The sequence below is a fragment of the Micrasema longulum genome, unplaced genomic scaffold, assembly GCF_059751315.1.
Source record: "Micrasema longulum isolate JH-2025_06_02 unplaced genomic scaffold, ASM5975131v1 h1tg000403l, whole genome shotgun sequence".
In the NCBI taxonomy this organism is placed as follows: Eukaryota; Metazoa; Arthropoda; class Insecta; order Trichoptera; family Brachycentridae; genus Micrasema; species Micrasema longulum.
This window is the reverse complement of record NW_028277603.1, coordinates 72,089-204,137: the sequence shown is the minus strand read 5'-3', so window position 1 is coordinate 204,137 and position 132,049 is coordinate 72,089. Positions and strand designations below refer to the sequence as shown.

The window sequence follows — 132,049 nt, the reverse complement described above, 5'->3', positions numbered from 1 at the left end:
CGAGAGTAGTATTAATGATAGTGTCAGTTATCTCGAAATAGGAAAGCATGCTAAAAGGCATGATTTTTGTTTCAAAATAAATGTCCCTTACATGAGTATCATACGGTAGGTGAAACACATTTCTGATCGCTCTATTCTGAATAATCTGCACCTCAGAAATTTTGCTCTTAGTTGCCAAACCCCAAACACAGCATAGGTATGATAAATGCGAATGGACCATAGAAAAATAGATTGCTCGAAGCAGCGAAACTGGAAGCATTCTCTGAAATCTGTACAGTATTCCAGCTACAGGGACAATCTTTCCTTTCACGCGCTCAACATGTTCATTCCAAGTAAGCTGCGAGTCCACTAACAGTCCCAAGTACTTAGTGCTATTTTTTTTCTCCAGACGATCAACACCAATAAAGACATCAATAGATTCATTACTCTTGTTTCCAAATAGAAGGTAGTGAGTCTTTTTTGCATTCAAGCTCAATTTATTTAAACGCAGCCATTCCGCCAGATGTAAAACGTCACTTTCAACCATCTGAACCATTGAACATGTATATTCCTTCAATTCTTTCATCTGTTGATGTTTGTAAAGTTAAAGAGCTGAAACCTTTATTTATGCAGGTGAGATTCATCTAATTGAATTATTTCACCGGCATACTAGGCAACGCCTGAAAATGTTATTTTTTCAATTTCCATACTTCTTCATGGACCAGGTAATTTATAATTTAATTTATCTTAAACCAGCCATTGATAGGTCATAAGCCCTGTAGATGCCTAGACTTCTATATTGCCTTTTCTTAAATGTTCTTCATCTCTGTTGTAATATGTTAATTTACTATACAGTTATGCAAGATTGATTTATTATTAAAGAATGTATTTTGAGTAAATTTTCGGATTTTTCTCGACCTAAACCCAGTAACCATTTTTTTTAATTGAATCAGGGTCATGGTTTTGCAATGTTCGGGTAACATATTGAATATTTTGGGGCCCAGAAACCTGAAATTTCTTTGCCCGAATTCAGAGTTTGCGGTAGACCCCATGACCCATCCTCTAGTTTGACTTCTGGTAGTGTGGGAGTGTTCCTTTTGGAAGTTGGTGGAATAATTTGCTTTCACAAACATTATTATCCTAAAAATATATATTTGCCTTATATCTAAGATCTCAAAGTCCTCAAATAACTTGATGCTGGGATACCTGAAGGGCTTTTTAAAAATTATTACATTATTGATTTTAGAGCAGATTGGAGAGGTTTTAAAATTGATTTATTAGTGCCTCCCCATCCTATTATGCCATAAGATATAATTGAGTTACATAAAATAAAATATAGTTGTTTGAGTTTATAAGTGAAATAGAATATACTTTTATTATAATTTTCTCATTTTTGGTAACAAAAAAAATATTGGCACTCATCTTTTAACTTTTCAACATCTATCGTATTCTTCCATTAGACTTTATTTCAATTTAAAATAAAATGTGTACCCGCACAAAGGCCATGCCTTAAGTAATAGTTTTTTGTATCAGGCAACAGTCCTGGGACTGAAATATACTAGTGTAATGTCAACCACCTCGGGAATCGAACATGGCATGGTAGGCAAACGCGCTGACCACTACACCACAAGGCCGACAACATAGTTACACAGAATATTTTATTTTTAAAACTCTGTATAAAAAAAAAATAATTAAAAAAACAAATGATATCTGTAATGCTAGAAAAAAATAATAAAAAAACATGTCCCGTATATACCTATAATATTAAATTACAACAAATATAGTTAAAACCACAATGAAAGAACGGCTTTGAATAAAGGTCCCTGGGGGAACAGAGACAGAGGATTCAAATGCCACCCCCGTAAGAGCAGGACAAAAAAAGAGATCCTGTGCGTTCACAAACATCAACAGATATAAGAATTGAAGGAATTTAGATGGCCACTTAAACCAGTCAATGACGGGTCATAAGCCCTGTAGATGACTTAACTCTGTATACCTTGTCTAAAACGTCATATATATCTCAGTTGAAATATTTCATTGAAATGCAAACATTCAGTCAAAACTACAAATTCAATGCTTTACACATTAATAACAATTTCTCTACAAGTTACAAGGGACACGAAACGCGTAATGTGACCACTTAGTCAACCATTATTACATTAAATCATTACTTAAACGATTTATTGGACTGTTGATTCAAAAATAGATACGATATTCTAATAATTTAACTTATCTTAAATAATATCTCCGAAGAAACGTGTCTCGGTCCCACATTCCACTGCTAAACCTAAGGAAATAGTTTGATATTTGAAAGGATACATAGCCCCATTATTCTCAAAGATGAAGCTCGGTCGTTTTTTAAATATGTTTTTATTAATAGACTATAAAACTAATTTTAAAAATATTTAAATGTGTTTATGTATCGAATTATCGGCACTATGATTTTTTAAGGCACCGATACAAATATATTAAATAATAATAATCAAAGTTTATCAACCAAAATAACAATAACTTTTTCTACTACATAAACACTTGGGTAATAGATTTCTCTGGATCATGTCTAGTCTGCCTAACTAGGTACAACCTATTTTAAGGCAGACATTTTCATGCAAAAATAAACAATGAAATTACTCAACAATGTTTGATTATGTCCAAATGCTTGCAGACTGGCTGGATTTCCTCCCTAGGGAGTTGTTCGTATTTAAATTTACTTCAACAGAGAGGGAAAAAGTTTTCGAGAAGGGAATATGGAAGTCTAGGCATTTACAGGGCTTATGACCTGTCATTGGCTGGTTTAAGTGGCCACTTTACACACTGTGTAACATTCACCATTCTGCCCATGTTTGAACATCCACATTTCCTCAACTCTTCCATCTGTTGACTTTTGTGAAGTAAAAGAGCTGAAACCTTTATAACGTGGGTGAGATTCATCCGGCTGAACCAAATCACCTACTAGGCAACGCCTGGAAACAATTTTCCAATTTTTATACTTCTTCTGTTACCAGGACTGTTGACTTTTGTGAAGTAAAAGAGCTGAAAAGAGAGTTGAGGAAATGTGGATGTTCAAACATGGGCAGAATGGTGAATGTTACACAGTGTGTAAAGTGGCCACTTAAACCAGCCAATGACAGGTCATAAGCCCTGTAAATGCCTAGACTTCCATATTCCCTTCTCGAAAACTTTTTCCCTCTCTGTTGAAATAAATTTAAATACGAACAACTCCCTAGGGAGGAAATCCAGCCAGTCTGCAAGCATTTGGACTTAATCAAACATTGTTGAATTACTACCTGGTAACAGAAGAAGTATAAAAATTGGAAAATTGTTTCCAGGCGTTGCCTAGTAGGTGATTTGGTTCAGCCGGGTGAATCTCACCCACGTTATAAAGGTTTCAGCTCTTTTACTTCACAAAAGTCAACAGATGGAAGAGTTGAGGAAATGTGGATGTTTAAACATGGGCAGAATGGTGAATGTTACACAGTGTGTAAAGTGGCCACTTAAACCAGCCAATGACAGGTCATAAGCCCTGTAAATGCCTAGACTTCCATATTCCCTTCTCGAAAACTTTTTCCCTCTCTGTTGAAATAAATTTAAATAAAATTACTACCTACTATTTAATATATTATACAGTTTTAGAATATTAATTTACTAGGAATTTATTTTGAGTAAATTTAAATGGTTGCTGTGTTCGCGTTATGTTCGCGTTAAAATTCTTGATGGAAGTTCATTGTAATTTAATATATAAATAAAAGACGAGTCATACTTTAATCCACAAATTTGGAATATCCAGTGACCGGTTTCATCGCTTTTGTGACATCTTCGAGACTGGTATCTTCATTAAGGAGTTCATTGTATTTATACAAAACAGAGGTAAGGATAGATAATTCAAAATCATATGAAAGTAAATTAAATAAAGTTATTTTTATCTTAAGGATCATTATCAAAAAAAATCAGGTTAACTAATGAGATGATATAATGCTATTTTAATGAGTTTAAATATTTTATTTTTAGTGTCCCATCCTTCGTGAGTGTGATTTACGTCATTTAGGAAAAAGGCAAAGTCACAAAATTCAATTTTATTTAAAGCAATTAAAAAGTATTACGAAATGGAAAAAAATATTTATGAAGAAAAAAACATATCAAAATTTAAAATAATGGTCAAGACATATGTGATAAACAATTTATAAATTAAATATATTTGCAATTAACACACATAACAATATGTATGATATGTGTGCCCTACTTTAAGATTTAAGATTTTTGTCAATTTTGATTTCTGAAAAACAAAGGGTAAAAAGTCATTAGTAAAAATATATTTCAATGGGTAAAGTAATGGAGAATGCACGTGTGTTATCTGTTCATTAAGTAATTCTACGTCGGGTTTATTTTTTAATCTATTAATTTCGAGAATTTCTAGTTTGTCAAACTTATGGCCTTTAGGTGAAATACGAACTATTTTTACACCATTTTTTAAATCAAAAGACTGTTTATTTTCTATTAAATGATTGGCAAAATTTGAATTATCTTATTATTAGATGTGTTACTTGAACACTTTTAGCTCTTGTTCCTTAATAAAGATACCAGTCTATCACCAGGCGAAAGCGACGAAACCGGTCACTGGATATTCCAAATTTGTGGATTAAAGTATGACTCGTCTTTTATTTATATAATAAATTATATAAAGTGGATAGAGAATAATTAATTGTATTTCATCGATCCTAACATTTAAAAGTAACCAGTGCCTCGATTATGAACGCTGTCTTCACCTGTATATATCGAGACGGTATACTTAACTTCTGTACAATCTGTATCTTACCTCGGTATGTTCTGCCTACTTGCCATATCGACATCATATGATCGAAACAAGCCGATGGAATGACCGCAAACAATTAGTCCGCGTTCCTTACGTCATTAACATTAAAAATAGTTCTCATTTATAGTTTAAATAGGCTTCTGTAATAAAAGTGCTCACTTCAAAGCGATTACAAACTCCAATAAATTCCAATTCAAGCAAAAAATGCTCGCTTGAACATGAATTTTGTATGACTTTTGGAAACCACCTAGACGGTACGCTTAACGATCGTCTGCATATCTACTGAGGTAGTACTGAGAGATTGCAAGGCCGACTCTTGATACGTTTTCTCAGAAATATAGTAAAACAGATGGAAAAAATATTATAACTAAATTATTTTTTACAGTGGTAACTTCCTAACGCCTAGATACTCTTATTTGTTAATAAGACAGAACCTAACAACATTATTTTCACATCTAGGCGTTTGTTTTATTAAACTGACAAATGTCGGTATTTAATTCGACTTCAAAATTGACTTATTTCTCTCTCATATTTTTAATAGGCTTTTAAGAAAAAAAGTGCCAACTTCAAAACGATTAAACATTTTAATAAATCATAATTAAAGGCGAAATTTACGGTGGAACAAAAATTTTGACACATTTAAAGCGTAGATAAACGTATCGAGGGGTTCTAGACCCATCAGTATAAACCGATGTACTTACATCAAAACATTATGGTGGGGGTATCGGTAGTATACCTCTGAAGTCGGTCGGGAGGCTTTTATCTTCAACTGTGACGTCATACTGAAGCTATAGTACATATATATATAAAATATGGCGCACTTTAATGCAATATCACGTATGTTAAGATTGTATAATAATGTAGAAAGTAATGCTGATATTGATATCTTTAACGATGCATTCAATAATTACAGGAAAACTGTAACGCAATATATAAAATTAAATAGACACTTATGTTAGTTAGGTAAAATAATTTGTAATAACCCGTGAGTAATAATTTATTGTAATAACTTTTAGAACAATCATAGAATTCAATTAAGCTAGCCAATTAAAAAAAAATCTATTTTAACTTTTTTTCTTTTATTTGTGCATGCTGTGTTCACATATAATTGATGTACAATATCTTAAATAACCATGTGTGTTTATTACACCAATGTCATGTGTATTGTTTTTGAACCTTAATAAATAAAATAAAATCAATATGCGGATAAATGTTTTCATACATAAATGTAAAAAAAAATACGCGGCTAGAAAAATACCACGCGTTCGGCCTTGGTTGTTGTGACGTCAAGATTCGTGATATTGTTCTGAACAAATTTCAATGGCCAGGAACAAAAAAAAACATGAATCGTGACGTATTAGGGGCGTGGCCAATGGAATTACCGTTTTTGCGGGAATTCAAAATTACAAATTTAAAAGTATTTTTTTTGCTACTAATAATTAGCAAACAATTTGTTTTTACTGGATATTTTTTCAAAGCTTCCTAATAAAATTAAGGAAATAAATTTTGTTAAAAAAATTGCAGATGTGTTAAAAGTGTTTCTAATCAACCGATGATAAGAGGGTCAATAAATCAATAAATGTTTCCATACTATAAATGAATATTTGGAAGATGTAATAGAATAAATTAAAATGTATTAAATATAATTAATGTAAGCAATAGACAACATAATCTTGTATAATGTTTTTACTGCATATTTGTGTTTTTTAAACTTTTTCATTTATTTGATTTTTATTTTAATTTTTATTTTTTTATTTTTTAAACTAATTTTTATTCTATTTTTTTATTTAGTTTTGGTTAGACTGCAAGAAATTGCAAGTGGCAATAAGTCCGCCATTTAACTGTGTATACCTTTGTTATTATTGTGTTATGTATGACATTGTGTATTACGGGTTAATAAAGATTTATTATTATTACTTTTAAAATAATTTAAAAAAAATTGTATTTCCCTATGAAATCTTTTTTTGCAAGATTCAGATATGGTTTTGAATTACGCTATTATTTAGATAGGTAAGTTTAAATGTATAGTTTATTTCGGCATCAATAACTAATTTTCCGTTTTTGGTGGAGATTTTTAAGTTTGCATCTCATACCCTCAATTATTTTATTTCATACAAAATATTTTGTATATCATTTGGAGTTAATTCAGATATAATGGGTTTATTCAACGGGTAATAATTCTCAGGTGTTTGTGTATCTTACGATCCTAATTTATCTCGTTCACATTACCATTCCGGACCGAATCCGGCCTATCTCATTACTATTCCGCCAGGAGTTGTACTGAGCTGGTACAGTGTATTCATAAACAATATATCCTAATAAACCACCGACAGTTCTGTTTCCCTTCCCCGGGACCTTGGGTCTAGTTAATGAACAAACTATTAGGTAACGTAGATTGTTTGGGAGGCACAACGACGCCTAAATATACATATTTAACTTAAATTATTTCATTATAATGCAACTTTGTCGCCTTCTCACAGATAACCGGATTGTCATAGACAAGTACAAACAACAATTCAAATTGCCTTCCATATTCTGTTAGATCCTAGCCACAACGATTGTGCATGTTACTGGCCACTTAGAACATAACAAATTTTTATATGATAGCTCCAGTATCCAAAGTGGAGAGATGGTCCAGAAAAAAGAAGAGTAAAGAAAATTTTCAAAAATATCTCTAAGTGATTGTATACGAAAATATAAAAGTGATGGCGCTTTTGTAATTTTTAATGGAAAAATGCTATTTTTACGTATATTTTCAATGGAAATTTTACAAAACTTGGTTTGCGAAAACTTCACACTATATTGATTGTAAAAAAAAACCATAACAACAGAATTTAGGTTTATATTTTTTTTTATCAATATTCCTACAGAGATGAGGTAGAATTTTTTCAAATTCAGGATTATCGATATTCGAGCGTTTACAGGGCTTATGACCTGTCATTGGCTGGGTTGAGTGGCCACTTTACGTTTTTTACAACATTCCCCATTCCGCTTATTAGCGAATATCGACACTGGTACCATTTTGATTCTTGTATATATCTTATTAAATGAGAAAGCATTCACTAGCGTGTTGGAGCACCATCTATGTATTGATATTGAAGTTAAGTATTTTTAATTAGCATATTACTTTATTTTATGTATTTAAGACTCTTCCGAGTTAAATTAAGTACTAGTAATCGCCTGCAGATGATTCTGCAATTTATTTATACTTATATTTTGACCAGATCTTATTACACAACATTATTTTTTGGTATGTGTATTTTTGTACATACACAAATCTGGATTTCTCCCGAGGGGGAGTAGGTATATATTTTTTTATCAATATTCCTACAGAGATGAGGTAGAATTTTTTCAAATTCAGGATTATCGATATTCGAGCGTTTACAGGGAATTTAGGTTCTAGAATTTAGGTTCTTTTCACAAAATGTTGAATGAAAAAAATACTATTTATTATTTTTTGTTTTGTTCGCCATTTTGTGAAAAAGACCTAAATTGTTTTGTTATGGTATTTCTTACAATCAATATAGTGTAAAGTTTCCGCTAACCAAGTTTTGTCAAATTCACATTAAAAATAAACGTAATAATTGCATTTTTCCATTGAAAAACATGTAAGCGCGATCTATATTTTTGTTTAGAATTTCACTTTCTGAAATTTTCATTAAAAATTTTGTATCGCTACGACTAACCTTACGAGAAAATGAGTTATTGTTGCCAAAAAAAACAATACATAAAAACCCATCTACCCAAATAATAGCGTAATTCAAAACCGTCTCTAAATCTTGCAAAACAGATATCAATTATACTACTTGACACCGCAAACTAAGCATTTTCCATTGAGTTGGTGAAGCAAAATTACAAATCTTACAATTCTTTTTTCAAAGTTTGTCGCAAATATCTCAGCAACTCTTTCAATGGAGATTTCCAAGTTTGCTTTTTATACCCCCACTTGTCGATTTTATAAATACCCTTGACGACCATTAACTGTTTGAGAGTTTGAGTCTGTATCTAGTACAGGTAGAGTCAAATTTTGTTTGTAAATAGCACCGTTAACGAAGAAATTTCATTTCAAGTTTTGATTTTGAATTTCAGCATTCTACAACCTACTGTTAAAAAATCGAGTTTGTTTCGAGGAGGTTAAACAATTTTGGCTCAAAAATAGCGCGGTTGATTTAAAATGTCATTTTATATGTACGTTCTAAATTTCACGATTGATTTTGAAATGGCATTTTACATGTTAATTTTAAATTTCACGTACCTATGACTCATAGTTATAAAGAGGATTTTAACTAGGAAAGACGAAAAAAATGGATTAAAACCACCGCGGTTGATACTGAAATGGCATTTTGCTCTTAAATTCTAAACTTCACGTCTCTACGACTTACCGTTCAAAAGTTCAATTCCACGGGGATGTCGGCCGGGAAAAGTTAGGCTCAAAAATAGAACCGTCAATCTATAAATAGCATTTCTAGTGCTCTTTCTAAATTTTATTTTGCTGCGACTAACCATTAAAAAAATCGATTTTATAATGAAAATAAATAATAATGAGGAAGGCAAAGAAAAAAATGGTTTAAAATCAGAGCGGCTGATCTAGAAATTGAATTTAACATTTTCGTTCAAAATTTCACGTCTCTACGATTTACCGTTAAAAACATCGAGTCAAATTTGACTACAAATTTCATCGAAAATGACGTGTTGAAATTTCACGTCGCTACAACTCGCCGTTTTGGAGGAGATGTTGTGACGGACAAACAAACATATACAAGTATTTTCAGTTTCATAATATAGAACATATTGTATTCACATGCGCATATTATTTGAATAAAGAATATAAACGAAAAATCAAATAAAAATATTGTGTGTAAAAGGACCTCCGTTGAACACGATAATTATTATACATTATGATACCTATTTATAGTACACCCGTTTACATGAGACAATTTTTTAAAATGTCTTTACAGTAATGTTATGTAGCCTTAGTAGATTTCCGATTAACAAGGATCAACGTCATTAGGTTACCAATAAAACCATTGCAATTAAAGAACAGTTAATTATTATAATATGTGTTCACTAAATGTAGTATGTAGTTCAATGTAATCACGTAAGCATTATTTACTATATAAACAAATATAATTTAAAATATTGATCTATGAGTTTATAGCACACATTATCAGGACCGGCTTTATACATTTTTCTATCCTGGGCCCCGATTACAATGGGAAGTTAACAGAGTTATCTTCGACTATTTATAAAGAATAACCGATATTTGTGTACGAAAATTAGTATATTTGCATGAACATTTAAAGTATCTTCGTCGGTAACCTATAATTGAACATGTTAAGAAGAAAAAAATGTACGCATATTCTGCTTTTAAAACAGAAAACTTTTTTTAATTTTTTTTTTTTATTTATTTTCAATTTTAAAAAACCCGTTAGGGTTACATTAGAAATTTAATATTGTCTAGTCATTTTATGTCTCGTCTAGTCTAGTTAGTTCAGTCATCATGTGCTTTTTCAGATTGATTTTAAATTTGTCTCCATTAAAAACTTTCAAGTAGTAAGGTAGGTCGTTGTAGTGTTTAAGTCCATTATGTAGTATTTTTGACTGTCCTGTGTTTGTCTTTGCTTTTTCAATATGATAGTGTTGTTGTTGTCTGGTGTTATATTTGTGTATGTCAGCATTTTTGACTAATATTATGTCGTCGTCTTGTATGTTACCCAGTGTTATTTTGTGCACAATTTTTAAGGTCTCAATTTTAGTCAAGTAGTTTATGTCAAATTAAATTCAAAACATACTATACATAATTTTATATAATATTTCCGAGGAGTTTTTGGAAAAAAAGTCATAGGGACATACAAATTGTTACGGACGTCGTAAAGACTCAGCAGCCCTTCCTAGGACCTCTTGAATAAATAGTGTAGACACCTCGGTATATGTAAACATGAAATGCTGCCTCCCCAATAAAGACTTTAATTTGTTACCTTCGGGGTGGCTTTCGTTATACCGAGGCCTATAGAATTAGGATATTATAGAAATTTATAAATATATTGCATTGCCTGGTTGTTGTAAATTTCTAATATTTTCTCTGTACATGTTTCTTACCGCGCGGTCTTCACCCGAGTGCGGCCGGGAGGCGGGGGGAGGTAGCCTTATACGTGGCGAGAGAGAGATAGACAGAGCGGGCGACAGCGCGCTATCTCTCTCGCGACAGGATTGGTCGGCCTACTCCCGCCTGCCATTGGCCGGCCTATGTCAGCCGCCAGTAAAATTAAGTGTGTGCTTCGTTCTTCGGTTTCCGCTGCCTTACAAACAGCGGAAGGGACGACCTATTGAAGAGTGGTGGACCCGCTAACTCGCCGGTGGCGCGTCAGCTACACAGATAACAATATTTATTCACAGACGATTTTATATTTTAAACTATAACATTACTTACAAAAGCAGAATATAAATTATAATAAAGTATGGAAATGAATTCAAAATGATGTACGAGTATACATAATACAATCTAAAAAAGAAAAAAATAAGAATAAAAAAAAATTTAATGTTTCAAAACTACATGTATGGATATATTATACAAGTTGAACAAGTAGGAGAGTGCAAATGCTAAAAGTTAATGGAATGAAGACGTTTATTTTTTATTTATTTTTTTATTTTATTCACCATATACTTATGTTACATTTATTAAGACAAATCCCAACTCCATGGAACCAAAGTCCTGTGTTGAGTTTGTTTGTTTGTCCGTCACATCTCCGAAACGGCGAGTCGTAGCGGCCTGAAATTTGGAAACGTCACTTAAGATGCAATTTCAAGGTTAACATTGCTATTTTCGAGTAAAATTTGAATCGACCTCTACTCGATAAAAACTCAAACTTTGTATGGATGCCTAGTGCGGCCCCGACATATTGCCCGTTACCAACTGTCATTATCAGTAAACATATTTTAATTCACAAATGTATCTCCTAAATTGAGAAAAAATAGTATCTGAAGTAAATATGTTGATATAAGGAAAGTTTTTAAGCAACATAATACACAAATCGGGACAATAAATGCCAAACATCTATGTAAATCATGGGAAAATTTTCGAAATCAATTACCTGTGAATACTGACTCCTTTAACACCTTTGACGCTCCTCCGTATTTGAACTACAAATTTTATCGAAAATTACGTGTCGAAATTACGTGTTAAAAGATTATAAGAATGAAGAAGTTTTTAAAATTAATAAAATATATGTACCCAATACAGGTTAAAAAAGTATAAAAAGCGTATTAAAATTACATAAACATAATACAAGCTTAAAAAGTATGAAAAAGCATTAAAATCATTTCAAAAGTATTAAAAATGACTTCATATACAAGCAAAAACGGTAAAATATTAAAAATTTTATGTTTAATATGCGCATTCTCTGGATCAACTTACATTATTTTGTTCGAAGTACTTCTGGAAAAAATAATTCTTCATTCGCGCGTCCTGTTTCTATATTTTGAAATTGGTACTTTAAATTTTTGTGGCAATTTATTAAATTCCTTGAAACCTATGTACTGTAAAAATCTAGCGCCAAACTTCGTAGACTTCACAGATCCAATATAAATATTGTTTTTTGATCGAGTACTGTACTGATGTATGGATGGAACTTTATTTTACTTTGTAGATAAAATTGAAGATAAATGATAACTTCCCATTGTAATCGGTGCCATGGTTGTAATCTCGTATTCTCCTGCCTGAGACTGTGGCTTCGAAGACGAGCATCTTGTTTAAGCTTGAACATGGGATCCAAATTTGGGCAGTTGATATTTTGTACGTCTGTATCAAGTCACCCTCGTTGTCCGCCTCGTTGCAAAGTGGTTGACGCGTTCGCCTACCATTCTTGGGGTCCTGGGTTCGATTCCTGACAGGAATCTGTAATTAGTCGTATGTTTAAAAAATGTATTTTTGTTAAAGAGTGAACGATTTCAATGAACATTCAAATCTAACGCCGGCACTGTAATAAATATTATAATCTGTGATTAACAAGAACGGCTTAATAAAGTCAGGTGACGGTTGTTTGCTGGTAGAAGTCTCCAAGCGAACCTTGGCCAAATCTCAAGTATACGAAGCGAAATTGCCTTAATGTTGTGATTATGTGAGTAAAGAATAATTCGTAGAAGGCAGGTCGCCATTTCAGACAAGTACGCCCCCGTAAATTACTACAAACAGAATACCCAGCGCAATATTGCTCCGAGCGACCTTCGGAAGCCATTTTGGGGAAAGGTTTTATTCCTGGCACGTTTTTTAAACCTGTTTTCATTTTTATTCATTCATGAAATGTATTCACATTTCGTCAGCCTAACTTGTAAAACTAGAAAACAAGTTCTAGGGTTGCTACTTAAATTTTGAGATACGGCCACACCAGTTTGAATATGTCAAATCTGACATTTTCATCGTAAAGTTTGCTATTTTTAATGGAAAACGCACTTAAAACGTTTTGTCATACGAGTGATATTTGTGTTGTTTGCAGATACTTGAAAAATTAATTTTATTAAAAACATAGAACTAAATCGTGAACATTTTCGTGCGATGATTTTCTAACTCTTTCGGCGTGGATTAAATCAACAACAGTGTGCCGATCAAATCGCTGCGACTTTTGAAAATGAAGCCATTATCTCGAGCCACCGTGTTTTGCTGGTTTTCTGAATTAAATCATGGTCGCACTTCGTTACAGTACGAATTTCCTGAAATTCGTCCGAAATTGGCTGTTGTGTCAGAAAAAAATCGATGCTTTGCGTGAACTGATATTGCAAGATCGTCATGTGATATAACGTGAGATTGATTGATTTTACTTGCATGATTGATTAATATTGCATGCAAATTTGGTCGTCAAAAAGATTTGCCCGCGTTGGATACCGCATAATTTGACAATCGCTCAAAAAAGGCTCGTGTCGATTGCTGCAAACAAATGTTTAAAAAAATCAATCGCGGTGCTTTAAAAGACGTCTACAAGATCATGACAGGCGACGAATCATGAATCTATGCATATGAACCCTAAACTAAACAACAATCGACTGTATGGGTCTTTCAAGACGAACCAAATCCAACAAAAGTTGTTCGCGCACGAAGCACTTCGAAGCAAATGGTCGCCTGTTTTCTCAGAATAACTGAACACGTCGCCACCGTTCCATTAGAGCAACGTAGAACGGTCAATTCTGAATGGTACACCACCATTTGTTTGCCAGAAGTGTTCGGGAAAATAAGGGAAACCAATTGCAGAAGACGAATCATTCTCCACCAGTGCAAGCTGTCACACATCAGCTCAAACAAGTGACTTTTTGAGCATTCAAAACATGAATTGATGGGTTATCCGCCGTACAGTCCTGATTTGGCACCTAATTATTTTCTTATTCCCGCATAACAAAAATAACGCTCAGTAACGTAGTATGCCTAGTGGGACAAAGGAGAATATTAAAACGGTATAATGTGGAATTCCACTGTTTTCTAATTTATTTATTTTTTCTTAGTAGTACGCTAATGCGTACTATTCAACTAAGCAAAAATATTTTTTTATGTGCGTTATTTACAAAGATATGATTTTTTTTAAGTTACATTTATCAAATACCGCGCCAAATGACTGTAATCAGTGTGTCACTTTTCAGTAGTGACGTCATGAAACGGTTGGCGTTCTTAATTTCACTCACCGCGGTAAGTTGCGTTTCTCCAGCCAATAACAAAACCGACAAGAATCTATGGAATATTGCTTTGATTACTTCATTTAGTTGATCGTAATTTGCTCATTTCCATGTTATGGTTGTTTTTACGAACGTTTCGATTTAGAAAAACCCAGAAAGTTGACATACCTCTGGTTGAAATGTCAAATTATACTCTTTTTTTCTATGGTCAAAACGATCCTTACAGGGCGCGGGGGCTTTAAAGCGGAAACCGGAAATATTACACGTAGATATAAGGAGTGACGTCATTATTTACGATTTTAAAATGAATACTATTTTTAACATTTTTTATTTATTTTGTGTGCGTTTTTAAGATATTTCATTCTGCTCCAAAATTTTTAAATATTCAGGTGTGTTCCGGACGCGTAAAATCGAATAAATTAAAATAATACAATAATTAGAAAGGATCCCCGGTAAATGTATAGAACTGATGGCTGGGCTCTCAATAAAGATAAAATGGTCACTTTCGAGCCTGGCCTCAGTATTACCGGGGAAAAATAGCTAGGTTAAAATGAATAAAATGTATAAAAATATATTATGTAAATGTCATGTTGCGCGCGTCGCGGCTGCCGACGAAATGGCCCGTACGGGCATTGAGCGCCCGTATTTACGCCACCTGCGGCCGGCGGCATGTAGCGAGTGGCGGGGAAAGATTACCCCCACCACTCCGAGGCAGCCGGCGCGGGTGGGATGGCCGACTCACGGAGCCCGACGCGCACCGCTTTATAAGGCGGTCAATTGGAGATATTAAATCAGTTGAGTTCCTAACTCTGAACAGTTCACACGTGTTTTATTCCGTTCTCCGTCCTGTTCGCCTTCCTGCACTTCGCTCTTCGCTCCGCTCTGCCTGCTGACTGCCTTCGCCTCTCTGCACCACTTGGACCGGGTGGAAAGTCCTTTTCAGGGCTATTGAGGTTGACTTGCGGTCGGCGCAGCTGTGCTCCTACCTTCCGACTTTGTCTTTGGCTCTGTCTGGGAGGGCGGCTTCCCACTTACGCCGGGAAGCTTGACTGCGGCAGACGCGGGTGACGAACCGGCGAAACTTTCATCGTGGTAACGCGTACGTTACAAGGTGTATACGAAAACATTTAAAAAATTTAATTCCGGGTTGGGCTGGAATTCCTCATTATGTTGTTATAATTAATTTCTGAGACAAAACTTGCATTAAAAATCGTGCCACTGCTTAAATTTTGAGTGTCGAGTCGCTTCAATATTGGTCTTATAAATATTGAACTTGTCCGGCCTCCATCCTCTAGCTCCGATGGCGCGCGGAGTGTTATATTGAACGGCAGTGAACCCGGAAAATATGTACAATTCGCGTAACGACAATAAAGCCTCGATATTTTCGCCGAGTGGTGCAATGAACAAATAACTGGGTAACTGGTATTATTAACTACTGTACTTGGTTAAAAATAAGGTATGTAACTGCACGTCAAGCATGGTAGACGAAAGCGCCAACCACAACGCTACAAGGCCGACATATCCCCACTAGATCGCCCCTTTTAGGATATTTATCGAAGAGTATCCATCGAGTCGAAAACACTATCCAATATTCGCCAAACGCATAATGCTTTCATTGTAATGTAAGGACAATGTCTCAACTCAAACTCTGTCAAACTGAATCATCGAAAGCGTCGAAAGTTTCAAATACCGGGGGTGCTATTTTGAACCGCTCTTCCGGCACGAGAAAACAGTTTTTCTCGTGTATTTTGTACGCATTTTTTTATTATTTATTAATAAACAAATTAAAATACAATATTACAACTAAATACAATTTTTTACAATAATCAAATACATATATGTACATTAACGTTTCCCATTACGTAAAAGAAATAAACAGTTCTTGAGTACATAATCGGGAGTGACGTCTTACAATAGATTATTTTATTTTAATCAATAATATTTTTAAAATAACATATATAAATTACAAAAAAAGATATTAACGATGTTTTCAATCAGTGTTACATAAAGAAGAATTATAGATTTTTTGTTTTACTTCTTACAACAACAACAACAACAAACCATCACGCCGTTTCCCCGTAGGGGTAGGCAGAGAGGATAGAACGCCATAACACTCTATCTTGGCATACAGACCTCGCTTCCTCTACATTCATACATCTTCTTATGCACGCACGCCGATTATTCCTACTTTTGACATATCCATCTTCAAGTATTTGATGGACTTGATCGTGCCATGTCTTTCTCGGTCTTCCTCGTTTTCTGCACCCATCAATATTTGCATCGTAGATCCTTTTAGTAATTCTTTCGCTGTCCATTCGCTCTACATGTCCAAACCAACGCAGCACCCCTTTCTTGATTCTGTCAATAATGCATGTCTCAGCCTTACACACTTCACGGATCTCGACATATGTGCACCTATCATACATCGTTTTACTACACATTCGCCTGAGGGATCGCATTTCGAATGTTTACTTCTTTCTTAAATATATTGTATTCCTGACTGTACTTTTTATAATCTTTGTTCATTTCATTAAAGAAAAATATTCCTCTGTAAGTGTATTGATGTTGTGCAGTAGTTGCTTTTAATTTAGGAATGAAGATATTACCACCTGTTCTAGGTCGCGTACTTACGTTTTGAGACTTAGAAATACTACTATTTATTTTATCTTTATGTATTTGAAGCAAACAATTCTTTTTATAAAGCAATTTTATATCTAAAACCTTAATTATTTTAAATAATTGAACAGTGGGGAAAGTAGACGGTTTTTTCACAATAACTTTTATAATTAATTTTTGTATTTTTTCAACTGGTAAAATATTGGTTTTAAAAGCACCACCCCATCCGATTATTCCGTACTGTAATGTGGAAATACACGAGATAATACGGCCGCGAGAGCGTTTGGAATACCAGTCCAGGGACGATAATCTTTTTAAAGTTATATATTAGTGACAATTTACAAACCTGCTTTTCTTCCATTCTTTAATTGTTAATATTTTTATGTTTTTTCGTATTATTTAATTTAGTACTCACTGTTATTTGGCATATTAATTATTTCTTTATTTTCTTACTCTATAAACCAGATCTGAATTATCATTTCAATATGAAATTTTTGAATGATTTTCTATTGATTTCAATGATTATATTTTTTGTATATTGAATTATGTATGTAACTAAATTTGTATAATTTATATTTTAATATTTATATCTGATTATTTTTAAAGTTATATTCTTTGGAACGTTATTATTTACTGTTTTATTATTTATTATGGTTGAATGCTGTCAAAATTCGATCCCTCGGGCGAATGTGTGGTGAAACGATGTATGATAGGTGCACAAATGTCGAGATCCGTGAAGTGTGTAAGGCTGAGACATGCATTATTAACAGAATCAAGAAAGGGGTGCTGCGTAGGTTTGGACTTGTATTTTACTTTGTTTGAAATGTTGATGGATGCAGAAAACGAGAAAGACCGAGAAAAACATGGCACGATCAAGTCCATCAAATACTTGAAGATGGACATGTCAAAAGTAGGAATAATCAGCGTGCGTGCATGAGAAGATGTATGAATGTAGAGGAAGCGAGGTCTGTATGCCAAGATAGAGTGTTATGGCGTTCTATCCTATCTGCCTACCCCTACGGGGAAACGGCGTAATGGTTTGTTTGTTATTCTTTATTATTGATACTTTATTTTTCTGGGTTGTTATTCAATTCCATCACATAATTTAATTAATTTTACTATGGCCTAGCACGGGCACAGTCTAAAAATCCTTTACAAGTTCATAACGAGTGGAATTTTGAATGAATAAGTAAATTATAAATATAATAAATTAATTAATTCTGCTATTGGTGAATAAAAATAACATTATTTGACCCAAGGATATTTCCCTTGAGACTTCAATGTGAAGGTATAACATTATAATAACAAAAATATAAATTTCAAGTTAACCGAGTTTCTCGGGCCACGTGGGCGTGGGTGGACAATCATTTTATACGGTTGCTAAAACGTGTTTGGTTAAAGGATCAATCGTTTTATAAAGGCCATACAAAGAAATAACGGATTTTTTTACAATTCTCATATGAATAAATAGAATTAAGAATAGTCCAGAAGGAGCGTAAAATCATATTTTAATACATCGGACTGTGTCCAATAATCCCCCTACTATGCCCTACTTTCACCACGCGCATTCGAGCTGAACGATTGGAAAAATAATCATAACACAAATGTGAGGTTAAAAAAAAGCAATCTGTTAATTTCTCTAAAATATTGTGCACGCGGAAATATTGATTGACACAACAGAGTAGATGAGTAAAGGGTCATTTAATTAGAATAATTAAATTAATGAACTTTGAATAAGAAATAAAAAAAATAAATTATTTTACATAAAATGGATATTTTTATATCATGTTAAATAATATTTGATGTTTTGAAGATAATGTCGGTCAAATGTCCACCACAGAGTTGTTTAATCCGAGGTCGAACTGTTATTAGCTCTCTAATTACATGAGTAGATTAAAAGAATTTACTACCCTGGCAACATTAATGAAATTTCCATTTTGTTTCTTCGACAATCTGACAGATAGATAGAACAATAGATACAAATGAATAATTGTGTCAACAAATTATAAAAGGGATAGATAACATTTTCGTGAAGGGATTCTGGAAGTACAGGTATTTACATGTCTTACAAACTGTCATTTGCTGGTTAAAGTAGTCACTTTTCACAACATTCACCATTTTTCCTATGCTTTATCATCCATATTTTTAATTTTTTATCTCTTCATTCGAGTGAAGGTAAAGAGCTGAAACCTTTAATGTCGTGAATAAATTTATCTGTTTTGAATTATTTCGTACACTAGGCAACGGCTGAAATTAATTTTAATTTTTTGAATTTTTCTTGGACCAGTTGGTTTTATAACATGTAGTTTTCGTATCTCATAGATAGGAAAAATAATTTATTTTTTAAGTAATGCATTTGCTACTTAAACATTCGTTTGCTAATTACACATGAAATGCGATTGCATCATGTTTCTTTAAGATCCCAGCAGTATTTCTACACGTTAAAACGACACAACACGGCATAGTTGAATTCAAATCAGAAGTTGCGTACTGAGCGACGTCTACAAAGAAACTAATGGTTCAAAACGTAAACCTACTCATCTACGAGTAGTTTAGTCTCCTTCTGTATGATGTGCGTATGCGCTTTCTGGACTATTCTTTATTCTATGTATGAATATATTTTTAAAAATATATAATACTTTTTTAACTCTTGTGTGGCTGGGATGACACACTGGTCGTCATACGATACAAGACTTGATATATCTCTCTTATTTTTCAAATGCTAAAGTTGTATTTTTTATGATCGGCAAATGGAAATTTTACGCCGGATTTGGAAAGCAAAAATTTAAATTGCTATGCTGGATTTTAATATAAAAAATATTTAATAACCTTGCTACCCGAAGAATAATGTCCGCAAATAGAGCGATACGTCTATATTAGAGAAAGCACCAAGATATAACACATAACAAGGAAGACAGAGACACTGTTCTATAGCTGCCGTTGCCGGTGTTGTGTGACACGAATTCAGTCGGATGTTGACAGTGATGGGGGGACGCACACGTGAATTATGGGTGGCGAATTTATGATATTTTTTTTTGCTATAACAGGGCTAAATTATATGTTTATTTTTATAAATTATGGAAAAAGAATTAGTAAACTGAAGTTTTCAATGTTTTTATTCTTCAAATGTCTAAGATTTAGGATATTCGGATTATTTACCACAGTATTTTAAGAGTTACAAAAAACTTTTCAAAATAAATTATGCTCGTAATAGGGAAATAATATATCATCCACATTCCCTTTTCGCAGTTAGTGGTACTGCATCGGTATACAAATCGTAGCGTATCTTGATCATTTTTGTTACATGAAAGTAAGATGATTAGTCTTATTTATTTATTTTAAAGAAACCAACAGTCGACAATGATATAATAAGATTTTTTTAAAATACAGTTTAAAGACAGACCAGCAAAGTTTCTAAACAAAAATCATACATATTATTCAATGGTGTTACAACAAAAGGATGTGTTTATGTGTATTTGTATGTGTAAATGTGTGTTTATATGTATTAGTGTGGGAGTAAGTGTTGAGGAGGGTGCATCATTAAATAGTAAGTGGGATCGTATCGCAGCCAGAAATAATAAGTCTTAATTTATTTTAAAATAAATTAAGGGGTATGTAAAACATATCAATAGATGAAAAAAAAAACATCATAGTTAGAGCAAGAACGGTAGAGGAAAGAGTGTTGTGCATAGTTAGTGCTGCAGACTGGCAGATGGAATAAATACTTATTTCTTGTCACGCGAAAGGGGACATTAAGATTAACCTTGGAGAGTAGGTTAAAAGAGTCTACTTTATTATTTAATAATTTATGTAAATAGCATAATTCAGATACAGTGCGTCTATTTTCAAGGGTAAAAAATCCATTTTGTTTGGCAGATTGTGCTTCAGGTGCCTGTCCAGGAACTATGAACTATTATTGTGTAATCACACCTTTTTAAATAAATATTTCGTGACAGCCAGCCATGTCAGGAATCGACCCCGAGACCTCTTGCATGGTAGGCAAATGCGCTGATCATTATACACATGATAATGCCACGTATTTATTTGTTGTATTTGCTCATTTGACTGTTAAAACATCATAAGAACGCTGTAGCATCACCATTTCTGCAGAGTTCTCGATATTTTACTCAATTGATTTCGAAGAATACCGAAGTTTGTTGTATCATTGGCATTGTGGAGATACGCTTGTGTTTTCCTAAATTGTGGTTAAACTGCATTTTTCACTCAAAACTTACTTTAATATACAAAATTAAGACTTACGACAAAGACAAAAGATCCTGTAAACTGCATACCTAAATAAAGCAGTGACCATTCGAGTTTGAGTAGCGTCTATCATCTTGTTAACCTTAATTATAAGTTATGGAATGCTATCTTTGTTTACTTTTTGTGCTTTTACATGTTCACTTAATTGCCATACTTACTAGTTCTTTGCTCGATGTATTATTATTGTGTTTTTTAAAATTATCTTTATTGTTAACTTTTTAAAATCATTCTTATGTTGTTGAAATTCCACTTGTCAATGCGTTTTGAAGCTACAAGACTTTTTGTGATGTAAGCTATCATATTATATTGATCATATTTTGTAAATGTTATCAACTATCAAATATCTAAATTTAGTAAATGGGGTCTAGAATTTCAACCGTCCATGCGCTCAGTAGCTGCAAGACTTGCTGCTATCTTACTTCTATTAATATAAATTTGCTTTTTATTTCGTTTTTAAAATATCACTTAAACTTTAAACTTGACTGTTAAATAAAAAATAAAAAATGTAAATAGGGGCTAGATTTCTTACTGTCTATGCGCTATGTATCTGCAAGACGTGCTGTTATCTAGCTCTTATATATTATAATTGTTATATATCATAATTGGAGACGAGGAACGAGAATCCCAACCGTCCATGCGCTCTGTAGCTGCAAGACGTGCTGGGATATTTATTTATTGTACAGCGCCCTTGAGGTGATTTCCGCAAAAATGGCGCTATATAAATTATCCAAACATATATATATATATATATAGACAGTGTACTTCTAGGAGTGCGGTGTATTTAATACATGTTCCTTTATATGTTTATCGCTACCAACCAAATTATTTCCATTTAATCTTACCGACATCACGGAAGTAATTTTGTCGTTAAATGTTATCTACATAGAGGTAACAACTATTGACTTATAATAAAATTAGAAGGATATAAGGCTTTACATTAATGATCGATTGTTATTTATTTTCTTTGTTTATTTTATTCAGTTATTAACAATATAAAAATCTTAAAGCTTTATGTGATATTCCTGCGGAAGAAGAACTTGCTGACAATTCTTATTTTTCCACATCCGCTCCGAAGTGGAGCATGTGGACATCACCAGACGCCTCCAGGAGATCCCATCGCAAGCCAACACTCTCGCATCCCCCCACGTCAATCCCGCGTCCCTTAAGCTAGGGTTTCCTAGGACAGCGGTGCCCGTATTTTAACGGCCGTAGTGAACGGTGATGCAGTGGACAACCGTCGTAAAGGTGACTAGAGTGTGGTTTTCTAGGAAAACGGTGTTATCACCACCATTTAACACCGTTTTCCTAGGAAACCACTCTCTAATCACCTTTACGACGGCTGTCCACTGCATCACCGTTCACTACGGCCGTTAAAATACGGGCACCGCTGTCCTAGGAAACCCTAGCTTTAGCTCCGCCAAATATAGCTGAAAGATCGTCATCGATGGCCTTCCAGGGCCGCGATTATGAACGGCTATCTTCATCGGTATATACTGAGACGGTACAAACCAATATCGATATTTATGTACGAAAGTGTTCATATTTGTATAAAAATTCAAAATATCTTCGTCGATAACCGGTAATTGAACATGTTTGGCAAAAACAACAGTTAACATATTATATTTTTCGTACAGAAAACTTAATTTTACTTTGTACATCTACTTTTTATCAAATTGAAGATAAATTTTAACTTCCCATCAGAATATGTACCCAGGGCTGCCATTATAAACGCTATTTTCATGTCATCATTTTTTTATGTTCGAAAATGTGTATATTTGTATGAAAGTATTTTCATCTTAGCTTGATGGTGGGGGGATCGGTAGTGTATCTTCGTAATCGCTCTGGAGAATTTATCTTCAACTATGACGTCATAATGAAGCTGTCACTTTAGTGCGTAGATATGTGTACCGTGACGTACGCTTCCTCTTGTTGCATCTTAATGCACCTACCCAAAACATGAAGGTGGGGGTTCAGTAGTGTATCTTCGTAATCGCTCGACATAATTTTTCTTTAACTCTACCGTCAAGGCGAACCTTCTCATCATAATCGCGGCTCTGGATGAACATATTAAGTTCTCCAGCACTAGTCTCAACTACGAGTACGTACGTAGGCACTAACTATGCACGACACTCTCCGATTCCGCGTTTACATTCCTAAGGGCCGGTTTTATAAACACCCGTTCGTTAACTTGATACCATTTTTAACTAATATTTGGTATACCGGCCGATTATTGCGTTTTATAAACGTTCGTAGCGTTACGAGCCGTTAAATCTATGGTTAAATGGTTACTGGCCGATTTTGGCCGGTTAAATGCATTACGATCGGTTACCTTCAGCGCCGCTACCGTATTTGACATGACAGTTGTTTATCACATTGTGATTTGATCAAATCTCCGCCCAATTAACATGCAGATAGTCTTAATTTTGGGATTTAGTTGAATTACCAGTTTCATATGTTTTTTTTACTCTGCGTGGTGGTACAAAATCAACTTTAGTCTGATGGATAAATATATTCAGCAGTTAATTAAAAATGGTTTATTGATATAAATGTATACTAAAATAACAGATTATAGTAAAAACTATCCATCGTACTTGCTCGCTTTTAATAATTTTAATTTTAATTCATACCACTCTCAATTCATAGTTCTTTGTGTAAAAACTTCGTTCAAAATTGATGAGTATTTGCATTTGATGTATTTTTTCATTCAATGCGAATGCGCACCGTTCGCATTGGACAGAAAGAGCTTAGATAAAAAGTTTTTCCATAGACAATTGACAAAAAAAATCAATTTCTATTAAAATGCTTACCGGCGATTGTCCGTTAACAAAAATGGTTTATAGAACACAAAACCGTCGGTTATCGTAACGAATTACCAACAGTTCGTTACACTTACAGAAGTTTGATTAAATGTTTATAAAACCGGCCTAAAGCTAGGGTTTCCTAGGACAGCGGTGCCCGTATTTTAACGGCCGCAGTGAACGGTGATGCAGTAGACAGCCGTCGTAACGTCGACTAGAGAGTGGTTTCCTAGGAAAACGGTGTTAAATGGTGTTGATAACACCGTTTTCCTAGAAAACCACACTCTAGTCACCGTTACGACGGCTGTCCACTGCATCACCGTTCACTACGGCCGTTAAAATACGAGCACCGCTGTCCTAGGAAACCCTAGCTTTAGCCAACAAATTTACTTATGATATAGACATTTTTAATACGACAATTATCCATTTTAAAACGTTCTTAAATGCACTGTTTAAAACTTATTATTAATGTCGTAATAAAACTTTATTTTTTGTACAATTTTTTCTCTGTTTTGTTTTTTATTTATTGACTATCTTTTTCTGAAATTCATGGATCAAATATTTTTGTGTACCAGATATTATGATATTATATTATTACTATATTATTATTATTATTATTATATTATTACTTTAAACTAATTTTTATTATTTGTTTTAACAATAATTTGTTATTACCATTTTTTTTACGTATAAGTAATAATAAGTGTGTAAATATATATTATTTTTTGTTCAAATTCTTTACAAGTTATTTACAATTTGATTTTTAATTCAAATACTTTTCTTTTATCCAAATATATTTTTTTCTTTTTTACTATGTAAAGTTTCCCTTTTTATATTGATGGCAGTGTGCTTTTTATTGTTTCTCGTAATAAAAACGAATATTTCCGTACATTATGCAAATAATATGTTTCTTATATCAGGAATCAAATGAGTTCTGAAAGTATTAAACTGGCAAGTAAATGCTTAGAATTCCATGTTCCACTTTGTCGAAGCGTCCATAAATTACGATGTTTCTTGGAAATATTGATCCATCATGTATTTTTCTTCATAATCCAGAAGTCTGTTGACCGTTTCCAATGCCAGTCCTAAACTCCAGGATATAATTTGGCCACTCAACTTATATTCGGGTAACATCTACGAAAAAAAACATCTTTTTAAAGAATGTCCTAAATTTAACGATTAATAATTTAAAGCATCAACTTTGAGATCAAACGTTTCAATAAACGTTAGTACATATTTGTATATAACTACTTACCGACTTTTCTATGTCTACCCGTTCGTTCGAGACGTACCCGTCTCTTCATCAGGACATTAATTACACTAATCACTTTTTAGCATGAAGACTACAATTTTACTATTATATACTATTAACCCTGACGGCATAGAATTAAGAATAGTCCAGAAGGAGCTTTGAATCATATTTAAATACATCGGACTGTGTCCCACCCCAAATTTTATTTGACATAAAACGGATATTTTTATATCATGTTAAAACAATATTTTATGTTTTAAATATAATGTCGTTCAAATGTCCCCCACGGCGTTGTTAAATCCGAGGTCTAATTTTGATTAGTTCTTTTATTAGATGAGCAAAGTAGGGTAAAAAAAATCTACCCTGGCAACACTAACGAAATTTCCATTTTGTTTCTACGACAATCTGACAGATGGAAAACTAATTCAATTTTTAAGTAATGCATTTGTTACATACACATTCATTTGCTAAGTACACATAAAATGTGATTGCATCCTGTTTCTTTAAGATCCTAGCAGTATTTCTAAACTTTAAAAGGACACAACACGGCATAGTTGAATTCAAATCGGGAGTTGCGTACTGAGCGACGTCTACAATGAAACTAATTGGTCAAAACGTAAACCTACTGATTTATAAGTAGTTGAGTCGCCTTCTGTTTGATGTGCTTTCTTGCGATTATGCGGTTTCTGGACTATTCTTAATTATATGCCTGATGGGTTTTTTTAAATAATAAATTTTGTAATATTATAAACAAAATAGAATTAAAGATACCCTGATATATTTGTGTTTAGAAACTCCAAGCTTGTCCGTGAGTAATATAGAGATGTACGTCAGATCGAGACATAACCAAGGATTATTGGGGTCTTCCTTAAAGCAAGCTTCCTTCGAGCCTTTTAGTACATCGGCTACCTTAACAACGGGATTCCGATACTGACTTCTCACTGAAAACATAATAATTGGGTCGGCGATTATAATTTTGCGTGGATATTATTTGACTGGGTCGTTGATCTTGTTAATTTGTGAGGGGAAAGAATTGTGCGTTGAGCGGAGATGGCAGATGAGGAAAATAACAGTATGCGGCCAAACAAACTTTAGCAGACAAAAATCCTACCTTTAGGAAGACAGGAAAGGGAACCAGGGACAGGAATCCGGATGATACCTCCAAGTCCTGGCTTCTGGGTAGTTTTTTCATTTTTTGGTGAACACGGCAATTTCGCTACAGTTATTTGCAAAATATAAAGATGAATGTGGCGGAGCGGCGGTCAGATGATGTAAAAATGTTCAGATGCGGACAAATTATTATAGGACGAGCGGATGTGGGCAGATAAAATTATGAACATGCGGTTGTTGGCAGAAATTATCAAGAAGTGTGATTGTTGATGTTGGTTTCTTTGGATTTGGAAATTGTTCCCATAGCAACCGTAGCTACCCATGGCCATAGAGACGAGGAGAATAACAAACATTGAAAGTTGGGAGATAACAGGATGGGTAGGATAGGTGGACCTTCATGCACTGGCGGTCCACCAAGCCACTCGCGTAACCAATTATCAATAGTGAAATAACACTCATATCAGCACCTGATGTACATAGGGCACTGAAGTGCAGCGTATGGCTCATTTCAGCCGATCCTAAAACCCGTAAAAAATAACGACAAAATTACTTCATTGTTTCGGTAGCCCATCCAGTGGATCCCACACCCATAAATTGCGGCGAACGTGTATATTTTTACTAACAATATTTTGAGTTTGTCCACATTTTTGTAGACAAGGACTGGATTCAGCTCCCTAGGAAGCTTTATAAGGATATATTTATTTATAGGAATATTAACATATTACAACAGAGATGAAGAACATTTTAGAGAAATTTATATAGAAGTCTAGTCATCTACAGGGCTTCTGACATGCCACTGGCTAATTTCAGTGGCCATTTTACACGCTGTGTGAAATTCACCATTCTGCCAATACTTAAACATTTTTATTCTTTCAATTCTTTCATCTGAATAAGAAGTCCAGGTGAAAAGATGTGACATTTGTCACCCACTCGACAATAGTCGATTGAGCATCTCGGTTACTTCGTCATAATGCTATTCTTGAAAACTCCCTGACAATTTTATTACAAAGACGAATGATAATGTGGCAACACTAACAAATCCGTATTTATCTATGGCTCTCCCGCCACACGTAAACTTTTATTGTTTGCTGTCAGACTTCTTCCGTTGAATATTTTGTTTATGGAATATTATGAAAAAAATAAAAGAAAATGTTTTACTGAGACACTGCAACATTGATAACTATTATTTGCCTTTGAAATAACACACATTTACATGTTATTAGAAATATTTCATATTTATTCAATGGATTTTAAAAACATATTGTATAATATTATATATATCAAATACGTATTTTGACATTGACAAGCGATAAAATAATTTTGAAATCATGTTTTCAGTGAAACTTCGTCTGATAATGGATTAAAAATAAGTACAGTTATATTTGTTGTACATTTGTTGATACGTCATTATCATAACATTGATCAGTGTTGTAAATTTTAATTTAAAATACAACAAAAATAGCTACTCGTCATTCAAACATGAATTCCGAGCGTTTTACAAGGAAGAAGTTTGACAGCTGAAGTTACGATGTCGCATTCGATTGTCAATGTCGAGTGCTTAGCGGCACTCGAGATAAAGTCGATTGGTTTTCAATCGACTGCATTCGTATGGATGGTTCAAGAATGCTGTCACTCGTCGAACTACGGAAGTCGCACACGATTCTAAAGACGAACGAGTCCAGCATCCTTATGCTGGTCGAAGAAAAAGCATAAAAAATGAAAATGTTTTCAGGCGTTGCCTAGTATGATGGTGAAATAATTCAGTCAGATTAATATCACCTACATCAATAACGGTTTCAGCTCTTTGACTTTACGAAAATCAACAGATAGAAGAATTGAAGAAACATTAGGCAAAATGGTGAATGTTGGCAGAACAGAAAATGCCTGGATTTTCATATTTCCTTCTTTAAAATGTTCTTCATCTCTGTTTTACTATGTTAATTTTAGTAACTGCCTGGGAGGCGAAATCCAGTTATTGTCTACAAGCATTTGGGCAAACGAGAAATATTGTAGAACTTACATTTATCGAGACAAGAGAAGTTACCAAGTGTGTAGATTTGCAAATCTCGTACTAAGAATGGATAGAACTGCTCAGAATTCGACAAATGTTGTATATTTTTTTTCAGCGCCTTTTTGCACTTTTCGTAAACATTCTTCTCTTTAGAAGAATTGTCTTCCTTCGCGATTTCGGTGGGCGGTTTTGAGTTCTGCAAACTGTTAATTCATATGATTATTATTCACGGTTAAAACATACAGCGTCATTTTAGTCAAATAAGAGGGTTAATACTCCACCCCTGACCTGTGTAGTGAAACTGTTTTCGTGTAAAGAATGATTCTATTGAATTTCGGCTTACCCGAATGTTTTTTTTTGTCTGGGAATGAGCGTGTATATATGAAAGATGTCACTGATATATTCATGTGGAGTTTGCAATAAAATGGTCGCAGAGAATACTGGCTGAACATAACCGTGATATATGAATTTAATTTACGAAGATGTTAACAATGTCGTATTGAAACAACCGAAATCAGCGCCGGATGAATAGAGTCTGGGTTTTTTAGTTGTTGGTGATGTGTTACGTTGCTGCGTTAGCAGGCATGGCACCTTGCAAGAATTAAGTATTGCAAATGTCTAAAGCTGTTTTGAATTGACCAGTCGAGCTGATTCTTATGCATTATGGTGTAGTAGTAGTAATGAATTAAAACCTGCAACAGTTTAGTCACAACTGGTCGCCGAGCACTGAAAAATAGTGCACCTTGGTGGCATTTCATCAGGACAATGCTCCAGCACACAGTGCGTAAGTGTCGATGGCTGCTTTGATAAATTCTAATTCTAAAATCAGGGTGGAGCATATCACTTCGCGTAAAACCTCAATGGTGCTTAGCAAAAGCGATTTACAAATAATTTAGAGAATAAGGGGGTTTTAAGTTTTTTTTTCAAAACATCGCTTCACTCTCACAGTTGTGCACATCTGCTGGGAAAGCATTACATTCAATGGGAGCTGTTACCGCAAATTTACTGCGCTGATTGCTTACAAGTATAATGACTTCCTTATCGCTGTAGATGTAGCTGATGATCAGTGATATATCATTTTTATTTATCAATCCCTTTCTTCAGGACACTGCGTTGGTAAACCAACCGCTAGAGAAAATACCTTTTTAAATGTTTTATGTAAATCATCTCAGGAATAGAACCTGAGGCCTCTAGCGTTGTAGCCAAACGGCCTGACTATTAGACAACAAGGGGACATATTGCAGCGTCAAACCACCACTACAGCAAATATTTCACGTCGACCGTGCCAGGAATCAAACCTGGTGCTTACTAAACTGAACTGCACTACAAGGTGGACTCATCTCAATTTCGTTTTTCAAATTTTTCGTTTGCCAGTAGATTTGAAAACACTCGTCCAGGGTTCTGGTTTTATTCATCACACCAAACTGTATTCTTCATGAGCCTGGACACAGAACACCACAACTTACACTATATTTGCATTTCTGTACCGATTCGATGCAAAGTCCTTTAACGTAGAATTATTAAAACAATCAGATTCGTGAGTAATTTTGTTCCGACTGTATATAGTTTTTGAAGATGATTCTCTCACTCGTCTGAGGCCCAATTTATTGAATCTGCAAAAATAATCAAAGTTAAGGCCCAAGACCAGGGGCGGTTCCTTATAATGTGCATAAAGGCAGTTCACTGCCAAGTAAAAATATGTAGATATAAATTAGTCAGTGATTGTAAAAATTCACATGGCCACTTGACTCACACACGAAAGGTTATGGAGCCTTTTGCTGAAATGATGTAACATTTTGTCACCCAGTCGATAATAGCCGATTAGGCATCTCGATTGCTTTGTTATAATGCTATAGCTAAAAACCCTTCGACAATTAAATTACAAAGACGAATAAGAAAGTGACAACACTAACAAATCCATATTTATCTATGGCTCTCCCGGTCTCCTGCCACACGTAAACTTTTATTGTTTCTTGTCAGAATTCTTCCGTTGAATATTTTGTGCACGGAATATTATGAAAAGAATAAAAGAAAATGTTTTACTGAGACACTGCAACATTGATAATTATTATTTGCCTTTGACATAACACACATATACACGTTATTAGTAATTTTATTGTATCAAATAGAGGTACCGGAACTTTTTAAAAAGCAAGGGTGCCTGTCCGTAAATGCTATTCTATGGCTCAAATTTGTTACTAGATATCGATTTGATAGTAACTACCAGAAAAGGCATTTACATTCACATAATACAAGGCTAGCACAACGTGAAAGCTTGTCAGTACCGAGGTTTGTAAACAAGTATGGCCAAAGATAATTAATAAAATCTTATATTAGGAATCCCTAAGATGATTTTAAAAGAAAATGTTGACAAAGCTTTTAAGAAAAAAATAATTAAATGGTGAAAAAAATGGGCAAATTCGAGACTGCTCTTCTAACGGAAATATGGAATGATCTTTTGGGAGTTATGAATAAAACAAGTCTAAGTTTACAGAATAGCACTATGACCATGGACGTTGTAACGAAACTTTACGAATCTCTAATCAGTTATGTCAATAACGCACGCAATCATTTTGATCAGTACGAAACGGCTGCTAAAGAAATTAAATCCATATGCTGACTACAAAGATACATTTGAAAGAAAAATTTTTCGCAGAACACGCATCACTTTTTTTGAAGGATCATCAGATACTGCACAGTTGAGAGGCAAGGAAAAGTTTCGTGTAGATACTTTCATTCCCATAATTGAAACATTAAATACGCATTTAAAAAAACGTTCGGCAGCATACCAAGAAATTAATAGTCGATTTAGTTTTCTTTGTCAGTTAACAACAATCGAATCTGATGAGTTGACCAAAAAATGCAAAGAATTAATGCAGATGAGCTCAAAACAGAATGTTTTCATTTAAGCCAATTCTGTCGATAGTGCATATCTCAGCCTTTCACAGTTCACGGATCTCGACATTTGTGCGCCTATCGTTTTACCACACATTCGCCTGAGGGATCGCATTTCGACAGCATTCAACCTACTTTCATCATCATTTTTCAAATTTTATACTTCACTCCCATACATTAGAGTTGCCACTAGAACTCCATTGTGAACTGCTAGTTTAGCCTCCTGCGATAAACATTTGTTTGCCAAAGTAGATTTTAGTGCACCGCTCACCCTGTTCCCGGCACTCACCCTCCTTTCAATATCTTTCTCGGCCTTTCCGTCCCTAGTAAACATACTTCCCAGGTACACAAATTCTTCTATTCAGAATATCTCCGTTCACGCTGATCTCACATTTAGTTATATTTTCATCCCTTTCAAAAACCATCACTTTCGATGTATCAACATTCATAAGCAAATCGCTTTTCTTGCATACATCGTAGACTTTTGTTACCAAGAATTGAAGGTCTTCTTTGCTGCTAGCAAGAAGCAAGGCATCATCCGCATAAAGAAGACAGTTAACAGTTATACCACTCATTTTTGCTCCCATTCTTAAATCTTTCAGTTCTTTCATACAGTTATCGATGTATATGTTGAACAACCATGGTGACATTACACATCCGTGTTTGACTCCTTTCGGAATATTAAACCACGATGTGAATGACCCATTCACCTTCACACATGCTTGTTATCTATGTTATCAACTATATATCAGCTATGTTATCAACCATTAAATATCTTAATTTAGTAAATGGGGTCTAGAATTCCAACCGTCCATGGGCTCAGTATCTGCAAGACTTGTTTTAATCTGACTTCTATTTCAATAAATCTGTTTTTCATTTAGTTTTTAAAAATTAAAGAAAGTAAAAACATGAACAGAAAATATAAAAGGAAAAATAATAAAACCCACAAAACCGCGAAACCGCGAAACCGGCTTCTCAGCAGGTTTCTTATTTTTCCTTTACAAAGAGAAACGTTAGAGAAATTATATAAATTTAATAACATAAACATTATTAAGAACTAAAAGCGTACCTAATTTTCACACAAAATTTATTTATAAAAATTAAAATAGATGACATTAAATGATAATCAATTTAAAGCTTTGTTACACATTAACCATTTAATTATTATTTTTTCTTAAAAGTTTTGTCAACATTTTCTTTTAAAATCATCTAGGAATCTTATTAAAAATTTTAGTAATTGTACAATGAAGTGTTTTTTGGCCATACTTGTTTACAAACCTCGGTACTGACAAGCTTTCACGTTGTGCTAGCCTTGTATTATGTGTATGTATATATTTAAACTTTAAACTTCATTGTCACATAAAATAAAAAAAAAAGCTAATAGGGGCTAGATCACTTAATGTCCATGCGCTCTGTAGCTGCAAGACGTGCTGGGATATTTTTTTATTGTACGGTGCCCTTGGAGTGATTTTCACAAAAATGACGCTGTATAAATTATCCAAATATATATATACATACGTATTTCGCGAGGTTAATAATAATTGTTATTTGTCATTTTTTGTAGATTACCTAAAAAATCAATCACGGCACACTATTGGCCTAAACAAATATGTTATACAATGAAACAGGGATTTGATTTGGGACAATTTTTTAGGGGCATCAAGAAAGCTGTTATCAATGTAACAAATACAAAAATTAAAAAAAATATATATATTTAATTAACCACCTGTTACAGTCAATCAAATGGTGTGTCGAAATCCCGTCTCCACCATAAAATGAAGTTGATTGAAAATATAACATCATGTATTCATTTTTAAGCACCAAGAGAGCTTTCCTTCCCCCTGTAATATCAACAGTAAATATTACAACAGAGAAAAATATGGGGATGCACGCATGTAAGATGATCAGCGTATTTATGATTTTAAATTTATTTAATTTTTATTTAATTTCTTATTTATATATTGTACAGCACAAGTGCTTTTACAATATAAAATATAATAATATAATGAGTTAGTTAGATATACAAAAATTTAAAAAATTAAAAACAATATGAAAACATGGGTATAAAAAGAAAAATAAAAATTACAAGAAATATATATATACATGTATGTATGTCAGCATACAAAATATAAAATGAATAAACACCAGATTAGCGAAAAAAAAAACGAAAATTTTAAATTTTAAAATACCTAGATTATAAAAACAATAAAACGCTTAATACCATAGTCCTTAAAATGTAAGATGATTAGAATGACAGTTGTCAGAAAAACGGACGACATTTTTTAATTTTTTTTTATTTAAAACCTTTATAAGCATAAATAAACAATACATTCAGAAAAAAAATTAAACGCTTAAGGTTGAACTTGCCAAAAAAGAGTCTGGCTCTTGTGTTTGGCAAGTTTACAAAATAACATAAAAAAGAAACAAAAAATGCAAAACAAAATAATAAAATAAATAAATAATCAACTTTAAAAATTGAAAAAAAAAAAAATTAAATAAAAACACAAAATTTATAAATTTATAAATACAGGAACATATTAAACATACATCTCTATTTTCAAAATACAGTTAAATATATTTAACTCAAATTTTATACGTCAATATTTTTTCTTACCTTTAAACGCGTTAAGAGCATACCACTCACCATAATGGTACTCATTGATATTTTTTAATTTGACAAAGTTTGGCAAAACTAGAAATTCAGTGGACTCTACTGCAGTTGTGACAGACTTCAATATTAAAGTGATATCGGCAGCCTTCTGATCATCCACGTAAAGGGAGTCTGGACGTAGTCTTACCAGCACAGGAGTCATCTCACGAAATCCTGGTGGCACGACACTTCTCATTATGCTAACACACACTTTAATGATGTCAAAATCCTGCAACAAAATACACGCAGTTTAACTCTCGACCACTCAAATCAGAAAGACTAAATACCTCTGACCATGGAATTAAGAATAGTCCAGAAACCGCATACGCGCATCAAACAGAAGGCGACTAAACTGCTCTTTTTTAAGAAAAGTCAACAAATGGAAGAGTTGAGGAAATGTGGATGTTCAAACATGGGCAGAATGGTGAATGTTACACAGTGCGTAAAGTGGCCACTTAAACCAGCCAATGATAGGTCATAAGCCTTGTTAATGCCTAGACTTTCATATTCCCTTCTCAAAAATGTTTTCCCTCTCTGTTGAAATAAATTTAAATAATGAACATGCTTAAATTATCGCGGTCATAAGTCAACGCGTGTGTAATCAAACCAGCCAATGATAGGTCATAAGCCTTGTTAATGCCTAGACTTTCATATTCCCTTCTCAAAAATGTTTTCCCTCTCTGTTGAAATAAATTTAAATAATGAACATGCTTAAATTATCGCGGTCATAAGTCAACGCGTGTGTAATCTCTAAGTCAACGCTCGTGTCGGTTTGTTTTTTGTTTTCCTTGTAAATAAATACAGTTCATTGGCGAAAAATCGGCGATTACTATAAAAAATAATACAATATGTTACAGTTGCAAAATAGTAAGGAGTATCTAATGGAAAAAAAGTTAAAATTGCATTACCAATACTATGGCGACTGCTTTTCTTAACATTCGGCTTGCGATCCGCCGCGCCGGCTAAATGCAATGAATAGCCTGATAAATAATAAATAAAAATAGCACTTTTGGAATATTTTCCATATTTACACCGGTAAAATTCAAATGTGTCCCACCGAAAAGTTTTTAGACTTAGTGGGTAACGAGTTCCTGTGTGTATTTTTTTAATTTAAATAAACGCTGCTCTGCAGCACTGAAACTGAAATATGTGATTGCGCAGCAGGATTATACGTCGCGAAACGTAAATATTGAGACGTTTAATATTAGGTGTTCGCGGATGTTCCATTGTGATCGCGAATACGAGAAATTGTTATCACGTCGCTTATTACCACGTCAATAGTTATTTGTGATTGAGCTACTGTTTTGTAATACCAAAAAATACTTACATTCTTAACGTTACCCGCGTAATCCAATTTGAAAATACCCGGAGTCACATTCGTTTTAAACTCATCTTCTACGATCATTTCAACCCCTGAAACCATTCTTATGATTAGATTACACCATCATCATTTTCCTATCCACACCTAGTAGTCCAAAGGGCACTGCATTAGTCTATCTCAAAAAAAATAATCATCCATTTAAATATGGTGTTTCTATTTCAAAACATTTCTAATAATGAAATTATAGGGTACATTCTGATTCTCTTGAGCGCGTGTCCATAGGAAATTTCTAAAATTTATTAATTTTAAACTATATATTCCATAACATTATTTTTTGGTATGTGTATTTTTGTATATACACAAATCTGGATTTCTCCCGAGGGGGAGTAGGTATATATTTTTTTATCAATATTCCTACAGAGATGAGGTAGAATTTTTTCAAATTCAGGATTATCGATATTCGAGCGTTTACAGGGCTTATGACCTGTCATTGGCTGGGTTGAGTGGCCACTTTACGTTTTTTACAACATTCCCCATTCCGCTTATTAGCGAATATCGACACAGGTACCATTTTGATTCTTGTATATATCTTATTAAATGAGAAAGCATTCACTAGCGTGTTGGAGCACCATCTATGTATTGATATTGAAGTTAAGTATTTTTAATTAGCATATTACTTTATTTTATGTATTTAAGACTCTTCCGAGTTAAATTAAGTACTAGTAATCGCCTGCAGATGATTCTGCAATTTATTTATACTTATATTTTGACCAGATCTTATTACACAACATTATTTTTTGGTATGTGTATTTTTGTATATACACAAATCTGGATTTCTCCCGAGGGGGAGTATTCCAGCTGCTTTGTTTAATTGTAATCAATTGTTATCTTTAGCAAATCTTTTAAAACTTTCCGATAGAAGAATTCTGACAGACCTAATATTACTTTATAAAGTGATCAAATTATTCATTGACTGTCCAAGTACAGTGATTAATTAAAATAAACCCTTTTTTCAAAATGGCAAATACTTGTACCTGTGTTGTGAGAAATAATAACTGTTTTAGGAATATAGTTAATGAACACCTAAGAAGGTTAAAACCAGACGACATCAATTTAAAAAATAAATATAAATTATTTCGGAATCTCCATAGTCCAAGTCCATAGCTACGAAAGTAAAAAAATGTCATTTGAGGGTGGTAAAGGCTGGTTAACTCCAGATATAATGAAAATGATCTAATAAAGAAACAAATTGTATACCATGCAAAAAATGTGAAATGCTTCAAAAACTATTAAAAAGCAATTCAAATAGGAAAGTGACAACTCTGACACATATTTTCGTTCGGACAAAATTGACAACCCAGAGGCTTAACTTATGCGGGTTAATTTTGCCCATCGTCATATTTTTTTATTTAAGCTACTGACAGTACATAATATAGACACAAAATGATCTGAAAACCTTTGTCTATAGCATGCAACAAGAAAAACTTACCTATGTCTATGACATCAAGTGGTATATCAAAAAACACAGAGTCGTAATTAGCCCGCAACAAATTACACGCGGACTTTGACAGGTTCTGACAAGCCACTAAGTAAAGTTAATGACAAAAGCTTCTGAGTGGAGTTTTCCGAAATATTGTAATTAAAACGAGGATGTTTTTGTTGATTGACGTTAGCAGGTACTACCCAGGGGTGACTTTGTGACGTGAGAAATTATTTAAAAAAAGAGATTCATGGCGTAGCCGAAATATTGTAATTAAAACGAGGATGTTTTTGTTGATGACGTTAGCAGGCGCTACCCAGGGGCGACTTCATGACGTGATGAAATTATTAACTTAATTTTTTTTTTTAATTTTACATAGCGTAGCCGAGATAAGAAATTGCGTGGTGTTTCGAAATTTAACCGTGTAGGTAGCCGCCTAGTTACAATATTATTTTTGTATTTGTATAATTCCTGTTTTATAATGTTTATGTATTTATCGCTATAAGAATCAAACTAAAGATAGTTTTTACTTTTAATCGATATCCGTTTTTTAGATTATGTTTGTAACACTCAATAATATTTATTTTTCAAGTATTCAATGTTATTTTTGCATTTTAATTAATATTGTTAATATAAAGCGTATTTTTATTTATTCGAATTTACTAGACTGTTTTTATTACAAAAAATAAATGCATATTTAGAGAAAGTAGTAGAGATGTATTTTTCTGTTATAAACAATCTATTAAAATAATACACATCAAATTTCCATTGTCTGTTTATTTGATTTGCAATCTTCTTTTTTTTCGATGGTTAAAACTCCAGGAAATTCAAAGACAATAAAATTTTTACTGTCATATATTGGCGAGCTCACACGCTATACATAGCCCTATTTAAGTAATATATCTTACCAAACAATTTCCTTCACTCGTCACATTAGTTTGAATCACTATGTTGTTGACTTACAGTTATTGTTGAGATTACCTAAGCCACATCGAATATCCAAATAAATGCTAAATTTATATTGTATATTACAAGCCGAGTATTGAATACCTGAAGTGGCCGATAACTTTGTTTACAATTTTAAAAGAATAAAGTCCGTTTTTTAACTTACTTGTATGTCAAAATTACGCGCCTTTCTTTTGTTAAATATTATGCTTTTGTAACATCATCAAACTGCCAGAACGCTTTAAATCCAAAATGTACGCATTGATTAAACACACATTTCCGTCACTATCACAAGTTTCACAAAACTCCTTTTCAATTTTTTCATTTACAAAATAAACATGGACTCTATTCTCGAATGTAAAAAATAAATAAATTTAAGGTTATTTATCTGACATTTGACATTTTTTTTATTAAATTGAAAACATATTTATTATACATAATTTTATATGATATTTGACTGTCTTTTGTAAAATAATAATTGAAAAAAACGCTAGATATGAGTAACGTGTTCGTTTTTTCGTTCTAAAACAATTTCTAAAATAAGCACTGCCTAAAAACTAACCCATACATGCGTAATTACAACTGAAAAATAACCCACAAACACACGCATTCATCACGTATACAAAACTAGTACATGAAAAAAATAAGCATATTTAGTTCGTGCCTCTGCCGTTAGCGGCGCGCCGATCGGAACGAAATACGACTAATACATTTGCCGCATTCTTCCAATTTTACAAATAGTAAATCGTATATTTAATATTTTTTTTTTTTGTTGTAATAAAATTCTAGTAGGGTAGGCACTGATTATGTGCTTATATGGAACGCACGCCACTGCGTACACACAAGGAGGATAAATGATTGGCTAATTTGCTGAATTTTTTTCGTTGGGGTCTGTTCTCTTCATTTGGAAAAAAACAGACACAATGGAAAATTATCAATAGAGTTGTACTTACATTTGTTTGGTTTGTTAAAAGTATAAATATGAACATTTGTGATTTCCACGCCAGACTCAATAACCACCGCATATCTTGTTATATCATTGTCTTGCAACAGTTCACTGATAAAACTTATCACAGGTCGCAAGCCCACGTAGATCATAACTGAAATCAATTGAATAAAGCCATCTTTATGTTATATATATATTAATATTTAAACTGCCTTTGTTTTCAAATAATGCTACATACCACACACCTATTTATTTATTTATTTCAAAGAAACAAACAGTCGACAATGATACAATAACATTTAAAAAATACAGTTTAAAGACAGACCAGCAAAGTTTCTAAATAAAAATCATACATATTATTCAATTGTGCTACAACAAAAGGATGTGTTTATGTGTATTTGTAGGTGTAGATGTGTGTTTATGAGTATTAGTGTAGGAGTAAGTGTTCAGGAGGGTGCATCATTAAACAGTAAGTGGGATTGTATCGCAGCCAGAAATAATAAGTCTTAATTTATTTTATAATAAATTACTATGGCCCGCATGTGTCGGGAATATATTATATACTGCCGAAACAATAAAATTGTCATTTTTCATGATACTCTCTCAGCTTTTGCGAATTATCTCTTAGGAATAAATCTTATTTAAGAAGAACACACGTATAACTTATTTTTTATTGCATTGTATCCTGTATAAAAAAATATTCAAAAATATGTATTATAACTTAATATATAAATCTATTTTGTGTAATTCTATAATTAAAGATATATATGCATGTAAAATTGTATCGACAAATGCTTTCAAATTGTATGTATCTTTGTTGAATTACCTAATAAAATAAAATTAAAAAAATATAATAAATACTGCCGAAACAATAAAATTGACATTTTTCATGATACTCTCTCAGCTTTTGCGAATAATCTCTTAGGAATAAATCTTATTTAATAAGTACACACGTATAACTTATTTTTTATTGCATTGTATCCTGTATAAAAAATATTCAAAAATATGTATCACATCTTAATATATAAATCTATTTTGTGTAATTCTATAATTAAAGATATATATGCATGTAAAATTGTATCGACGAATGCTTTCAAATTGTATGTATCTTTGTTGAATTACCTAATAAAATAAAATAAAATAAATAAAATACATGAAAAAATTTAGAGCTACCCGGATTTTGACATTGTTTTTGTAGCCGACCCGTTGCAGGGAGGTGGCGGCTTCGTCTCCCAACGGGAGGCCAGGAGCCCGGCGCACCGAGAGAGCACTGACCGCTAAGTCAACCTCAATAGTCCTCAAAGGGACTTTCCAACGGGTTCTCTTGGTGCAGGAGGCGATCGCAGTCAGGGGCAATCAGCAACGAAGCGCCAAGTCCAGCGCGAGGCGGAGAGGGCGGAGGCGTAGAATGAAACACACACCTCAATTGTCTGGAGTGAACTGAATGTTTATCTAAAATGCATCCCTTGTTGTAAGAGGCTACTGCGTCTCCTAGCCATACATGTTTATTTGGAGACCATTTTTAGTAAGTCAAAAATAACCATGTAATAACTTTCAAATCTAGTTATAGTAGAGTAAGGTTTAAACTTTAAACCTCTGTTCCGAAGTTTACAATACTACCATAGGAATATAACCAAGTCAATTTTTTTATTAATTTATGAAATAAACCTCCCAATCATATAATTAAGAATAGCCTAGAAACCGCATACGCGCATCAAACAGAAGGCGACTTAACTACTCTTAAACGAGTAGTTTTCCGTTTTGACCTATTAGTTTCTTTGTAGACGTTGCTCAGTACGCAACTCCGATTTAAATTCAACTATGCAATGTTGTGTAGTTTTAAAGTTTAGAAATACTGCTGGGATTTTAAAGAAACAGGAGGGATCACATATCATGTGTAAGTAGCAAATGCATTACGTAAAAATTGAATTATTTTTCCATCTATCAGATTCTGAAAAAAACTAAATGGAAATTTGTTAGTGTTGCCAGGGTAGTTAAATTTTTTACGCTTCTTTGCTCATCTAATGAGAAAACTAATGTAAATTGGACCTCTCGTCGTGATGGAAATTTGACCGACATTCTATTTAAAACATAAAATATTAAAAATATCTGTTTTATGTCAAATAAAATATGTTTTATTTTTTAAGTTCAAAGTTCATGAATTAAATTACTCTAATTAAATGACCCTTTACTTATCTACTCTGTTGTGTCAATCAATGTTTTCGCGAGTACAATATAATTTTAGAGAAATTAACAATTTCCTTTTTTTTAAATATAAATATCTTTCATTTGTGTTATGATTATATTTTTCACGATCTGGCAACATTACGCGGCGAAAGTGGGGAAAAGTGGAGGGGTTTTTTGGATGCAGTCTGATGTATTCAAATGTTGTTCTACGCTCCTTTTGCACTATTATTAATTCTATGGTTTTACCACAAAATATATTTTGTGACTAGACTACAAAAAGAAACAGGGACTTTTATAAGGAAAACGTAAAAAAACAGTAAATAAATATTTAGTTATTAAGTAAAATTAATACAGTTTAATGTTATACTAAGGCTAATTAAAAGAAAACCGGTGAAAAATTCGACTGCCCCAGGGCATTGCCAGCAATGCTAACAAAATGTCCGCCTTGTTTTATTTTACTATCTGACAGACGGTGAAATAATCTAATTCTTAAATAATTTTATTGGTGAATTCGCTACTTACACATAAAATGTGATCCCACCCTATTCCCTTTTAATTCTAGCAGTATTTTGACGCTAAAAAACGACACAGCACGGCGTAGTTGAATTTAAATCGGCAGTTGCGTATTCAGCGACGTCTACAGAGTGACACGGTGTAGAGTGTTGGACACTGAGGGAATCTGAAAAGAAAAAAATCGAGGCTTTCGAAATGTGGTGTTGACGGCGAATGCTGCAGATTCCGTGGACGGCCAGACGTACAAAAACATCCATACTCCAGGAACTGGACATAGGAGAGACTGGCATCCATGTGCGAGTAAAGAATCCTGCATTTCTTTGGACATATTTCCAGGGGCAACTCTGATAGTTTGGAGAAAACAATTCTCCTGGGAAGTGTCGAAGGGACAAGGTCGCGTAGACGTCAACCGACAAGATGGAGCGGCACTGTCACTGAATTATCAAAATCATCACAGACGAATGCCTATAGAAGAGCACAAGACCGTTCCAGATGGAGAGAGACTGTTTACAGACGAGCCATGCCTGGAGTCAGGCGTAATCACCATCCCAAGACATGAGGCACGGATTGAAGAGAGACAGAGTAACTAATGTACAGGTTTTGTCAGCTTCAGTTTGATGTGCGTACGTGGTTTCTGAACCATAATAATTCGATGGACAAAACATTAAAAAATTCAAGTATAATGCAAATATTTCAATGTTATACCTATAATAAATATTATTGGGATGAAAATTATAATTAAAGCCAATTTAAAGACATTTCTTTTTATGAAGTTAGTCATTTTGTTACTTCAAAAATATCTTCATACGTATCTTAAGAAAACATTTGACACTTTGAAAGCATTTGTCGTAATAACATTTTTCATAATTTTTTTAAATATAGTACCCATTAGATTTTCTAAAGTACTTACTTATATACCGCAAAATTGACCTAAGTAGGTGAAGAGTGGGAGACTTGGTCATACAATAAAAACAAACCATTACGCAGTTTCCTCGTAGGGGTAGGCAGCAGGGCGAATCGTCCATATAATCGATTATGCGCAGCTTACTATATTTAACCCTTACGCTGCTACGCAGTTTCTCAAGAATCTAATCAGAAATCTTATTATTAATACATTTTAAAAATATTTTATCGAATACGTTGTTTTCCAAACACACTACTGTTTTAAAAATTAATAGCAATTCTAAGAAAAATCTTCCATTTCATAAATATCTAATTCAAGCCCAGTGGAGTGAGCAAGATAGACAACTCGTGCCGCCCGCAACACATTCTCGTACAGCGGTTGTAAACCCTTTCTTAATCGAAAATAAAAACAAACAAAAATGATCTCGCACAGCAATCTCAAGGCGCATTGTTTTAATAGTTATTATTGAAACGACAGTATTATGATGGTTTTTTTGTTGATTGCGGGGCAAAGTGCCCTTATTATCAAACCTACCACTTCCATCAATGCATGCTAAACAAAATTTGAGTAAAATATATCTTGGATGATTCATATGAACAAGTGACGTCGTTCAAAGTAGTTCGTTTTTATTAAAATATTCTATATTATTTTTTATTAATTTTCAAGAAACTTTGCTGTACAATTTAATGTTCGAATTTTCACCACGCGTAAGAAAACATTTTTTGTATTAAATTTTCCGTAGGGCCGAAATAGGTACGAAACTGAATAATAACCCGTCGAATAAGTAATTTTTATGTTTTGAAAATGTTTTATACCACTGACGGTTAAGTGCAACAAGCAGTTCCCGAATTCATTTACCCTTTTGGGGATTATGACGTCAGCATCAGTCTAGTTAGAACTTTATGATAGGGATTAACAACAACGATATATCGTTGTTTAGCAGTCTAAGGGTTAACTGTCAATATTAATGTTTTATAGTAGTTTTAACTATGGGAGAATTAATAAAATAATCTTTATTCATAATAAATTAACGCCACCGGTTATATCTTCCTCAAAAAATAAATATAAGCACCTAAAAGCGCACCCAGCGTATAGCCCGTTCTCAATACGTGAAAGAAACTGGCCGATTATGAATGTATCAAATGTATACTGTATTTTAACGTCCAAAAACCCAGTACGTATATTTTACTTGCTGAGTTCACTCGCAAATTACGGATATTATTTGAAGCTTCTTTATTTGGAGAGTAGCATTTCGAACATTATTTCTTAAAGACCATTTTCGCTTGATAGTATTCTGTTAACATATGACGCCAGTTTTTCCGTCCGCGCGTCTTAGCTAGTGGCGCCTCGCGCGGTGTTGTCAATTTTTGGCAATATTAATTTTTAGTTTAGAAGGAAACGAAGCTGACGGCGCGGCGGTCACGACGGTCACGTGTCATTTTTGTTGCAATATTATTGCGAGTATGTTAAACGAACGTCATTGTTATGTTATGTAATGTAATGGTATATATAAAGTTGAAACGATGTATTTTGGCACAAATAAATAAATCTAAATCTAATCACATTGTTTTTTTTTAAAGTTTATCAGAAAAAAAATATATATATATATTAACGTTTCCTATTACGTATAAGAAAAAAATATTTTTTGTGTACATAATGGCGAGTGATGTCTGACAATAATATGTTTATTTTATTTTTAATCAGTAACTGATCAAAATTAATCAGTATTTTCAATATAAAATGTAAATTACAAAAATATATTTTATATTATTTTTGTTTTTTTTTTTTAGAAAAGAAATATTTGCGTTCTTATGATTTACCCAAATATTTAATTTTGAGGGCCATTTTCAACGAGTTGTAAATAACTCACTATTAGTACATGTATGCAAAATTAAAAAAATATATATATTTATTTATTTTTTTAATTTTGCATTCATATACGGTATTAAAATAATGGAGAATTTACTTACATTCATGTGACAAACAAGATGGGGCATCTCCACATTTCATTAGTAAAACAAATTTATAATTTAAGAAATTTGGTCCACATTTATTAGTAAATAGAAAATATTACAAAAATTATCACAACAATCGTAATGAGGAAATTTTACAAAGATAACAATAAATATTAATTATTTACATTATTTCTGATAAAAGTGCAAATTACATTTTATATCAAGGTACATATTTTTATATTATACACATTCAAAATATTTAATAATTGACAAAGTAGCTTAAAAATATGTAGTAAAATTTTTACATAAATACAACATTTTTTAAAAGTTCTAGTTTTTAAAATCTAAAAAAAACATAGTTTTTTAAATTGATTATTTTTGTATTCCAGAATACAAAAATAATCATTGCCAGCAATGAAATTGTGAAATCATACAATGATTTATAATATAATATTATTTATAAGATATTGTTGAATAATGGATGCAAGAGTTCTACAACCCTTTCAGATATGAATTAATTTCACTTAAAAAAAAAATTCTTGGTATTTCTGTATGCACTAGATTTTTTGTGTTTTTACATGTTTTTTATCCCCAAGCACCGTATTCACCTGATTTCGCTCCTTGGGACTTTTTCCTGTTTCCTTAACTCAAATTACCACTTTGCGGAAAGCATTTCGACTCGATTGAGGTTGAAATTCGCAGAAGGATCTGAAAGCCATTCCGAAATCGGCCTACGAGAAGCGCTATAAAGATTGAAAAAAACGTTGGAATATGTAGAATGACTCTAATAGTGATTACTTGATGAATAATTGAGCCAAAGTTGATATTTTACAAATTCCGGGTCATATTTGAACATAAGTGATGCTTTGGAAAAAACTTAAAACCCACATGTTATCAAAATCTTTTGAATAAATTCTTAGCATGTGATGACAAAGTACATTGTTTTTCTTCAATTACAAATTAAAAAGGTTGAAATTAAATTTATATCTTTATATAATCACTTTGTAAAGCGCCCTTGAAGATTAATATTACGAAAATGGCGGTATATAAGTTATCCAGAATAATAAGATATGTATCCATATGAATGTTAAGAGATTAAAATTCATAATGGCTTTAAATAAAAGTTGAAACTCTCCATGTAAAAGTAGCAAAACAGTTTAAATGCACGAGTACCAATATAAAACTATATAAAAACAGTTCAAAGTGCAGTATATTCTTTTTAATACTGTTCAGATAATTTAAAGTTATTCCAGATTTGTGAAAATACCCCAGTATCAGATTAATGCAAGCTACTTTCAACCGACTTTACAGTTCTTTGGTGGCGTTTAAGTTAACAAGGTTCTACTGTGCGTAATAAATCATTCCTATAATCTATATTATAAAGCATTATTAATTTGTCACAATCTTACTCATAAAAGTTACTAATTCCAAGTTTAAGCCTGGCCTTTGTCCATGGTTACAAAAAGTACAACTTGAAAAAGTACAGATTGTCTTTATTACATTGCTAAATCCAGGCATAAATGTTAAGCAAGGTTTATAAGTAAGACTGTTATTGTAAATGATAAAACTGTTACTTAAAATGACAATAATATTATGATAAACATATGTTGTATATTGGGAAAACAGGAGTACATGAAAATGTAGTTGTGAGCTTCAAATTTAGCATATAAGAGTTCTTTTTAAACAGAAGAGTGTTTTGCAACGCCCAATATGATGACCGTAATAAAGGTTTATACTAAAGTTGGACTGATCAGTTTTATTTACAGTAAAACCCATGTTTTACGTTTTAAAGGAGCAACACAAAAAGTGTAAAACTAAGGAAAACTTTGGAAAAAAGTGAGGAAATGAAAAATGTACGGAAAAAAATAAAATTTCATTAAAATATAATTATTGTACAAGACTATACTAAATATACTGCAGAAAAATTGTAAGAACTATCATGGATATCATTTCATAAATATTTTTATCTAGGTACTTAACCTTAAAAACACGAAAATAAAGATTTGAATTACTAAATATTGGGAAATTTGGCACCACAAAATTTCAACTGTCATTTACATCGCAGCAAAACTGTTTCACACTTTTATGATAACTGTTTAAACTATCTCCTTTTCGCATTATGTTTATAACATCAAATAATATTTCTATTGCCAATTTTATAAACTTTCTGCATCGTAATTTATTGATGTAAAGACTTTATTATTCCTAAACATGCGTCAAATGCATGTCACTTTTTAGTAAAATGTCAAAATTAGACACTTAAACAAAATGGTTAATTACACTGCACGTACTTTGAATTTAGTTTGACATAATAATTTACACATTTTTTTATTTACCTCAATTTTATTCTCCATTCACGCGGCGGCGCGCGGCTCGTCTTTTGACAGATCGAATGAGTTATGAAAAAATTTCGACGCAAAATCGGGGTAATGAAAAACGTTAATTGGGGGGAATATTTAAATGAGAATGTATGAAAAAAATGGGACCTTTATATTTCGGTGTAAAAAGCGGAAAAACATAAAATCGAGGAACGTAAAAACAACGAGGTTTTACTGTAATAGGATCAGCATTCGCATGCCATAATTTTGAAAACAACTTTTTTTTCTCATTTGAGGCGGTCAGCGCGAAGTGACTTAACCCACAAACACGTAGAACAGAGATAATCGCATTCAAAGTTTGTCAATGTAGCTATATGATGTTTAAACTGGGAATGCAATGGGAAACAAATATTGTCCTAAAGCTCTGTAAATGCTTAGACTTCTGAATTCTCTTCTCAACATTTTCCCTCTCTGTTGCAATAAATTTTAATGTCAAATATAATAAAATATAAATAGTAACTCTTTAAAAAGACAAATCACACATTATATTGCGACAAAAATACAGTGAGGGCTTAAGGTGATTCTAAAAGAAAATATGAAACTATTTTTTTTAATATTTTTTTATTGAAAAAAATAAATATTTGCGTTCTCATAATTTACGCAAATATTTCATTTTGAGGGCCATTTTCAACAAGTTGTAAATAACTCACTACTAGAAAATAGGAATCAAGTTGGGGTAGAGTGGGATTCGAACCACAGATCTTTGATTCGTGAGTCCGAGACACCACGGGACCACAACCCGACTTTATAGATGGCGCTTTTATAATTTTTTATTTAAAAATGTCAGTTTTACGTTTTTTTTCAAGGGAAATTTTACAAAACTTGGTTTACGGAAACTACACTATATTGATTCTAACAAATTCCATAGCAAAATAATTTGGGTCCTTTTCACAAAATGGAGTCCAAAACAAAAAATAAGATAAGTAATTAATAAGATAAGTAGACTTTAAAATATAGCTTGATTAAAATTACAGCTGCCAAACTAATGTCACTAATGATGTGAAATTACCGATCACTGATCATGTACCGATCAAATCAACTTTTATCAGTTTTTTCATGCAAACATGAGACTCTGTTTCTGAAAATTGATATAAAAATGCAAAAACAAGCCTATTTTAGTGAGTTTAAGACAATTATTTACTAAAAAATAAGACATTAAATACTTTTTTTCATGAACAACAACAAATTAATTATTTGTTATTCGATCGATTTACGTTGATCAATTTGTCCATCTCTAACATTATTGCAAAATGATGTAACCTTGTAAAAACGTCGTTAATAATAAGATTAATTTGAGTTTTTTTAGTTTTAATGCTGATTTTGTGTAATTATTATAATTTATATGTCAACCATTGTATTAAAAAAATTAATTAACATGCCAGATACGAATGATTTTTCATGTGTCAATATAAATCACTCCATAGACGTTACCACAAAGTTGTGTCGTCCCCTTTGCTGACAAATGTCATTCTAGCTATATTTTAAGGACTATAGTTTCATATTTTCGTTTAATGAAAGACAATTTATGTGAAAATTTACATATAAAAATATAACATCAATATTCTTAGTAAAGGTTAAGAAATATTATATTTTTTTATTAGCACCCAAATATTTAGTTAATTAATAATAATAATTTTTAATTAAGTTAATTTAAAAAAATTAATGAACATTTACAAATGTGAATTTAAATATCTGCTAATTGGATCTTGAAAGGCCAATGTAAGAATTTATATTTATCTGTCCATCGTTTTATAGAAGGTCAATGTAAATTTTAAAAATTTTATGCTAACTAATTTATACACACATACATGTGTGGTAATGATTTTTATTAATATTTATTATAAAAAAATGACCAATAGTTAGTCGGAATCGTAGAACAAAACTAACCATAGATAAAGCAAATCAATCTTAAATATTTAAAGAATTAATTTCAAATAGATTCTTTTTGACATCCCACCTTACCGCCTATCTATTTTCAAATAACGCTGCTCACATAGAATTAAGAATAGTCCAGAAACCGCAAACAGAAGGCTACTAAACTACTCTTAAAGTAGTAGTTTTACGTTTTGACCCATTAGTTTCTTTGTAGACGTCGCTCAGTACCCAACTCCTGATTCGAATTCAACTATGCCGTGTTGTGTCGTTTTAAAGTGTAGAAATACTGGGATCTTAAAGAAACAGGATGGGATCACATTTCATGTGTAAGTAGCAAATGTATTACTTAATTTTTTTTTTCCATCTGTCAGAAAACAAAATGGACATTTTGTTAGTGTTGCCAGGGTAGTCAAATTTTTTACGGTACTTTACTCATCTGATGAGAACTAATAAAAATTGGACCTCTCGGATTAAACACCGCCGTGGTGGACATTTGACCGACATCATCTTTAAAACATCAAATATTATTTAACATGACATGAAAATATCAGTTTTATGTAAAATAAAATTGGTTTTATTTTTTAAGTTAAAAGTTCATTAATCCAATTACTCTTATTAAATGACCCTTTACTCATCTACTCTGTTGTGTCAATCAATGTTTCCGCGTGCACAATAAAATTTTAGAGAAATGAACGAATTGATTTTTTTTTCAATGTAATTATCATACATTTGTGTGTATGATTATATTTTTCGCGATCTGGCAACATTACGCGGCGACTTCACGCATGCGCGCGGCAAAAGTGGGGTTTTTTTTGACACAGTCCGATGTATTCAAATATGATTCTACACTCCGCTTCTTCTGGACTATTCTTAATTCTATGGTTGCTCATTTTATTATTTTTAAGTGTACTTTTTGAATTTTTGGGATGAAAAGCAAGTAGCCTATTTTCCTTCCCATCTTTTCAGGTTTCTCTGTGCAAAAAATCAAGTCTTCTCAAGATTGCTTCTATAATATAAATATGGATTACCGATGTTGGGTGGGGCAAATCTGCCCCATTTGACAATTTAATCTCATTAATAAAAATTCAACATAAAGATACCTTCAACATTAAACACAGGAATAATAAGTTAACAAAACATTATTTTATAAGTTAACTCTAGATATATTTTTTCTAAAAAAATAATACATAATATCGTGGGGAAATTACTACAGCTGGCTAACATCAAAATCAGCATTTTTGAGTTGCCCACTAAAAACACATTTTTGTACCTTCCTCCATGAATGCTACAAATTGGCGAGTAGAGTAGAGAAGCCCTATCACTATGTTTCACAGAACGCAAGCGATATCAGTTAGCAACAAATTGGCGGCCATTTTGTTTTGTTTGATAACATACGCGTAACGGTTCTATGAAATGCTTTTGTCGCTGTGCTTAATTTTGTTTGTAAATAACTTAGATATTTACGTTATAATAAATAAAAATCGACAATAGTGAATTGCAGTATGTTTGGTCAAAACAGTAGGAGCGACAAGGGTGTTAAAGGAGTCAGTTTTCACAGGTAATTGATTTGGAATATTTTCCCATGATTTACATTGATTTTTGGCATTTAGTTGCTTAAAAACTTTCCTTATATCAACATATTTACTTCAGATACTATTTTATCTCAATTTGGGGGATAAATTTGTGAATTAAAGTATGTTTACTGTTGATAATGACAGTTGATTACGGGCAATATTTCGGGGCCGCACTAGGCATCCATATAAAGTTTGAGTCTTTATCGAGTAGAGGTCGATTCCAATTTTACTCGAAAATAGCAATGTCAACCTTGAAATTGCATCTAAAATGACGTGTCCAAATTTCAGGCCGCTACGATTCGCCGTTTCGAAGATGTGACGGACAAACAAACAAACTCAACACAGGACTTTGGTTCCATGGAGTCGGGATTTATGTCTCAATAAATAAATGTAACATAAGTATATTGTAAATAAAATGAATAAATAAATAAAAAAATTAACACACACATGTATTTTCAGTTTTATAAAATAAATATAGGCGAATTATAAAAAAATAAATTGGAATAAAACTGCAGTAATAAATACACAGGTACATATTTAAAAGTATTTACAATGCAAATTAATATCCATTTGGCGATTCTCGACGTGAGTATGGCCCATTGTTTTGCTGCGAACTGTAGCAAACTTAATACCCAATAGTCATATAATGGTTTTCCTACGTTTGGGCTCCTCTATAGCTTGGCACATTATTACTCCGAGGATTAATTACAATCATATCATGATGATTTAAATGCATGACTTGTCTATTTGTAACGTTCATGGAGGTTTTCTTGAAATTTTGAACTTAAAATGCTGATTTTGGAGTTACCAGTTGTAATAATTACCCTAGGATATTGAGAAGTATATTTGGCTAAAGGCGCGGCTGATATGTCGTTTTACCACATTGTTATAAGTCCCTGATGAGAGTATTGTACGCAAGCCCGAGTGCCCAAGATATTTCGTGGCCGTCGATCTTCTTAATTAGCTGAAAATAAGAAAACACATTAACCTTAAATTAAATTGATCACCATGTATATGGTTAGTGAAGCTTAAACTAAAAAAAAAACAGTTTTCAATCAATGTTGACTGTAATTAAAATCAAATTCTGTCAAAAATTAAATTCGTATGACACTTAGAACCTGCTGAGAGTTGCTTCTTATAATTCAATTTAATTTGAAAAACACATTTATATGTAAACTGATTTGCATAGAGTTGAGGGCATTGGAAGCAAAGATAGCAACCTCTAAAAAAAAATTTTTTTGGTTTTGTCATTCTGTAGTATATCAACTTTATTTTAAACTCATGAGTTGAGTTGCAAACGTAGTTTAAAATCATACTTCTGATGGTTAGAAAATAGTGTTTGGAAGCAAACATAGCAATATCCATCAGCCATTTTATTCGACCAATGACAGGCTTGAGATTTAAATTTTCAAAATGGCCGTGCCATACAAATATTAAGAAAGTTTTTTGAATTTGTCTTTCTATTAAAGCTAATTTATTAGTATCTTAAACTTTAAGTTCAGTGAAAATAACATTTCTAACATAAAGACTGTCTTTGGCATTAGTGTAGCAGTTTTTGTTATTTTTCTTGAAAACACCAAAACGGGAGTAATAATAATAATAATAAATAATGAAAATAGTTGAGTATCAGGTCCTACCTCGACTTCCTTATTTTTGTCTAGACTGAAGGCTTCCTGCAGGAGGATGGATATAAATGTGAGGTCGAGACAAGCGAAGGGCTGGTCCACATTAGGTGAGGAACACTCTCTCTCTGATGCTTGAGCAAAGCTTTCCACCTTAACTTTGCCTCCAGTAACGGGATCTGAAATCGCCACAAATATTGCAAAAAATATTCAATTTAATCAATAATGCCATACATGTGAAGGATTTTGGTAGTTTTTGGGGGTGTGGAGCTTCTAACCCGGTTGGAGATTGACAGAAGACACGAGGTTTGAGGTTCAATGGTGTATTTATTACACGGTGAAATTGTAGGAGTGGAGTGATGTTTCAAAAAAATCTTAAAACCCACTAGTTTTGTTTTATAAATTACTCCGCGTATGATGTCTCAAGTTCTCTTCCGCTTCTTCTCGGTCAGTTAAGCCAATTGGTACGTTAAGGATAAGTAAACCGGAAATCTTCCACAACTCTCTTATCATTAGTTGATTCATATTAACCTGTGATGTCATTCAAGGTAGATAGTTTTTATTAAAGGGCTGAAGTTTCTTATTAGTGTCATGACAAAACCAGTAGACAAAGAAAAGTCAGCAAGTTATACTTTTGATTTATAATTTACTTACCAATGAGACCGGCCTCTGTGGCACGATCGTAGTAATAACTGAAGGCATTGATTTCTTGAATCACAAGTCCAGTGGGAATGGGGGTGTTCTGTAATAACTTGCGAGTCATCTTCTCCAGCAGAGATCGACACTTCTCCAGCTTCACAATGGGAACGCGCTCCGACACTGAAAGTTGCGTCTCTTTTACGTCCAAAAAGTTTGAATCCGACTGGGCTCCGCTGAAAATCATTACAAAATATATACATTTATTTATTTATTAGTGTGTAGACGGCACAAATGCCTTTTATAAACATACATACATTAAAAATAACAATGTTCTATTACAAAATTATGAAATAATATAATAACAATATAAGAGGTTATAAAAAACGTTCATTGTTGGGATATTTTAATGAGAATGTACGAAAAGAAATAGGACCTAAACATTAACGTAAAATTGAGGAACGTAAATATGAGGTTTTACTGTAATAACTTATTTCAAAGCCATTCATTTATTGTGGAAATATAAAACTAATGTTAATATTGTGTCACACATTTTTTTTTATAAATGTCGCAGCCGGATTGTTTTTGTTTTTATCCAGAAAGCATATTAACAATGTTTTGAGTAAGTCTAAATGTTTATAGACAGGTGGGATTTCTTCCCTAGGGAGTTATTTAGATCTAAATTTGCTGCAACAGAGAGGGAAAAACGAAACCGATGCAAACAGGGCTCCAGTTCTCAGATAAATATTTAATGCAATCAAAAAATTTAATATTAACAAATGAGTATTACTGAATGACTTGGCCTACCTGACAAAGTAATCGACATTGGAATATCTCCATGGGTGATCCCTGATGATGGGATTTATACAGTCCGACTCCACGTGAGTTGCCTCTTCTCCGTTCTGTACCAGAAATGCTCCACGGCGCGCTGCCATCAACCCCAAATTCAGAAAACTGCCAAAACAAAAAATAAGCTAATTTTTCAGCCTGTACTTTTCTTCTTGAACTAAAAATAAATTGACAAATATGAAATCGTAAACATCAGTGTGAACGGAGATATTCTGAATCAGGTAGATGAATTTGTGTAAATTAAAGAAGTGAAATTTTAGTTGGGATCTGAACTGACTGGGACTGTCGATAATTCGTAAGTTTGAAGGCAATTGGTTCCAGGCAGAGGGGCCGAACTCCGAATCTAGTGTTTGGGAAGCACCGGATTTCGACAAGTTTTCCTCTGCCTGAATCAAATGCTGACCTAAGAGTAGATTTTCTTTGACATGTATTTTCCCTAATGCAAAGGTCCGATGGGTATCTTGGAGCCATTTCATGAAAGGATTTGAATACTGTCCAGCAAAGCTTGTATTTTATTCTCTCTGGGCTTTTTAACTAGTGCAAATCTCGAAGATGTGAGATGTGAGAATATTTTTTTACTCCCGTAATAAGCCTCGCTGCTGCATTGAAAACAGATTGAACTTTATTAGTTTGGTATTTTGGAAGATTTGCGAATATTCAATTACAGTAATCTAGACGTGAAACGACAAGAGCGTTCACAAGAGCTTTAGTTGCGTCTATAGGAATATTTCTCCGTACGGAATTGATCTGTTGGAGATGGGATAAACCAGCACTTACCGTTTTATTGACCCGAGAATGAAGAGAAAGATCTGAATCTAAATGAACACCCAGTAGTTTAACATTTATACTAGGGGCAAGATCACAACCTGTGATTGAAATTAGAGATCGGTCTAAAGGGTGTTCTCGCTTTTTTGTCGCTGTGATGCATGGAGGATCTTTGAGGACACCAAATGCTCCAACTAGCGAGCGGACATGGAATGATGATGATGATGGTTATTAACATTTGAAATTTTCATAATCTTGAAAACGTTATAAGTTTACGATTGAAACTAATAATATTGTACCTGTATGTAAATAGAGAAACGTTTCTTTGTGGGCCGGGCAGCGTGACGAGAGGCAGGTTAGTTCCCTTTCCGCGAGGTTCGTACGTTATCTGCGTGGAACCACCACCAAGATCCAAAGCTGCGTGTGTTAATGTGTTCAATTTCCCTGAAACAAAGAATGGATGTCTTTCAAGAAATGCTTCCAGGGAAAATCGTTTCATAGTGAAATTTATATAAGGCACGATAAACGATAAGTTATTCTGGGTTATTGTGCGGTGTGACGTTCGAATTTCATTTATAGGTTTATACTTTTTGAACTGTATGTAGCGTAAAAACTTCCACTGAACTGTTTTCAAGTTAAAAGAGTTGCAGTTGTACAAAGGGCTCCGGACTGACGATGCATATTCCAGTTGTGATCGGACCAGAGCACAATACAAAGATTTTATAGAAGCGATGCTACTAAAATTTTTCGTATTCCGGATAATGAAGTCCAGCATCTGCATAGGCTTATTAGCAATTGTCATTCTATGGAGCGTAAAGGTTAGCTTTTCATCAAAAGTTTATTTATTTATTTTATTTTATTTGGGATTTTTACAGCTATTACATAAACAAAATAATTAGAAAAATCTTAACAATACTAAAGCCAATTAAAAAAATCCACTGTAAATATAATGACACATAATATATAAGAAGTTTAGTAATTGTATTTGTGTGACGTTTGTATTCATGTGTATGTGAATGTGTGTATGCGTGAATGAATGAGGGAGAGGATACATGTGCGTGTGGGAATGAATGAGGGAGAGGGTGCGTGTGTGTGGGTGCGTAAGTATGAAAAAAATATTTGCTTAAAACTTGTAAATTGTATTAAAAATGGTACAATAAAGAGCTTAGTAAAAAGTTAGAAACCTTTTTGTTAAAATTCAAATGACGAAATGATATAAATTGTTTTTTTTTTTTAAGTATGTTAAATTTCAAAACCGTATTCTGAAAAAAAAAGCATTTTATTTTTTAAATTCAACTAATACACATCGAATGAATAATGTGCGACGAGTCCTATACAATACGGCAGGTAACCACAAAATGCAGTAAATACGAAATAATGACAACAATAAAATAAGGTTTGACAATACGCAAACGTTGATTCAAAACGAACACACAAATGCATATTACCAAAAAGTTACTCGAGATCTCTGATTTGTGGGACAAGAGTAATTAAAGTGTCGTTAATTGAGTATGATGATGGAATGAGGTTTCGTGAACGACAAAAAGACATGTGTCCTATGCATCTTTAGAAAGGGAATTATGATAGTGATCATACAAGACATTTGTACAAAAACACAAATATTCACAAACATCTCAATATAATAGGAAAGCTAGATTTGTACAAAAAATTTAATATTTACACATTAGGAAAGCCATTTAAAACATAGGTAATGGTGAATGTCCTGAATTATAGTTTAATTTTTAGTTTTTCTTCAATATAGGTATAATTTACACGCTTATTGAAAGTCAATATATAAATGCTGTTAGATGGCCAACACATGTTTTAATTTAAATTGTTAATATATATTTTTAGTTTTTTACTGATTTAATTTTTAAGATCCTCATGACTTTTTAACTTGTTTTAACTATGTATTTATTTTTTAAATTTTTATTACATCTTTTACTTTATTTTTTAATATGCTGTTTTTTTTTTTTCTCTTTCTACTCGGTATTTTGCTATGTTTTTTTTTTCTTTCTTTCTTTAAATATGCTTTTTGCTATACAACATACATTCATTTTTTTATTATGACTTTAAATATGTTTCTTACTATGTATTCTGTTTTTATTTCGCATTTTACTAAGTTTCAAAATATTTTTATAGACATATTTATATATTTTCATGGTTTTTTACTGTTTTCACTGCATTTATTATTTTGTTTTTATAATTTATTTTTTTGCTACGTTTTTTTGCTACATTTTTACTATGTTTTTACTACATTTTTATTATGTTTTTACTACATTTTTACTATGTTTTTACTACAATTTTACTATGTTTTTATTACATTTTACTATGTTTTTACTACATTTTTTACCATGTTTTTACTCCATTTTTTACTTTGTTTTTCACTTTGTCCTGTATCTTTATAACTGTTTCTATAAATTGATTACTGTTTTTTTATATTTTTTTGACTGTCTTAGAACGGGGTAAATAACCCTAGTTAGACAGTCAAAGAAACTTTACATAAATTATAATTTAGTGTATGTAAAATAATGATAATAAATAAAAATAAATAAACAAAACAACATAAAGAGATAGTCAGGTTTCAATAAATAGCTACACATTCCAAAAATAATCAAATAAACTAACACAAATAAAATAATACTATTAGTTCCATATGCTGCTATCTTCCATGTACTCATTAAGTCCATAATAGGCCTTTTTTTGAGGTACGCTTTTTATAGAAATTTTGAATTTATTGTCCGCCGTAATTAGGACATTGTCGGGTATTCTAATTTAGAAGCGTACGCAGTGCGCAGTGCCCCACAAATGATGCGCTTACCTTACTTAGCTTCAATTTCGGGATTACCAATTTGTCTTTTTTTCTAGTATTGTGATTATGATTGTTGCTATTTTTTTGAAAGAGCGATATAATGAGTAACAGGTCACAAGCCTTGTAAATGCCTTGACTATCATATTCCCTCCTTAAAACTGCTCTACATCTGTTTTTAAATACTTACCAATGCATGAGTTGTTTAAAATCACTCACTTTTTAAAAAGTTGACTGTAAACCAGGAGTTGATTCCCTCGTCCCTTCCGTCCATGATCTCCACAGCGTCCGCGCTGAGGCGGAAGCCGGTGCGAGACAGGGCCGCTCGTGTGGTGTCCAGCAGACGCTCCGCAGAGCCGGCCTTCAGCAGCCGGAGACCAGCCGTGGCCCTCAGGAGCAGAGGGGTGGAAGAACGGTAGCGCTCGGGAATCTCCGGATAGGCGTGGGATACAAGGTCCAGTATAGACTGAGCACCCTGGAAATTTTCATAATTATAAAAATAAAAATTATAAAATAAGAACACAACTTCTCTACCTGTCTCAGGATACGCCCATTCGAAGTGATCATTTTTTTAATTCATTTTTTTAATAATCATTTTAGGCCAGGAAGCCCAACCACAGAACACCCAGGTTTGAGAAAAATCACACTTAATTTTTGTGTTCTCAGTTAGAATCGAACCCGGAACCTTTCGCGCATGAGTAAAGCGTTTTAACCACTACACCATGGAGCCCGCTTTCATAACTTAATTGTACCTTGATAAGGAAGCTTGTGTAGCTTCGAAACCAGTCAGTAATCAAATAATTATTAACAATATTTTGAGTTGGTCCAAATTTTTGTGGACTGACAAATTTTTGGCCAAGGACTGGATTCAACTCCCTGGGGAGCAGTTAATATTAACATATTACACCAGAGATGAAGAACATTTTAGAGAATGACAGATCATAAGCCCTAGACTTCTATATTACCTTCTCTAAAATGTTCTTCACCTCTGTTGTAATATTTTAGGTACATATTACTAAGTGGTTAAAAACAAACTTTTTTATTTCAATTTTAACATTGAAATAATTACCCTACTTTGCTCATCATATGAGAGAACTTATGAAAATTGGACCTCGGATTAAACAACGCCGTGGTGGACATTTGACCGATATTATCTTTCAAACATCAAATATTATTTGACATGATATAAAAATGTCCGTTTTATGTAAAATAAAATTTGTTTTAAGTTCAAAGTTCATTAGTTCAATTACCGTTGTTTAATGACCCTTTTACATATCTACTCTGCTGTGTCGTCAATCAATATTTCCACGTGCACAATAAAATTTTAGAGAAATTAACAGATTGCTTTTTTTTTACCTTACATTCGTGTTATGATTATATTTTTTCCCATCTAGCAACATTACCCGGCGACTTCACAAATGCACGCGGCGAAAGTGGGGCAAAGTGGGGGGACTTTTGGACACAGTCCGATGTATTCAAATATGATTCTACGCTCCTTCTGGACTATTCTTAATTCTATGCTCTATGCCATACATTTTAATTATAATCATAATTATTCATGATGAATTTACAATGATAATGCAAATTTATTTCATCACTACATTATGCATATCAATTTGATAAAAGAAGAGTTGTGAATATGACAAACCACATCTTTATTCAAATGACAATATTACATATTACAGAATACTCTCATTTCAGCGTCGTTGACAAACGAAGAAAACGACTCGAGACAATTTGCATGATAATTGGTTATAACTTAGGTGTTAATTCCGTAACAAGCTGTCATTACCGGAATATAATTGATCTCCTTAACTGTCTTCATAATGGACCCATTATTCGTCCCTGAAATCCCTTCTGTCTTTGCTTTTCAAGCAACTGTTCACAAGCAAACAAACGACGTTCAGCATCTCTCGGTTTCAATGTGTACACCCAATTTCCTTGCTTCTGAATCATTCCTATGGTTTTGAAGCATTTAAAATAGCTTGTTGATTCACCCCCAATGATTGTTTGCAAATCTTCTTGACTTTGACTGGAGTCTTCATCAAGTAGTGCTGTAACCGACCCGTTACAGGGGGTGGCGGCTTCGTCTCCCTGGTTCCGTTCAATCGGCCCACCCGGCGTAAATGGGGAGCCTGAGCCCGGCGCACCGAGAAAGCACTGACCGCTAAGTCTACCTCAGTAGCCCTGAAAAGGGCTTTCCAACGCATCCTGTTGGTGCAAAGAGGCGAGCGTAGTCAGGACAGTCACGGCGGAAGGCAGCAGCGAAGCACGAAGTCCAGCGGGAAGCGGAGGGCAGGAGCGGAGAGTAAAACGCAGTAGTACTGTCTTGAGCGAACTAACATTTATTTCTAAGTGAACCCATTATAAGGCCCTCGTGGCGCACTGCCCGACGCCCGAGCGCGCGGCCGCCGCCGTGTACGCGAGCCACCGTCGGGGAGTGGGGGTACGAGCGACCACTCACCCGGCCTCCCCCACTTACTCTGTTCCGATGGCAGTGTAATTCCCGAAGTAGTGTAGTGATATGACAGAGTGATATGATTCTAAAAATAAATCTCGCCGCGGCATTCAATACAGACTGTAGGTGAGTCATTTTATTCATTGGTAGACCTGCGTAGATACCATTACAATAATCGACTCTAGACACTACAAACGCATTTATTAATTGACGGGCGGCATCAACTGGCAAATTTTTGCGTATGCATTTAATCTGTCTCAGCTGGTAAAAGCATGAACTTATCGTTCTACTAATTTGAGCGTCAAGAGAAAGGTCAGAATTAAGGAAGCTATGGCTGTCTTTGACGTGAAAATCACTATTCTGGGCATAGAAACCACACACGGCTAGTTTTTTACTAATAGCGGCCTTATTATTAGTATTAGAGAGCATTGGATTAGCCTCAGCTGCAGATTTCTTCTTTTTGAAGCAGAAAATTAAAACCTCCCGCAAATGAGGAGAGTTTGGCTCGTAAACTGACATTTTCAATCTAGACTAATGTCTCTGTGAGGTTATACTGACAGATGCCCAAGTTTATTGCATGAGGTGTATTATTTATTTATTTCAACCAATTTTTTTTTACTGCTTTTAAAATATTTTGAAATTTATAATTTTGAATTCCCACAAAAACGTCACAATTCGGGTAAATTTTGAAATTTATTTGTGGTCATTTAAGTTTAAACTAGCGGACCCGACAGACGTTGTCCTGCCCGAACGTTGGCAAAAGACTTTTCATTGATAAATAGGTAATTGTTTGTGATTAAATTCCAAAACTAAAATTTGTTAATATTCAATTTAAGTGAGTACCTAGGTACTTGTTTATGGTTGAATTCCAAAACATCTGATAAATATTTTTTCAAATATGGCATTCTTTTTGCAAACGTCAAACTCCGGTCTTCTAACCAACACATGGGTGTACTTATGTAGGAATACGATTTTTTTAAATGTATTGAATTTAATATTTTTTAGTATTACAAAAATCCAGTCATAAAAAACATCACAAAAAACAAATGCTGTTTGTAAACATTCAAAAACAATTTTTTTTTGTACACAAAAAACAAACATCTTTCCATTTTTTTGTAAATGCATTCTCCTCGAATGCAACCCTGGTAGATCGATGAATAAAACATTTATGCTCCTTACTTCTTTTTCACATATTAGATTGAAGATTTTAATATCTATGAACACACACAGCGCAAAGATCTATATTTCTCTGAAAACCGCACGTAAATCGGTTAAGCCGTTTAGGAGGAGTTCAGTGACATCACACCTACAGAGGAATTATATATATAAAGATAGAACATCGTCACGAATCTTGACGTCACCCAAAAATGTTGCGTTTTTGTAGGGACATATTTTTAAATAATTCATTTCTTTAAGTTATGTATGAAAACATTTCTCCACAATATCCATATTGATTTCGAAAACACAATTAATTTTTCTAATTAAATATTTAGGTGTAATGTTGGATTCAAAACTTACATTTCACCAAAACGCTAAGATGGTAATAAATAAGATTGCAAAAAAAATATCAATTTTGAGAAGGATCAGAAGATTTATTGATAAGGACTCTTGCAAAACTATTTACAAAGCAATTATTGAACCACACGTTAACTACTGTAGTAGCATTTTATTTTTATCAAACAAAGAAAACATAGATAAACTAACTGTATTACAAAATAAAGCCTTTAGAATCATTTTGAAAAAAAAACAGATACACAAGGGTAAAGTCGATGGTAAATGAAATGAAATTATTAACATATAAACAAAGAATATTTTACAATACAAAGATATTTGTTTATAAAATTATAAACTCTAATAAAAAAACAGAATTTTGGAAAAAAATTGATCGGAACCAGCATGAACACGATCTCAATACTAGAGAAAAGAACAAAATTAGACTTCCATTTAGGAAAAAGGCAAAGTCACAAAATTCAATTTTATTTAAAGCAATTAAAAAGTATTACGAAATGGAAAAAAAATATTTATGAAGAAAAAAACATATCAAAATTTAAAATAATGGTCAAGACATATGTGATAAACAATTTATAAATTAAATATTTTTGCAATGTTATTATTAGAACACACATAACAATATGTATGATATGTGTGCCCTACTTTAAGATTTAAAAAAATAAAAAATTTAGAAAAATCCGAATCATATATTTTTATCCGTATTCATAGTATGTGATATTGCCCTATTGTTTCACCTTTTCAAACAAATGCCGACATTCGCTTAATTGCACCAAAACCAAAATATTTGGGTAAATCATAGGCTCTGGAATCATATTTCAAAGTCAACTAAGGCAAGAAAACACGCAGTTTCGAAATTCATAAAACAGGGTACAGAAAATAATATTATTTAATATATTGATAGAGACATACAAGATACTCAACAGTCACTACAGCTGCCCAAATTTTGATCCCATGTTCAAGCTTAAACAAGATGCTCGTCTTCGAGGCCACAGTCTCAGGCTGGAGAAAAAGAGATTCAATCTAAACCCACGGAAGCATTTCCTGGGCAATAGGGTTGTTGATGGTTGGATTGAGCTCCCACAAGAACTGATCTCAATGTGTAGTCTCAATGGGTGCAAAAATGGACTAGATTTGTTACAGAAAAGTTTAAGTGCGCCTACAGCTAAGTTTCATCAAAATAGATTTAAGCACATCAGCTTTAAGCTGCTCGCTTAAAATAATAATAATAATGGTTAATTCTTAAAAGAATTACCTTCTGTGGGTCGTCAACGTAGGAAGAGAGTCCCGGTTTCACCTCATAAAAAAGTTCACTATCCAATACTAGCTGACCACCTGAAAAGATAAAGAGAAATATTGTTATCAGAATTGTTATTGTTATTATTGTTACTTCAGAATACATGCATAAGGTACATTTTTGGTCTTGGGAAATATGACCACATTTCTGATTATCGTAGGCAACTGAAATGGCTCAAAATTAGACAGCAGAGACTATCACTCCCTCTCACTTCTGTTCAATGTATTTCATAGTCCTAATGCTCCTACACACCTGCGTGAAAAATTTCAACGCTTATCGGTTATGGTTTACCTCGTTTTAATTCTCAAGGCACTCTCCTAATACCCATCCACAATTCCTTTTTCTTCTTTAACTCATATAGTGTCCATGCGGCTCGACTGTGGAATCATCTTCCATCCACCATCAAAGATGTTACTACATTATCTCTGTTTGAATCACGTCTGAAGAAACGTCTCCTTTCTTTTCCTTAATCTCTCTTCCTTTCCTCTATCCTCTTTTTTCCTTTTTCCCATTGAGTAATAGTTCGGATTTAAGGTAATTTATAAACAAATACGTTTATTTATATTTTTATATATCTTTAGCTTTTTAATCTTTATTTTCTTTTGAATATGTTCTGTAACTTAAATTATAAAAAAAAAACTATTATTTTATTGGTTGGTTGGAAGAAATTGCCATTTGGCAATAAGCCCGCCAATGTACAAATAACATTATGTATAAAAAGTTAAATAAATAGAGACATTCACCCAAGCGTCAACCACAACCATAATACAAGATACTCTAATAGGGATCTGATACTAAGTGAAGGGGTCAACACTGTTCTGGCATCGAGACAACACTATTACGTAGACAAAAAGGTCCATAACCTTTTGCCAGAATCGTGGAAAGACGGGAGTGTTGTCAAGTTACGGAAGGTGTTGACCTCGCTCTTTCATGACATTGGTCGTAGGGAGTCAGAAAAGTTGATGCATGCCACGGATTGGAGAACCTTACTGGATGTCAAAAATAAAATACAAAAAAAAGGAATAATTTAAAAAAAATATATTTATAGATGACAACCATGAAGTTTCGCATAAATAAATTGTCTATGTTTTTATGAATGTATGTATGTATGGGTGTATGTACGTGTGTGTGTATGTACATGTGTATATATGTGTATATTTATATATATGTGTATGTCTGTATGTATATGAATCAAAATGTGTATCCGAATAAGTTTATATTTTGTTTGTCTGTGCTCTATATTAATTTGTTAACTATTATAATATATTAAAATGTAATTGCCTAGCTTGGAACGGGGTATGTACCCTTGTTAGCTGGGCAAAGTGAACATGGAATTGTATTTTGATGAAGAGTGTGAATAAATAAATAAATATCACAGCCTGGAAGCTTCAAAGGTACTATTTTTAACTAAAGTAACTATTTAAATTCCACAGGGGCATTCATCGGCTCCAATTTGTGTATGCGAAAAATCTCATCGACATAAAAGATTACATACAATTTCATGCATTTCTGATTAGCAATAAACTCTGCTCTTTGATTTGATTCCATGACTGTTTTACAACCAGGACCTTCTCGGCTTGAAAATATGAACATTGGACCACCTTGGGCTTTGGATAATGGAAATCTCTCTTTTTCTTCGTTTCCATATCCGCATGTGGACATCACCAGTTGCCTCCAGGAGACCATATCGCCAGCCAGCACTCTCGCCTCCTCCCACGTCAATCCAGCGCCCCTTAGTTCCGCCATATAACGTCGAAAATCATCATTGACGGCTTTGTGGAAAAAAGACGCTGTTCAATATCCAATTCTCCAATATGAATACCACGGTAGGTCCTATGGGCTGTCTAGGATATACGCAAAATTCTACGCTAGCACATTTCTTTCTTTAAAATATGTAAATATGATAATGCAACTTACCGACAAATGATTTGTGGAAAGAATAGGCCAAACCCGGGAGCCAGTGGAACCAGCGTCTATGATGACCGCGTATATGGGCTCCGTATAGCCGAGGCTGTCAGCTACTCGATCCATCATTGGAAACAATACTGATGTGTAAAAACCTAGAAAAAAAAAATAATTTACAAAATAATTAACACAGAACCTTTTTGAGAAGCGAATATTATGGGTTTACGACATGTCATTCATTAACCGGTTAAAGTGATAGCTTTTTAATGATATTTATTTATTTAACATAGCTTTTTAATGATATTTCTTTATTTAACATAGCTTTTTAATGATATTTCTTTATTTTACAAGTGTAATCTACATTAAATTTACGGGTTGTTTAATCCATCATGTTTAATGCAGACTGTAAATACTAGTTGGAAGTTGATGCATAGAAAGCAGATAGCTACTTAACTGCCGATATGTGCAGAAAAATCGGTCCACATTATCCGCAGAAGCCGTATTCAGCAAACGAATTGTCCAATTAATGGGTGAATTCTGACTTGCATTCGTACGGTTTCTGGGTGCGTAAAACAGTGCATGAGATATCGCTCTAATATAATTGTTATTGGGAACATACAAACTGATCTCTTTCATTACAATATTTGAGTTTGTCCAAATATTCATAGACATATTCTCTCATAACACGTTCTCTCATTATTTTTGTGAAAAACTTTAACTGGATGTATGTACTATTTTTTATATTCTGTATTCTTATATAACAACTGTTGCTTTTCCTTAATAAATAAAAATAAAATAAAATATAATATAATCCAATGAGATTCAATACATCTGTTATGATATTATTGCCATTTTTCACATATCCTTGATTCACATAAGTGAATTTTTGTGCGAAAACAAAACAGAATGTATCACATAAACACATATGGCAAAATTTTATAAATAGTCACTGCAATTTCAGGAGAATGCTGGCTACGAGCTCACCCAGATGCTTACGGGTCATGGTGGGTTCATGAGCTACCTGCATTGCTTCAAGCTCTCCGAGATCGACAGCTGCCCATGCGACGATGAAACTCCTCAAGATGTCCCTCACCTGTTGATGCATTGCCCCTTTTCAGCTTTCAAAGACAACAGCTGGAGGCGCAATGCGAAAGCTTGGGTGAAGATCTATGCGACATCTCATCGGTGATAGGTAATAAACTCACACGAGAGGTAGTATCGCACATGGTCAATATAGTGCAGGCAATTCGTAAAATAAACCAAAGTAGGGAAAAAATGACGAACACTTCTCTAGTGGAACGGAAGACCTGTTGACTACTGTCAACTGGCCGGCTTCTCCTGAAGAGTTTATTTATTTATTTATTAACGGACATTGTCCATGTATACAATTTATAAGGTTTAAATATTACAATAAAAGAATAGTTTAAAACATTTAAAAAAAAAGAAAAGAAGCATTGACAAACATAAGGGACATCGAGACAAGATCTGGACTATTTATTTAGTACTCGTTTAAATCGTTGTAAACTTAAACCAAAAAAGTCCAGATCTTATCTTGAGTCAACAATACGACAAAGACGGGTCATTGGAGAATTAAGGCCATAGTTTAAGTTAAGTTAAGTTTAGAGTTTTAAGTGGTTTCCTCTCCACATGAGCAAATGCTGAGAAGTTCTTAATAGTCCCACATTAGTATATCCCTTCTGATCCCATCTCATCTCTAACATTTTTGCCAAATGACATAACCTTACAAGAACGTCGTTAATAATTAGGTTTATTTTAGTTTCTTTTTATTTTAAAGCTGATTTTATATAATAATGTTGATTTATATGTCAAGCATTGTATTAAAAAAATAAATTAACATGCCAGATACTAATGATTTTTCGTGTGTCAATATAAATCACTCCTTAAACGTTGCTACAAAATTATGTCCTCTCTTTTGCTGACAACTGTCATTCTAATCAAGCTATATTTTAACGACTATAAAGTCTTTTTTAGTTTTTTCAATGTAAATCGTAAAATAAATTCCTTCACCTCTGCCGAAATCTATATTTATCTACATTCAAATCAGATACGTCATATTTTTATTATGTGTATGATCAGAATAAGTATTTGATGCCACAAATGTGTTTTTAATGAAATAATTGTTTATATCGAGTACTTTTTGCATATAAAATTATGTATTTGTGAGATGTATATATTTAATTATATTATTTGGTCAAATTGGACATACTTTTATGTCAAAAACTCAATAGGACCGAAAATATCCCACCAGGAAGTGAGTCAGAGTAAATATGTATAATTGACATATTAAAATCCCCCATTTGCGTACATTACACTGTATTATTATTGCAAATTTATATATATTTAGTGACTGCTGATTTAAAATCTATTTGTATATTTTATTGTGCACAAGAAGGAATATTTTACTCGAAGTTTGATGAAGAATGTATTTAGTACTTTATTGCTCTTAATAGCAATTTGTTTACAAACATCAGTAAGTATCCACTCTTTTACAATAATTTTCATGTTTCTATAATGATTTAACGACACTATAAAATTAGAGCGCTTATTTATTTACGCCCAATGGGCATTTTTAAGGACATATTTAAACATAGAGAATTATTATAAATAAAAGTAGAAAGACACAATGGTACATAGTAGACTTGGTGCGAGTGGAAGCAGGAGAGAGGTGTTTATAATTGAATTTGATTGAGTGATCTTTTGAAAGAAGACAACTTGTTATTAAAGAAATCAAGACTGGTATGTTTGTTGGCAGACCTGAGTTTTCTGGGCATAGAGGAATTAATTTTGTAGAGCTCAGTAGTTCAGTAATTGTACTAAGAAGTTCCTCAAAAATGTATGAAAAAACATGTGGACAGTAGCTTAATCACAAATAACTATCGACGTGCTTAAAAACATGCGAGCCATTTGAGCGATCACAATGAATAATAATAAACATGCTTAAGTTATCGCAGTCATAAGTCAACGCTCGTGTCGGTTTGTTTTTTATTTTTCTCGTAAATAAATACAGTTCATTCGCGAAAAATCGGCCTTAACTATAAAAAATAATACAATATATTGCATTTGCAAAATAGTAAGGAGTATCTTATACAAAAAAGTTGAAATTATATTACAATTACTATGGCGACTGCTTTTCTTGACATTTGGCTTGCCAACCGCCAGCTAAATGCAATAAATAGCATGATAATAAATAATAAATAAAAATAGCAGTTTTGGAAAATTTACAGCGGTAAATTTCAAATATGTGATTGCGCAGCAGGATTATACTACTATTATCTTTTACCTAAAGAATTACAAAACATCAAATCGCTGGTATAGTTTAAAGTAGGTTTAAGGTCTTGGATTGGCATGGAAGAAATGATTTTTTTGAATTAAAATTTAAAATAAAATGCATACTGCATATAAATCCTGTTTTCGTAATACCAGCCATATTCTTTTCTTTTCTTTTTATTTTATTTTCTTTTCATAATCATGTCATACCATATTTATATGCTTTAAACTTATTAATCATTAAAAAAGGAATGGCCCACGCTCAGACGCTGAAGTCTTTGTGGGTATTTTTTCCAATTTATGTTATAGCTTAATATAAAGATGTATTTTTTAAAGTGTATTTTTGTCAATAAAATTCTATGTTAATATGTATGGAAAAATAAACAAATAAAAAAATAATTAAAAAATACATCGCAAAACGTAAATATTTTGACATTTGATATTAGGTGTTCACGGATGTTGCATTGTGATCACGAATATGATAAACAACCATGGTGAGATATTGTTATCACGTCGCTTATATAGTTATTTGTGATTGAGCTACAATTTTTTTTGAGGTGTTAACAATAACCAATCGATTATAGCGATGTTACGAGTTTTGACAACCAGCAAAAGATTTTCAGTTTCAGGGAAGCCACGATATTCGACGATTAGCGTGTTTTGACGTTTATCCGGTACAAATAAATTGTTTTAAGAATCGTACTGGGTTCTACTTTTAAATTGCAGAAAAACTCCCTGACTCGAACCTGTGACTTTGTGGGCGGTTTAATTTCCAGTTTCGGTGGGGATTTTCAAATTTAAAAAATCATAGTGATAATACAATATTACATAAAAATAAGAAATACATTTTTTTGATTTTGTTTGATCATCTATTAACAAAAAAAATAATTAAAACACCACTGAACTTCCTCGTTATTTAAGGGTGTAATTTTTAGATATGTACGAAGGAGGTACGAAAGAGGGGTGTCGGCGACAACAATAAGCTGCACGGAAAAAAAGGGAAAAGTAGTCACTGGGGCGGCGGCTGGGGGGGATATGGCGGCGGGTGGGGGGGTTACGGGGGCGGGTGGGGGGGTTACGGAGGCGGGTACGGGGGGTACGGCCGCGGGCGCGGCCGGGGCAGGAGCCCGTGGGACTCCCGGGAAGACGACAACAACTACTTCGACTCGGACGAGCAGAGAAACAACCCGGCCTACTACCCGTGGTACTACTACCAGGTCATGATTCCCAACTCGCTGACGACCGTCCAGCCGTATACGTACCCGACTTTCCCCTATCAGACCATCTATCCCCTGACCGGCACAACGGTGTCGAGATACCCCACCGTGACAGCCCCGACTACTTCGACTGCCAGATTTCCATTCCCTACGACAACGCCAAGGCCCGGTAAGAATTTTGGTATTCTTAAAACTGACTTATCATCATCGAGCATTCCCTCTCCGCACCTAATGGTGCATAGGGCACTGTATTGGTACACCAATCGCAGCGTATCTTGATCATTTTTTGTTACATTATTATTAACTGTACTGAAGATTCCCGCAGTAATGGACGTACAAATTGCTGCTGCTGTTTCGCTGCCCTAGTTCTTGTATGTTCAATAGACCATTTTGCAAATTTTACAAGACATTTTATTTGTTTTTAAAATCAAATAAGTAGAACCAGTAAGTGGAGATTGGCACTCAAAAAATTAGGAAAATACTATTTAGTAACGGAAAAAATAATGACTCTTCAGCTGCATGGACGCGCAATAAGATAATGAACATATTGGCATTCATAACTCAATTTTCTTAAAATGGTCTATTGAACATACAGCTTGCCCACCACATACCGCACACCGCATCTGAGGACATAAGTCTCCTTGGCGGTGCCCACATACACGGACAATTTGCTCGTTGTCAAACAAGAAAAGCTGCCCGAAGGAGCTCTCTAAAATCTGGTAGCCTTATCCAGAAGTACAAAATATGTACTTCATTGGATTGAGAAGAGAGGGAAGTGAATTCCTCACTGACTGGGATTAAATTGATTGGACATGATCAATTCGCCGAAATGATTACAAAACTTTTTAAAAGCCTTGAAATTCTTTTGAGAAGCCACCAGATCTATTGAACATACAATCTACATTGAAAAATATCATTTAAGAATGAGTCCATGAGATTGAATGGGAACCATATTGGCTTATAAACTGATTCAGCTGCAGCTCCAGACTGCATAGATGCAATAATCTTTCTTTTACAGCTACGGTATGTGGCCATTAGCGAATATGTATTAAATTTTAAAAATCTAAATCGACAAAATTACAGAATTTTCAATTGGTAACACTTCGAGTGCCGACCCCTGTATATGTTTATTTAAAAACTGTGAATTTGGTAACTTTGTAAATATTTTGTGTTGGTCAATATGATTATTTTTGCAGGCATTCCATCGTTTACGATTCCTATTGACATGATACGATTTGGAGACAGCTAAGAGAACTTGAAATCAGTGTAAACAAAAGTTATGAGTATATTTTCAATAAAAATATTTACAATTGGAATTCAATTTATTCTTTACCTATAATAATGATAATTTGTTCAAATATGTAAGCAGAGAGGGAAAATTATGAAACTTCACAATGAATAGACTAAAAATACGAAGTACAGGAAATAATTTAAGTTTAATAACACATCACTATGACGTAGTGTATTGATAGCACACTGATAACATGTGTATAATGTAAAATTTTATAAGTATTGTAATTTGGCATTAGCAGATTTGCACAAATTTTATTCGCATGTCATGTAGGTCCCCTCGACGTTGACGGCCACTCTTGAGAGAGCTTCTCTATCCTGAGCAGTTGCACTAGGACCCGTTTTGTCTGCTCCAAGGTCTGAGAGGTTGCTAGGACGATTAGGGTCTTTGAAAGGGATCAGTGTTATGACGAGAGGTAATTTCACCTGAGTTCGATAGGGATCATGTTAGGATTTGTGTTATGGGCATGCCACACACTTGACGAGTAGCATGGGAAGTAGCGAAGAAAGGAAGCAGAGACTTAGTGTGACTCCCTATTCTGTCGGTATTTGAGCGCGAGTCAAAGGACCGTCAATAAGAGCGCGAGTGGCTGGCCAAATTATCGCCCGGTTGCAGTACGCATCGAGCGCTTACACGAGACGCACGCGTCATTTTTGAATGATGTATATTTCTTTGTATGACATTGATATAATTAGATATACTAAAAATGCATAGCGCGCGTGCTGCCACAGTTTCATCGTCCATTGTATAGAAAGACAATCGACAAGTGCGGAGGGTTGCGTCGCGGTTAATTGCGCAAGTAGAGCAGTGTGTGGGCAGAGAGGGCGACATCAGGTGAGAGGGCGGCAGCACGAGGAGCATAGTGGTGAGCAGCGCAAGGAGCATAGTATGGTGGGGATGTAGGACTTTGCCAGTAGTGTCTTGATAATTTGATGTGCTTAAGTGCTTTGGTATACATATTGTTTTTCTCCTGTTGCTTGAGTGCATGTTGTATAGGGCAAACTCTTCGAATGTTTCCTATATGTCTTTAGGTTTTATATTGTTGATTTGTTTGTATTGCTACGTTCTTCTTCCTTTCCGAAGTGGGGATCTGGAGCATGCGGCCGCCGTCTCAATTTGGAACTAACACTGTATTTATTTATTTAGTTTTAAAATAGTACAAACATAATAAATTAATGTCCTAATATTAACTTATATCTAATTATTATTAAAACATATACTAATTATTAACATTTCTAAACAATATAACATGTACACTTAAAAAGAAAACTTCTATAAAGCTAACACGAATAAGATTACTTTTTAAAAACTAACTTATCTGCTAAACACATGTTTTTTTAACTGACATTTAAATGGAATAATATTTTTTTGCTCTCTTATTTCTAATGGTATTTCCTTATAATATATCCTTGGTTATCTGTAAGAAGGAGACTTAAATTTAATATGTTGATATTTATACATAAATTTTTTCACGATAAATTACCAAAATATTTTAAGGATAAAGTTGTCTTAAACAAAAATTGTCATGAATATGCTACTAGACAAAAGGATAAAATAAGACTACCATTATTGAAAAGAGCTGAGTCGCAAAATTGTTTGATGTATAAGGGTTTGAAAATGTATGATGAGATGCCTGAATGTATGAAGAATGAAAAGTGTCTGAAAGAATTTAAAAATAAATGTATAAGTTACTGTAAGGAAATGTAAATATATAGAGATGTTGTAAATGTACATAATAGTTTATATTAGTTTTAATATAAGCTAACTTAAGAAATAAATTAAAAATACAAAAAATAATAATATAACTGTACAGCTCGGTGCATCAACGAGTTCTGTGTATTTGTTTTCCTACAAAATGGTAATCTTACTTCATGTTTATTTCTTGTTTTATATACGTGTTCACATTGATTGGAAAAAACCTTTCGAGTCAACTCTTTTGAGGTATAACCATTAATCATTTTATGAACAAAAAACATTACATTAAAATATATTAGTTGACGTACTGTCATAATTTTTGCTTGTTTCAACATCAACTTTATTCTAGTGTATTTATTTATCTCAAAATTACTCTCATAGGCCCTATTCTGCAGAACAGTAAGTTTATTTTTTCCCCTTCAGTTGCCAAAAACAAAATACTACTACAATAATTTATATGAGGCACAATAATGGAATATTCCTTCACTGTCATACTGGGAAGTTAGAAAAACGTCATTGTACTGACCATGTGTATTTGAATGATCACAAATTGACAATACAGTGAGGGGTACAATGAAGTTTCTATGTTTTAACAACAATATTTTGAGTTTGTCCAAATTTTTGTAGACAAGGACTGGATTCAACTCCCTGGGGAGCTGTTTATATTAACATTTTACAACAGAGATGAAGAACATTCAAGAGAAGGTAATAAAGAAGTCTAGGCATCTACAGGGCTTATGACCTGTCAATGGCTGGTTTAAGTCGCCACTTTACACACTGTGTAACATTCACCATTCTGCCTATATTTGGACATCTATATTCCTTCAATTCTTTCATCTGTTGATGTTTGTGAAGTTAAAGAGCTGAAACCTTTATTTATGCGGGTGAGATTCATCTAATTGAATTATTTCACCTACATACTAGGCAACGCCTAAAAATATTATTTTTTCAATTTCTATACTTCTTCATGGACCAGGTAATTTATCAACAATATTTTGAGTTTGTCCAAATTTTTGTAGACAAGGACTGGATTCAACTCCCTGGGGAGCTGTTTATATTAACATTTTACAACAGAGATGAAGAACATTCAAGAGAAGGTAATAAAGAAGTCTAGGCATCTACAGGGCTTATGACCTGTCAATGGCTATAGATGTCCAAATATAGGCAGAATGGTGAATGTTACACAGTGTGTAAAGTGGCGACTTAAACCAGCCATTGACAGGTCATAAGCCCTGTAGATGCCTAGACTTCTTTATTACCTTCTCTTGAATGTTCTTCATCTCTGTTGTAAAATGTTTCTATGTTTTGTTATATTTGCGGTTTGATTGTAAAGAAATATTTAATAATATAAACAATATTTCCTTTAGTCCACTCATGTTTAGTTTAAAATATTTAGAATAAGAATAGTAACATACATATATCATTTCTGAACATCATAAAGAAGCTGTCTTGTCTAATATGAATATGGTTTACATAAAAATGTTTGGTTCTTTAATTAGATACATAATTTAAAATTATAATTTATTTGGTATGTTTAGCTGTTTCCTACTTGCAAATCAAATGATCTCTGTGGTCACAGGTGTCTTTTTAATTTTGTATAAATAATAGTTTAAAAAACAAACTTTAATTGAGTCTTCTAAGTTTTTCATTTAATTTTAATAAAGATAAAGCTGAAAGGCTGGAGGTCACATTTTTTGCAAAATTGAGTCATGAATGTCATTTTGTTCATATTATATATTCAGATTCTATTAATGCTAAAAACATCGGAGTCCTCCGGTATACCACTACTGAAATGGCTTGTTCTAAAACACCAATACTACTGTAGGGCAGTAATAATACTCGTGCTGTCAACAAAATTCAACGGTTTGCTGGTATTAAAGCAGTGGATACCGAATAAATTCATCAATTTTTACAACAAACTACCTATGATCCAGCGAGGTATTTAGCACAAGATTAAGTTAATGATTTTGATAAAATTATAAATAAAGTTATCAATAAAACTTCTTGGTTAAGTTTTACTTTTCATTATTTTGACCAACGAGCTAAATTTAAATAATGATTTTGATATAATTATCATCAAAATCTCTTTTGTTAAGTTTTACTATATTATTTAAATCAATATGATGTTGCGGACTCACGGATCAGAGGTCCGAGGTTCGGACCCCACTGGTTAGGCCGATTGAAAATGTGTCAAAGCGTAAATAAATTCCTATGCCGGTCTCCTTTTCTCTCGCCCACTTGAATCCTGTCCCTTTTGCACCTTTATAGTTCTAATAACTATTGAGTTGATGATTTTGCCACCTGGGGTCAGTGTCCGATATGACCGCGATCGAAGTGCATGTTCGGTTTGAAGTTTTGCCGCTTGCTCCGCCTTATCGCCGCCTCAGCTAAGCTCGGAGAAAACAAGAAAATCAACTAAAAAGGTCAGTCCATTCACTCCATTTCCTTGCATCCATTTGCGCTGTGACATTTGCAAAATTTTATATACCTACTGCCGAGAACCGGCTCACGCATCGCCACCCACTCTTCCCTAACTTGATTTCCATTTTCTAATAGTGAGTTATTTACAAATCGTTGAAAATGGTCAACAAAATTTGATTAAGTTATAAGAATAATATATTTTTTTTTAATTTAAAAAAATATATTAACTGGTGCGTTTTTATTAAAATCATTAACTGTGGAGTTTTATTTTTGAAAAAAAGAAAAATATAAATATTATCAAATTTAAATAGGGACAAACGAATCTAATAAATATCAATCCACTATAATTTTACCGTGCCGTTAACATTTAAGATAATATGTGTGAAATAGGCTATTCTCCGTCGGATATCACGTGGCTGGTTTGTTTATTTGGAAGTTCTTGTAATAATGAACAGACTTTAAACTATTTTTTATTATTTCTCCGTCTTTGTGGAGATATCAACCTTCCGTTTAATTCCGAGGACGATAGTATTTGCCTACACATATGCTTATCTGCATGCTTTAAAGATAAGATTGTATAATCTTTTATTATTATGCATTCTATTGCATAATAATGTTGTCTGAACTACCAAACGACATAAATACATAACAAATGACATTTATAAAACCCACTGACAATATTGATTTTATGTTACAGATATAATTTTATTTGACTACAAGACTTCAAAATTTTATAAAATTTTGTTGTATGTAAGTACGAGTAAATGTTCCAAGGAGACGGGTACGTCTCTAAAAGGTAGATCTATCATCATGATATCAATCTCTGTTGTTATATAACTTGTCAAATAACTGACATTTATAAGAAAGCATGAAATGACGCCGGGAGGCTCAATGAGGAACTTCAGCCCTACGGGAAATGGGATACAAAAAAGATTTTCTTGCGCGGGGTAAAAATTAGAGCATCAAATTGTAGTGCAAAGTTTCTTGAAAATGTACGGAAAAAATAATAAAAAATATTTTAATAAAAACGCACTACTTTGAATGACGTCTCTGGTTCATGTGAATCAACCTATGATCTGAGAGCTATGGAAGATTTCCGGTCTGCTTGTCGCTTCTGGACCAATGGGAAGAACTGAATGAGAATAAGCGGAAATGAACCTCTGATGTCACACGCGGAGTAATTTCAGATATACAAAACTTTAAAAAATCGTAGCGCTGATAATACTATATATAAAAATTGAAAATTTTTTTTTGACTTAGTTTGATAGTCTATTAACAAATATATTTTTTTTTTTAAACCACTGAACTTCCTCATTACAGTAGTGAATAACATCACAGAGCCCCATGTTGTGTCTTAAGCAAATTGTCTGTCATCCTCTCGAGTTCTGTTGTATGCGGGCTTTTACATTTATTAGTAATACATTCAAGTGCAGTTAAAGGGCGTTGCCTAGTAGGTGATTTGGTTCAGCCGGATGAATCTCACCCACGTGATAAAGGTTTCAGCTCTTTTACTTCACAAAAGTCAACAGATGGAAGAGTTGAGGAAATGTGGATGTTCAAACGTGGGGAGAATGGTGAATGTTACACAGTGTGTAAAGTGGCCACTTAAACCAACCAATACCTAATGTAGGGAGTACCGCTTTACCCACCGTTAAACTACTGGGAGTTTTACTCAATTCTGACCTATCTCTTGACGCTCAAATTAGTAGAACGATAAGTTCATGCTTCTACCAGCTGAGACAAATTAAATGCATACGCAAAGATTTGCCGGTTGATGCCGCCCGTCAATTAATAAATGCGTTTGTAGTGTCTAGAGTCGATTATTGTAATGGTATCTATGCAGGTCTACCAATGAACAAAATGACTCGCCTACAATCTGTATTGAATGCCGCAGCGAGACTTATTTTCGGAATCTCTAAGTTCAGTCATATCACTCCACTACTTCGGGAACTACACTGGCTACGTTTTCCACAGAGGGTCGAATATAAACTCTGTTGGCTTATGTATAAGTCACTGCACAACTCGGCTCCGGAATATCTAAGGGAACTATGCATTCCAGATGAACTAGCTGACAGGCGTCTCACGCTTAGATCATCTAGGTCTACGGCGAGAGGAAAAGTTATTATACCTCTACGCAAACAGCGCACTAAATTTGGTGAACGCGCATTTGCGGTCGCAGGCCCTATGGCATGGAATGCTCTCCCAGCAGAGGTGCGAGGCTGTGAAAGTGAAGTGATGTTTCGGAAAAAACTTAAAACCCACTTGTTCTCTAAATCATTTGAATAAATCCGTAGCAAGTGACAACAAAATAAATTGTTTTAATTAAATTACAAATTTAAAAGCTTCAATTAAATTAACTTAACAATAGAATCACCATGTAAAGCGCCCTTGAGGTATTTTATTACGAAAATGGCGCTATATAAGTTATCCATAATTAATTAATGACAGGTCATAAGCCCTGTAAATGCCTAGACTTCCATATTCCCATCTCAAAAACGTTTTCCTTCTCTGTTGAAATAAATTTAAATACAGACAAAATATATCAACTTCACCATACTCGTTACCTAGCCGCTGGCCGGTGTAGTTTAGATATTGGTGAATTATAATAATAATTATGAATGCCAGATTAAAAAAATAATGTTAGCTGCCGAGTATTTTGAACAGGTACTTTTATGCTGATAATACTAGTTAAGGCTGTAGTCGGTAATTTGAATCGTACGGTTTGCCACCAAATGCGTAAAATATACCGCTTCATGACAAAGCAATTAAAAAATATATCCTGTTACATTGTATGTTCGTCAAGTTCGTCAATTAGGCACGTCCAATACAAAAGTTAGTAGAAAAATACAATTTAATATAAGTACATAAAAGAGCTTACTTAAGAATATAATTATGGAGACCAAAGATGTGAGTAGAAACACCCGGCGCAGTCTCGGCGGAGGCTTCTGTTTCCTCTGATACTTCTTCCCTCCATAGCCAGTGCTGTCCACATCCTTCAACTGGAACAGATACATTAAATTTACTAAAGTATTTACGCCCAGATAAATACTATTAAAATGGTATATTACGCACTTGTACAGTCATCGCTTTCCTATGGAATAATTGGATGAGGGAGAATTTACAACAGCCATATTGAACCATTAGAAACTGTTCAAAAATTTATATTAAAAATAATGCTTCACAAAAATCGTACTTTTCCCTCTTTCCAATTGTCCCAAGAAGCTAAACTTTTAAACATAAGACAAATATATTGTACTCAATGTTTAAAATATATATTTAAGAACCAAAATTTATTTACAAGTAATTCAAATAGATCAAGTCAAAGAAGGAATCGTGTGTTAGAAATACCACATTTTAAAACGAGGCTCGCACAGAGACATGCATATTTTATAGGCCCAAAAATGTTTCATTATTTTTATACTGATAATATTTCATTGATTCCAAACTTTCAAAATGTTCCTTCTTTTAAAAAACACACACTATCCTGGATACAAACTAAAGATTAGAACTCTTTTTTTCTTTGATATATTTTGTTGCCGTTTAATAATAAGGAATATTTTTAAGTTTCTTTTAAAATATTTTTTATTCCCTTTTTTAATTACTATAAAAAAAAACCATATAATCTTTTACAGAATATTTTATTTTCTCTTTCTTATGTTACACAAAAATATTTTAACTGTCCATTATTTATTATAGGAGCAAAAATTCATTAACGTTTTCTTGTATACCCACGAACAGGCCATGCCTTTGTGGGATTTTTTGTTTACTATTTTTACTATTAATATGTATTTCATTGCTATGTAACTATGAATTATTTTTATAATACTCTGTTTTACCTCTTATGTATATTGTAAAAAAACAAAAAATTTTAATATTTTTTTTTTTTTTTTTTAAATTGACCTATACAACATGCACTCAAGCAACAGAAGAAAAACAATACGTATACCAGAGCACATAAGTGCATCGAATTATCAAGACACTAATGGCAAAGTCCTAACCCAGATTCAAACATGATCCCTATCTAACTCAGGCGAAATTACCTCTCGCAACGACACTGATCCCTCGCAAAAACCATAATTGTCCTAATACCAACAGTAGGAATAATCCTGTCCAGGGCAGGCTATCTCCGCGGAACAATGATTACCCCCACCACCGTATGCGCCCGCATTGTCCTCGTGTGAGCATGCACGGACAGGACAATATTATGACAATAGTGATTTGCTAGTTATAAGGGTCAGGGCATTAGCCCTGTAAACGCCTAAACTTCCATATTCCCCTCTCGAAAATGGTTTCCTTCTCTGTTGCAATAAACTTAGACCTTAATAACTACATAGGGAAAAAATCCAGCCAGTCTACACACATTTTGACATACTCAAAACATTTTTGTTATATTTTATATTCATTTGACTTATTTATATGATAAATATTTTTAATGTAATTTTGAACAGTACACGTTTGTTAGGGCGATGCCATAGAATTGAGAATAGTTCAGAAACCACATATGCGCATCAAACAGAAGGCGACTAAACTACTCTTAAAAGAGTAGTTTTACGTTTTGACCCATCTTTGTAGACGTCGCTCAGTATGCAACTCCCGATTTGAATTGAACTATGTCATGTTGTGTCATTTTAAATTGTAGAAATACTGCTGGGATCACATTTCATGTGTAAGTAGCAAATGCATGTGTACATAGCAAATGCATTACTTAAAAATTGAATTATTTTTCAATCTGTCAGATTGTCAAAGAAAACAAAATGGACATTTTGTTAGTGTTGCCAGGGTAGTCAACTTTTTTACGCTACTTTGCTCATCTAATGAGAAAACGAATGAAAATTGGACCTCTCGGATTGAACGACGCCATGGTGGACATTTGACCGACATTATCTTTAAAACATCAAATATTATTTAACATGACAAAAATATCCAGTTTATGTCAAATAAAATTTATTTTAATTTTTAAGTTCAAAGTTTATTAATTAAATTTCTCTTATTAAATGACCCTTTACTTATTTACTCTGTTGTGTCAATCAATGTTTCCGCGTTTACAATGAAATTAACAACTAGCTTTTTTTAAAAAATATATAATTATCTTACATTTGTGTTATGATTATATTTTTCGCGATCTGGCAACATTACGCGGCGATTTCACGCGTGCGCAAGGCGAAAGTGAGGCATAGTGGGTTTACGATTCTTTGCTCCTTCTGAACTATTCTTAATTCTATGGGCGATGCATTATTCCCACCAAAATTCAAATGACTTTCTTCCATGATAAATTAAAAATAAACAAAATAACTAGAAGTAAACAAAATTTTAAAACGATAAAACATTTTAATAAGCATTTTGCAACTTTTTGTCATAATTACAGCTATTTACAAGTGTAAATCTGTCACACTTCACACTGGTTATCAAATCTGTCACTCATTTTGACTAAAGTTTATATATATATATTATATACGTTTGCGAGTGAAGGCTGGTATAGTCATATTTACTAGATTATATGTACGTATTAACATTATTTGTATGTAGGTACTTTGAGTGAACGAAACTTAGTATTCAAAATGTAACAATATTTTTTTTAAACACAAGATTAAAGACTGTTAATAAAAGTCGATTTTTTGTTTTCTAATTCATTTAAAACAGTTTTACTAGTGGTAAGTTTAAAAATAAATCTGACTTTAATATCATTTGTTTTGGTCTTCAATTTAATCAGAATAAGTTATGAATCTATCTCAAAAATGTCAATTGTCTTTTGTATGCTGATGATGCCGTGCTTCTTGCTAACAACAAAGAAGAACTGCAACTCTTGGTAACAAAAGTCTACGATGTATGCTAGGGAAGTGATTTGCCAATGAATGTCAATAAATTGAATGCGATGGTTTTTAAAAGAAATGAAAGTACGACTAAATGTGAAATCACTGTGATTATTATACTAAAACAGGTAGAGGAATTTAAGTATCTGGGAAGTATGTTTACTAGGAATGGAATGACTGAGAAAGATATTGAAAAGAGGGTGAGTGCCAGCAACAGAGTGAACGGTGCACTTAAATCAACCTTGGCAGATATGTGTTTGTCGCAAGAGGGAAAATTAGCAGTTCACAATGGAGTCCCGACCCTGATGTATGGGAGCGAAGTATGGACTTGGAAAAACGGGGATGAAAGTAGGCTGAATGCTGTTGAAATGCAATCTCTCAGGCGAATGTGTGGTAAAACTATGTACGATAGATGCACAAATGTCGAGATCCGTACATTATGTGAGGCTAAGATAGGCATTATTGACAAAATCAAGAAAGGAGCTCTGCGCTGGTTTGGACATGTAGAGCGAATGGACAGCTAAAAATATTTATAATGCGAATGTTGATCGATGCAGAACTAGAGGAAGACTGAGAAAGACATGGCATGACCAAATCTAACAAATACTTGAAGATGGACATGTCAAAAGTCAGAATAATCGGCGCGCGTGCATGAGAAGATGTATGAATGTAGATGAAGCGAGATCTGTATGCAAAGATAGTGATGTGGCGTTCTATCCTCTCTGCCTACCCTTAAGGAGAAACGACATGATGGTTTGTTGTTGTTGTATGAATTTATAAATCGAATGTGAAAGTGTGACTTAATGGGAGATCTCTAAACAGGATCACCCTGAAACAGATAGAGGAATTTGTGTTGCTGGGAAGTATCAAAATACTGAGAAAGATATTGAAAGAATTACAGTACAGTGGAACAGATGAAGTACTCTGTTATGCTGGAGATGGTTGGTTTAATTGGTGTCCTGACGAAGAGATGCGTAAGTCTCGGAACCGGTACACATAGAAAAGTCGTCAGTGGTTTTATACAAATATTTTATGTATTTATTTACTTTATGGTCTGCATTAATATACGGGTTGTTTAACCCATCGCGTTATGCAGACTGTAAATATAAGGTAGACGTTAATGAATAGAAAGCAGATAACTGCTAAATTGCTCATATGTACAGCAAAATAGGTCCATATTATCTGCAGAAGCCATATTAAGCAAACAAATTGCTCTATTAATGAGTGAATTCTGGATTGCATTCATACAGCTTCTGGGTGCGTAAAACAGTGCATGAGATCTCGCTCTAGTATAATTACTATAAGGAACATACAAACTGATCCCTTTCAGTATATTTGGATTATATATACCTCCAGAAATCAACTTATAGAAATGTTCATAAACGTAGAGAAAGTGAGGTTAGTATTCAAAAACGGACTAAAGTGGAGTTCTACCCTCTCTGTCTACTGTCTACCCCTATTGAGAAGGGGCGTGATGGTTTGTTTGTTTGTGTTTATAGTGATGTGTATATTGTAAAACAATTGATTTTTGTGATTTTTTGTGATTTGATGATTTGGCGGCCTCCGTGGTGTAGTGGTCAAGACGCTTATTTATTTATTTATTTATCAACGGACATTGTCCATGAATACAATTTATAAGGTTTAAATATTACAATAAAAGAATAGTTTAAAACATTTAAAAAAAAGAAAGAAGCATTGACAAACATAAGGGACATCGAGACAAGATCTGGACTATTTATTTAGTGCTCGTTTAAATAGTTGTAAACGCTTGACTCACACACGAAAGGTTCCGGGTTCGATTCCCGGTGAGAACACAAAAAATAAAATGTGATTTTTCTCAAGCCCGGGCGTTCTGTGATGTAATTCACCACTGTAATTGGGCCTCCTGGCCTGTTGTGGTGCAAAAAATTAATAAATAAATAAATAATAAAAGCAGAAAAAGCCTCCAGAGTTTTATAATATACATTTTTTCTGTTGGAATTGATAATTTTCAGCAATGAAGCGTACAGGGTTCATCAACAAAAACAATGAAGAATTCAACCATAGTATGTAAGTATCAAATACCTTTGTTCTCTATTTGAAATATTTTAAGAATATATTTCCATTACCAACCTCATTTTAGATGTTACAAATATTGTGCTGCCCTTAACAATGTGAAAAAAGATACATGCAGACATAGAATTAAGAATAGTCCAGAAGGAGCGTAGAATCATATTTAAATACACCGGACTGTGTCCAATAATCCCCCCACTATGCCACACTTTCAACGCGCGCATTCTTGATGTCGCCGCGTAATGTTTACCGATGGGAAAAAAAATAATCATTACACAAATGTTAAGGTGAGATAAGAAGAGGTAAGAAGAGTGAATGCGGGCAACAAAATGAACGGAGCACTAAGCACAGTAATTTCTGATGAAAATATGTCAATCGAAGCTAAACTGGCAGTGCACAACGGAGTTTTAGTCCCAACACTTATGTATGGAAGTGAAACATGGAACTGTCAGAGGAAGGATGAAAGCCGAGTGAAGGCGGTTGAAATGCGATCTCCTACACGAATGTGTGGGAAATAAATGTACGACAGGGTTATTTTATTTCATTAAAAAGCCAACAGACATTTTTCAATTTATAAGATACAATTATATCATAAATACATATGATGAAGTTTAATTAGAGGCTTCCACATAATATTGTAATTGTAAATGTTGTCACATAAAAATTATACATAACATAAAATAACTAATATAACCTGCATAATATAGGCTGCGGATTCAAGGCGCAACATCATAACTTGAATTATTTTTGGAAATTTCATTTTTAAAGGAAGTTAATATGTTATTAATATCGATACAATTTAATTTCTGATTACACATATTGCAGGTTCTATTTACAAATGAATTTTGAAAAGATTTGGTGGAACATTTAGAAATTTTCAATAGAGATTGGTTTCTGGTCTGCGTTACTGGGATGATGAATGATGAAATCAGGCGAGTGTAAATCTGAGTCAAGTATAATTGATGAGATCAAGAAAGGGTCTCTGAGACGGTTTGGTCATGTAGAACGAATGGACGACGAAAGAATGGTAAAACTATTATTTATTTATTTATTAACGGACATTGTCCATGTATACAATTTATAAGGTTTAAATATTACAATAAAAGAATAGTTTAAAACATTTAAAGAAAAAAGAAAGAAGCATTGACAAACATAGAGGGACATCGAGACAAGACAATTATACTCGTATATGGCGAAAATGAATGGTAATGTGAGACGAGGACGACCAAGGAAGATGTGGCATGATCAGATATACCAAAATCTTAAGTCTGGTCACGTCAAAAGCAGACAAAACCGAAGGGCATGTATGACAAGATGTATGAATGTGGAAGAAGCTAAGAATATATGCCAGGATAGACGTGTTTGGCAGTCCATTCTCTCTGCCTACCCCTACGGAGGAATTTCGGATGAGTGTTTTTGATTCCATAACTTTTCTCAGGTAAAAATCCTGAATAAGAAAATCAGGTAGAGCTAAGTCCACCTTGTGTAGTGGTTGGTGCATTCGCCTACCATTTTTGAGGTCCTGGGTTAGATTACCAGGGCAGTGCCCTATGCACCACAGGATGTGGATAGGGACATGATGTGAATTTTAAAGCAAGTACCTATATAATTTCGTAACATGAACGCAATAGTACTTTTCCCAACATTTAGGTACTTCATACTCAGTGATTTACAAGATAATTATAATTTGAAGCTTTTCTAATTTTCAGGAAAATCGTTGGTGGATATTCTCCTGAAAATGTTGGTTTACCAAGATCACACTACAGTGCAAGTAAGAAAATTAAAATCAATTAAAATTAATACATTATCATCAAATCATCAGTATTTTTTCTATCAATGTTACTTTCGCAACATATTGAAAAGCGGAACAACCGTTTCACTGTGGCTGCATATAATTAAACAGAACAAATACATAAAATGAAAGATTTTTATAAAATTAATTTGATTTACCACTTTAAAAAATAGGTAGGTACGTATTTCTGACAAATAAAATTCGCGAATCTGTGAAACCGAAATATTCGAAAATCGAACAGTCTGTGACAGCAACGAAAAAACAAGAGATTTCGTTTAATTTTTACCAGAATCGACATTAAAAACACAGTTTTCGCTCACCACAAGGTATCTGTATGTATTGAACTTTCCCATTATACGACAGCATTCCTAAACTCTAGAAAATGTATCAAGAAAACACCATTTTCGCATTCACATTTTCTCTAAAAACACCACATATGATATTTATTAGGTTAGGTTCGAAACATTCGACGAGGTTGACAGGTCGCAAGTGGCGAAGCGAAATGTCAAAACGGCTGTCAGGCGAGACCGACGCGAGACTCGAGTCGATGTAAACACGACGCGAATCCAATATAAATAACACAACAGTTGGTTTAAATTATTTGCATATGTGAATTTTTACGTGGACCGTATTTTTCAACTTTGCCGCACTTAAATTTAACGCGGCACCGCGTGCCAAGGTGAGTTGATTCACGAAGACTAATATTTACGTAACGTGAAGTAAAACGAAGAATTTACACACACAATACGTACCTTTCTTTGGCGTATTTCGTTCATATTGTACCGTTTATTTTTCACTGTTATTTTTCAATGATACGGTTCGATTCCTCCTTTCACTTTATTTGTATTCAAATCTTCCCAAATAAGTCGAAGACGCTTCGTTTGGAAAGACGACGCGGAACTGAGTTTTTCATGTATCAATAGATCTCTTTCCGTACGCGAGTTATGAGTGTATCAGTGTATGAACCTTGAACCGCAATAAACTATTATCATTTTTCTGAATGCTCATTACGTCAAGGTCTTATAATACTCGTAATTACAGTAAAGAAACAAGAAACCACGCCGGCGGCTACTGAACTTCAAATGACGGCAGAATTACGGAAAACTTAAATAATTAAAATTACTTCATCAGCATGATTTTTCACACTGTCATTGAAGTAAAAAATATCTCGTAACGATCCTACCGTTACATTTTGATTAACCTCATTTTCTGGCGACCACAAATTATTTATTAAAAAATTCAAGGTAATTTTTTGCACCGCTAATTCGCGCGTTCAGTGTTCAGTCCGTACCTGGCGGTGAGTACCGAGTACCTACCTTGAAATATTTTTTATGTAACACATGTTTTTTAGTTACCATTCCATATTTTTTTAAACTGCAATAGCTTCACATTAAATAACATCAATTTTTTAGTGGTAAGAACTTCTTTTTTTCACACCGAGTAGTGCATATTTATTTATTTATATAACACTATATACATATACAATTTATATTTATTTATTTTATCTGGTCTCCATATTATGATGTTCACATCAAAAATATTGAATCAGTTCAACATCGATTTAAAAAAAAAATAGGCTGGAGGTTGGGCTTATCCAGAGACCAATGTATGTATATATATATATATGTATACTTATATGTATATGTATGTATATGTATAATGAGTTAGAAACTAGCTTCAATATATCTTCTCTTCAAGACCGTCGAAATAAATCCGACCTTCTAGTCCTATTTGAAATTCTCAACTTACTCTTTGATGCGCCTGAACTACTGAGCTCGATAAAATTAAATATCCCAATCCAAACCTCAGACAAAACTTATTCTTTCATACCGATAACCATAGAACTAACTATGGTTTTCATTCTCCTATGCCCAGAATTCTTAGGTCTGCCAACAAACATACCAGTCTTGATTTCTTTGATAACAAGTTGTCTTCTTTCAAACGATCACTGAATCAAATTCAATTATAAACACCTCTCTCCCGCTTCCACTACCACAAAGTCTACTATGTACCATTGTGTCTTTCTACTTTCCTTTACAATAATTTTCTATCCATAAATATGTCCTTAAAAATGCCCACTGGGTGTATATATAAATAAATAAGGGCAGGCATATTGCCTTAAGGCAATTTCTTCCTACCTACCCAAATTGTTCAGTTTGAGAAAATTACATGGACATATTCTAGGTAATATGCAGAATTTTATAGTTTTATACAAAAATTTAATACAAAAACTAACTAAAAATTTACACTATACTATGAAGAGAGGAGAGGAGAGGGGATGGGCAAGAAAGAAGAAAGAGAAAGGAACAACTCAAACATTTAGATAGTGACATTTTAATTTTGATTTAAATATAAATAAAGAAGGAGCGGGGAATATTCCAAAATTGAGCAAAAAAATCTAAAAAATATTAAACATTCGTTTAATTCTTGGCAGGGGTGAGTGGTAACCAATATTTGATTTAAAGATTAACAAAAAAAAAATGTTTGGTGGTGTTGTGTTCTTCTACTTGGTGCAGAAAATTAATTTGTATAGTTAAGTTTGGTGCGTCTACGGATGAATGCATTATTTTATGTAGGTAAAGTATGTCTGATAATTTATGCCGGTTGGATAAACTAATGAAATGGAAATGTTTTAACTTATCATTGTATGTGTGTAAGGTGTCACTCAAACCATCTCAAAATGTAAGAGTCCGAAGCAATTTTCTTTGGACAGCTCGAATCGTATCTGAAAAATCTCTTTTTAGTATTTATCCTATATAGCCATATACAATCGTTTAACATAGCACCTATTTTTATGTACATTGTTTTGAAATTGATTTCACATTTGGAGACCTTACATTTTCATGGCGATAACAGTATCTTAAAAATTACAAAATCATTTCTAGTAAAAAACAAAAGTATATCAAAACGTGTGTACGAGATCAAATTGATAAATATGTATTATAGAGAACCGTGAAACAGCCATACATGAAAAATGTTTTATTATTAAGGCTGTAATCTGATAAAAAGTAAGGAAATTGTACAAATTTTCCATTTTAAAATGCCGTTCTTTAAAAATTAGGAAATTTAGCCCTACGGGAAATTGGATACAAAAAAATTTTCTTATGCGCTATAATAATTAGAGCATTAAGTTATATGGCAAAGTTTCTTGAAAATGTACAAAAAACATATTTAAATAAAAATAAACTACTTTGAACGACGTCACTAGTTCATATGAATCAACCAATGATAAGAGAGTTGTAGAAGATTTTCAGTTTACATATCGCCGACGGGCTAATCAGCCGAACCAACTGAGAAGAAGCGGAAGTGAACTTGAGACGTCATACGTGGATTAATAATAATATTTTTAAATTTGTAATTTTGTATTCCCGCAAAAACGGCCGCTCCATTGGCCACGCCCCTAATGCGTCACGATTCACGTTTATTTGTTCCTGACCATTCATATTTGTTTAGAACATTGTCACGAATCTTGACGTCACAACTGTCAAGGCCAAACATGTCTCTTTGAGACGAGACTTCTGCGAGCTCTATACGCATGCTTCCATCCACCCAACTCCCGAGTATTTAAAGCTGTCAACTTTCTCGATCCTCTGTCCATTATTATACAGAGGCTGATCAGGGTCAGGACAGGATTTGTTGCACAAGATCTGAGTCTTCTGAAATTAATACCACAATATCTCCTATATAAATGACTTTTTGATTGACGTTTTGAACAGAGTTTTGCCGACATAACTGCGAATAAATAAAAATGTTATATATCGAGTACAAAAGAAAAATAAGCATTTTAAATAGTGTATTTGTTGCACAAAAATCCAAAGTTAAAATAATACTCAAGAGTCCCGATACAGACATCTACTGAAGAAATATTCCACAAATCACAACTCCAAAGCAATTATACGCTAAAACAATACTCGCTTACATATTCAAAAACTATTCTTACTCAAATGAAAAACATAATCCCAACAATACAACACATACAAATAATACAATCACTAGATTCTCAACACAAAGACAACTTAAACAAATACAAAATAATACTACTTTCGGACAAAGGGAGTTTAGTATTATGCAATTAAAATGTATAGCCTACTTCCATTGTCTATTAAAACAATTAGAAATGAGAAAATGTTCAAAAAGGCCATAAAAAAATGGATAGTGGAGCTGGGTAGAAGTAAAATGGATTGCCTCATTCGCCCAAACCAATCAACTGCTCCATAAATGTATAGTTTATGTTATTTTGTTGTATGTTTAATAATATACATAAATGAGGAAGGTGTTGACTGCATTCTTAATCCATATTGGTCGGAGGGAGTCAGAAAATTTGTTGTCCGATGTAGAAGGACGTAAACTGGTTGCTTTTTTTACTAGTAATGACTTGGGACTTAGGATATAGAGATTTTGGTATTATTTATGTTTTCTCTGGATATTCATTGTTTACCTTTAAGACTGAAAAAGCACACATTATGATAAAACTGTAAATACTTTTAAATATCATTATAAAATACATAATTTACTGCCTTAGAACGGGGAAGCTATCCCTAGTTAGGCAGTTTAGATGAACCAACAGCAAAAATAAAAAATATGTATGCTTACTGTTACTACTGAATTAATTTGTTGTATAAATAATTACTTGTATATTGCTGTAATAAATATGTAAAATAATTTTTTAAAAAATAAATAAAATAAAAATAAAATTAAATATAAACTTTCTGAACATTTTGTTGAGTATCTCTGAGTCTTCTTTGTTTATTCTCACGTATAAAAATATTTTTTAAAGTATATTGTTAAGTGTCCTCGGCACAGACCCCAGTGAGGTCACATTATATTATTAATCTTTGTTAATAAGGGAAAAAATGAATAAATAAATAAATCACACATACTGTAGGGTATTTTTGGCCATCAAAATAAATAAATATTTATATGTTATTTTTTAGCAATGCAGCGTCAAGATTTGTTCATTGAGGAGCTGAAGGCTCACGGAGTTGGCGTTCGATCTCACACAGATAAATTCTTCATCAACAATAATCAACTCTATTCTCAGCTGGAGAAACGCCTGGGATTCACCGACTTGGATGATGAGAATTTGTGTCACTCTTTGTAAGTTCTCCTATTTTATATTTATTTCTTAAAACTTTAGTAGCAAAGGCGGCGTTGCCAATCCTGACGATTTTGGGTGAAATCTGCCGATTTACCGAATTTGATCAAAATTCTACCAATTTTTGAACATTTCCATTTTTTCCATAGATTTTTTTTACTATTTTTTTCTTCCCCAATATAGGCAATCCACTTAAAAATGAATTAAACAAATACTCACTTTTTTCTGTATGCTAAGAAAGCTGCTTTTTCTGCCATCTGTTTATTATTAGGAATACTACTTATTTATTTATTTATTTTGTTCATTAACGCCCAAAAGGCATTTACAAAAAATAAAAATGAAATACATGCTAACATACTAAATAATAAACAGAATATACAGAAAAAAATGGTGAAATTAGTTAAAAAGGATATGATAAAAAGTTTTACAAAGTAAAAAGAAAAAAACAATAACAAAGGTATGCAAGAAAAAACAGTAAGCATATAAACAAAAAATGCAAACATATAAGCTTATGAAATAAATTCTGTAAAGCAAACAATAAATAAAGTGTTACGGTAAGCAAGAAAGACATTTTTAAGTTAAATCAATAAACAAGCAAGCATATATTATCACGAAAAATAAGAAATAAAAATATGTATCTATGAAATGCGTATTTGCCAATACTACAGTGCAATTTGATATAATAGTAAAAAATAAAAAACTAGTATAAGGTAATAAAAATAAACAAGTAAGTATTTTTTTTTAATTTATGAAATTGAATTGTCAATAATAGTTTGATTGATTGATTGATTGATTTGGTGTTTATTTTGTAGAACTCTATATTTAAACTTAAAATATTATAAATCAAACGCTGATTTAAGTCTACTGAACACTTCATTTTATTTTTACAAACTTAAAAAATATTAAAACAAAAATTCCGTGACAATTGTTTCGCCTTGTTAGGGCATTTTCATACGATTGTCATGAAATTTTTGTTTTTATATTTGTAAAAATAAAATAAAGTGTACGGTAGACTGAAATCAGTGTTTGATTTCTAATATTTTAAGTTTTAATACTATTTATCCTTCGGTCGTACATAATACATACGTTGATTGGTTAGTATTAGTAATCACAATTTTTTTTTGTTTAAAAAAAAATAAATATTTGCGTTCTTATGATTTACCCAAATATTCAATTTTGAGGGCCATTTTCAACGAGTTGTAAATAAATCACTATTAGAAAATGGAATCGAGTTGGGGTAGAGTGGGATTCGAACCACAGACCTTTGGTCCGTGAGTCCGAGACACTAGCCACAGGACCACAACCCAATTCTGGCAATTTGTTTCTCAGAAACGGAAAGAAAATGGACTTCCTTCCAGTATGGTCTTTGGAAATCAGTCAAAATGAACAAGACATAGTTAATCTTCTTGCCTCCCACTTTTCATCCGTATACTCTTCTAATTGTCCACTGAATTATGTCAAAACATTTGACTACCATAATACAGTTGACCTTTGTTGTAGCTTCCATGTGCACCAACGATGTATTTAGTGCTCTCCAATCTCTCAAAAGTAAAACCAATACTGGTCCTGATTGTATTCCCGAAATATTAATGAAGAATTGTAGATTTGTTATTTCATTACTCCTATCTATCATTTTCAATATATCGCTTCAAGCTGATGAGTTTCCAGTAGCTTAGACGACTCGACGCTCGGCTCGCTAGCTGGAAATGCTCCCAAAAATTTAAATACTTTTGTAAATCTATTACAACCCAAATATTTTATTAAATAAAACCTTTCCTGTGTGGACAATTTTTTTATCTACTAATTTTTTTTTTTAGAGTGGATATTGCGTGCCATATTCCGGGATGTACAGCAAGATTCGACTCTCTCCCGCTTTACGAATCTCACTATAACACAGGTAAATTATTAAATATGGCATTGTGATTTATTTAAAACATACATCGTTGATGCTTCACCACAATCCATTTTGATTTACAGCACCAAATTTAACAGCCTCCTCAATATTTTTCTTTTAAATACTTAAAACATAATATTTTCATCTCTTTTGGTCATAACCAATAAATAAAGTATTTAAAATTAATAACAGGACAAGAATTTTTGTTATAACTAACGAAATATAAGTTTGAAATAATCCCGAGCGGATCTGGATAATAAAGCTGGTTTTGTATAAAACCAAGAGCACCAAAATTACATTGTTTTACAAACTTACGGATGTATATTTTTTTGTTGGCATTTGTGGGTGTACAAAGCCCAGAGTTCTTATCTAAAATGCATGCAATAAATATTTTTTTATGTATCAGCAGTAAGTGTATTTTTCTATTACTGTGCCGTGTACATAAATAATTTAAATTAAATGAAAAACGAATTGTTACCTTCCGATTATATGACAGGTGGCACTTATCATGATGTTCTATTGATAGAAAAACAATATTATAATGACTTTTTTAATTACATAAAGTAAATACTTTTATGTGAATCCCGATTGAACGGATAACTACAAAGAAATATAAAAACCACTTGATTTTAAAAAATTAAAACACGGTGCATTCAACAACGCTGTCCGACCAAAGATTCTCCCGAGGTTTTACGATCTAGCTGTATGCGCTCTAAGCTGAAAATGGAACATGGCATCAACAAATGAGGGACATCTTGACAGCTATTGATTGAGAGCTTAAAACGGTAAAGATAGCTCGTAAAACTACCGTGGCTGATGAGGATTTGAGTCAGTTTGTATCCAACTTGGTGCGTTTTCCTAAAATCAAAGGCACGAAAAATTGTTGAAAAAACAGTTAATACTGGTGTGCAAATTTTATTATCTCTTGTGTGGCTTTGATATCACACACTAGGCTATATGTCACACACGATACAAGACTATATATATCTATTATTTTGTTAAATGATGAAGTTGTATTTTTTGTGATCTTCATTTGGACATTTTCACACCAGATTTGGAAAGTAAAATTTGTATGACTATGCTGGATTTGAATACAAAAAACATTTATCCTTGCTACGCAAAGAATGAATGTGACGCCAATACAGCAGTAAATCTGTATAAGAGAGAGCAGCGTATCTTGATCATTTTTGTTACATGAATGTAAGATGATCAGTCTTACGCCTAAGGTACTAGTCCAGGGACTATGAAATATTCTAGTGTGAAAACAGCCTTTTAAATCAATATTTCATATCAACCATGTCGAGAATCGAATCCGAGACCTCTTGCATGGTAGGCTAGGCTAACCTTGCAATTTTTCTTGCCTACCTATTAGGTTTTCGTTTCAATAAAGAATGTATTTTTAATTTTTAGTTCTACTTTGGCAAACAAATGTCTATCGCAGGAGGCTAAACTAGCCGTTCACAATGGAGTTCTTGTGCCAAATCTAATCTATGGGAGCGAAGTATGAAATTGGAAAAATGATGATGAAAGTAGGTTAAATGCTGTCGAAATGCGATCCCCCAGGAGAATGTGTGGTAAAACGGTGTATGATATGTGCACAAATGTCGAGATCCGTAAACTGTGTAAGGCTGAGACATGCATTATCGACAGAATCAAGAAAGGAGTCCTGCGTTGGTTTGGACATGTAGAGCGAATGGGCAGCGAAAAAACGGCTAAAAGAATCTAGTTGTTGGATGCAGAAAACGAGGAAGACCGAAAAAGACATGGCACGATCAAGTCCATCAAATACTTGAAGATATGAATAATCGGCATGCGTGCATTAGAAGATGTATGAATGTAGAAGAAGCGAGGTCTGTATGCAAAGACAGAGTGATATGGCATTCTATCCTCTCTGCCTACCCTTACGGAGAAACAGCGTGATGGTTTGTTTGTTTTGTTTTAGTTCACAGATATCTTTGCTGCGAATGTAAGAAAAATCTGCCCAGTGCACATTTGCTGGATCTCCACTGCGCTGAATCTCACGACTCGTACTTTGCTGTTCAAGCGGAGAGAGGGCCAGCCGTAAGTTGTTTCAAAAATATGTAATATATAATATCAACACACTGTTCAATTCTTTCACGTTGACTCGAAATAATAAAATAGAAAAACTAAATCAAAAGAAAAAAAAAAATAAATGTAATTAAATATTTGTATATAACCACTTACCGACTTTTCTATGTCTACCGGTTTCAAGAAATACTACTCTCTTCGTCAGGACACCAATTAAACCAACATGCAAAACCCACTATACACCTTCACCATAGTTGTTGCACAAATATATAAAACCAACACGACATGCATTTTAATAAGCACATGCACTGATCAGATTATGAAAATATTTTAGGTATGTTGTTTGAGTAATAGGTGTAAACAGGGGAGGGGATGAAGGGAGGGGCGTGAGTTTAATAGATATAGGTTGACTATGAAAATGGAACATTGTTTAATGGGCTATATAGAAAGGTTGTGAAAGGCATGTGACGTTTGATGCGCCTATTAAAATGCACGTTGTGTTGGTTTTATATTTTCGTGCACCAACTATGGTGACGGTGTATAGTGAGTTTTGCATGTTGGCTTCATTAGTGTCCTGACAAAGAGACGGGTACATCTCGAAACCGGTAGACATAGAAAAGTCAGTATGTGGTTATATACAAATATTTAATAATATGTAAAGTTGCAACAACACAACACCTTTTACATTAATTTAATTTGTTGACCAGTTTCAGAACATGACTGTTCTCTTTTCAAGGCTTAAAAATTAACTCACACTAAGTAAACAATGCTTTCGAAATGTTTGTAGACAGGATGGATTTTTTTGAATTCTCATTTTTGACAAGTAAATATGAAAGTCTGGGCATTTACAGGGCTTAAGACCTGTCATTGGCTGGTTTAAGTAACCACTTTACACACTGTGTAACACTCACCATTCTGCCTATGTTTTAACACCCACATTTCCGCAATTCTTCCATCTTTTGACATGCTGCATCTGGTTCAGCCGGATGAATCTCACCCACATGATTCAGGTTTCAGCTCTTTTACTTCACAAAGGTCAACAGCTAATGACGGATCATAAGCCCTGTAAATGCCTAGACTTCCATATTCCCTTCTCAAAAATGTTTCCCCTCTCTGTTGCAACAAAATCAGATCTATTTTTATTATTATTAATCTTTTCATACATTTTTGAGAAACTTCGCTGTACGATTCAATGCCCTTAATTTTTGCCGCATGTAAGAAAAAAAAATTTATCTATTTTCCTGTAGCTCTGAACTTTCCCATCCATTGAAAATGGCCCCCATAGGAATCATGAAAATGCATATATTTTTTTTTTAAGTTCACACGCATTTTATTTCCAACTTTCAGTATTGCTGCTACGTACAACAATGCCCTGTCAAGTTCTTGAATCCGGAGGAAAGGCGAAGACACTGTATCAAAGTTCACAAGTTCCCCGCGGACTTCAGGTTCGATGCCCTGCGGCAACAGAAGAAGAAGACCAAGCCGCCGCGGAAGAACAAAAACCCCAGGAAACACTCGGCCACCGCCTCCGACACTCCCGAGAAAATGATAACTGAAGACGTAGGAACGTGTTCTAAGAAAGCGGCCAATGTTCCAGTATCTAAGCATTTTAGTTTCGGGCATTCGAAAAACAGAGGATTCATACGAAGCCCTATCGAGAATGCAGGAAAAAGCGTATTGGAAACTGAAGATATGTTTGTAGATTTAAAAGCTAGTCTTCCCGAATAATAGATCTGAAATAACATAATTTTTTTCTATATATTTCTTGATCAAACCTGCACAGGGCCTGCTACTACATAATGTATGTAATAAAAGATGTATTCTTATCTTCCTATCTATAATATGTTTTAAAAGAACGCCATATAACTCTGTCTTTGCAAACAGATCTCGCTTCCTCTATACTTAAACATCTCATGCACGCATGCCGATTATTCTAACCTTTTACATGTCCATCTTAAGTATTTGTTTCGAGTCGCTCTTCCTCATTTTCTGCATCCATCAACATTCCCATCCTGAATCTTTTAAGCCGTCCTTTCGCTCTATATGTCCCCTTGATTTCTGCATCCCCTAACACCGTAAATCTTTTTAGCCGTTTTTTCGCTCGACATGCCCAAACCATCACCAAACTTAATTTGGATTAGACATTTGTGCACCTATCATACATAATTTTACTACATATTCATCTGAGAGATCGCATTTTGACAGCATTCTACCCACTTTCATACTTGTTTTTCCGATTCCTATACATCAGGGTCGGCACAAGGACTCCATTACAAACTGCTAATTTTGTCTCCTGCGACAAACATCGTCAAGAATGATTTAAATGCACCGTTCACTCTGTTCCTGGAACTCACCCTTCTGTCAATATCTTTCTCATTCATTCCATCCCTAGTAAACATACTTCCCAGAAATACAAATTTCTCTACCTTTTTCAGTTTCAAATGGATCTAAGATTTAAAATACTTATTTTGTACCTTTATATAAAAAATAAAAACAAATTATTTCAAGTATTGTCTATTTATTTCGAACATTTTTCACAATATAATAAATAATTAAAAGATTTCAAATAAATAACGGAGCTCTCCAAATGCAACAGAACCAGTGCTAGAAAAACACTAGACAATCACACGACAATAAATATGCATAAATATTATGTTGCCATTTTATTACAACAAATGGCCAGATATAAAATACGATCAAATTAAACTGTCAAGGTTTTAATTTGGTTAAGGATATCACACACGGATGGCGCTAATCAACAAAATAATATAATTATTTATCAAGAGTCAATGACGTATATTTAAATAGACACGTTACAAGCATCTTTCGTACCTTCATTCTCTAATATACTTTTATCGTGATCAGATTTGATGCTACGCACATTGATAAATATGTATGTCTTTTATTTGGTGGGAAATAATGTTTCACACGCAGCGGTCGGTAAATGTAAAGCAGCGTAAAAGGGCGCTTTGAATTCACAGCAAACTGGCATAGACAGTTAGTTTTTTTTACTCTACTAGGCGTTTTGCTTTTCAATGCTCATTTTCAGAATGTAATTTGAACCCATTGTTCTATGAAGCATCATCTCTACTTGATATATACACGCTACTGTGAGTGATGAAAATGTTTTGATTGCCCTGCAACTGTGAAAAACAAAACAGATATTTATATATACGCCCAATGAGCATTTTTAAGGACATATTTATACATAGAAAATTATTATAGAGGAAAGTAGAAAGACACAATGGTATAAAGAAGACTCGGTGGGAGTGGAAGCGGGAGAGAGGTGTTTATAATTGAATTTGATTCAGTGATTGTTTGAAAGAAAACAAGTTGTTATCAAAGAAATCAAAACTGGTATGTTTGTTGGCAGACCTAAGAATTCTGGGCATAGGGGAATGAAAACCATAGTTAGTTCTATTGTTATCGGTAAGAAAGTTTAATATATTGTTTAATTCATAATTACAAATCCAATTAATAGGATATGTACTAAATTAGTTGTATTTTTTAAGCACATTTCACAAAACTTTGACAGCTGAAAGCTATCAGCTAGTGTTGTATCGTATATATGGAAACGAGTTAAACATAAATTAATACGAACTAAGGAAATATGTGCATTGTATATCTCTTCCTTACACAAATGATCGTATGTGTATTGTGATTCTTCTGTTTTTTTTTTCAAATTGTTGAGGGTAACGCATTTGAATTGACTATTTCCAAAACCAGTTATCTCCTTACGGCTGGCATAGGTAAATAGCTGGTTTTAAAATGTTTCGAGACAGGGAACAAAGAGATAGGAACGCAGAGTTATAAAGTGGAGACTGTAGGATAGTAAAAGAGCGGCAGCATCTGTGTCGTAGGAAGAAAATAGGCTAGAAGAACGTGTCTATTAATTATAAGCCAATGTCATGAGTATTTAATCCCACAACCGCTTGAAGCTTTTGTTGGGAATTCTAATGTATGACTTGGATGGAATGGCCATCAGCTGGATAATGGTGTTTGCGACATGTTGATGAACGAGTTTCCGGGTCGGGAGTTCACTTCGCCTTTCCCTGGGCAGCTACGGCGGCCATCGCCTTCTTGACGGTTTCCTCGTCACCGAGGAACTGCATAGAGACGACCGGTTTGAAGTTCTCGTCGAGTTCGTAGACAAAGGGTATTCCGGTCGGGAGATTCAGTTCCATGATGGCTTCGTCACTCATATCTGAGGGAAAATAAATAATGTGTAATTATCAAAAAAACAAACATTAACTCGGGTTGTGGTCCTGTGGCTAGTGCCTCGGACTCACGGACCAATGGTCCGTGGTTCGAATCCCACTCTACTCCAACTTTATTTCCATTTTCTAATAGTGAGTTATTTACAACTCGTCGAAAATGGTCCTAAAAAATAAATATTTGGGTAAATCATAAGAACTCAAATATTTTATTTTTTTTAAATAAAAAAAAGAATTTAAGGGTGATTTTTCCAAGTAAAAATTTACGAATTTTAAAGTAAGAATGCCATTGAAATCACAATAATTAAAAGCTATATTCAGACTAGTTATAAACAGCAAGAATGTTTGTTCACTATATTTGATACTATAAGGCTTTAAAATTTCACATTTTTCCTCAAAAATCCTTATTTTAATAAAGATGTTCATGATTGCGAATGAACAACGTCACATAAAAATAATCACTTTGTCCGTATGGGCGACTATTAGCCGGTGGCGTATTATTACCCATATTTCTTTTGCTTCTTGTTTTTTTCATTCATTTTCTTTGACCCCATTGAATTTTGAATGTTTTTAATACATTAAAAGCCTACAATATTTGAGTTTGTCCAAATGTTCGTAGACAAAAGACTGGATTTCACCCCCTCGGGAGTCATTAAGATTAACAAATTACAGCGGGGATGGAGAATACCTTAAATAATCTGTAAAGTGGCCACTTAAACCAGCCAATGACAGGTCATAAGCCCTGTAAATGCCTTGACTTCCATATTCCCTTATGTAAGGTATTCTCCATCCCTGTTATAATTTGTTAACATTAAGCCTAGTTCCACATTGTTTTCCCACAATTAACGTCAGAGAAATTTACAATCCGCACTGAAAACTGACAGCTCGAGAGTCTGAAATTAGTTTCAATCACTTTTTTAGAAATTTGTAATTTTAAAAACAGTTTAATGTGTTTTACGGACATCTTTTGCCGCCATTTTCGTGTTTTTGACAACTCAAGAGTCCGAAGTTAGTCACTAATCATTATACCAACTTGTTGGTCGGAAAAAATTGCAATCCCCACTGAAAACTGACAGCGCATGAGTCTGAAGTTAGTCTCTATCATTATACCAACTTGTTGGTAAGTTAAATCAATAAAGTGGTTAAAATAGGATTTACTAAATACTCACTATCCAAATGTTTGACAATCCCTCTCAAACTGTTTCCATGGGCAGCGATGATGATTTTCTTGCCTTCCTTCATCTGAGAATAAAAACAATTGGTCAGAATATTGCTAAAGGAAAGTGATTGAAAACAAAGTCAAATACAAAGTCTTTAAAAAGGACCATTTCGTTAGTGAACGTTCTAAAAACAGTTTGATTGAGAGATAAGGCTTGCACATATCGCACCTTTAGGACAAAAACGACTCAGCTCAAAAAATCAACTTTTTGGGAAACTGCAAAAGAATGTAAATTGTAACACCTTCGTATTCTTTCGTCGATTGTTTCGTATTTTTCGAAATAAGCACAAATTTTGAGTTAAAAATTATACTGAAGGCATTCAGCTATGTATCTATGAAAAAAAAAGAGTAGAAATATGAATTATTATGAGTTTAAACAAGACATTTATTTAATGAGTCATTATTAGATTGAAAAAAAACAAATGCATTTTGATAAATAAGTCAGATCAGGTCACCAAACACATGTTTTTATTTATTCAATAATTATCGGTAAGTCGGAATGAAACAATCACAAAGCTATATTGTTTTAATATTTTTAAAAACAAAGTAAAGTTGCCATTTGTATCGGAATAAAATTGACTCAACTAGCTTTCGGACACTATATGTTTGTCTGCGTTGCGTCCTTCACACAGCAATATAAACACAACGCTAATAGCATGGCTTCCGTGCTGACACGGAACCTAAATTCATTGAGTAACAAAGAGAACGATGTAACGGTTTTGTCATGTTCCCACCCAAATGTTGCATTTTTTTAAATGCAGAAAGATGGAAAATGTTCATTGAAGTAGTTTAATGATCTTAACTCATTTTAAAGCTTTTTAAGTAATTTTCGTTCTAAATGTGCGATATGACATTCTATCTCCTCTGCCTACTCTTATGGAGAAGCTGTGTTTGTATGTTTGTTTGTTGTATTATAATGATTAATGTTTTAGCAGACTCGATAGGTTTCGATATTGATTTGCTAGTGCCTCCCCATCCAATTATGCCATAATTTATAAATAATTGAGTTAAATAAATCAATGATTTTTTGGACAACTTTTTCATTCAACACACAAGATAGGGACATATCAGCTGATAATTGCCTGCTCCCAATTTAATAATAATAATAATACCTGCGGGATGATGACATCATTCCAGTATGGGAGTGTACGCAGGATGGTGAGCTTTAGACTCTCGCATTTGGGGAACTCTTCAACCTTCAGGCAGTCGGCATAGCGGGCGTCGTTGACAATGGCGTTGTAGTACGCATGCTCAGGAGTCATCTCTGGAGGGGGGACGTCGAAACTGCGACGCCAGATGTGCACCTATCCACCACAAAAAGAACATGGATTAATTTATTTTTTTAATTGGCTTCTTTGTAGCTACCCAAATATTTAAGTCTACATTTTTTACACGTCTAAATCAGAATTTATTTACGGTTCAATGAACCTTTTACAAAATTATAATAAAAGCAGTGAAAATTTTATTTATTCATATCAAGATTCGCGTTAAAAAATATATAAAAAAACAACGTATCCCTAACTCTATGAGGCCAAGAGCCCTGTATTGAGTCTCCTGCAATGGTCTCTTCCCTTAGACAAAATCCAAAATTGCACACCTTTCAACATTATCATTGAATTACCTGTTCCTCTCCATATTTGGCAGACGTCTCTGCCTTGTTGAGGCCCGTGAGTCCCCCGTAGTGGCGCTCGTTGAGCCGCCACGTCTTCTGCACCGGCAGGTCGGTCTGGCCGGTCTCGGCGAGGGCGGCGGCCAGGGTCTTCTGCGCCCGAGTCAGCAGGGATGTGTGCGCAATGTCGAATGTCAACCCGGCCGCCTTGAGAGCCTTACCCGCGGCCACAGCCTCCTCCTTACCTGTAGGGAAAGTAATGTATAAGAAAATATCTTAAAGCCAGCAATAGGCACCCCTATCTATTTATGTGGATGAACCTTTCCAAAACTTCTAGATGTAGGTTCTGCAGTGCAGATGAGGAAACACCTATATGCATTCTATGTGAATGTGACGCTTTACATAATAAAAGGAGCCTCATCCTCGGGGGATCGCAGGTCAAACCTGAGGATGTTAAAGAGCTCGCCCCCTACCTAATAGCCCGATACTTTACGGATCTGGGCTTGGGGGAGATTTAGCAAAATGTAAACTCTCGCCTTCCACACAGTAGCCAGGCTCTTTATAGACCTGGGCTCGGGGGGCAAGAACTATTCACGAGGACCCGTCACAATAGATCTTCACAGGTCGCAGTGACGTCAGGAGCTTGCATAGCACTGACCCTCTACCTCTAAGAATAAGAATAGAATCTATTGAATCTGAAGCAAGGCTACCATTTCGTAAGAAGACAAATACACAGAAATCATCGATACACCGAGCTGTACAGTTATATATAAGGAAATACGTTTGGAAATAAGAGAACAAAAAAATATAATTTCATTTAAATGTCAATTAAAAAAACATGTGTTTAGCAGATAAGTTAGTTTTTAAAAAGTAATCTTATTCGTGTTAGCTTTATAGAAGTTTTCTTTTTAAATGTACGTATATTGTTTAGAAGTGTTAATAATTAGTATATGTTTTGATAATAATTAGATATAAGTTAATATGAGGACATTCATATATTATGTTTGTACTATTTTAAGACTAAATAAAATTAATGTCGGCCTTGTGGTGTAATGGTCAGCGCATTTGCCTACCATGCAAGAGGCCTCGGGTTCGATTCCTGACATGGTTGACATGAAATATTTATTTAAGAAGGTGTTTTTACACTAGAATATTTCATAGTCCCTAGACTGGTACGTAAGACTGATCACCTTCCTTCATGTAACAAACATGATCAATGCAGTGCCCTATGCACCATCAGGTGCAGAAAATTAATGATGATCCATTAAATACATTTTTACAGTTTCAGTTTTTTTTTCAATCTGGGTCCAGGCGGATGTAGAATACAGTTCTGTGAATGAAGTAGAACCAGAATCCTAGATGAGTGTTTTTTCAGGTAAAAATCCTGGATAAGGAAATCGTGTGAAGATAAGTCCAGTCCGCCTCGTTGGGTAGTGGTTTGCACGTTTGCCAACCATTCTCGAGATCCTGGGACCGATTCCTGGCAGGGCGGACGTGAAATATTGATGAAAAATGGATTGAGTGGCCACTTTACACAATGCCTAACATTCACCATTCTGTCCATGTTTAAAATGTTAAGTGTTTTCAGGCGTTGCCTAGTAAGTCAATAATGCAGCTAAATGAATCTCATCCACATCACAACATGGGCAGAATGGTGAATGTTACACAGTGTGTAAAGTGGCCAGTTAAACAAGCCAATGGCAGGTCATAAGCTCTGTAAACGACTTCCATATTCCCTTTCCAAAAATGATTTTCCTCTCTGTTGCAATAAAATTCAAATTTAAGTAAAACAATAAAATAAAAATAAAAATTTGATATAAAATACTGTACTGGTTTGTAAAATATTTACAGTAAAAAGAACCAACTAAGTATCATCTTTCAGTTATGACCTTTACGAAGGTCGCAGAGCATTGTCAAATCATTGCAGTACTAAATAACCAGCAAATATATATATATATATATAAATATTACAAATATCTATTAAAAGTTGATATCGCGAGGTTACAATTAAAGCAATTGTTTCGTATTTAAAAATTCGTAAGAAAAATAACAACTTACAATGTAAATTACATTATAACTGCTAAAAATTTAATAATTCATTTTAGGGTAATTATGTGGCATTATTAGATCACTGAGATTAAATTAATTTAAATGGAAGAACTAAAACATATCAACGTGCCCCGTAATGATGCTTACTTACTTCATTAGTTTAAAACATTTTAAATAAAGAATAGATTTTAAAATGTGTAATTCATTTCTTTTCCTTCTCATCGAAATTTGCCATGTTTTTATAATTATTAAATGATATTTAAAAAGTTTGAGATTTAATTTCACGACTCCAATATCGGTGCTAAGCGTAGTATTTTTTCAGTGTATTATTTTACATTTTCTATGCCAATTAAAAGTGTTTTGACAAGTGTAGATATTGTGTAATAATTCAAATTAACCTATGAATAAAATTTAGGTCTCTTTATTGCGAAACTCGTATGAATTCAATGCACATACCAAGTGACATTTTACAGGAAATGTTGAATTATAATATATAAATATAGGATAGTAATTGCCCCTAGCATGAATCGTTTAAAAATAAAAATATTTTACCTTTATCGCTCAGCTCTGCGTCAAACCACCCGCAGAATAAATTCTTTTGATTCCACTCGCTCTCTCCGTGACGGACCATAACAACCTTGTATTTAGCCATATTTTATTATTCGGAATTTAAATTTCTACTATTTTTGCCGGCAAGGCGCGGAATTCAGCAAACCGGAGAAAATTTGGAGGAAACTGAACTGACTTTTCTGACCTCTAAATAGCTAAGGTCATTATTTATTTTATGGCTGTTCAGCGAAAAATATTGCGTGCTAAAAATCCAAGAGCATGTAGGTAGGTAAATAAAATTAGAAAAAAATCCGCGAATTCCTGAGGGGGGTAACCCAGCTAAAATGCTACAAATACGAAAAAACGTCTTGATAATAACCATCAATAGTATGCTAATACTAATAAAAGTGTTCAATAATATTTTTTGTTTTTTGTCAAATACACACATTTTTTCAAAAAACACTGTTGCTAGAAGATGCTATTTGGCATCGCGATACTCTATCTGCCATACGTTGAACAACACTGATTGAAAATCTGTCTGAGGCGATGGTATTTTGGGAGCTGGAATGCATACAAATTGTTATGCACGAAATCCATTTTTTTGGGTTTATGGCTTGAAAATTTGCCCCCAAAGAGCATTAAGTACACATGTCATACTATCTTACTCTTACAAGCAACACCTACTAGATCCAGTTGGTGTTGAGTCAAAATATTAATGCTATTTGCATAGAGAAAAAGCAAACATACATTTTATTTATTTTTGAAAGAAATTGACAGAAAAATATTTTAATATTTTTAATACAGTCTTAACATTTTGAAACGTAAGATTATGCAAAAAAATAATGAATAAATAATGCTACCTTGGGAACCCTAGATACTTCCTTTAGGCATGAAAAGGTTACCAAATATAGAAAAGAATGTCTGCTAACATTAAAAGATGACCGATTTATTTCAACTCGTTGAAAATGCTTTTAAAATCAAATAAATATTTAGGTAAACCATAAGCACGAAAACATTTGTTTTTACATTTAAAAAGATGTATGTATTTACTATCGTTACGCTTTCTGTGTTACGTAAAACTAAAAACGCTATTAAGGATAAAAAAGAAAAAAATCTTCACTGTTTGATTATATTACAAACAATTGTATTGATAATGAGTATATAAAAAAAAACAAAAACTCTTTTTACTGTTTATATACTACAATAAAGATAAAGTATAATTTATAGTAATGAATATAGAAGTCAAGGCATTTACAAGGCTTATGACCTGTAATTGGCTGGTTTGAGTGGCCACTTTACACGTTGTTAACATTTATTATTCTGCCAACGTTTGAACATTTATATTCCTCGATTCATCTTTTCTCTTATTATTTACTTTTAAATTAAACCCAAAAGTACAAATTTCTGATATTATGTTGCTCATAAATGAACGATTTTCTATTTTTTTTATTTACAGTTTTCGACTTTTACAATACTGTAGGTACGCGATATAAATCATAGATTTAAACATCGATAATTAGAATGAAAACAACAAGGAGACTGCTAATTTTTTTTTTGGGCTTGGTATTTTTTGGGAGATTAAAAACAAAATTGAAATCCAAACAAGTACCTGAATCGAAAATACAGAAAACAGTTACAAAAAAAACTTCCGCATGTTCCTAGCCGTTTACCGATCAATGTCAAATTTCTCCTAAACAAAGAGAAAATTTGAATTTCGTCTGGCCCGTTCCGTAACGTATATTTTTAATGAAGATCGTCTTTCGCTGCATAAATAAACATATTAAAAACATGAAATCAGAAAGTAAGATACTTTCATTCCGTCCGTCACGCGAGTGCGAAAACGCAGCGACCAACAAGAGAAAGATATGCAAAAATTTGGACGAAAAGTTCCGGGAGGAACCGTCTGGAACTCCTCTGAAAGAAAAATCTAAATTTACATCTTGTAATCCCGGTGTTTTGACGAGAATGAATTTATCTAATTCTAAAAAAGCTTTTCGGTCCGGAGCCGAAAAAATAACGAAGACGTTTAGAAGAGTGCGGTCATCTTTCGGCGTGCTCTCCCAGGTGAATTTCAATTTTAAACATTAAATCTGATCGTTTTAACTGGCATCTAATCAAAATTGCGTAAATTTAAATATTAATATGTGCCTGCTACATTAAAAGCACGTTCCGTTCATTTGAAAACATTGTTTTAATTCATGTATCGAATTTGCACCTGCTTTTTTCAACCGTCCTGTATCGAACAAAACAATTATATTACTAAATGAATAACTGTGACCCCTATTATTTTATCTGTATTTAAAGCATCAAACTCATAATATGAATATGTATTATGTTTATTTTTTTATTTAATTAGATTTTTAAAAAATAGACTTGAATTATTTTAAATTATTTTATATTGTTTTAGTTGCAGTTTTCGCATACTGAATATATGTTCATTCTTTTCTATGTATATAATATTATGTCTGTGCTCAGTAAAATTATGTGGTTTTTTTTTTTTAACCATTCGGTAAGTCAATGTAAGATTTACCTAAATGTTTTTCTTTAAAAAACGTTTTAAACTCTCTTCTAAAGTGGTCAAACTAGAGTTACGCTGTGATGGGATTGCCGTTAATGATTTTGTATGTAGGTATATTTTTTCGAATAAAGGCAATAAATTATTATTTTTCAAAATTAATATATAACTTTCAAAAGCTATAAATTTGGCAGAATTTCTAGCGACGTCACAATAATTCAATTATATTTTTTTAGCCTGGTTATCTGTGCTAAGTTTTTAAATTTTTAATTTAATTAAAACAATTTATTTTGTTATCACATGCTACGGATTTATTCAAAGGATTTAGAAAACAAGTGGGTTTTAAGTTTTTTCCGAAACATCACTTCACTCTCACAGGCTCGCACCTCTGCTGGTAGAGCATTCCATGCCATAGGGCCTGCGGCCGCAAATGCTTGCTCACTGAATTTAGTGCACTGTTTGCATAGAGGTATAACAACTTTTCTCTCGCCTTAGACGAAGCGTAAAACGCCAGTCAGCTAGTTCATCTGGAATGCATAGTTTCCTTAGATATTCCGGAGCAGAGTTGTGCAGTGATTTATACATAAGCCAACAGAGTTTGTATTCCACCCTCTGTGGAAAACGTAGCCAGAAATGAAAGTGTAATTCCCGAAGTAGTGGAGTGATATGACTGAACTTAGAGATTCCGAAAATAAGTCTCGCTGCCGCATTTAATACAGACTGTAGGCGAGTCATTTTGTTCATTGGTAGACCTGCGTAGATACCATTACAATAATCGACTCTAGACACTACAAACACATTTATTAATTCTTATTAAGCGTCCATGTAGCTAAAGAATTATTCCCTATTGTAGTCAGTATTACTTACGGATTATTTCACCCATTATGCAATGCAGACTGTGAAGGTAGAATAACATAACAAAATCAAAGTTAATGAATAGAAAGCAGATAGCTGCTATATGTACTGAAAAATATGTCATATCTGTTGATGTATTCATTTTTAAAGCTTCTAATTTTTTTTTTGTTTTTAGCATCTGCAGATGGGATCTCGCAGGCGCCAAAGATTGACTGATGCCGGTAGTACACCGTGCCATACTCCCGCTACTCCTCAGGCCAGGTGCCGGAAGGTTAGTTTACCCTTTTTATAGCCATCGTCTAGTTCAGGCATGGGCGACCCTTTTCTAGCTTGGGCCAGATTGCCGATTTCCCCCCGAGTTGCATGCCAGCATATCAAAATAACCATCGACACATACAAAACTAGTTCTAGTAGTCACCAAACCTTTTATATCATATTCTTGGTAGACATGTTAACGAAAAGGCGGGCTGTAAGGGAAAAACGAATTTCATTCAGTTTTGTGATAGGTTGGGAATATTTGAAAAAAGGATTGGAACATGGAATGTGAACACCTACCTTTGTGATGTGAATGTTCTTCAATTTCGGGCTCTGGATGATGAAATGCACTATGATATATGTAACTATTTATGATAACTATAGAATGACGCGTGACGATTCAAGAACCTTTATGCAATGTGATGTTATGTCAAAAATATTGTGTGTTTTGTTCCAAATTCAAATCTTCTAATTTTGAATTTCTTCTATCTTGATGTCAGGTAGGCGCCATAAGGATGGGTCAAGGGAAGGGTGGGAAAGACAGGTAATCGGCCAGGAATAACATTGATAAATGATTTACTTAACAGATACCAAAAAGTTAAAAAATAAGTGTCATATTAGAGCACAATTTTTTTGTCACTAAAAATGAGATGTTCTATTCATTTAAAAAAGAAGCTATTTATATCTGCTGTTTTATCCATAACTTCAACAAAACTTTAAATCGAAACAAATTCAAATTAATCTCTATCATATTGTCCTTATGAAATGCGTTGAACAGTTTTGGAGCTATGAAAAATGAGTGTCTTTGCCCGAGTCTGGTTTTACAATAAGGGATTTTAAGTAAAGTATTCTCTGGGCCCCGATTACAATGGGAAGTTAACAGAGTTATCTTCGACTGTGTATAGAAAAACCGATATTTGTGTACGAAAATGAGTATATTTGCACGAACATTTAAAGTATCTTCATCGGAACAATATCTTTCAACCAATAAATGTGTAACAGGCGCGGCTGGTCGCTTTCTTCCTTTTAGCAAATTGCGCTCGTCACAAGATACTGCATACCACAGGTCCAGGTGTCACCGCAGAATGACCGGGTGTTAGGTAGCCGCGGCCGGCGTAGATAAAGCTCTTACCGTAAATTTACGGAGACTGGACCGCAGTGCACGTACAAACCACGAGCCCACTGCGTGATATCGCACAATCGGCCTATTTCACACCACGGCATGATAAAATACAATACGGTGGATCGATATTGATTTTTTTACAATTATTTAAAAAAAAATATATTAATAAATTTCATAAAAGGTACATGTTTTTTAAAAATTCTATACACATCTACTTTTACACATCTAGTAAATGTTATCACTGTAACTCTCCAAAAAAAGAGACTAACTCTTGTGCTTATTTATTTATTTGATGCCTGGCAAACGCAATAACCAGTACACCACGAGACCGACTAATCTCCAGTCGATTTCCTTTTGCTGGATTTTAACCTGAGATTGAAATTATCATTAAAATATCTTGTTAAGTTTTACTATATTATTTAAATCAGCAACAGCTGACTCACGGATCAGAGGTCCGAGGTTCAAACCCCACTCTACCCCAACTTGATTTCCATTTTCTAATGGTGAGTTATTTATAACTCATTGAAAATGGTCACCTTAATTGAAATATTTGTGTAAATTATAAGAACGCTTATATTGTTTTTTAAATAGTATATTAACCAAGGTGTTTATATTGATATTTTTATTAAAATCATTAACTATGGAGTTTTATAAAAAAAAAAACAAAAAATATAAATATGTATTATCAAATTTAAATATTTACAAACTAATCTTATAAATGTCAATACACTATTATTTAACCGTGCCATTTGGATTAAGATGATATGTGTGGAATAGGCTATTCTCCGTTGGGTATCACGCGGCTGGTTTGTCTATTTGAAAATTCTTGTAATAATGAACAGACTTTAGAAAGGTTATCGCTGCCTAGAGATCCCTTGCAAGCTCGCTAATATGTAGCACTGGCGTTTGCAACCTGGAGCAGGCGACCGGGGTGCAAGGCTTAAACTAAATGTGTCGATTAATTGTGAGTGATTTTATTTTCAGGTTTTAGGCAGAACTCCCACAAAGTTATATAGTCCTTTTGGCATTGAAACACCTCATTACATCAGTGAAAAGGACTCCCAATTTAATCCTGACACCCCGGAACATTTGTAAGTTTACAAATCAATGTTTTACAACCGTGTTTCAAAATAGTTAATGTAATAAACATTTTGTGGGCCACAAAACTTTGCCAATTATACGAAGAATACATTTTTAATCACTTCAAACCCAGCCAATGACAGGTCATAAGCCCTGTAAAAGCCTAGACTTCCAAATGTTTTCCCTCCCCAACAAATTTAGATATAACTGACAGTCGATCCCCAATATTTAATTCATTCAGTGTGGACACATCTGTACGCATCGCCGTCCATGGAATCCGGAGCGTTCTTTTCCAGCACCACATTTCGAAAGCATCAATCTTTTTTCTCTCCGACTCTTCCAATGTCCCATGTTTCTACTCTGTATAGGAGTATGGAGATGATCAGAGTTTCGACAAGATGAACCTTCGTATTTTTGGTAATGCTTTGATCCTTCCATATCTTGACAAGTTTACCCGTTACACATTTAGCCATAGCGATTTGCCTATTAATTTCTTTAAAAATAATAATGTATTATTTTACTACAGTTCGAAAAATTCACTATTAATACAAAAAATATAGATGTACTTAGTGTCATAAATTTTGTTAAAAATAAACTATTTTTTTCAGATCTTCTCCGCGCAAGAAGCACCGTTCAGTCGGTCACCCGTGGCACTTTATCAGCAGTCGTCCTCGCTCCCTATTCCGTTGATCGGAACGTTCTACATCCTTCTACCCCAAGCCTTTATCAGCTTTCCTGTTATCTCAAACTTACATCTTCCTACGGCAGCTGCAGCCTATCCAGGGAACGTATCGTATTATTATATCCTCGAGGTGTAATCATCATTATATGACTATATTTAATATAGAGATGAATTATTCAAATAATTGACAAAAATTCATGCGAATTTTTCCGAAATTTTTGTTACACGGAAGGTAAGGTGATCAGTCTTACGCTTCAGGTACCAGTCTAGGTACAGAGAAATAAAGCAGTGTATAAACACCTTTCAAACCTCAAGCTTGGTAGGTAAACGCGCCGACCACTACGCAACGAGGTGAAATTATCTCCACGTGATTTTCTTATTCAGGATTTTTACCGGAGAGCAGCCATCTAGTTGAAAATGCTCATCGAGGGTTCTGGTTTTTTTCACACTCCAACTGTATTCTTTAGCCGTCCGGACACAGGTTCCGACTTACGAATAAATAAATTCATTTGAATGTTCATTAGATTATTGAAATTATTTGATATCATCTCTAAATATATATGTAATAACAAATACTCTTATATCTATATACATATGTGTATTCATTGTACACATTTTATGTGAAATTTACCAAATGTAACGAGAATATTTTCTTCGGCTAATGTAATCTCTTTATACAAGTATTATGATTAATATAACCGTTAAGGCTTACTTATTCATAGTCTTTTAAGTATAGGATTAAATTATTATCAAAAATTAATTACAGCCTCTCTAAAACGACTAAGCAATTGATTAATGAAGTTGGCCTAATATGAGACTGTATGAAAAATCTTTTTTTTATTTTTATGATACAGTTATTTGTGTCGATGTAAAAAATATACATTGAAAAGCAGTATACCATTATTTGCTCCAAAGAGTGATTGAAGATTAGTTTTACTTATTATTTTAATAATATTAAGTTAAGTGAAGGCATGAGAATTATTATTGATAAAAGTATTAACTTCATGTTTAAACATTTTAATAAATATTAGTAAATTATTGTATATAACCATTTACTGACTTTTCTATGGCTGCCAGTTTTGTCAGGATGCAAAAAAATATATAACCAACCCGCCGATAGGACACGTTTTATCAAAAGTTAATACTAATTTACATTCATTATATTTAATAAGATGTTTGATCTTGTGTTAATATTGTCAAATCTCTGCTTCTTATAACCATTACGCTTTATAGACACCGGACATTTTTTCACCTTCGAACCATTTTTTTTTTTACTTAAACCCAGTAATTACAGTGCACGAATAATAAAAAAGGCAATTGAAATACACAGACACCCAAATAATATAAACAAAGACGATGGGCTTAAATTTAACTCAACATTTACATTAAAAAAAATATTTTTTTTACATTTTTTTTTGCACCACAACAGGCCAGGAGGCCTAAACCCAGGCTTGAGAAAAATCACAATTTAATTTTTGTGTTCTCACCGGGAATCGAACCCGGAACCTTCCGTGCGTGAGTCAAGCGTCTTGACCACTACACTGCACTACGCAACATGGTTCCCAGCACTACATACTACAAAATCGAATAGAAATGTGCCTACTGCCGACTGCGACACAGTACAAATTACTAGTACTTAAACACATACTATTTTCTACAATACACACTGTTTACCCTGAAGATGGCTCCTGCAATGGTAGCCGAAACGTCAAAACAAATCCAACACACACGGTATCTCCCTAAAAGAAACATGTCACTCTGACATAGTTTTCCCTTCGTATGTGCTAATTTTCTTTCAACTGCCTGGTGATTTTTAGGTTGTAGGAATTAAATTTCAAAATGTTGTCTACTGGAGTCTTTTTCATGCCAGTAGATGCTGCAACCTTACTGTCAGATTTTCTGCGAGTATTTTGCAAAATTTTGTCTTTTGCACAGTTTTTGTTTTCCAGACTCAAAACAAAAGTTGAAGAGGTTCGGAGGTTTTCACGGTCACTGTTATCAGTTTGTCTCTTTTGTTCCGACTACCATTTCGGCTACCATTGCAGGAGCCATCTTCAGGGTAAACTGAGACTGACTGACTGAGAAAACTGAGAAAAGTGAAAGTTCCGGGTCAAAGTTAATTTCCAACCGATCTCCTTCTCTGAAACTTCCATATTAACCGATTTGACATCATCACTTAATCTTTGGATATCGTTGACGCATTGGTCGAATTCTGCGAATTACATCTCAGCCGCGAAAGCCTTATGGGTAAAAATCCGCAACACTCCCGCGTCGAGTGCATAGAAGGATTCGCATGTTAGTGTAATTATAGTAGGGCCAATTTAATAGGTCACATTTGACACTCCATCAAAATTCAACAACATAACCTTGTAAAATATTATTTATTTTTTCGAATTTAGAACTGCACAATTGCTTAACTTTTTTCAATTACGATTACATATTTATTGTAATAATGACAAAAGAAGGTAATTTTATGATTTACTTTCACTAATAAACCATTCTAAACATAATAAACTTTTTCTGTTCTAAACGTCGTTACAATGTTGCATCAGTGAACCCTTTTTCTTTTTAAACACTAGGGATGTTACCCAGAAAAATCGAATGTTGATAGTTTTGTTAAATTATGTACATATCTTATTTTTTTCCTTTAATTTAAGATAGAAAATAATAATGGGACAGGGATTCGACTTATGATTTTAAAAATAAAATTACAGTACCTATAAGTACTTTTTCATAGCAACTGAATTCAATTGACATATATTATGTTTGAAGTCCGAATCGATTTATTCACTTTAATCGATGTTTTTAAGCAGGTTACCTCACTATGAAGCTAAAACCGACAAATGTCAAATGTGACCTATTAAATTGCCCCGGTAAATCGACCGGTTTCGAGGTAGTAACCTCGAAACCGGTCAAAGTGTAATTAAAAAAAATAAAAAATTAAGTGGTTTATACAAATTTATAAACAAATAAGTGTAAAATGTCATACCACAAAGTGAAAAATGTTTTTGATAACAATAATAATTTATTTTTATCCTAAACGCCAAACATTTCAAATCATTCGTCTAAAATATCCCAAACCCCTAGCATACTCTCGAAAGGCAATTATGTATATTTATTCTTCTTAGGATTATCTCGCTTTTAACAATTTTACAATAATATGGCGCTTATACAATACTCTGGGACGTACCGTTTATGAAGTAAAAAAATAACTCCTGTCATGGCATTTGGGATAATTCAGAATTGAATAGGCAACATATCCATCGTATTTCGCACTCGTTCCCTCTCATACGATACGAATTAGTTACAGAATAGGACCACGGATCTGTTAAGGTTTGACAATGCAAAGACAATATTATATTATGTAATTTAGCTTGTAGAATTCAAAATAAAAATGGCTCAAGTATGACGGGATACAGCTAAGTATTTAATAATACATATTATATGCGTATGATGTATCAGAATAATTGTTATTCTACAAAATAATTAATACAATTATCATCTAATAATTATTGTAAGTATGTAAATCTGTTTTGCCGGCTCATATGATGCAGATTAAAATTCTTGAAAAATGGTGTATCACAATGAGGAAGTTCTATCAAACTAAGTCAAAATTTTTTGCTAATACTTTTATGTAACGTATTATCAGCGCTATGTTTTTTTAAAGTTTTGTAACTTTGAATTTCATGCCTTGCGAAGTCATAATGAATACTTAGTAAGGAATGAAGAAATAAGGAAACCGACACGGCAAACTCCAATTGAATTTGAAATTATTCCGCTCGCGACGTCACAAGTTCTAGTCGGCGAGTTCTGCTGATTGATGCGTTGGATTCCCGGAAACAGGAAATCTATCACTGGTTTATTCGGAAGAACTTGGACTTAGTGCAAAGTAGTTTATTTGAATTAAAATAATTTTTATGAATGTTTTCATACATTTTAGAGAAACTTTGCCATGCAATTAAATGCTCTAATTTGTACCAGATGTAAGAAAACTTTTTTTATATTCAATTTCCCGAAGTACCGAACTTCCTCATTTTGGCTATAGTGGTGCATCCTTGGAGTAATCATACTCCACTCGCTTGTAGAGTCGCCCATACGGACAGAAACCATTTTTTTATTATTAATCATGAAGTTGGCTACAGTTTGCAGCAATACAATAGGCCGAGAATTGTAAGCGCAAACATAAACTGTCTGTTACACGTTTCTTTTTAAACCAAAAATTTGGAGCACTTTTATTCAATGCAATCGAGCGAAATGGCTTTTCTATAAGCGGGAGAATTATTACTCTGAGGACGCATCAGTCACGCAGCTTTATTACCGTCAATATGTAAAGAATACACATCATTTATCATTAACGGCGGCCTCCGTGGTGCAGTGGTCAAGACGCTTGACTCACACACTGAAGGTTCCGGGTTCGATTCCCGGTGAGAACACAAAAATTAAATGTGATTTTTCTCAAGCCTGGGTGTTCTGTGATGTAATGCACCACTGTAGTTGGGCCTCCTGGCCTGTTGTGGTGCAAAAATAAAAGAAATAAATTAACAATAATATTATATAAAAAAGTATTGTACCATTGTAATTTTTGCCTTTTTTAAAAAAGATGATAAATATGTGAAATTCATTATAGCTTGTGCTGTGAGATTATAATGTATTATTATTGTGTACCTAAAACAAAATCTGTATTAATTACATTTAAAGACTGTGTTTTAACTTTTTATGTTAATTTACTTAATTATTTTAAGTATTAAATTACAAATTGCACCCACCTTGCATAGTTAAGTTACAATTTTTTTTTTTTGTATTAATAACAATAAAATTGTAGTACAAAACATTGTTCCATATAATTATTTTTATCTTAAGTTTTAAACTATTTAATTATTTGTGTTTATTTATGAAGCAGGACTTTTGTTATTTCATACAGTATTTGTTTATTATTAAACAAACTTTCAGATGTATTTATTTTTTCACTGAGAAAGTATTTTAACAAGTCTCATTTGTATGACATATTACAATATGGTATGGGGAATGTGTTCAAGAAATATGCGTAGAGTTAGTTTTATATACAATTTTACAAATTTTCGAGAGAAATATACAATTATAATGTATGCCCTTTGCCAATTCAGTTCGTGTTGATGAAATAAACAAGCTTCCAAAGCTAGTATTCTCGAAGTTTGTATTCAAATACTGCTGATATTTTAAATATATTTGTGTATTCATTCTTAAATAAATAAATAAAAACTTGTTTGAATTTTATTTCACTTCGCCTTGATAATCAAGTTCTGAGTCTACTTGTAATTTTTTAAAATAAATTTTGTCTATGGTTTAGAAGAAAAACGACTACTTTTATCTTAATATTTTGTCTCCTGTTATTTTTTTTTTATCAGTTTAAAATTGAGGAAATATAATTGACCATCTTAAGATTCGGTCTATTATAAATCCATTTTCCTAGGTATCGTATGCTATGCAGCTGGCTGTTGGGCACACCGATGTGAGTTGCAATATATCAGGCGAATTATTTTAAGCGGACAAAGGCAACCTCTTCTTGCTTTTTCTTGAGCGTATAGGACATGCTCGACGGATGCACTACCAGTTCTAACGGGCTTGTTTCCTTTGGATCTGGAGGTTCAGCGACGATCTGCAAATTTCCACTTAAAAAGAAGGCGTTCCTCTGTTATTGGTGGCGTCCGTCTACTCCCAACTGAAGGAATGTCTCAATCGAATATAAAAAAAACACTTTAAATGCTCTTCTTACTGCTTGGCAATCGCGATGGGAATCTTCCCATTCAGGGAGGGTTGCCTTTCTTTTTTTTCCTTCAATCCGTCAGCGTTTAAAATCTTTTTGGGTTATCCCCGATCACTGGACTACGCAGTTTTTATCAGGCCATGGCAAATTTAATGAAAAATTATTTGTTTTTAATATTGTTGACTCCCCTTTGTGCTGCTGCGGATATCCTAACCAATCTTCCGAACACATCCTGTGGTCTTGTCCCTTTCTCTATGATTACCAGATGAAGCTTCCCGCTACTGTCCGTGGCCCTGTTAAAAGTCCTGTCGGATATACAGATCTGGTGGCTTCCAAAAAGAATTTCAAGGCTTTTAAAAAGTTTTGTAATCATTTTGGCGAATTGATCATGTCCAATCAATTTAATCCCAGTCAGTGAAGAATTCACTTCCCTCTTTTCTCAATCCAATGAAGTACGTATTATGTACTTCTGGATTACCTTATTTCAGCACAAGGATGCCAAGGCTACCAGATTTCAGAGAGCTCCAGGGGGCAGCTTTTCTCGTTTGACAACGAGCAAATTTTCCGTGTATGTGGGCACCGCCAAGGAGACTTATGTCCTCAGATGTGGTATGTGGTGGGCAAGCTGACCATCTTAAGAGGATATTAGGAGGTTAAAAAAAAAGAACAACCCAAACCTGATATACTAAATTACATAATAATTAGGAGAAAGTAATAACTTGTTACTTTCATCCCTCGTTCTTGATTTCCCAAAATCAGACAATGAGAATGTCAGAAGCATGATTTAGGAGTAGATTATTTGTGATATTTTAATCATTTATTAATTTTCTTCACATGATTAATAATAAAACTCAAATAGATGCGAAGGTTTTCACGGTCACTGTTATCAATATGTTTCTTTTTTGGGTGATACCGTGTGTGTTGGCTTTGTTCCGACGTTACGGCTACCATTGCAGGAGCCATCTTCAGGGCAAACTGAACTTAAACACACACTTTTTTCTACAAAACACTCAGTTTACCCTGAAGATGGATCCTGCAATGGTAGCGGAAACTTCGGAACAAATCCAACACACACGGTATCACCCAAAATGAAACTTATTGTTACTAAAACTCGTTTGTTACTTTCATCCCCGGTCTCCCCTACAAAAACTTATCTAAATAAAATAAAAATCGGTAGTGTTGGCAATATGCGTTGGTTTGACATTTACCGTTTGATATATTTATATTATAACTTTTATCTATGGCCTTTGGCAATATAGCTAACTAGCTTGACACTTTTTAGTTTTTAGATCTTAGTGTTTTCAGTTTCCTAAATGTGTTTTGTGTTTTATCGTATTATAATGTACTTCAATTGAGGTCTCATTTATCCAGGATTCGATATAACTTGGTGTAATCCTTAATCTAGAATACGTTTTCAATCGTACCATTTAAACTCGCGAGTTTCAGTCGAGTGCAACCATGTCCGACTCAGACAATGTCCTCGCTTTAGTGATGGACAAATGCCGAATATGTCTCGAAAACAATGGAACAATTAGCGTTTTAGACAGCTCTACTCTCGCGAAAGACATTAGAATTATAACGAATTTAGAGGTTAGTCGATTGTTCTAATTTCAAAATGTAGCGCTCTTTTGTCGTGTTGTTTATTTATTTAATGTGTGAGAATTTTTTTATTTTAATTAAATATATTTATTTATCGACATCTTTGTTTATTAGACCTATCGCCTCGTTACTGGGATGTTCTAACCAGTGTCGAGTTTGAACGGTTTTCAGTTTTTTTTTTTTCTTCATCTCTGTTATAATGTGTTTCTATGATATAATTTGAAATTTAGAGAATTTTTCCTTACTGTTTTTGTATAAATACACTCAATTTTATAATAAATATAGCAGTCTCGAATATGTTGTGAAAGCGATGAAACCGGTCGCTGGTTATGGCATCTTCCGATAGGGTGATGACTTATGCGCCCCCTTTTTTTAAAATTCTTTTTTTACTAAGCCAATCAACAGGCTTAACTCTTAAAAGACTGTGCTGAATAATCCCTTTGCAGCCGGTGGTGTAACACAATGTGACCAGAAGCATAAGTCGAGATATTTTGAAATGTAAGCTAAAATACCAAATTATTTACAATGGTATGTGTTAAAAATGATCTTTGTTCAAAGATGTTACATAAAAAATATAAAATTAAAGCATATTTATGCAAAATAAAGTTAGAAATTGTGTTCATTCCTTTTAAAATCCTGCCAGCAAGCGCTTCCGCCCGCGTCTGGTTGTCGACTGAATTCCGAATTACACTTACGACTGAATTTAGCGGAAATAGATCAACCGGGAGACTAGAAAGTATGCTATGCTAATACAACTCTTATTTGAATGCAAAAAAGAATATCAAATTTTTATTGCAAATAAATACTAGATTTTATTAGAACAAATAAAAACGCTGTTAAAACATATTCTTAGAATACTATTGAAATAAAACCTAAAAAAATAGCAAAAAAAACTTGTAAGAAATAAAATAATAGTACGTAATACGTGATATAATCAAATCATAATTAAACATACACAAAAATGACAACGTAAACACGTTTTTTAAAACTAGTTACGAACAAATTTTTTGAACACTTTAAATGAAATAACTTTGCACACTTCCTTGGGTACACTTCCACTTATTTGTTTGACCAATTAGCGCTTTCATCCTCTAATGGACATCTTCAGACTGGCGAATATTATACAATGTAAGGATGATTTATAGAAATCAAAATATTATCTTAAGTGTGGAAATGAGTGGAAGTGTACCAAGTATTTTTGATTAATAACTTATATGTAAATGTATGTAAATATTACATCATTACAATGAAATTCCATCAAGAATTGTCAAAAAATAATTTAAATCAGATAAATTGTGAATAAATTGTAGAAACATTTCGGGAACACGGTGTGTTAAATACAGCGTCAGCTCAGTATACTACAAAAAACTTCACGCGACTGATGTGTTCTCTGTCCCACAAGTGGTATAATTCTGTATCGTGCTCTTTCGGTATTGTTTTCTCGGTCACTCAAGCTCCGCCCCTAACGAATAGTGTCCTTGTCGGTCTTCTGATATGCTATATTCTCGTGCTCTTTCTTATAAAATTTAATAAACCACTTATAATACTGGCATCTCTTTCGTTTGTTTTAATTTATTTTACAAAATGAAGAAATTATTTTTTATAGAAAAAGCCCGTGCATTTTTTATAAAAATGTTTCCTTATTTTGGTGTAAAAAAGTCCATATAAGGATTACAAAAAATATGAGTTGGTTATTTAAAAAAATAAGAGAGTTATTAAATGTTTTTTACCCGAGGTAGACATCCGTTACCGCATAGCCACACATGAGTTAAGAAAGCCCTAACAGATTGGCATTGTTGAGTATTTATTTTAAAGTAACACCATAGAATTAAAAATAGTCCAGAAACCGCAAACGCACATCAAACAGAAGGCGACTCAACTACTCATAAATGAGTAGGTTTACGTTTTGACCAATTAGTTTCATTGTAGACGTTGCTCAGTACGCAACTCCAGATTTTAATTCAACTGTGCCGTGTTGTGCCCTTTTAAAGTTTAGAAATACTGCCAGGATCTTAAAGAAACAGGATGCAATCACATTTCATCTGTAATTTGCAAATGAATGTGTATATAACAAATGCATTACTTAAAAATTGAATTATTTTTCCATCTGTCAGATTGTCGAAGAAACAAAATGGAAATTTCGTTAGTGTTGCCAGGGTAGAATTTTTTTTTACCCTATGCTCATCTAATAAAAGAACTAATGAAAATTAGACCTCGGACTAAACAACGCCGTGGGGGACATTTGAACGACATTATATTTAAAACATCAAATATTATTTAACATGATATAAAAATATCCGCTTTATGTCAAATAAAATTTGTTTTATATTTTAAGTTCAATGTTCATTAATTCTATTACTCTTATTAAATGACCCTTTAATTATCTACTCTGTTGTGTCAATCAATGTTTTCCGCGTGCAACAGATTACTTTTTTTTTACCTTACATTTGTGTTATAATTTTTTTTTCCCATCAAGCAACATTACCCGGCAACTTCACGAATACGCGCGCCGAAAAGCCGGAGCGGGGGAATTATTGGACACAGTCCGATGTATTCAAATATGATTCTATGCTCCTTCTGGACTATTCTTAACTCTATGAGTTACACTTAATCTAAACAATTTCAAATTTACAAAGGTATAATTATGGCATAAACTAGACCAGTGTTTCCACGTAGATACGTGCTAAAAATAATTTTCTACGCACGCTGTAGCGCGGGTCAAGGATATCGGTTCTATTTCATACACAACTGCATTCTCAATCCGCCTGGACACAGAGTATAAAGCAATGATACTTGCATAAAAACTTTATCATCAAATTTAAAGAAATTCAAAAAAAGGTTTATAGGCTAGAGATAAAAAAAATCGTCACTAAGTCATATTGTGATTTCAGGTAAAAGAGGAAGACCCTTTTCCTAAGAATATTTGCATCACATGCAGAAGAAGTATTAAATTAGCCATGGACTTTCGAAAAAAAGCACTTCACACTTTTTCTAGACTTCAATTTATAAGTGGAAAAACTAAAGATCTGGTTTCATACTCGGAAATTGTAAGTAAGCCATATTAATATCTCTCTCCGATGACGCTACAGCCCTTGCCTTCGAGCTTTGGCCTTCTGCAACTCGTCTGTCCTCAGCAGCAGCTCTAATTCGCCACCTGGAGAAGCTGCACTGCATCCTTTCTCACTTCGTCCTCCCATCTCAGCCTGGGTCTTCCCACTGATCTCCTCCACCTGGGTGTCCGCTTATTAATCTTTTAGGGACGCACGAATCGGCCATTCACCGTACATGTCCGGCCCAACTCAATCTAAGTAACTTCATATGTGCCGACATGCTCAAGACCTGGTATGTGTTGTACTGTTTATCATTGTACCAAATGCGCCGCCGCTGATTGTCCTCTCTCACTGGTCTGCAGATTCTTCGGAGTATTAAAAAAAAAAATATATATTTAAAAGTTTTTCTTACAAAAGCATATTAATCTATTGCCTTTTATTTAAATATGTATATATTTGCACTGGTTAAAAAGCCAAGAGAGAAAAAATACAAGTTTTGCTGGGCAGTTTTCAAATCCCTTCATAAAATGGCTCGAAGATACCTATCAGACCAGTATTAGGGAAAATACATGCCGAAAAAATCTACTCTAAGATCAGCATTTGATTCAAGCAGAGGAAAACTTGTTGAAATCCGGCACTCCCCAAATACTAGATTTGGAGATCGTGCTTTTGCCTTTGCCGGCTCCTCTGCATGTAACCAATTTATTTTTATTCATACATTATTCATACATTATTCATACAAATACATACATATTACAAAAAAAAAAACAATAATAACGTATCCCAAACTCTATGAGGCCAAGGGCCCTGTGTTGAGTTGGGATACAACATAATGGAAAGTGGAAGCACGTACATAATTGAATAATAACAAAAATAAAAATGAAATATTACGATATAAACATACATATATTTCAAAGGGCATCTGGACAACACGCTCAATAGTATATAAATCTATGCAATATCTCACAGCAGTCTTCTGAAATGGTCGCTTCCCTTAGACTGCCTTCAAACTTACAAATCGTCGACAGTTCAGATCCAGAAAGAAACAAAAACGAGTCTTTATTGAGGGGTATCACTTTGCTTACAAACACATTGAGATCCCTATTCTAATTATGTACTGAAGTCCCAGTAAGGGTCGCTAGACTCAGTCGATGTCCGTAACAATAGATTTTTTGGCCTTCCTGAACATTTTCCTTTAAAGCACTTGCTAGGTTTTAATATTTGACAGCTGATCTGGACATACTAAAAACATTGTTATAGGAAAAATTATTGCAGCTCAAGAAAGAAGCAAAAAGGCAATATAATAAGCAGCGAAAAATAAATGCTGGTAAATGCAAAAAAGGGAACATTCCAAAAATGGAAATTGTAAACAACGAAGGATTCAAGGTTGTTAATATGGAGATATCGCAAGAAGAGGCTGAGAAAATGGTAAGATTCTGTTCATTTTTAATTTAAAATACTTATTGTCTTACAATATTTGAGTTTGTCCAAATGTTCGTAGACAAAAGACTGGATTTCACCCCCTCGGGAGTCATTAAGATTGACAAATTACAATAGGGTTGTAATCCCCTGTTGTAATTTGTTCATCTTAATGACTTCCGAGGGGGTGAAATCCAGTCTTTTGTCTACGAACATTTGGACAAACTCAAATATTGTAATGAAACCAACTGGTCCAAGAAGTTTAAAAATTGAAAAATTATTTTCAGGCGTTGCCTAGTGTGTGAAATAATTCAGTCAGATGAATCTCTTCACAACAAGAAAGGTTTCAGCTCTTTAACTTCACTAAAATCAACAAATGGAAGAATTGAAGAAATATGGATGTTCAAACATAGGCAAAATGGTGAATGTTACACAGTGTGTAAAGTGGCCACTTAAACCAGCCAATGACAGGTCATAAGCCCTGTAAATGCCTAGACTTCTGAATACCGGAACTGAGTAATTTAAAAGGCCCGTGTAATTATTTTTAGATTTTCGCTAAGTTGGCACAACTGTACTTTATTTTGACGCTAAGTTTGAGCGCTATCTGTCATTTAGTTTGTTGTCAGCAGTCGAAAACATTGGCAGTACTCATGTCCGTGTTGCTATTTTTGCTATGGAGAAAAAATTTGAACAAAGAATTTGTCTTAAATTTTGTGCTGCGAACAAAATTTTGGATTCAGATGCGTTGAAAATGTTGCAGAAAGCCTGCGGTGACTCTACTATACCCAGAACAAGAGCATTTGAGCGGGACAGAGCGTTCAAAGAGGGTCGTGAAGTGGTTGAAGACTCGCCTCGTCTGAGAAGTCATACTGAAGAAAACATCGACCAAGTAAAGAAATTGGTGCTTGAAAATCGTCATCATAGTTTGAGAGAGCTTGCGCGTGAACTAAACATCTCTCGCGAATCAGTTTGAATTATTTTGGTTAATGTTTTGGGTATGAGACGCGTCACAGTGCAAATTGTTCCACAAGCGCTGATTTTTTTCAAATGCAGCAACGAACTCAATTGGCTGAGGACGGGCTGGAACTAGTCAGAATGGAATGGAAAAAAGTGTAAAACTGAGAAAATGAAAAATGGATGGAAAAAATTGGAACTACATAAAAATCAAATTAATGTAATAGACTATAGTGCAAATATGCTATCAGAAAAATCATAAAAACTGTCATAATTGGGGATTATGAATATTTTTATTCATTTTGAATTAATGTTATAAAGTATTTCTTTATTGAATAAAAAAAAACATGTTTAAATAATTTTTTCTAGGTACTTAAATTTAAAAACATAAAAATGAAAATTTTAATTTGCATAAAATACATACAATAATTTTTCCCCTAAATTTTGGGAAATTTTATTTATACGGTATCACGTTTTTTACTATGGCCCCACAGAATTTTAACTGTCATTTACATCACGGCAAAACTGTTTCACATAGCCAGCGTTGCTAACTCTACCGATTTTGGGAGCAATCTACTGATTTGATGGTAATGAGGAAGTTCAGTGGTTTTTTTTGAATTTTTTATTTGTTAAAAGACTGTTAAACTAAGTCAAAAATTTTTTTTTTAAATTTTTATATATCGTATTATCGGCGCTACGATTTTTCAAAGTTTTGTATTTCTGAAATAACTCCGCGTGTAACGTCAGAGGTTCATTTCCGCTTATTCTCATTCAGTTCTTCCCATTGGTCCAGAAGCGACAAGCAGACCGGAAATCTTCCATAGCTCTCAGATCATAGGTCGATTCACATGAACCAGTGACGTCATTTAAAGTAGTGCGTTTTTATCAAAATATTTTTTATTATTTTTTCTGTACATTTTCAAGAAACTTTGCAGTACAATTTAATGCTCTAATTTTTACCCTGCGTAAGAAAACATTTTTTGTATCCAATTTCCCGTAGGGCTGAAGTTCCTCATTCTACCGATTTTTAAATATCTTGAACAATTGGATATTATTATGATTAACTTAATAGCAGCCACCTCTTACCTCCACCGCTCGCTGCTATTTTTGAACCGTTTTTGAATATGCAAAACTGTTTTGTAAAAAAAAACAGTTTTTGGCAGCAACTATGTTTATAACTACAAATAATATTTCAATTGACACATTTTTAAACATTCTGCATTTTTAATTTTATTGATGTATCGACTTTATTCTTCCTAAACATGTGTCAACTGCCTGTTTCAGTTTGTTAAAATGTCAATACGGCATTTTTGTTAAAAAAAAAAAACAAACCCCAAAGGACATTGGAACATCACTAAGATTGTATTTGCTTAAAAAGTGTATCAAAATTGCCTTCAAGAGAATTAGACACTTAAACAAAAATATCAATTACATGTCACCTAACTTGAATTTAGTTTGAGACAATAATTTACCTTTTTTTTTTATTTACCTTGCTTTAATTCTCCATTTTGGGCGAATGCAGCGGCGTGCGTCTTGGCATTTTTTGATACATCAAACGGGATTCAAAATTTTTTCCATGTAAAACTGGGTTAATTGGGGAAAATATTTTAATGAGAATGTATGGAAAAAATGGGACCTGAATAATTTGGCATTAAAAGTGGGAAAACGTAAAAAAAAGCAGACCAAAAATGAGGTTTTATTGTACACATAAATTCTGTGTATTTTTTTATCAAACCTTGTAGACCAATCAGTATTTAGTATTAAATGAATTGCTCAAACTCACCAAATGAACGCATGTAATAAATAAACAATTTTTTTTAGGAAGTGCCCTCTAGCAGTTCTCCAAAATCAGCAACCGTGCAGAAAAAAAGACGTTTTGTATGTGAGGTAAGTGTCTCTAAGTAAGTAAGCTGTTTTCTACTGAATTCAATCAGACCAATCACTATAAAATTAATTGCTCAAACTCACCAAATGAATGTATGTAATTAATACACATATTTTTTCAAATTAGGAAGTGCCCTCTAGCAGTTCTCCAAAATCAGCAACAGTGCAGAAAAAAGGTGCTTTTGTATGTGAGGTATGTGCCTTTAAGTAATGCCCAAGAAAATCACGCTTTCTCTCTTACTCGTGTTTTAATTCTTAAGGCTGTAGTCTGTTAAAAGAAATGCAAAATTAGGAAATCATATGATTTTCCCGTTTTAGAACTTATGTTTTTTTTTTAATCGCGCAGTAATAAAAAAGTAAAAAAACATGAATTAGATATAAACAATATTTTTTAAAGGTACTTCTGTTGAAAAATATACTTAAAAGTTGAATGTAACTAAAATATAATTACTTTTAGACCGGCAGATTACGCCATTTCAAATTTAGACTAAACTTAGGTATCTGGGATCTCAATAAAGACTAAGTATTGAACAAAAATTTCTTGTAATAATTTGAAGATAATAAGTTGAACATGAAAGTGGCTGAAGCCAAATTTAAATTTTTTGATTTTGAAAAGAAATACAAGTATTTTAAATCACATAAATTTTTGTGACATTTTCTTTTATTTCTACGAAAAATCATGCCTTCGGTAATACTTAAAAAAATAAATTAAATGAAATACTTTAGTTGAAACCTTTTTTTATGGAATCGTATTATCTTTTTTTTAAAAAGAAGATAATTCTGGTTGTAATATTTAATTTATAACAACATCTTATTTACGTTTTTAGGACCTTCAGACCTGCCCTTATCGTTTTCAATCAAAAATATTTAAATTGGGCTTCTGCCACTTTCATGTTCAACTCATTATCTTCAAATTATTACAGCAAATTTTAGTTCAATACTTATACCCGTATGCAGAGACAAAACTTAAGGTGAGGAAAGTACATTCTATTGTCTTCACCTTCGGGTTATTCTCCGCATTTGAGATAAGAATGTACTTTCCTCACCTTAAGTTTTGTCTCTGCATACGGGTATTAGTCTTTATTGAGATCCCAGATACCTAAGTTTAGTCTAAATTTGAAATGGCGTAATCTGCCGGTCTAAAAGTAATTATATTTTAGTTACATAAAACTTTTAAGTATATTTTTTTAACAGAAATACATTGTTTTGATCTAATTGATGTTTTTTTATTTTTTTATTATTGCGCGATTAAATTAAAAAAAAAAATTAAAATGGCATAATCGTATGATATCCTAATTTTGCGTTCGTTTTACCAGACTACAGCCTTAATCCTTTCAGCCGACATCGTTTTAGTAAAAATCAAGACTAAATATTAGTCTCCTTAACATAACCTCTAATCAATTCTAATTAATTCTTCTCATCGTTTCTTTGAATCCCTTAAAATATGTATGTGTATATTTAGGTTTTTCCTTTTTTAAAAATGTTATTACTATTTTATTTTATTTTTACATCTGAGCATGTTTTCCATTCTAAACTTTTAATTACTTTTACAAATTTTCTTCATTTTTAATATTATTTCCATTTGTAAATACTAACTACAAACCTTAAAATAACTTTTTTTAATTAAATTTTAATTTTTAAACAACTTCCATTTATGTTTTTTTCCCTTCTTTTTTTGGTTCTTTCATTAATAGCCTTACATATAATTACTTTATAATATGGAAACTTCACTGGTCCATTAGAGTTAAGTCTACCTGTGTAAAATATAAAACTTTGTAACTGTACTGTATGTTTCCTAAATAAAAGAAAATAAAATAAAAAATAAAAATAACCTCTTACGGTTTATGGTTATGTATTTAATGTATATTTACATACCTGTCGGCCTAGCGGTGTAATGGTCAGCGCGAATGCCTACCATGCAAAAGGTCCCGGGTTCGATTCCCGGTATGGTTGATATATAATATTTATTTAAAGGGTGTTTTCACACCAGAATATTTCATAGTCCCTCTGGTACCTGAAGCGTAAGACTGATCAAGATACACTGCGATTAGAGTACCAATGCAGTGCCTCGTGCACCATTAGGTGTGGAAAGGGAAAGATGACGATTATAAGTAAGGCCCTAAATGTAAAACAAATATTTTCATATTTCTGCAGGTTTGTCACAGAGAATGCCCGTCGCGATCTTCTCTCTTCCTCCACGCGAGATCGCACGACGACTCGAAGAAATTCCACTGCCCGCTGTGCGAAAAGTCCTTCACTTGCAAGTCCGACCTGAGCAAGCACAACAGGACTCACACGGGAGAGAAACCCTTCGTGTGCCAGGTCTGCCAGAAGGCCTTCTCCCAGAACTCCACGCTGAAGTCTCACTCGGTCACGCACGCCAACAAGGCCGCCGGGGGGGGGAGAGGCCGCGATGCGCCAGCTGACCGGGGAAAGGTCGACGCGGGAATACCAATGCGCAAGGGAAACGATCTCATTGAGAAAGTGAGTTGATGGAAAAGTATCGCAACAGCGAAAACATTGGGGAATATGGAAGTCTAGTCTTATGACCTCTGATTGGCTGGTTTAAGTGGCCGCTTTATGTGTAACATTTACCATTCTGCCCATGTTTGAACACCCACATTTCCTCAACTCTTCCATCTGTTGATTTTTGTGAAGTAAAAGAGCTGAAACCAAAAATGTTTTTCCTCTCTGTTGCAACAAGTTTAAATCTAAATAACTCCCCACGCAGTAAATCCAGCCTGTCTGCAAACATTTGGACATGCTCGAAACATTGTTGAATTAACTAGAAATGTAAATAAATAACAAAATAGTACAAAGATTAATTACCAAAGTAATTTTAAAGAAACCTTTAACACGGAAAATCTATATAAATAACTCATATTATAACATATTACAACAGAGATGAAGAACATTTAAGAGAAGGTAATATAGAAGTATAGGCATCTACAGGGCTTATGACCTGTCAATGGCTGGTTTAAGTGTAAAAATAAAGGTTTCACTTAAACCAGCCACAGGTCATAAGCCCTGTAGATGCCTATACTTCTATATTACCTTCTCTTAAATGTTCTTCATCTCTGTTGTAATATGTTATTATAAACGGCTCCCCAGGGAGTTGAATCCAGTCCTTGTCTACAAAAATTTGGACAAACTCAAAATATTTTTTTTATTTTTTTTTTTATTTCAAAATACAAAAATGTACAAAAACACAATTGTATTCCCATGAGTTAGCAAACTCATTCTGGTCATATTAGTTAATATTGATTTTAATTTGTATTATGGATACTAATATAGCGCATCTGAGATCCTAATTAACCAAGGCTCTAAGAGCCGATCAACTGAGGCCCATAGGGCCGATTTATTATAGCCATTAGAACAGATTCATTAAGGCTGTACCGAAAACGATAAGGGCAGGTCTGAAGGTCATAAAAACGTAAACAATATGTTATGAATTAAATATTAAAACCAGAATTATCTTTAAAAAAAAGAAAAGAATTCTATTAAAAAAGGTTTCAACTAAAAAATTTAAGTATTACCGAAGGCATAATTTTACATAGAAAAAAGGAAAATGTCACAAAAATGTATGTGGTTTAAAATGCTTTTACTTCTTTTCAAAAACAAAAAATTAAAATTTTGTTTCGGCCACTGTCATGTTCAATTTATTATCTTCAAATTATTACGACAAATTTTAGTTCAATACTTAGTCTTTATTGAGATCCCAGATACCCAAGTTTAGTCTAAATTTGAAATGGCGGAATCTGCCGGTTTAAAAGTAATTATATTTTAGTTACATAAAACTTTTAAGTATATTTTTTAACAGAAATACCTTTAAAAAATATTATTTTTATCAAATTATTTTTTTATTATTGCGCGATTAAAAAAAACTTTCGTTTTAAAATGGCAAAATCGTATGATTTCCTAATTTTGCGTTTGTTTTACCAGACTACAGCCTTAAGGCCCCCCGCAGTGCTGATTAATTGAGGCCATAGCTGACTGTTATTATTTTAAATTACAGATTCTTCTCTTTTCAATGCCAATTGCTTACTAACCAATTTTTTTTCGTAGATATTCAATATATTATCTCGTAATCTCTAAATTTTATGTGGTTTTGGTAGCATTATTCTGAGTGACAGATTCTTCTTTATTACAATGAGATTGCTCTGAACAGCAAAAAATAAATTGTGAGGCCCAAAAGGGCAATATCTCAAGGTGCCCGAGACCCTAATTAACTGAGGCCCAGAAGGCTCATCCTACAGTCTGTGACTGTTGCCTGCAAATACATATAACTAATTATCCACTAGTTCCAATTATCGGACTGTATTTACTAATTACATGATATACATACATGTACGTACTATTTTTTAGTCACAATAATTTAATTATAGCATTTTCTCATTATTTTTTTAAATATATATTTGGACCCCTGTATTTAGCCTTACGTGTCATGTACAAGGCTAAGATACTCGGGAAAAAATCGTTTTTGTTTGTCTTGGAAATGGGATGTTTGATGACTGATTTTGGTTTATTACCTTTATGAATCCAATCACCATTGTTGCAAAGTACAAGAACGATGGCGCATGATAACTACTTTTAACTACAGTGTGGGTATCTATTAAGGATATTCCATCTTTCCTGCTTTCTGCTTCAAGACTATGGCGTTGTAAACTGAAAAATGGGCACTGAAAAAACAGATGTTCGATACTCTGTGAAGAAATATCATCGCATGGACAATAGTCATCATTCCTTCATTTAAACCTATGTGGGTAACTTCTAATAGCTCCGTGTCCGGTAAAATTTATCTCATTATTACTTGTAGCATTGCGTCTGATCACAATGAAAATCTCTTAGAGAATAAAGGCAAGAAAGACATTTGCTCATTAATCGAAATGCCATATATTACGCGCTTATAATGTTTCTATTTAATTATGACATTGGCGTGGATCTCAAAAAAATCACAATAGCTTTAAATGTAACTGTCAAAATGAAATTATTATTAAATATTTTATTGAGTCAGTTTTTTTATACTGTTAACTCTCCGACAATGATTTTTCATTGTATTTTAAAGTATGTATTAAGTTTTAATATCCAATATCAGATATGATGTCTCTCCATGAAATGAAATGAACTTAACATCTACTTTTGTAATGTTTTGTATTTTTAAATTATTTTTGTACTATCTTTAAAATGTTCAGGTTATGGATGAAAAAATAAATAAAAGATGTATTTTAATTCTGTGTTTTATTCAGTATTATTTTTCAAACAACATAATAATAAAAAATACATACATATATTGCGGTGGAAATTTCAATTGGCGTAAAGGACAATTTGAAATTCTTCAGGAAAGGTACACAACTTTAAATCCAATTAATTCCAACAAATATTTGTTTATTTTATTTCAATTTTAAGTGTTATCACGCTTTAAAAAAATACCTCACATTTATTTTTTACATAAACTGAAACCCATCAAAATCAACCCTCATGATGGACGCTGTATGCTCTATGAAACGACACAGGGTATAATAAATCAGAAAAATATATTGTGCACCTGAAGGGCTATTAAGCATTAATTTATTAAAATTGAATTAGAAATCTGTTATGTATTAGGTGTTAACATCATTTGTGTCAGTTTTTTTCCAAATCAAGAGGACACAACGAAGAAAAATACAAAAACTAAGTCAATACTGTATTCCCCTTCATTATTTTACAATAAATTAGTCGACAATTCATAGCATCATCACCGTACACTGCGCAGATATCGCGAGCAGCTTTTTTCCCTCGATTCGAACAGGAGGTGTCGAATATGCTCACTTTTGCCTATACTTAACATTCCATTTTATAGGCCTGTAATCAATTCAATTCATTACATACTGCGAAACACAAGACCAACGTCCTGCAGTACATTAACATCGTCCCTACCATGGAGATATGAAGAACAAAGGAATGTGCCTCATAAAGAGACCACAGGGCGCAGTCAACGCGCAGCCCAGTAAAGTTCAGTCACACAGTTCCAGCATGTAGTTCAAGCGCAGTCTCTTCAACCCATCATCGCCGCTACTAATAAATACGCATTAATTAGCAACCTCGTGTCTTCGGTTAATCTCTAACTGGGGTAGGAGCTCCAACCATTAAATCCTACATACATATGTAATATTAAACCTAACAGATATTGTTAGGTTAGGTTACAAGATATTTGTAGAACAGAAAATTTTCTTTCAAATGTCATATAATTTTGTTTATTTTTGGTTAAAAACAGACACAACTTATGTTAATATTTATCTTAGTTTGAATTTATCTTTGCTTTCCTGAAAATTTTTCTGATTGTCAATTAGCACATTTTAACCACATGCCTTTCATACACAATTTTTTTGTAGTAAAACGGTATAAATTTGAAATTTCCATCAAATATAATATATCATCTCTTTCAGGGTAAAAAATTACACTTGGTTTACTATCTACATAAATATAATGTGTATTTTGAATTTTAGCCGTGTCACTTTATAATATGTCTATTTTTCTATTTCCAAATATAGCAAATTGAGATATGTCACTTGACAACAGACACGACATGACAACAGACGTGACATACCATCTTTAGAAATGGAGAAATGATTGACAATTTATCGTATGTCTAGTTTTGCCATTTTTCTTTTAGATGGCAAAATATTATACGTCAAACATATCTTGTTTTGGCAACCATTACTGTAATTCTAAAGACGGTACGTCATGTCTGTGAAAGATGGCTATATTTGGTATGTCAAACATATCTTGTTTTTCCGTCTTTGTTCTAGATGGCTAAATGTGATATGTAAGAGTCGGGATTTTTTTTTTTTAATTCAGCATTTTGTGTAAAAAATCTTTGATAAACAAACATCTGCTGACACTAGAATTAGGTTTTTAAACTAAAATTCTTATTTTTCAGAGCCCATCAAACCTCCAAAGTTTATAAAAAGTGACATAATACTTAGCCATCTTTCCACTGATATATGAAATGTTACCGGCAATCTGTATAATTCAGGTATTCTATACAATACCTAGGCAATGTATGGAATACCTGGGGCGTCCAGGCAATGTATGAAATATTATGAATAGTATTGTCCGTTACATACTTTGCCTAGGTAATGTATACATTTCCTAGGGATTGTATAGAGTATCTGCTGGTCCACCGGCAATGTGTAAAGTAAATAGATTTGGTCTATATTTATCGTCGGCCTAGTGGTCAGTGCGTTAGCCTGCCATGCAAGAGGTCTCGGGTTCGATTCCCGGCACGGTTGATATGAAATATTTATTTAAAAGGGTGTTTTCACACTAGAATATTTCATAGCCCCTGGACTGGTACCTGGAGCGTAAGACTGATCATCTCACCTTCATGTAACAAAAATGATCAAGATACGCTGCGATTGGTGTGCCAATGCAGTGCCCTATGCACCATTAGGTGGGGAAAGGGAACGATGATGCGATGATGATATTTATCAATGTTATGTCATGCTACCTATAAAATGACGAACAAATCTCTTGTTTGCTCAAAAAGCTCTTGTTTGCTCAAAAATAACCTTAAAAAGTTAACAATTATTCATTAAAAATAATCTTTATAGAAAAGGTAGGTAATATAATACTTTTTTTTACAGTAGAAATAATTATTACACTCAAAAATATTTATTTACACAAAGACACTTTTTACTCCTGATAGTTAGATTAGGTTAGGTTAAGTTACGAGGAAGTAGCTGCTCGCACGTCTTCCCATTCCCCGCTCTGGTCTATTTCACACATTACCGGCTGCGCATTTGGTACTGTATACAATACCTAGGCAAAGTATAAAATAAATCATATTTCACGCATTACCTAAACGTTTGAGGTATTCTATACATTGCCTAGGTATTGTATAGAATACCGGATTATACAGGTTGCCGGTAACAAATCCATACAGTAAAACCTCCTTTTTACGTGAAAAAAAGTGTAAAACTGAGGAAAACACTTAAGTGAGGAAATGAAAAATGTATGGAAAAAATAGAAATTACATCAAAATAAAATTGATTTGCTACACTATAGTGTACATATACAAATAGTTAAAATGATGATAAGTGGAAATTGTCAAAATTTTTTTACCTATTTTCAATGATTTCACTAAAAATATTTTTATATTTTTAAAAGAATATTATGCAATGTTTTTTTTATTTAAAATTATTTTAATTAATTATTTAATTTTAAATTATTTTATGTGTAAATAAAAAAAAACGAAAATACAATTTTGAATTTGCATAAAATAATTTTTCCCCTAAATGTTGGGAAATTTTATTTATACGATATCACTTTTTTTTCTATGGCAATACTAAAAACAACTGACATTTAGATTGCGGCTTTTTGAACAATCTTTTTTATAATTTTTAATATTTATGTTATGTTTTAAACATTGCAATTTAATGATATTAAAACTTTATTGTTTCTAAACGTTTGTCAACTGCGTATCATGATTTGTACAAGTCAATATGACATTTTTGTTCAAATGAAAACTACGACTAACCCTAAAGGAAGACACTTAAACAAAAAGGTCCATTACACTGCACCTGCTTTGAATTTAGGTTAAGATAAGACAATAATTTATCCTTTATTAGTTGTTTACCTGTTTTATTCTTCATTCGTGTGGTACACGCGGTGGCGCGCGGGCCGCGGCATCATTATT

The 132,049-nt window shown here is 33.4% G+C and overlaps 6 protein-coding genes and 1 long non-coding RNA gene across 16 annotated transcripts; 4 read left to right on the top strand and 3 right to left on the bottom strand.

Annotated features, from left to right (window-relative positions):
- Nucleotides 1-24,835: 24,835 nt before the first annotated feature.
- On the bottom strand, nucleotides 24,836-42,245 carry LOC148281839 (ectonucleoside triphosphate diphosphohydrolase 5-like). The gene is made up of 9 exons (XM_088226045.1): nucleotides 42,139-42,245; nucleotides 38,741-38,887; nucleotides 35,369-35,454; nucleotides 34,006-34,270; nucleotides 33,118-33,232; nucleotides 29,963-30,109; nucleotides 28,506-28,699; nucleotides 26,147-26,316; nucleotides 24,836-25,257 (listed from the first exon to the last, which is right to left on the bottom strand). Exons 1-9 carry the CDS (start codon nucleotides 42,212-42,214, stop codon nucleotides 25,126-25,128), a joined length of 1,332 nt encoding a protein of 443 aa, XP_088082171.1. The 5' UTR covers nucleotides 42,215-42,245; the 3' UTR covers nucleotides 24,836-25,125.
- A 7,046-nt stretch (nucleotides 42,246-49,291) lies between these two features.
- On the bottom strand, nucleotides 49,292-64,517 carry NTPase (ectonucleoside triphosphate diphosphohydrolase NTPase). Its single transcript, XM_088226039.1, has 9 exons — nucleotides 64,512-64,517; nucleotides 63,982-64,075; nucleotides 62,023-62,102; nucleotides 57,020-57,275; nucleotides 54,291-54,435; nucleotides 53,185-53,331; nucleotides 52,396-52,613; nucleotides 51,757-51,920; nucleotides 49,292-51,083 (listed from the first exon to the last, which is right to left on the bottom strand). Exons 1-9 carry the CDS (start codon nucleotides 64,515-64,517, stop codon nucleotides 51,006-51,008), a joined length of 1,188 nt encoding a protein of 395 aa, XP_088082165.1. The 3' UTR covers nucleotides 49,292-51,005.
- A 3,828-nt stretch (nucleotides 64,518-68,345) lies between these two features.
- On the top strand, nucleotides 68,346-69,809 carry LOC148281837 (uncharacterized). The gene is made up of 2 exons (XR_015822267.1): nucleotides 68,346-68,643; nucleotides 69,671-69,809. It is a non-coding gene; the product is annotated as an uncharacterized LOC148281837 (long non-coding RNA).
- An 11,909-nt stretch (nucleotides 69,810-81,718) lies between these two features.
- Nucleotides 81,719-95,080, top strand: l(2)k10201 (zinc finger protein 511 lethal (2) k10201). Of its 5 annotated transcripts, XM_088225976.1 has the most exons (6): nucleotides 81,719-81,740; nucleotides 83,453-83,514; nucleotides 88,470-88,632; nucleotides 90,448-90,527; nucleotides 92,467-92,585; nucleotides 93,921-95,080. In XM_088225976.1, coding segments are annotated over exons 1-6 (807 nt in total). In that variant the 5' UTR covers nucleotides 81,719-81,738; the 3' UTR covers nucleotides 94,302-95,080. The 5 variants fall into 5 exon arrangements, with proteins under 5 accessions (XP_088082102.1, XP_088082106.1, XP_088082103.1 ...); XM_088225980.1 differs by lacking the exons at nucleotides 81,719-81,740; nucleotides 83,453-83,514 and adding an exon at nucleotides 83,809-83,861; XM_088225977.1 differs by lacking the exons at nucleotides 81,719-81,740; nucleotides 83,453-83,514 and adding an exon at nucleotides 83,887-84,214.
- LOC148281835 (phosphoglycerate mutase 2-like) lies at nucleotides 95,075-102,406 on the bottom strand. Its single transcript, XM_088225982.1, has 5 exons — nucleotides 102,217-102,406; nucleotides 99,628-99,860; nucleotides 99,119-99,310; nucleotides 97,957-98,029; nucleotides 95,075-96,777 (listed from the first exon to the last, which is right to left on the bottom strand). The coding sequence occupies exons 1-5, from the start codon at nucleotides 102,314-102,316 to the stop codon at nucleotides 96,611-96,613; spliced, it is 765 nt and encodes a 254-aa protein (XP_088082108.1). The 5' UTR covers nucleotides 102,317-102,406; the 3' UTR covers nucleotides 95,075-96,610.
- A 1,483-nt stretch (nucleotides 102,407-103,889) lies between these two features.
- Nucleotides 103,890-109,479, top strand: LOC148281834 (uncharacterized). The gene is made up of 4 exons (XM_088225994.1): nucleotides 103,890-104,277; nucleotides 105,759-105,854; nucleotides 107,946-108,052; nucleotides 108,650-109,479. The coding sequence occupies exons 1-4, from the start codon at nucleotides 103,960-103,962 to the stop codon at nucleotides 108,729-108,731; spliced, it is 603 nt and encodes a 200-aa protein (XP_088082120.1). The 5' UTR covers nucleotides 103,890-103,959; the 3' UTR covers nucleotides 108,732-109,479.
- A 6,210-nt stretch (nucleotides 109,480-115,689) lies between these two features.
- Nucleotides 115,690-126,153, top strand: LOC148281833 (uncharacterized). Of its 6 annotated transcripts, none has more exons than XM_088225988.1 (7): nucleotides 115,690-116,056; nucleotides 118,957-119,112; nucleotides 120,391-120,543; nucleotides 121,295-121,423; nucleotides 123,310-123,375; nucleotides 123,500-123,565; nucleotides 125,527-126,153. In XM_088225988.1, the coding sequence occupies exons 1-7, from the start codon at nucleotides 115,925-115,927 to the stop codon at nucleotides 125,863-125,865; spliced, it is 1,041 nt and encodes a 346-aa protein (XP_088082114.1). In that variant the 5' UTR covers nucleotides 115,690-115,924; the 3' UTR covers nucleotides 125,866-126,153. The 6 variants fall into 6 exon arrangements, with proteins under 6 accessions (XP_088082114.1, XP_088082112.1, XP_088082116.1 ...); XM_088225986.1 differs by having other exon boundaries at nucleotides 120,376-120,543; XM_088225990.1 differs by lacking the exon at nucleotides 121,295-121,423.
- The last annotated feature ends 5,896 nt before the right edge of the window (nucleotides 126,154-132,049 follow it).

Bases quoted from the DNA above. Each gene is read 5' to 3' on its own strand.
- LOC148281839 (XM_088226045.1), bottom strand. From the start codon at position 42,214: ATGACTAACTTCATAAAAAGAAATGTCTTTAAATTGGCTTTAATTATA. The intron at 35,455-38,740 runs GTAAGTACAACT...GAATGGTTTCAG, and splicing joins TTTTAACAAACCAAACAAAT to GGGTTGAAATGATCGTAGAA. The intron at 34,271-35,368 runs GTAAGTATTTTT...ATTTTGTTGCAG, and splicing joins ACGCGGGTAACGTTAAGAAT to GATTTTGACATCATTAAAGT.
- NTPase (XM_088226039.1), bottom strand. The intron at 53,332-54,290 runs GTACAATATTAT...TTGTTTTGGCAG, and splicing joins GTTTCTCTATTTACATACAG to TTTTCTGAATTTGGGGTTGA. The intron at 51,921-52,395 runs GTAAGTAAATTA...TGGCGATTTCAG, and splicing joins CACAGAGGCCGGTCTCATTG to ATCCCGTTACTGGAGGCAAA.
- LOC148281835 (XM_088225982.1), bottom strand. From the start codon at position 102,316: ATGGCTAAATACAAGGTTGTTATGGTCCGTCACGGAGAGAGCGAGTGG. The intron at 99,311-99,627 runs GTAATTCAATGA...TGTGGTGGATAG, and splicing joins CCAAATATGGAGAGGAACAG to GTGCACATCTGGCGTCGCAG. The intron at 96,778-97,956 runs GTGAGTATTTAG...ATTTTCCCTCAG, and splicing joins GATTGTCAAACATTTGGATA to ATATGAGTGACGAAGCCATC.
- LOC148281834 (XM_088225994.1), top strand. From the start codon at position 103,960: ATGAAGATCGTCTTTCGCTGCATAAATAAACATATTAAAAACATGAAA. The intron at 104,278-105,758 runs GTGAATTTCAAT...TTTTGTTTTTAG, and splicing joins CTTTCGGCGTGCTCTCCCAG to CATCTGCAGATGGGATCTCG. The intron at 108,053-108,649 runs GTAAGTTTACAA...TATTTTTTTCAG, and splicing joins CCTGACACCCCGGAACATTT to ATCTTCTCCGCGCAAGAAGC.
- LOC148281833 (XM_088225986.1), top strand. From the start codon at position 115,925: ATGTCCGACTCAGACAATGTCCTCGCTTTAGTGATGGACAAATGCCGA. The intron at 119,113-120,375 runs GTAAGTAAGCCA...ACATTGTTATAG, and splicing joins TGGTTTCATACTCGGAAATT to GAAAAATTATTGCAGCTCAA. The intron at 120,544-121,294 runs GTAAGATTCTGT...AAAATGTTGCAG, and splicing joins AAGAAGAGGCTGAGAAAATG to AAAGCCTGCGGTGACTCTAC.